Here is a 144,179-nt window from a genome sequence, read left to right on the forward strand (position 1 = left end):
AATGTCCTATTATCATTTTTGTAACAAGACTCTTGATTTATCAACTAATTATAGGTGAGAATACTCTAGTGTCACTCTTGGTAAACAAATATTTTAATACAGTAGAATGCCATTAATTAGGCTGACACTGATGTCTACTAAAATTATCATAAGCACAAAACACTGAAGGCAAACAATTTCCATTAGGTAGAACTCTATTCCATTAGGTGGCTTTGCAAACAAGCAAAGTTTCAGTTTAAGATTTTTTGCAACTAAGTAAAAACTTGCTTTAAACACAGGTTCACAAATGAGTTCTCCTTTACTGTATTGCATCTGTAGGTCTCTGTTCATAAATATAAACTAGCAAAAACAAATTTACTATAAAATGAAAGTGTTTGTATAAATAAAAAAGACACATCAGTCACAACTACATATGTGTATATATTTCTATATTGTGGCCTATTTACACAAAGTTTACGACAGATTTCGCTTAATGTATTGGAGTAATAAGTAAGATATTTGACACTGAAATGTATTGGAGTGAAAGTAAAAAGTCGCCCAAAATGGAAATACTTCATTAAAGTACAGATACACAAAAAACTACTTAAATACAGTGTCTACCTCTGCATCTCAGTACCTTTAGTCAGGATAGATAATTGCACCAAAATAAAAATCTTTGTCCTTTGTCAGATCATATCATTCAAGCCTTCAAGAAAGTGGACACCATTCTTCACAACATCATCTTTCATAATCTATCTCTGATAGGACGGTTATATTAGGATGCATGATTAGTGCTATTTCTGTGCTAAACGGAGCATGAACTGGTGGAAAAATCTTCTGTTTGCCACATTGGCGCAAATAACATTTTAAGGGTTAATGTTTTTTTCTTTTTAAATGGTGCTATTACATAAAAAAGACTGACTGGTTGATTTCATATGAGACGTTTCAGATAAACTGGTATTCAACTGCGAAAAAAAAAATCATATAATAACTTTTGAAAATGCAGACATTGTATTATGGCAGCCATAGGGTGGTGTTTAGCATCAAGCAACAGCAGCTGTGGTTTCAGTGTATGGCCTACTGTGTCAGCAGTTTGCATGTCCTGAATTCTGCAGTCACAACTGCTGCTCCATCTGCCTCTGCCGTAATGCAATTTGCCTTTAATTTCCTAATGTTCCTCTAATCACCAGGCTGGGTGCAGGAAGGCTAATAGAGAGGTCACAGGTGGAAGTCCATCCTGGTGACAGAGTTTAATAAGAACCAGAGAATGCAAACTCCATTACACGTACAGCAGACATGAATATTCCATTATAGGAAACAAGACCAAGAAATTTGTCCATTAGCGGGGCAAACGCAGCATACAGCTTTGTGGTTTGCCTCATACAGAAAGGAGGGAGGGGGCGTCTTTGCTGTCTTATAGCTTGACCTGCCTGGTAGGGTTTAGTTTTCTTCTGCTTATACATAGAAATGATACTGGGAATGTATCTGTGTAGAAAAATCTCCTGGGAATGTATGTGTGGAGACCTTTTGGGCTGGTCAGTTGAAGTTAGGTTGTCGTAATTGTATTGTTCTTACTTACTCTGTGAGAGAATGTAAGCCTGTTAGCAAGCAATGTGTGGAGAAAACAGCATGTACGTACTTTATTGCTCCATGTATGCAGTTATTTTCTGTATGCAAGAAACAATTTCATACGCATTTTAAAAAATCTACGATAGTAACGCATACATATTTTATGATGTTTTTCTTGAAAGTGCAGAATATCAAAAGAGATGTTTAACTAAGTGTATATGGCAAGTTGCTTCAGACAGCAATCATACACCCATTTATTGAGTTGAAATGCTCATTGGAGCCCAGCTACTCAGCTGTATATGGTTAATAATTTATGTTCTTTCGAGGCTGTGCAGTGCATTATAGAACCCATATTCTCATTTGCTTTTAATTCATATACCTTTTAATCTTCTCCTCGCAGAAGTTAAAGAATTGTATATTTCTATTTATTTATTTAATTTTTATACTTTCCCAGTTTAAAGCACCTACAGATCTTTGCCTTTCTGTGAGCAAGCTAAGTATTTTGCTCCTCAGCGGTAGAGTGTGACTCTAAAGCCAGGAGAAATAGACTCTCTGCACAGAATGACAGAAGCTTTTTTGCTCTCCAGGGTAAAACAACTCCAGCAGAGATCCAGAAACTAGAAACAGCAGGAGGCTGTTGTAGTTCTAGCCTTCATCAGTGTTACAAAGAATTAGATCTTTTTTTCTGTGACACAATATACAGCCTGCTCCATAGTTACTGACACCCTTCGTAAAAATGGGCAAAAAAGGTCAATTAATTCAATCTCACCTTAAAAATATAAGAGAAATCTACCCTTAAATTAAAGTAGATTTAATCTAAGGGTTAGTCTAATGCAGCCTTATGGAAACCCTACCCACTAACCCCCCCACCCCCCGACATGTCACGATTTTTGGATTCTTCAGCTCCCCCCACAGGCTTTCAATAAGGTTTAGGGCGGGAATCTTTGGCAGAAGCAGACAGCTTTTTTATTTTCAATCTCCTGGTTCTTCATGGACTCCTTTGTGCCAACCATCTTAAAAATGTCCCCAGGAACGTTGGAGGAAAAACAGCCCCAAAGCATCACAGATCCTCCACCATACTTAGCAGTTAAGATTAGGTTCTTTACTGTGCAGCTGTTCTGCTTTTAACACTAAGCCCACCTTGAGTGTTTTGCTGCCAAACCATAGAACCTGGTTCCATTAAAGCTTCCAATAGAATCTAATGAACTTCAAGTGCTTGTGTTTGTGGTTAGATGAAACAACAGGCTTTTTTCTGGCACACATTTCAAATAGTTTGTTGGCATGGAGGAGAACTCAATGAATGGTGATTCACTTTTCACCTGTGGTAGATTTAGAAAATTTTACTAGGGGTGACAAAGTGGGGCAGGGAGGTTTGGCAGGGTGGCACGTGGAGGGACCGTGGTATGTTTATGTATTCCCGGCAGCTATATGTCTTAGATAATTGTAATTTGCAGGTCAGTATCTTTTTACACACTACAGATCTATTTAGTACAGATCAATGAACAAACCTGCACTGCGAGCAATGTTCAGCGTTGTTTGCTGGAGGCACTGAAGGTATTGCTTTTAAAATGTCTAAAAGCTGTATTTTAAAGAGAGGGCTACAATTGCAGTCTACCATAGCATCGCACAGCTTGGAAGCAGCTGGGCTTAGTCTGCACTACTACAAATGATCTGAAGGTTTAAATTTGAAAAATGCATTAATGTTGTTGAAAAAATAAGTGTTAATGAAGCATTAACATTGACCGCACTAGAACATGTGACTCTCCCCGTAATACTTTTGAATTTTGTTTGAAAATGGCTTTTGGGTGGCATGGCTGCTGTTACCTGATCTCATTTTGGAAAATGAGGTAAGATTAGAAACATAATAGAAAAAATAGATGAGGAGTTTCTGTGATTCTGGAGATCAAGTAGGACAAGGGGCTAATACTAATTCCAATGACTTGTTTTCTTCAAACATGCATAAATTATAGACTCTCTCAACAGTCCTACTGCAAGGAGAAATGTATGTCTACTGTAATGCGATAGAAGTAGGCTATATTACATGTTTAACCAAAACAGTTTTATAGGCTGGCCAAAAGCTGCAGAGATGTTGCAATTTGCAAGTGAAAACAAGATTAACAAATTAAACTGCACAGACATTTTCGAATCAGGCCTTGAGATGAATTCAACTGCAGCGAAACTCTGAACTCTAACTGAAGACTGAATGCTAGTCTTATATAGTTATTAGTAAACATTTCATTTATTTGTTTAGCTTAGTGCATTAGTGATTGCATTTGTCAACTACTTCTGACCTATACGTAGGATTTTTATAGTGTTGTTATGGGATCCACTAAACCAGAGGTCCATTACACTGTTGGTCCAGTGAAAAGTTGTGTCCTGCTGGTCTGGGGTCTGGGTATTTTGGGGTTTTCCAGTCAGACTGTACAGTTTCATTTGATTTATGTTCCACCGACAGCAATAAAAATCTCTTACGAAAGGGCAAATTGTGTGAGTCCAGACTTACTCAGTAGAAACAAACATGCTGGCCAAACACTTGTCCCACAGCAGGATAGAAGCCAATAACATTGCAGAAATTTTGGGGTGGCATCTTTGGTGGCCAATCACACTGTAGGGGTGAAACTGGCCACCCAACCACCCCTTTAAAACAGTGCATACTTTTCACCCTCACTGAATCTTACAGAGCAACTTTTGAGTGACCAAGAAAGTTTTTTAGCCAAAAACTGAAATATACTTGAGTTACATTGCATTACATTCATTTAGTGTCACTTCTTTACTTTTTCCCTTCACTGACTTTTGCAGCAATTACTTTTCCTTCTGAACAACATTTCAGTATCAAATTCTGAAATAAAAAAAAAAAGAAGAAAGAAAAAACAGAATTGGGTAAAATATTCTACATTATTTTACCCCAGCCCTGCGATGGACTGGCAACCTGTCTGGGGTGTATCCTGCCTTTGGCCCGATGACCGCTGGGATAGGCTCCAGCAATGCCCCCTGGCCCTGAGGGAGAAGCGGCTTAGAAATGTATTTTACCCAAGTAATGAATCAAAGTGCTAGCTGGGTTAAAATAATGTAATATGTTTAGTATCATATCTAACAAGCTTACAAGGTTTAAATATTAATTTAACAGCTCACCTTTAGAAATAATTTTGATCTTCTGTCATTATTGAATGGAGATAATATGTACACCAGCAAATAATGATATATTAAAGAACCACTTGACTCCTTAAGCTGTTATTTTGGTGAGTCAGAGGAGCATCAAATTATACTGAGCCTCAAATTTTAACTGTGGTTTGTTGCAGGTTGGTTATTAATGCAAACCAATTCATAAACAGAAGCCAGTTTTAACAAAACAACCCAGCATTTTGGACTGAGAGCAGTGATTCAGATGCCTATATCTTCCCACCTGGATTCTGAAACATTAATGGCTGACATTTGGAGGCACATCGATTTTTCACAGCACTGGAAGGTCCTGCTCAGTGTGCAGTGCTAGTGTCCATGTTCCCTGTTTAATCCATAATTTCTGCGGAATAGACAGCGTGAGGCGGATGTTTGAGATGAGCCCTTAAACAGGACTCATGCCAATTACAAAGGGCAGGCATGTGTTTCAAATATCCTCCTTATACCAGTGATGCAGACTGATATGAATTATTACACTGTAAATTTTATGTTTTAGCCTTAAAATGTAAGTAACTCGTCTGCCTATAATGTATAATTTCATTAAACTTCTATAATAAATCATATTTAGACACAGGTTACTGTTCAGTTGACCAGATGTTTCAACTTACTTTTTACTTTTACTTACTTTTCAAAGTTAAACAACAAGTCTTCTTTACAGTCTACATCTACACTGCATAATGTCATGGAAAGTAACCAGCAGCAGCAGCCTCAAAAACAGATGCTGCAAACAGAACAGATGGCCTTGTAGTCATCAAGAGTGATAGTTTTGCTAACTTTGCATGTCAGTAAACATAATGTCATTTACAAGTTAAAAAAAGAAGAAAAATACAGTGATTGCCATGTTTTACTGTTGTGGTATGCAACACATAGATCCTGTTTAAAATTACATGATATTTTACGGCAAAGTGACTCACAGGGTAAAAGAAAAGCAGATAAGCATAGAACAGGGTGTAAAATATCAGTGGTATAGAAATGGTAGACAACAATTACACCTGAATGAATAATAAAGAGAATCAGTAAGGATGACAAAAATAAGAAGACACAATTTATCTTATTTATATAGAAAATAAAACAACAACATTAGACGAAGGGAAGGGAAGATATCCTGAAGTCCTTTGTGGCTTGTTTGGACAAGTTTGGATAATTTCAGCTCAACTGATTCGAATTCAAATTGTGGAGAGGTTGCGTTTTTCAGCAGAGCATTTAAATGACAAAGTGTCCCCATTGGACACACGCCACGCGGCATGTCTCTCTCAGCAACATGTTTCCAGACTTTTCTTTGATCTCGTTCAACACAGTTCTCTCAGTGTGGCAATCTCATTATTTAACAGATAAAGACGCAACTGTAATTTCCATGTGGCATTGTTAATATTTCTGAACGTCTCACAAAATATTTATTAAAACTTGTTGTGATCAAAGCTGTCTGAGCTGTTTATATATTTTGAAGGATTATGAGAGATACTGTTCATCAGTGACTGAACTGTGGTTTCCATTTTGAGTTGATTTTAAAGTAGTATCCCCACTTTTAAGAGTAAGATGTATCACACTGTAGTTATTTAAAGCTGTGAAGAAAGATATTGATACATTCTAGTTAATTACACCATTTCTTTATTTTCTTTCTGATTTAGAAAGCATTGCTGTAAAGAAACGTTCATTTAGGTATGAATGATGGGCTTTCACACTAGTGTACCACGGTTTGTTGCTTTCTGTTGGGATCAGATGTGCAGCAGAAGATGCAGCTGCAAGATGAATTCTGAAATGCACAGGAGCATCCTTACTGCTCTGATGTCTCTCATAATCAGTGGACGAGCTTCACCTCCCAACAGGATATGCCTACTGAAAAAGCAACTATGCAGTTTTTGAGAGCCAAAAAGCAGAATGTCAATCACCTGATCTGAACCCCACTGAGCAGCATTTCATTTACTGAACAAAAGCGTGAAAGACCCTGAAGATGCAGGAACTGTAAATGAACACATTCTATCCACAAGCTCTCCAGAGTCTGGTTATATCTCTGGTTTGGACATTTCAGGCAGTCATCAACAGCAACCAAATACAAAATATGTTTACCTTTCTGGGCACTTTTGGAGGGATGGTAGCCTAGCATTCAGAAAACCTGAACATTATGTGTAATTTCATTCTAAATAATAAAAACATTCTGCTTACAACAAATATATATGTAAATAAAAATATATATGTAAATAAATATGTAAATAGACATTACTGTCCTATAGCCTTTGTTCTTACATTTTCTTTCCTCTGAGGTCCTCTCTGCATTTGCAACGGTTCGCACAGATTTATGTACTGAAAATTGTCAGAATTCATTTTTACATTGTTGTTTTAACTTTCTGTATCCCTTGAAATGTACAGGCTGTTTTTAAATCTGATGTGTCAATTATCTGTTCTGATTGGCTTCCCTATACTGGCTAAAAGATTCCTTATAACTTTAATGTGAATGGGCAGGGTTCAAAACTGTGGGCTGAATTGGCAGACATACTAATTCTTTTATTTAAAAAAATAAGTTATATCATTAAATGTCACACCTCAAATCTCTATAGGTAAATGCACCTTAATGTGAATGTAAAATGTAGAAAGACACAACAGACAGAATCACATGATACAGCATCATGAAAACAGATTACGGCAGTTTTGTAACGTTTTTTATGTCGTATTTTGTGTCTTATAAAATATGCAGGGTTGTATCAGTGTTAACATGTAGCTAGGCAACTATTGTCTGATCACTCAAGTAAAAGCTAACTTTAACTTGTTCTCCAGCATGTGAGTTTGGCTTGATACCCAGCTAAGAAAGGAGCTTATAGAACAATACGATTGAAATGGTGAAACAGTAGCTTGATAAAAGTGTGCTTTGTTCTTGTACAAAAAAAAAAAAAAAAACCCCACAAATCTCTGTGAAGAAAGAATTCTTTGTCACATGTCAAGTTGAGTGCTATTATGACTTCTAAATGTCACCTGCCTTTTTATTAGATTGCTTCCTCAGAAAGAATAAAAAGGCAAATTAGTGTTGTATGAGTCTTTTCATATAATCATTTCATTAAGTATTTCAAATGCATAGATGCAGTAATCTCAGTGACAGCAAAAAGGTAGATGGTGACATGTCTGTAACTGTAAAAATAAAAGACTTTACCATCATTTACATATCACTGCATTTAGTACATGAATGTCTATCATTTGCTAATATCAAAGAGGTCATTAGGAGAAAGAGTAAGAGTATCTGACAGTTTTGACTTGGATTTCTCTGACATACTCAGAAACCTTATTTCATCAAATGCCCTTGAGACCCATCCACTTCTCAAAACAACCACAGTTGATTTCATCATGTTTCTACATACTACACATCAAAGGACCATGCCACATCGCCTAGGTAAGATCATTTTCATCATCAACAGCTGAGGGACTCAGCCATACGGTGTGGAAGCAGCCTCAAAACAGTCAGTATTTTGCTAAAGTGCAACTTTATACACAAGACTAAAATCAGCAGTAGTTGAAAATTTGCCCTCAAAATCTCTAGTAAACATGCAATCAACACAACAACTGTTGCCATGCTCTAGGTATGAGCCAGAGGAAAACAGATGGGATAGGGTAAAAAACAGTCATAAACTCAGCTCAACTCTTTAAATTCCTTATTCAAATGTCATGTATACAAACATGACTACATGCACGTCATTCTCCTTCTCAAAGCCCATGAGGCTGGATTACTTGAGAGGGCGAAGGGCTCAAGAGGGAGTGAAGCATTTGGAGTCACCCTTTAAAATGTTAGCAACACAAAAAAATCCCTTTGACCTGCTTGCTAATTAGAATTTTCTGAAGACCAGTCTACTGCCTGACCTCAGAGGCTTGACTGGCACCCCAGGGAGTTGTAATGTGTGGGGCTTTGATTCTCTGCTGGAAAAGAACTAAATCGCTGTGGTGATTTTATTGCCTATGGTGTTTACTACTGGTTACAACAAAAGTGGTGTTTAACCCATTGCAGAAAAGTATGCAGACTTTATTCTCTGCCTCAGATGCTCCGCCCACATATACACAGAGTGTCTGACATCTATTGCACACTAAGCTGGCCGCAAGTATCAGGATTTTTCAGCTGAATTCTGATTGGCTAGTTGCACATATGTATGCAATTCCATGTACCAGGTTTAATTTGTCTGGACAAGTATGTACAATGCTATTTTGCTACTTTGCTCCCTGCAATTGTGTTTATGTTGTAGTCCTGCCACTACACATCATGTTAAAACAGTGGTTTGTAGTTGGTTTCCTATCAAAGTAGGCAGTTCTTTGCCATGTTAAGCAACAAAACGAACCAGACTCTCTAATGAAAGCCATACGAGACTATGTAGACCTCGACTACATCTAAGAGAACAAAGAACATGTCTCTATTACTCCACACAAGTTTGAACAAGAAAGAGAAATCAGAACTCTATGCATGTATTTTCTCATCAAAAGAACAAATGGTTTATGATTCAGCCTCTATGCACCAGGTACTTCACCTGATTAGAAAGCAGGGGTGCACATTCTTATGGCTGATGGTGGAAAAAAACAGAATCGTGCTCTGAAGAAACTACAGCAATATAGTTTCTTGTATGTTGCTGTGTTAATTTCCAAACACATTATGTTTCACAATTTCATAATATAAGGCTGTTGGTTGTTCCTGATATCAGTATAATCATTACTCTAGCTATTAAAAAGCCTACACCATATGGTGATACACAACAACAGCAAGACTATGCGCACATCAACCAGAATGATTCACATAAACTCAATGGAGAATTTTGTTCAATGAAGATGCATAATTGGGTTAAAATCAGACAGTAGGGATATGTAATGAAAAACAACACAGCAAACTTAAAAATCTTAATCTTAACAGGGGACATCACAATTTTTTATGGACCAATTATGCCTTACCTTTGATGACTTTTGCTTTGACATTTTGACAAAGCCTGTTTTAGCTTTTGTAGAAAAAAAGCATTGCAAGTATTATATTTGCAGGCCACTGATAATGCCACACAAGTCCATTCAACATTTTTTGTAGAAAAAAATGTGTGGTCACATTCTACTCTATATGGCATTTCATTTTTATAGTTCCCCTCTGTACATATTTTGACCACAGCTAGAGCTTTAAATTTAATCACTGGTACACATAACAAACAGAAGCTTTGAGGCAATAGTGGATAGCAGCAGTTGCTATGAAATAATTGGAGGAATAAAAAATGGCCATAAAATAACGACATCACTAACAGAAAACAAATTAAATGTCATCAGCCTAAATTTAGCTTTATATCTCCCCATTTGACTGGGTAGGCCTGTGATCAAACTGGGTGGGTACAGGTCTACCTGTGGCTATGCCCTTGTGATCAACAAATTAGATATTGAATGGTTAGGGTGCTACATGTCACCAAGCTAAATATTGTAAAAATTAATGAAATTCATTATGAAAATTCATTCTGGGTATCCACCCCTTCCCCTACAATGGCCTCTATCATTCATCAGCTGACAATGCAATACAATGGCATTTGGGTTTTTTTCCTTTTTTTGAGGAATTGTGTCTTTTGAACTAGGTTCAATATGTTCGGTCATCTCATTCTCAAAGGAGAAAATTAAACTCTGAAGGGTAAGCCTTCTAGTATCTAAGCACAAGGCCCTATTTCGTAGGTAGCACAGATAATACACTTTTTGCATTTTATATCTAAAGAGCTGACTTTCTCTCTCAGTAAGCAACCCAGGACCCATACACAAAGAAAGCAGTTACAAAGTAAATGGGCTCTTACACAGGGGCTTTTAAGTTCCCGCCTCTTTTTCCCCCTTCTTTTCTCCAAGTCACTGAGTGCTATGCTATAGGTGACTTCACAAGAGCATCTTTTTTTTCCCTCTTCCCCCAGGGATAAAAGTCACCTTCTCCAAATCTTATTGAAGAAAAAGCCACACAGGAAATAAAAGCTATGCTCTGTATTCCGCCAAATCACACAGTTGGAGCTTAGCAGGAGCGGGCCACACTATACTTTCTTGCAAGTTCCCTTGCAGTCAGCAGTATAGGAGAAAGAAGGGGAGAAAAGGATAAAAGAGCTGAACCAGGTCAGGGAATTATAAATAACATTAGATCCTGCTTTTTCTTTTTTCCTCTCATTTAACAAGAGAGGGATGTACTTGGAGTTCAGCATCGCTTCTTGCTTCTTCATATTGCTTCCTTCTTTGTGCATTGTTTGTCTATGTGTGAATGTTTTTTAAAGAAGAAAATGAACACATCTTGGTCTAAAGAAGTTGCTCCTCTATCAAATCACACCCACCTTGCTCACACTGTACATGAAAAGACTGACATCAAGTAGCTTGTCATGCAGAAGGTAAGACCAATTGAATGACATGCTGTCATTTCTTTAGAGGTCTTCTGAAATGACTTTGCCCTTTAAATGGAAGCAGGTCCATAATTTAGTGATGCTTATTGTTCTGATGCTTACCTTTTTATGGGGAGAGAGTTTGAAAGATTGTTATAGTATTGACTGGTATTGACTGAGGCAATACAAATTTTATTTTATTATTATTTTATTAATCTGTTAAGCTGGGATACAACACAGGTCAAAACATGTGTAAGTATGTGGATGTAGTTGTAGTATGTGGTCTGATGAAAGAGATATTCTATTGAAAGATGAACAAGATTAACATTAAGATGTACTGTAACATAGGAGGCGATGAGGTGGGATACAATTGCGAGTTGCTTTCATTGGAAGAAGATTTGAGTCCAGAAAATGAAAGCAAAGGTTTATAGTACAGATAAATCCAAATCCAAAGCAAAACAGAACTAAACCAGCAACAAAACGTACAATCCAAGAAACCAGCAACAGCAAGGTATACTGCAAGACACAGGGACTGAGCAAACACAGGGGTATAACTGAAGGGAAACAAGAAACACCTGAGACTGTTGGCGACCTCTGAGACTGTTGCGCATTATGCGCCTCAGCATCCGTTGACCCCGCTCTGTCATTTTACCTAACCTACCACTTTGTGGCTGAGTTGCTGTCATTTCCAATCGCTTCCACTTTGTTATAATACCACTGATAGTTGACTGCGGAATATTTAGTAGTGAGGAAATTTCATGACTGGACTTGTTTCACAGGTGGCATCCAATCACGGTACCATGTTGGAATTCACTGAGCTCCTGAGAGCGACCCATTCTTTCACTAATGTTTGTAGAAGAAGTCTGCAGGCCTAGGTGGTTGTTTTTATACACCTGTGGCCATGGAAGTGATTGGAACACCTGAATTCAATGATTTGGATGGGTGAGTGAATACTTTTGGTGATATAGTGTACATCCACATGTAGCACCAATGCTTAAAACTTTAAAACAGCAAGAACTTGAAGAACAAACAGAGGCAAGCAAGAAATAAACTGTGCTAAGGCATCATGTGCTCAGTCTGAATTCTCAGTATGTATATCTGGATCTGTACGTAATTGGACAGCCACACATTTCTTGCTCTAGATTTTTACTCTAGCATGCTGGAAATTAATTGAAACAATGATAATAAGGTGTAGAACATCTTTAATTCAAAAGGATTTCTGTTTATTTGTATGTATTTCCCCATAATTTAGGAATCAACTTTAAGGGGGCTTGGCTTCAGTAAGTAAAATGCACACTCATCCTGCGACTGCCATTAAACCACATCATCATCAGTAAAGCTAAGTGAGTTGGTTACACAGCACATTCCACCAAGTTTCAGAGAACAGATGGTCTGTTTTACATCATAAGAAATTCCTTTGCTTTATTCATACTCTTTCCACTCTTTACATGACTGAAGTTCAGGTACAGGTTCATTTTTATCTCATCTGTCCATATACCTTTGTAACAGAACTCTGTAACATTTAATGTATTTTACAGAAAACTGTAGCAAATCTGTTCTTGAGGCTTCCTAGTTATTTATATTTTGTGGCAAGTCCTTTATCATCCTAGTATATTCCTCTTGTTATGGCAATGTTTGACACGTCTATGCCTACAGCACTAAGAGTGCTCTTTGTCTATTTCATTAATTGAAAACAGTGTCAGGTTGTTTGCTGTTACTAATCACACCAGTAAATGCTTGCTTCTTAACTTAAAGCAACACTAAGTAGGATTTGGGGATTTGGAGACCTCTCTGTTGGAAATATGTCATTGCACACATGTCAAAGAACATTTTGTAATGTGGTTTGTGTTTTGTGTGTAATGTGAATCTCACTTTGAGCACATTGAAAGAGTATATGAGAAAACTGAGTCAAAACATGAGTGAGGATGTGTCTTCTGAGGGTGTCAGTGAATTATCTGTCACCATATCTTATGTGGATTTGAGACCTAAACATTAATCCAGAGCTTGTTTTTTGAGTCGGTACATGTGCCGCTAATAAGTAAAGGCATGGTCCAAAAAGCTCTTGCCAAATCTGCCCTGATACCTTTTAAATGATTATTTCAGGCTTTACAGCATGACTTGCAGCAGCATACCTACACCATTTGTAGTGTTTTTTTTCTCCTAAAGTAATTAGTAGTAGTAACGCTTAATGTTTTGACTGTGTCTCTGATTGATTTATTCTATGTTAGTCAGAGTGAGGATGGCCTGTTTTTCTGCTATTGACTTTGATCCTCATGAGAGACAATGGCAGCAGATACCAGATGCAAATATCACCTCTGGAATCAACTCTCGACCTTTAGTTATGTCTCTTGTGCTTGAACTAATGATCCAGTGATTAACAGCTGGGCAGGAGACAAATGAGCAGCCAACTGTCTAATTACTTTTGCTTCGCAAAAAAGGGAGAACTTTGTATACAAACGCTGCATTACATACATATTTTCCCCAGATAGGAAGTACTAACTTCAGTGCCCTATAGGGTCACTCTTTCATTTTGGTGTTCTAGGATATAGACTCAAACAGTTGCTTATGGACTACACTGTACAGACTTCATAAAGTTTATAAAGTTACATGTCCATACAAAATTGCTTTTTTTGTTGTACTGTGTGTTTTTGAGAAATATGAACAAAGTCTCACAAACATTATTAAAATGATATTTATCCTTTGTAGTACACTGTTGCATAGTTTATAATGTGATTTTTAAGAATGTGACCACTGATTTTTTTTTTTTTTTTTTTTTAATTCCAGTCATGTTCTTGTTTCTACAATGGCAAGAACAATGATCTTGACCGTGGTTTCCATGGGAACAGCTGTCTGTGCCACGGCTGATCGATGGACATGGTTATTTGTGGCCTGAATCCTCTCTTAGCATTAGCGTAACACCATTTTACTTCAATTTTCATCCCCAGACAATGGCATTACTGTTCACAGATGAGAGAAGTTAGTGAACTCATTAGTGGATAGAAGGGCACCATGAATGAAAAAAGCTTAAAGCTGTTAGGTTTTGAAATTGAGACATTTAGAGACGCTGTACTGCGGGCATACAGGTGTGCTCAGTGGTGGTAAGTACTTCATTGCTGTACTTCATTTTTAAACATCTTGTACTTTTTACTCATTACATTTTCTAAATAATCTTGTCACTTTAGTTTTATTATCTGTTTATTTATTTTATCTATCTTTTTACTAATTTATTATGATGCGTCTGAAAAATCAAACACCCTGCATTCCTAGCCTCACTCACTCCTAGAGTAGGTTATTGGGAGGGTTGGGAGGATTCTCAGTGAGCTGATAGATTTTGGGTTGGTTACTGTGAGTTAATGAATAAATTCACCACACAAGAATGCTCAACATGTATATATTACACCCAAATGTATATCTGTAGTAATGTAGGAAGCCCCCTACAAATGATACAGTACAGTAACTGAGACTTATACAGTAGATAGAGATTAGATGAAGCTAAGGTTAACATCATTTCCTGTTCCACCTTGAATGATGTAGCAGTTAATGTTCAGACATCTGCATGAGAGTTACTTCAGTGCATCGAGTCATTCCAGGTAACACACAAACAGACCAATAACGTTTCATGTCCGCTGTGTATGCTTTAGCTTGGGTTGATTGAGTTTAGGTGTTTAAGACTTTTGTGTTGTTGTTTTCTCATCTTTGCACATCAGCTGTTTGATTTAACTAAAGAAGATGAGAAGTTGGATGGTGATTATGGTAAAGGAAAAGATATACATGTAACTTGATATTGTGCAATATACACTCACTGGCCAATTCAATTGCTTCTTAACATGAATATCTAATCAGACAGTCACACGGCCGCAACTCAATGCATTTAGGCATGTAGAGGTGGTCAAGACAACTTGCTGAAGTGCAGACCGAGCATCAGAATGGAGAAGAAAGGGGATTTAAGTGGCTTTGAACGTGGCGTGGTTGTTGGTGCCAGACGGGCTGGTCTGAGTATTTCAGAAACTGCTGATCTACTGGGATTTTCATGCACAACCATCTCCAGGGTTTACAGAGAATGGTCCGAAAAAGAGAAAATATCCAGTGAGCGGCAGTTCTGTGGACAAATATGCCTTGTTGGTGTGAGAGGTCAGAGGAGAATGGGCAGACTGGTTTGAGATGATAGAAAGGCAACTGGAACTCAAGTAAATAAACAAAAACCTCTGAGGAATGTTTCCAACACCAAAAGTTTTGTCTAACCTCCTTTCACAGTAGCCATGAAGTGCAATTCCTACCTCTTTTTGAGTTCCTGTGAAAGCTGGGACGTGCTCCAGCACTCCGCCATGACCCAGAAGGATAAACGGTTTAGATAGTGTGTGTGTGTGTGTGTGTGTATGATTTCCATTGCCAGAGGTGAGCTGGATTTTCATCTATGTACAGTGCCCTCCATAATTATTGGCACCCCTGGTTAAGATGTGTTCTTTAGCTTCTAATAAATTGAGGGTTTTTTTTCAATAATATAGGACCACGATGGAAAAAAGAGCAAAATCCAACCTTTATCTCAAGTGCATTTATTCAGTAGGAAAAAAATCCCACATTAAGAAATAATTGTTTAACATCAAATAATGTGTGCCACAATTATTAGCACCCCTGATGTTAATACTTTGTACAACCCCCCTTTGCCAACAAAACAGCACCTAATCTTCTCCTATAATGTTTCACAAGATGGGAGAACACAGAAAGAGGTATCTTCGACCATTCCTCTTTGCACAATCTCTCTAAATCATCCAGCGACCTGGGTCCTCTCCTCTGCACTCTCCTCTTCAGCTCACCCCACAGGTTTTCAATGGGGTTAAGGTCTGGGGACTGAGATGGCCATGGGAGGAGCTTGATTCTGTGTGTGGTCAACCATTTCTGTGTAGATCTTGCCATATGTTTAGGGTCATTATCTTGCTGAAAGACCCAGTGACGACCCATCTTCAGCTTTCGGGCAGAAGCCACCAGATTTTGTTTTAAAATGTCCTGGTATTTCAAAACATTCATGATGCCATGCACCCTAACAAGGTTCCCTGGGCCTTTGGAAGAAAAGCAGGCCCACAGCATCACTGATCCTCCCCCGTATTTCACAGTGGGCATGAGGTGCTTTTCTGCATACTCAGCTCTTGTGTTACGCCAGACCCACTTACAGCATTTGTTGCCAAAAAGCTCTATCTTTGTTTCATCTGACCAAAGCACACGGTCCCAGTTGAAGTCCCAGTACTGCTTAGCAAACTCCAAACGTTTACGTTTATGATTGTGAGTGAGAAAAGGTTTTTTCCGTGCATGCCTCCCAAACAGCTTGTTGGCGTGTAGATAGCGTCTGATGGTTGTTTTGGAGACTTCGTGACCCCAAGATGCTACCATTTGTTGCAGTTCCGTAACAGTGAGCTTTGGAGAACTTTTTATTTCTCTTATCATCCTCCTCACTGTGCGTGGTGGCAAAATAAACTTGCGTCCTCGTCCAGACTTGTTTACCACTGTTCCAGTTGTTTTAAACTTCTTAATAATTCCTCTGACAGTAGATACGGACAGGTGTAGGTGAGTGGCTATTTTCTTGTAGCCATTGCCTGACCTGTGAAGGTCAACACACATCTGCCTTACTTGAATGCTATGTTCCTTTGTCTTTCCCATGTTGAAGAGAAATGGCCTCTGTGTCACGTCATAATTATACCCCAGGGAAACAGGAAGTTGTGAATTGCTAATTAAATGTTCCTACATACTTTGATTAACTTCGTAAACTACTGTAGAAGTGACAGAAATTCTTTAATTACATTTATTTCCTAAGAATTGTTAGGGGTGCCAATAATTGTGGAACAGGTGATTTTATGAAGAAAAATTATTTCTTAGTCAGGGATTTTATTTTCCCCCTAAAACTCTACTTGAGTTAAAGGTTACATTTTTCTACAATTTTCAGTGTGACAGTATGTTTCCACAATAAAAACTGAATTTATTTTAAGGCTTTTGACACATCTTAACCAGGGGTGCCAATAATTATGGAGGGCACTGTAGGTGAATAAAGAGGTCAACTTTAATAAAAGTGTTTTTATAGTGTTGAGATGCTTTTTTATTGAGGCAATTGTACACATTTCTATAAAATTGTACATATATGAATGAAGCTTAGTTGTCCATTTTAAAGTGAATTGTTATCTCACCCCTCTCCTTTCACTCCTCATAGGTCACTAGCAGCTCAATGCACAGTCACAACATCCAGGGCTGTAGTCTAGGCTCAAGACGTTTTTTTTTTTAAACCAATTTAATTGGCCATTGTGATAAACCACAATAAAAACAGACTATTAATTAAATGGCCCTCCTATCATTCTACTAACATGTAAGTAGTGTTTGGTTCATTTCTGCTCTTCTTTGATGCTTTAGTTTGTTTTTCTTACATTTTATTATAAAGCAACAAATAGCCCAGCTTATGTGATGTTATTTATTCTGCTAAAAATGAAGTAATTTAAAGCATATAGTCACAGAGTTACCTAGCTGAGTTTGCGGAGCCAGTTAACCTACAGGTGTCACACCTAAGGAAGCTAATTCGAACTTCTGTTGATACAGTACATCTGTTTCATGTAAATAGGTTTTTAATAGATTTGACAGCCTTGCATGATGTTGAGTCTATTGTTTTGCTGACTAACTGTTGCTAAATGTACTCAAAGGCATACATTTGTACCAAGCTAGCTAGCTAACTGTATCTATAGTTTAAGATCACTAAACAGTTTTAAATTGGGTAGTGATGTTAGGTAACAAGGCCAAAATCTGACTGGATGGTGTTAAACCCTGCAGTAAAGCTTTACACAGAAAAAAACGAAGCATTTCTCAGGTTGTGTGTATAAACTTTACTGTGCTGTATTGTGTTGTACTTTCTTAAAACAAAGGTCAGATGATCCAAGCAGATAAAAGTGTGGGAAAGCTTGTTGAAATCAGATGGGTAGCATTATTGATTCAAACATTGTGTTTTGCTAACTTAAGTATTTCAGTTTGACTTTCATTTCTGTCAGAAAGGAATAAGAATATGTCTTGATATAATTTTAATGCAAAAACTGATAAAAAAAAAGATTACTTTAAACAGCCAAATAAATTAATTGACTCAAGCCATCGAGACATAAACAGAAAGGATCTCGTTTTTAATCACATTATCATGATATCTCACGATGCAGACATTGTTTAAATTGATGTACAGTGAGGATTAGTTGCATTAATTCAGAGAATTCAGAATACACATTGGTCGGGTCCATTCAGAGCATGCATTATTTGGATTAATTGAGAGTGGGCACTGGATGGATTCATCCCAAATGGGCATTGTTTACATTCTTTCAGAGCAGGCGATGAATGCAAAGACACTTTCAATCCAAACCACACACTGTTTGTAAGTGGAAGAAGAGCTATTTTTATGGCTTGAATTTGATGGGATTATTTTTGTACATACAGTTTTGTTTTGTGGAAAGAAAATCTGTCACGGTTGGCTCCTCCCACTACTCCTTTGTTTTGGTTTTCCATGTGCGTTTGTTTTGGTTTTAGTCCTGCCCCCTGTTTGGTTACTCAGCCCCTGATTGTTTTAACCTGACCCTCGTTATCCCTGTGTACGTAAGCCCTGTGTTTGCCCCTTATATTGGCCAGTCTTTGTTTGAATCTCTGTGTTTGATATCTTGGTCGCTGTTTGTTGTTTGATTCTCTGTTTGCTGTGTTTGTTCTGGTCTGTCATGTCTGCCCCCCGATCTGTCCGTGTTGGCTCTGTTACCCTGGACTGTCTTGACCATGACCCTGGATTTGCCCCTAATAAATCTCGCTTATCTCAGCGTATGCATCCGCCTCATCGCTCCGCGTTACAAAATCTTTCTTTTGCATTTTCCAGTAATTTGTGCTGGCATGAGATAATGACTAATTAATGCCTGGTCTAAGTTATTTTTGGTTTTATTATTGACCCAGCCTTGCTTTCCATTGGACACAGTCTTGACTTAGACTGAGCCTCCTTTTGACTTGTCTTGGTCTCGATAAAGGTAGTCCTAACAACATCTCACACACAGAGAGCCACAGAGTCCTAGTCAATCTGAAAACAGGGTTATGGGGTAAACATATTATTTTTTTATTACATTGGTTCATAGTATCTGAATCAGTTTTTATTCTGCCAGCTAAATGGCCACAAGGGGGCTATCACAAAGGGGCTGGTCACCCTGGTTAATTTGATTATGTGTCATCTATATGCATCATAATAATTTTATGTTTAAACAGTCATGAAAATCAAAGAAAGATCTGCACTGACTTTGGGCAGCCAACTGACTACATCATTCATTCTGTTGTCCTTCACTATGTTGCACTTTCAGACTCCTTGTCATTTTGACAGCAGTGGATTGTTTTGTTACAGACCACATTTCCTGCCTGCTCATTTATCCAGAAAATCTGCCTGATTGTCTCACTGTCCCCATTGACACTGATTACATGCACAAACAATGTGTTTACCAAATTCTCCCTGTAACGAGGCGGCGCTAAGTACAATATTGTCGGCCTAATGAGCTCGTAAATGCAATATGCTGGCATTCTGCGACAATCAGCAGCATGGGCTGTAATTGACGAATAGGCCAGTAATTTCAGAGTGAGCTGGAGAAGGGGCAAACTTTCAGATGAGTAGAAAACAGAAACTGAAGCTGGGACACACACACACACACAACAAATGAATGTTTAGGTACATGGAATGTCCAGCCTGTACAATTCCATTAATAAGCAATGATGTTGGATTACAGGTGCAATTAGACAACATCATTCTACAGACAGCATAGTTGCGGTAAGATGCAGCAGGGGCTATCAGTCTAGACGTGATGCTGATGTTATTATATTGCAATGCACACAGAAAGGCAATATGTCTCACGGTCCCTTGGCTTGTTATTCTCCTTCTCCTTCCTTTCTCCTTCATAAAACGCAGCCTGATTGACCCTTGAAAGGCAAATGTAGAAGTCAAGAGCTATTGATATTAATAAGAGGGGAGGAAACAGATGATGACTGGAAATCTCTCCCTCTCCCTCTCTCCGATATCTCTTTCTTCCTGGCCCCCTGCCCCTCTGAAAGATACCCACTGGCGAGCCGGCTGTCATGCCTCCTCCGTGCAGCTGCTGCCCTGTGCCAGTCTGCCCCCTCCCCCCCTCTCTCTCCAGTCCCCCCTCAGCTATGGGCCTCTCTCACCATTGGCAGCAGAGCCTCAGAGAAAGACATAGTCTAAGCCTGAATACTGATCCCTCCAGAGGAAAAGGTGCCAGTGCACGTTCCACTGGATCCTGATAAAGCCCAGGCTAGAGCTTACCCTTCTGCACTGATGTACAACCAGCCCTACCAGCCCAAATCCTACACTCTTGCAAAAATTTTCCATTTACTATGGGTTCAGTGAAATGTAATAATAGTGGAACAATTTTTGGTGCTTTATAAAAGCTATAGACTAGAAGCTATAAACATATTTGAAAGTTTTTAAGGATCATATACAGTAAATTTTCCATCAGAAAATCAATTTTACCATGCAAACAATCATTTATGCTTATACTCACTGAGCACCTTTTTAAGGACACTATACTAATAATGGGTAGGGCCTCCTCCTTTCCTCTCAAAACAAAATATATCAGAAACATTCTGTTGAGGTTCTTGTCCGTGTTAACATAATTGCATTAATTCCTGCAGATTTGTCAGGTGCACTTTCATACTGCATGTCTCCAGTTCTACCAGTTCTTCTCTGATGAGCACTAAAGACCATTGAACTCATTTGTCATGATCATAAAATAAGTTTCAGACAACTTTTGCTTTTGCATCATCATGCTAGAAGTAACCATTAGAAGATTGTAAATTGTGTTTATGACTGAGTGCACATGGTCAGCAACTATACTCAAATAGGCTGTGGCATTCAACCAATAATTGACTAGTATTAATGGACCCAAACAGTGCCAAGAAAACATTCCCCACACCATTACACCATCTCCACCAGCCTGGTCTGTTGAGACAAGGCAGGTTGGTTCCATGGATTCATGCTATTGGCACCAAATTCTGACGATCTACCAGATCCGCAGCAGCATGTGAGCCACAGCAGCAATCAAGATTCATTAGACAAGGCTACGTTTTTGTGGTCTTCAGTCCACTGCAGCCTCAGATTTCTGTTTTTGGCTGACAGAAGTGGAACCCAACATGGTCTTCTGCTGTTGTAGCCCATCCACCTCTTTTCCAATATGCTTTTCTGCTTACCAGAATTGTACAAAGTTATCTGAGTTAACCACAGCCTCATCTATCAGCTCAAACCAGTCTGGCCATTCTCAGGTGACCCCAGGCATTTCCTTCCACAGATGTGCTGCTCACTGGATGTTGTTTTCTTTATTACATATTTCTGAGTAACATCTAGGGACTGTTGTCCATGAAAATCCCAGGAGATCATCAGATATAGAAATACTCAAATCAGCCTGTCTGGCACCAACAATCATGACACGGTCATAATCACAGAGATCATATTTTTTCCCATACTGTTGGCTAACATGAAGATTACCTTAAGCTGTTGCCCATATCTGCATGATTTTATACACCATAATGCTGCCACATGATTGGCTGAATAGATAATTACATGAATGAGTAGGTGTACAGGTGCTCCTAATGAAGTGCTCTGTAAGTGTTAAACAGTCTTGGTCAGTTGCCCAGCTCTCCAAATAAATGTTTAGAATGACAATTGAGGTATTGAACCATTTTATTCCAGAATCTTTTTTCTCACATCTTTTTTCACATCTTCCAAAAAATTCTTTGCACCTTGACAGCTTATTGGGGTTATGGCTATGTCTACACTACAAAGGCATGAGACATCACTAGTTTAGCATTGAAAGGTTACCTGATAAGGACCTGTGTTTCCTGTGATATTAGCATTACTGTGGTGTTAAAGAGTGGAAGCAAAGCCATTATCTGTCATTAGACATATGCAGGTATTGGACAAACCCTAATTCGGTGTACTGTAATATTAAATACACATTAAATATGCAGATTAGCTCTGCTTTCACATGCTCCCACTATATCATGCTCTAATCCTGTGATATAGTCCATCCTCTGAGCTGACCAATGTTGCAGGCAGACACAGCCTGGTAGAGGGAGGAGGGGACACAGACCTTTTTCTGCAAAAAACAAGGTGAAAACTCATGTCACACCCAAATTAAAGGGGGAACAAGTAGAGGTTCCCACAAATACATGTGTGTTTATGCTCAAATTTCATATATGAAGCAAAAGTCTTAATGTAATGTAAATTTAAAGGCAGTTTTGTTTAACTCTTCAGTGGACACATAACAGGCTAAAAAACTAAACTAATACTGAGAGTTTAACTTGAAATATTTGTTGAATAGTTACTGTAAACTGCAACTTACAAAGTAAAACATGTTGCCCTAATGCCTGTTGAAAGCTGCCTGGTGTAGCTCTGTGTAAGCTAGAGTTGTCTAGTATTAAACCTTTTAGCTCAATGCTAACATAACATATGAGAAGCCATAGACAGGCTTTTCTACAAAACACATGGATTCTGCTGACCATCAGTATCTGACTCCACATTCGTTCTGGAACATCTGCCTTTTTGGGGCCAATCAAAACCTGAAAAATAAAATGACAACTATTTCCCGCTTAAGTAGCCTAGTTTGGAAATATGGCACTTTAAAGAAGAAAATTCGTTATTGAGTTCTGATTCACTGACTTTAAGCATAATTCATCATATAATTTAAGAGACAAAATTCTTGTTCTCCTGTAATATCTTGTTCAATTACACGTGTCCCAAGTCTTTTGGAACAGGCCACAGGCATCAGTTTAAAAATGAGCATATATTTTTCAAAAAAGGAGGATTTACACATCACTTTGTTTTTGTTTGCATTTCTCATACTGTCTCAATGTTTTGGAATTGAGGTAGAAAATATAATAGTTCAGTTAGCCAAGGTTTTGCTGGAAAGGTGAGAAATTTTACACTTAACATCTGTTGGCAATTTGATGGCAGTTTGAAATGAAATGTATCCTGTTCCCCATCTCCTTGGCAGAGGGCAGAAACTGATGACAGGGTTTGTTTAAAAGCGTGCTGTGGGGGAAGATGAATTGACTTGTCAGCATGGGACATTTGACAACGTTGATGTTCGTCAGGTTCCTGTCAGCACTGGGATTGGGGGCCACACCTTGGGGAGAACAGAACGAGCACTGATGCAGGCAGAGGACAGGTGGAGGGGAGTGCAAACGGGACAATCATCTGTGCCAGCCCTCACAGGCCACACAGACCTGCTGAGACTGCAGTTGTAAGGTCTGGCATTGGATAACTACACTCATTTGCTCACACAATGAGCCTCTCAAAGCGTTCAGGAATTTAGCTGTGGTTTCCTTCCATTAGTAATCCAAAGTAATGTTGTGTTAAATATAATAATTAATATAACAGTTAGTCTGAACACAGTCTGAAAACAGTTCTACATGGGTTGTTTTATCTGATAACAGCACTGTTTTCACAGCAATACCCCCATCATTCCACCGACCACCAGTTAATAAATAACAATAACAGACTTTTAACAAACAGATCACAGACCAAATCAAAATGTTTGTAAACATGCAGGTTGGTGGTAACTTATATCTGTAAGCAGCATGTTGTAAGTAATAGTAAACTATAAGTATTAGTGTTAAGTCTTAAGTTTTAGCCATAAATTCCCAAACCTACATCTATAATAAAGCTAATTTCTGCTAGCTCTCCTATGTTGTAATGACGTTTTACCTTTTACATTTTACAGGTAACATCTGTTGGCTATGCTACAGCAGTTTGAATGTTAGACCATCACTTAATACTTAACCATAACAGACCAATAACAATAGACCATAGACCAAATCAAAATGCAGCATTATAAATAATATAGAATTCCATAAGTGATGTATTGTTTTTTTCTCTTTACAAAACTGAATTTATCTATCATTTCCACATGAATAAAATATTACATCAGTACAACTATTACTGAAAGTAAACTGAAAGACAAAAGTGTGTTGATATAATGTATTTTAGTTATTCATGAGATTTTTCAGTGCATGGTGTTATCAAGGAAAATATTTCATAGAGACCGGCCATAGAAATTATTCTTTTAGATTGCTTGTCCATGCCTGTCTAAGTTGTACATGAGTCTAGTTATTGGAAAGCTAGTCAGACAGCAGTGTTTAAGGTAATCTATTCAGCTGCAGAAAGAAATGTGTTGATAAGTGATTATAGCCAACTGTTTTATGTTAGTTAACTAATCTTACCATCTTCCCAGTACAGTGGCCATGCTTCATGCTAAAATGGCACTGACCACTCCTGGCCACCCTTTGGCTATGCCTCTGTAGTTTTGCCTTCTTCTAATCAAATGTGAATTAACTGTAGTAAGTAGACAGGAAAGGACATTTAAGAAGCAGTAACATACCTACTGAACCTCTGCATCCCCATTTGACCTACCTCCAAAATGTATAATCTCTTCCCAGGTCCCCCCAAACATGAATGATGAATGACCTGCAATGTTCGTCTATAAATATTTCAACTCTGACATGCAGCCAGTGCAGTGCACCCCATTGAACAAAAATCCTTGGTGTCTCCCATCCACATTGCTCATTAAAATGAGATATAACAGCGATTTTCATTTTCAGGTACAAATGTATTCATGGATGAACCATCAGTCATTGTCAAAACTAATCTCATTTCTTGCATGCAAGGCAGACAGACGTGGGAGGAGAGAGACAAAGAAAAGTGGAGGAGAGTGCCCACCAGGAAGCATCCCTGCGCCTCCTGTGAGCGAATGCAAGCAGCGGTCCAACAAGCGCTCACTGCTTCATGAAGCATTTCCAATTTCCAATTTTGCTGATCATTTTCCTCTTCTTTTCCAAAAAAAAAAAAAAAATTGGAGAATTAATTACAGGGAAAAAAACAGCCTTGCTATGGTGTCTGCTGTGTGGAAAATAGATGAATTAGTAAATGAATGCTACAGTGCCCTTCCTCATGTTACCTCCGCTGTGGCAATTTGTTATCTTTCACCAAGCAGCTGTGTACCTGTTTCGTTGGAATCCCTCCCTACACCCCCCCCCCCAATGAACAACACACCCACTTCTCCCTTTGGCATATTCAATAATATGTTAATTTATTTATTTTCTTTTCTCCCCTGAAGTTACTGTCTTCCTATCTGCAGTTATATAGCAGGTAGAAAACTACAATAAGATATCCTGACACCTTTACATAGATAGATGTTTGTGTGTGTGTGTGTGTGTGTGTGTGTGTGTGTTTATGGTAGTGCGTCCATTAATATTTAGATTTCAAATCATGTTCCGTAAGTCAGCTCATGTAGTATTTATATCGGTACAAAAGAAAACATGTGTTATATAATATTGCACCTCGAACATACAGTCATGCATGTTACATTCAAAATATGAGTAAATTTAAATGAGCAGGTTTACACATGTACAAAAAACAGGTGCCAACACCAATTACTTTATGACACACTAAATACGTATCCACACACAGCACTGCCAGAAGCTCGCAGAGAAAACACTGAATCCTTCCTTAATCTGAACCTGTTCATTTTTTTGTCACCGGATTAAAAAAGCAGTGACAGAGCCAAAATATCTTCCACTAAGAAGCACCAAGCAGATACTAGCATGCGAGACTAGCATGCACACAGTACACAAATGGTATTAGGCACCTGTGGCCTGTACTGAGCGCATAGTGAATTATCTATGTTTAACAGACAGCAGCATGAGTGAATATTAACATACACCTTACAAAAAACTGTCTCCCAAATTCATGAAAACAACACTGAGTTTATTTATAAAGAGTGTGTAGTTTCTGCCAGGGCTTTTAAATTTGGTTAAACCATGTATTTCTGTTCACCAGCTGACAGTGTAGAGCTGATATCTTTCTTCACTTTGAAGGACAATTTATGCCTCTAGAAACAAAAATGCTACTGAAGTGACCTCAATATATATATATATATATATATATATATTATCTTGGTAAGTGAGATCATCTTGAATCTAGTCAGTATCTGTAACATTTCTTCTTTTGAGTTGTAGGAATATCAGTATTAGCTACTAGTTTGACATTCTTGATTGACAAAATAATGGTTAAAACAAGCAAAATGATCTCTCATCAGAATCATTTCACTCAATAAAATTACTTACAAGAAAGTAAACATTGAGAAATATGTTTAGAGCCCTATAATATTCTTACAGCAGGATGATCAAACTTGAAAATACAGCAGAAAAGCCTGTAATAATCCCACACCCCGTGTAAGACCACCATAAAAACTTTCTTTAAAATGTGGTTGTGAAAAAAACATTTTTTTCAGAATTATCTGGTCAAATTTGGTAAATTTTGACCATATTCACAAAATATGAGATACATATAGCCTCACATAAGACCCTAACAAGAAAAAAAAAAAAAAACATAACTGAAGAAGTCTGCCCTGTGCTGGAGGAAAGAAACAAAAATCACTGCCTGCACACGCCAACCCTCCAGTGCAATTAATGCCTTAATGAGACTCTCTGCCCCACCCACCGCACCTGCCTAACTGATGACAGCACCTAGAAACACTATTATATAATATTATGTACAAACCGGATTCCAAAAAAGTTGGGACACTAAACAAATTGTGAATAAAAACTAAATGCAATGATGTGGAGATGGCAAATGTCAATATTTTATTCAGAATAAAACACAAATCACAGATCAAAAGTTTAAACTGAGAGAATGTATCAATTTAAGGGAAAAATATGTTGTTTCAAAATTTCATGGCGTCAACAAATCCCAAAAAAGTTGGGACAAGGCCATTTTCACCACTGTGTGGCATCCCCCCTTCTTCTTACAACACTCAACAGACGTCTGGGGACAGAGGAGACATTCAAGTCTAATACAGGCCTCTAACTGTTCAATCGTCTTGGGCCTTCTTTGTCGTACCTTCCTCTTTATGATGCACCAAATGTTCTCTATAGGTGAAAGATCTGGACTGCAGGCTGGCCATTTCAGTACCCGGATCCTTCGCCTACGTAGCCATGATGTTGTGATTGCTGCAGAATGTGGTCTGGCATTATCTTGTTGAAAAATGCAGGGTCTTCCCTGAAAGAGATGACGTCTAGATGGGAGCATATGTTGTTCTAGAACCTGAACATAGTTCTCTGCATTAATGGTGCCTTTCCAGACATGCAAGCTGCCCATGCCACAAGCACTCATGCAACCCCATACCATCAGTGATGCAGGATTCTGAATGGAGCGTTGATAACAACTTGGGTTATCCTTGTCCTCTCTGGTCCGGATGACATGGCGTCCCAGGGTTCCATAAAGAACTTCAAATCGTGACTCATCTGACCACAGAACAGTCTTCCATTTTGCCACACTCCATTTTAAATGACCCCTGGCCCAGTGCAAACGTCTGAGCTTGTGGAGCTTAGAAATGGCTTCCTCTTTGCACTGTAGAGTTTCAGCTGGCAATGGCGGATGGCACGGTGGATTGTGTTCACTGACAATGCTTTCTGGAAGTATTCCTGAGCCCATTCTGTTATTTCCTTGACAGTGGCATTCCTGTTTGAGGTGCAGTGACGTTTAAGGGCCCGGAGATCACGAGCATCCAGTAGAGTTTTACGGCCTTGACCCTTACGCACAGCGATTGTTCCAGATTCTCTGAATCTTTTGATGATGTTATGCACGGTTGATGATGATAACTTAAAAGTCTTTGCTATTTTACACTGGGTAACACCATTCTGGTATTGCTGCACTATCTTTCTGCGCAACAATGGTGGAATTGGTGATCCTCTTACCATCTTGGCTTCTGAGAGACACTGACACTCTGAGAAGCTCTTTTTATACCCAATCATTTTGTCAATTGAGCTAATTAGTGTTAATTGGTCTTCCAGCTGTTCGTTATATGCTCAATTTCCTTTTTCCAGCCACTTATTGCTACTTGTCCCAACTTTTTTGGGATTTGTTGACACTGTGAAATTTTGATTCAAAATATTTTTCCTTTAAAATGTTACATTTACTCAGATTAAACTTTTGATCTTTCATCCATGTTCTATTACGAATAAAATATTGACATTTGCCATCTCCACATCATTGCATTCAGTTTTTATTCACAATTTGTTTAGTGTCCCAACTTTTTTGGAATCTGGTTTGTATTATTTAACAATATTATATTTCACACAGGGCGGCACGGTGGCGTGGTGGGTAGCGCTGTCGCCTCACAGCGAGGAGGGCCTGGGTTCGATTCCCCGGCCGGGTGACCGGGGTCCTCTCTGTGTGGAGTTTGCATGTTCTCCCCGTGTCTGCGTGGGTTTCCTCCGGGTTCTCCGGTTTCCTCCCACAGTCCAAAGACATGCAGTCAGGCCAATTGGACATGTTAAATTGCCCCTAGGTGTGAGTGACTGTCTGTGTGTCTGCCCTGCGATGGACTGGCGACCTGTCCAGGGTGTATCGTGCCTTTCGCCCGAAGACTGCTGGGATAGGCTCCAGCACCCCCCCGCGACCCTGACGGAGAAGCGGCTTGGAAAATGGATGGATGGATGGATATTTCACACACTGTCCCATTAATTTCAAAACATGGTATAATATGAAATCTAATTCACTATATGTGTTAATAAACATAATTATTGCACTAATTACACTACAGCATGGCTGGCTAAACATTAGCATGATAAATGCTCAAACACAAATGTTATGACTGATGTAGATCATATTTGAAATGGTCCTATAAGTAAAACCTGGTTTGCAGAATTTACATTACACTTTCGTACATCATCAGATTTTGATGTGAGCCCACATGGAATATTTTTACTGTAACACTTTACAATAAAGTTTCCTTAGTAACTTAGTAATGGACAGATTAACTAATGTAATAACTAAGATTAACTGATATAATAACTATAAGGTTTACCCCTATTATATCCCAAGCTTCTTACATACTAAGGCTTACTACAGGGACTTTAATGCAACCTGGCTGAGCCATGGCCATCGAAGGGTTTAACTGATATAATAACTAATTTAAACTAATATAGCAGCAACAAATCATGAACAAATGCAAATATATGTATATATATTAAGAAAAAGTAAATATTAAGAACAAAGTATGCTTTATGATACATTGATGTCTGAACAGTGAACATTGCAGTATTTTAACATTTAAGAGTCTTGTATTTCAGGAGTGGCTTAATACACAAACAGAGTGAACATGTTTATTTGGAGGGCTGAGAGCTCCAAGTGTCTGAGCTGAAAAAACTTCAAATCAGAACAAACAAGCAGCATGTCAGACTTACTGTACTGATTCTGGAGAACATTTTCCCAAATTACTTTTCTTAAGAATGTTTAGTGAGTAACTAAAGTACCACAAAAACATGCTCATAAACGAATGACTAACATGACATCTTCATTAATCACAAAGTGCTTCATGTGTGCTTTGCCTGCAGGTCTGTAAAAAGCCAGAGGTCACAAATTTGAATAATAAAAAAAAAAGCTCACAAGATAACCCTTTAATGATAATGTAATATTAATATTAATATTTACTGTGGTAGACTGATATGGAGGCGATGTGATCTAGGTAGCTAGTTTATTAAACGTTTTTGATTTGATGTTTGACTGTGAAATGTTTGCATTGTATAACCTTATTTTTTCATTCATTTTTATTTTCTAGTAAAGGTTCATGACATATATACTATTTTTTATTATTATTATCCTCCATCCTTTTAAGTACAGTCCAGTTGCAGTTTATATAAGCCCTGTCCAGTCCCAGCCTATTTAAACCCACTATAGTCCAAATTCATACATATTCAGTTAACTCTCTGTCCATTTAAGACCAGTCTAGCCCCAGTTCACTTAAGACCAGTTTAGTATCAATTAATTGAAGCCCAGTTCAATCTCATTCCATTTAAGCCCAGTCCAGTCTTTGTCTATTTAAGCCCAGTCCAGTTCTAGTCCAATACAAGTCCAGTCCAGTTCTAGTTCACTTAAGTCCAGTCAAGTCCATTTCAGCCTTGTCTAGCCCCAGTCTGTTTAAGCCAAGTCCAGTATCATTCCATTTAAGTCCAGTCTATTCCCCCTTCATTTAAGGTCAGTCCAGTCTCAGTCCTTTTAAGCTCAGTTAATCCCCAGTCCATTTAAGACTGGTCCAGTTTCAGCCCATTTAAGCCCAGTCTGGTCCCCGTCCACTTATGACCAATCGAGTTTCAGTCCATTTAAACCTGGTCAAGCTCCAGTCTATTTAAGCACAGTCTAGTCTCAGTCCATTTAAACCTAGTCTAGCTCCAGTCCATTTAAGCCCAGTCCAGTCTCAGTTCATTTAAACCTGGTCTAGCTCCAGTACATTTAAGTCCAGTCCAGTCTGTCCATTTAAGTCCAGTCCAGTCTCAGTGCATTTAAGGCCAATCTAGCTACACGTGTTTTAAGACCATTATGGTTTCTTTATGTTAAAATATATTAATCTTTCATTTTGTTAAAAACTTTTTACAAACTCCTAGATTTAGGTGGACTTATTCACGGCCCACAGAGATTTAGAAACGTTGTATTAGAATCTTCAGTTAAGACAACTGGCCAAATAAGGTGTAATTAAAACTTTCAGACTTTACAAGATGATTTTTCTCTTTAAATGAAGCACTGTGGGTATTGCAAAATGTTCCCACTTCCTAATTTAATATTTGTACAATAACCTGCTTAAGATGCTATTGCTCCATTGCAAAGTTATGACCCAGGCACTCTTGTGGGAGATTAATAAATGTCTGGACTGAGGTCACAGAAACGGTGACACTTTACTTCTAGTGGTTCTTTTAGATGAAATAAACATTCAACAGGCTCTCAGTAAGATTTCAACAGCATATCAATCATGTATAAGCAGTGAATACATTCAGTAGATTATAAGGAAACTTTTAATTAACTGTGTAAATAAAATGTATTTATAATCAACTGAATTCAGTTGTTTTTCACTTTATTTGGAGGATCCAAGTTCATATCTGTAGATGCTAACCTGAGAAGTCACTGAAAATGTAAAAGGTCTAATACAGACCACCTCATCCTCCTCAACAAGCTATTATAGACATGCTGCTGACACCATTATGTATCTTAACGGGATTAGGTTTTGGATTAAGTTTAGATGCTGCACTACTGTTACTTCACTGATATGTTTTTGAGGTGTTGCTGAGTTTGGTAATCATCTACCAAGGACTACCCAAAGTAAGGAGTTACCACTAAAACTTGTAATGAACTTTTTCAGTTCACAAAAGGTAGGGTAACTGATTTAACCTCAGTTTTAGACAGAACACAGTTGGTACCACACACAGTTCTGCTCCAGTGTGGGTGAGTTTAAATTAAGTAACATCAGGAAAATTGAATATGAAATTAAATAGAGATGGTAGTGCTTGACACTTTTTTCTGGAAATAATTTAAATAGTTTTAAAAGAAAGCGATTGTTGTAATGACAGACTGGTTGCCATGAAATGAAATGACATTGCCGTCTCTGGGTGCTGCCGAGGGAGCACAGCCTTCAGTATGATGAAAGTTCTCTTCTGAAGTACTCAGAAGCATTAAAATATCACATGATTTTCGAAGGTTTTCATCTCAAATATTAGCTTAAAGTTGTGTGCTGAAATTGGCCTCTCATTGTTTTAGTATAAAAAGGTGTTACAAGCATATTTGTAGTGACAAATAATTGTTTCAATTATTTATTTATTATTTATGTCGAGAAGTGTGCTGTTTTTGGGATATCATGAACAGCATCTCAAATACATTCGCACATGTCCCCAGGCCCATATTCTGCTTTAATGGGGGCTGTGCTTGGATCTTTAATTAATGCGCTCAGGTAATGGATGCCATCTGGGGATGTTCTTGGCAACTAATCACAGAGACACAGTGTTTTTCAGGGCCAGATGCAGTGTCTTTGCTCCCTGTAACCTAATTACCCTTTCTTTTACAAACAAAGCAATGTAAATAGTGTCCCCCTATTATTCTTTTAATGACCTCCATTCTGCATGGAGGCCAGAAATTTAGCAGACATAGCAATTACAGAGAAATCAATACATTTAATCATTCTGCTTATATTTAATCATCTTGTTATTGGTTGTTCTTGGATGTTATTAGAGCAGGCAAGCTTTGTTAGTTAGTGGTTGACAGAAAACTGGGGCTAAAGAAATTGTCCTTGCTACTAGACTGAAATTGTCCAAGACATAATGCCACTGAGGAGATTATTTTTTAAACATATGGATCTGCTAAGGATAGAATGCAATACATTTTCATGGGCTCCTCACATTGTATATACATGTCTAGAAAACACATCCAACAAAACCCTTCACAGTAAGCTACACTATATACAGTACATGCTATAAATAGGCTACTACCTCTTAGACAGTAAATTTGAACCATAATAAAAATAGATCCATAACGAAAAAACCTGATTTCTACTAGCAACAATGATTTTCAGATTGACTCCAGATAGATTCAGAAGCCTTTTTCTTTTTTTATCACAGAGATTTATTTAATACTTATCACATTTGTTTCCTTAGTAGCTATGATTTATCTCCACTAACTCAAACGTTTAAATCTCTTGACCTCAAGCTCTTCATGGAAAGGTAACGATAGCAACATCGTTGTCTAAGAGTAAATATTTGTCAGTACATGCAGTGTACTTCACAGTACACCCACTTAGCTTGTTCATAACATGTCCATAACACTGTGACTGTGCAGGTACAATTTAGTAGGTCGATTTGAGCATCTCACAAATGTCACTGAACTGCTAAGTGGGTGTATCAAGAGCAGAAATCACATAGTGTGCTTTTGTCATTACGGTTGCAATGGAAATTTGCCTAACCTTTCTCAACAAAAAGTATGCTTAATGACATAAAGGCCATCTCTCTCATTTTTGAAAAAGGGGTAAATGGACAAAAACCCTGTTCCACCCCATTCACCTCACAACACCTTTCATTAATAAATAAATAAATAAGTAAACCTATGACTATATGATGAAAGCAGGAGATTCAGTCATAAAGACTGATCAACTGAAATATTTTCCAATGGGAACAATGACTGCAGTGACATCTGCATTTAGATCTATGGGATATCAATAAATAGGGGCAGCAGTTGTGGCTGAAAGTAGACATTAAATGATTGTGATGCGTGTACATTAGTATGACATGTAAATATATAGCAGCTGTGACTCAGGTGATGAAGAATGTCAAAGTAAGACGTGATCAGACTGTCAGTCCATCTACAACTGCAGACCTACAAGAACAGTCCATCTACAACTGCACAGAGAGAGATATTATTGTAGGGTGGCAGTGAACAAACACCTCATTACAAAAACCCGTGTACCATTTGATTTCATCATTCACCATATTCTCCACAAGTGTGCGAGTGCATATGCAGTGTATACCAAGAGAACAGTAGAGGCCTAAAGGATAGATACCCACAGCAAAGGATCTGGTGGCTATTATGCTATGGAGGACATTTTGCTGGGATGGTTTGTGTCCGCTTGTCCCTTTAAAGTGAACGATCATTGCAAATCTATAAAAACGTATTCTGAATGTTTACCTTAATCCCAAGAGGGTGGTCTCTTCCAGGAAGACAGTGCCTCACTTTACATAGCACAAGGGGTCACCGAATGGATTGAAGAGTATGAAAACCTTATGTCACATGCTATGTACTTTGCAGACCTAATCTCAGTTGAGCACCTATGAGAGATATTGGACTAACATGCTACACAGCACTCTCCATCACCTTCATTTAAACACCAATTTAGGAAGTGTTTTGGAAAAATGATGTTCCATTTGCCCAAGTACAGTTCCAGAGCCTTGTAGAATCTAAACCAAGGTGCATTGAAGCTGTTCACATGGCTCATGGTGACCCACTTTTTCTTTTAATTTAGCGATAAACTATTAGAGAGACAATTATAAAGCGAAACCCCAATATCAGTATTTTCTTCTATCAACTTAAAAAAAATCAAACAAATATTAAAATCATATCAGTTTTAAACCTCTCTTTCTGAGAAATGACATACTCAGCCACACACAAGCACAGTTTTATTCAGCATCATGTTTCAGTTTACACAGACATAGTCTTTTCTTTTCCTTCTCATCGAGAAATTCATTCATTTGCTTAATCCAGTTGACTCGACTCTTGCCACGAGCTTGGGAAAACTTCTTGCTCTTTTGAGTGCTTTAGCCCTTGGCTTAAGACCCTTAGTTTATTTCTCCATCTGGGTAGGAGCATGATCTCTAGCGCTTTAAGTGTCTTTGCGTCTCTGCATTTATAAATCTCAGAATCAAGAGTCGATGGCAAAGATTTTGGCATGTACCTTCTGATTTGCCACCCTCAGATGGTTTTGTTTAGACTTCATATCCCAAAGCTACTTGAGTATTGGCAGTGGGCCTGGCTTTCCGGGTGGAAATGACACAATGTTGACTTGGAAGATATACTTTGGCAACCGGATGGTGGCCTTGCTAAGCCTTAGGTTCTTTCTTTTGGCATGGTTAGGCTTTATGGTCACATTACACAGAGTGGGACAGAACTGGAACAATTGCAGGGTTCACTGATCCGAAAGTGCTGAAAGGGCATTCAGTCATGTCAAATGAGAATTTAAGTATATCTAAAAAGTTTTGTTCAACCCTTTAAAATTCCAGGCTTATTACATTCTGAGGCTTATTATACAATAACTACAGGGACTCCACTGCAAACTGGCAGAGCTATTCTAGTTATAGAAGTGTATAATAAAATATTCTACTTTTCATTCAAATTGTTATGCTAATAATATTATAGTTAGCATTAATACAGTTAATTAGCCTATTCTTTCTACTTAAATGATGCCAGTAGCAGTTTATAATAAAATAAACTGATAATTAATAAATGGCACAATTAAAAGTATTAACAGTTTATGTATTGAGGTTATTATTTAATAATTAAAAAGAAATATTAATGATCATTTATTAGGCCTATTAAAAAAAATCCATCTCTATGATGTATCATTATAGTCATATTACTTAATATGCCTATAAAATATATTTCTGAAAAATTTTTATTTATGTCTTTTGTTAAATTTTTATTTATTATTCAAATGTTTACACTTGTTAATACATAACAATTACATAATTATTGATCTTCTAGCACTCCCTCTGCAGGCTACACACTTGCTTTCTGAGGACATTATGATTGAAAATGTGGGGAAGGGCAAACCTAGCCTGCTGGAGATGTCCTAATCTACTCCCAAAGTGGCCATTCTCGGCCCTGTTAGAAAGGGAACAAATGTTTAGAGACAGACGCTCCTCTATCTGCTTGGCTGGTCAGGAGAGTAGCGGGTGCCAGGAGAGGGTCTAAGCAGCAGTGGCAACAGCATTATCAGTGCAGGTGCATGTCCACGGCAGGCCCAGCATGCAGGCAAACTGCAAGCACAAGCTGTTTCCCTGCCTGCACAACAGAGAGGAACCCACTTGACATACAGTGCAGTATAACTGCAGACACACACCATCATGTTAATGTATACGATGGGGCTGACATCTGTTAATGCAGTTAACGTGTGTATTATAGTGTGCAAATAACTCCTTACCTCAAGTTGTTCCGAAGGCCCACGTTCAAGACCCAAAAATATCCTTGAATAACTGAACATTCATTAAAGAAAACTTTGCAAGTGTATTTAATTAGGATGTGAAACAAAAGCAGCATTTGTTTTCAAATTCACTTGGCCAGTATTTCTACTGCGCTGGATGAAGGGAACAAGTTCCATTGTCGTTTACTTAATCATTCAGATGTCTAAACTAAAGACGGTGTTTTTGCACTAAGAGCTTGGCAGGCTGCTATTGAAAGGCAGAAGGAAGAAGCTCCAACCCTCAACAGCCACTGGTATTTATTATACATCAAATATATCAACTTTTGAAACTCTGAACGCAAAAAAACTCTCTGGATGTGAAATTCATTAAGCCAGGCAACACACTTGAGCTTATCTCAGCGGTGAGAAACAGAATAATTTAGTTTGATTGTAGGCACAGATTGTTGAAATTATTTTGAGGAACAGGAGAAACCATATTGTGAATCTGAAACAGACATTACTTAGAAGCTGTAACCACGATCCTTCAGTGCAAAGTGTCTAATCCATTATCAACAAGTATCACATTTAAGCCTTTGACCTCTAGGTTTATTAAATGATTAATCTTAATGGTAATTATACAGTAACTACTACTGAACTAATATGCAAGTAATATAGTTACTGCAGTGAGAAATTTAAGTGAGAGTCCAAATACAGTTCCTCAGCATTCTAGGGGTTACTTAATATCACTTTCTTCTGCTAAAACCAGTAGTTAGCAGTGAAAGCAGGATTGCATAAAAATAACGCATTAGCATAGTAGACCTATATCATAGTATAGTCATGGGCTGGAGGTACCAGTCGCCAGTTCAGTCTCCTGAGCTGAGAGGTCGTGACTCAAGTGCCCCTAAGCAAGGCACCTAACCCCCAACAGCTCCCTGTGGATAGGGCTGCCCATAACTCTGGAAAAGAGTGCTCACTGCCCCCTACTGTGTATGTGGGTGTTTCACTGCACAGATGGGTTAAACGCAGAGGTGAATTTCCCTGTTGTGAGATTAATAAAAGGTATCTTAATAGACTGGCGGAACAGTTAAACTAAACCACTGAAACAAGACACTGAGAGGCCAGGCACTCTCTACTCACAATCTGCTGCTCACCTGTTCTTTAATGGGCCATTAACCGAAAGGTGATGTTTCAAGCTACTAGCTTCAGGTCAAGCGTGATACAGTAACCGTCAGACACATGACCTAACACTCCAGCAACTATTTCCGCCAAGTTTTAATTATACTAGATGACACTTAATGACAGAGTGTAGTTCATTTGTCTCCTCAGGCACCAGGATATGCACTAGATGGATACAGTGTAAGAAAGCTAGTGTCCTTTCAACTGGTATCATTCCTCTTTCATCGTCTACAGCCCCTAGCTATGGAATGTTCTCTTATTCTTCCACCAAGCACTGATGTTCTCAATATTGAGGTCATCATGCTCCACTGATAGTTATCTACATTTGCTCAGGGGCAAACGGTTTTGTGTGAAAACACTTAATTTCCCCACAAAGAAAAACATGCCACTTAAGGTATGGCCCCTTTGCACAGGAATACTATTAAGGTCATGCTTTTATGGCATAAAGCACTTTGCAACAGTCAGAAAAAAAACATTTAATTCATTAATTCACAGCCAAAAATGGACATAAAGTTCAAGATATTCATTTTTTTCAGGAGATATTTGTGAGGAGATGTGATATTAGATAATTTGCCTGCATAAAGTAAGAGAAAGGCAAAGGAAAATAAGTGTAAAAACATGAGTTTACAAAACTGGAGTTCAAAAATTTAGATCTTTCATTTTTGAGAGAGAGTGGAGAAAATCCATAAGTGTTTCTTCCATCCTTCCACTGTGACAAAATAACTAAATGCTTTGGGTCTGAATGGATGTAGGTATCAAAAAGTTGTATCTGATAAAAGATGCACGAAACTGAATATGTTTGGAGTTACTTGGATCATGAAAGGCAGAAAATATAGCCAACTTTTAAAACTGAACTTTGGGGCTGTAAAAATACCCCTGCAGATTTCTTTGAAAACTGAAAGTATCCTGAAAAGAATGGAAGCTGTAATGAAGGCAAAACATGGACGCACTAAATATTGAAAAAAAGAAATTCTATTTAGTTGTGGTTATATTTAGTGTGCAGGTTTCAGACTTGTGCTCAGGACTGTTAACTGTATTCTTTATCAATGTTTCTATAGGTTGTGTATAATCGCTGTGAGATATGACAGATATATAATCTTTAATATCCGTTTTGCATAAATATATTGGAAAGGTGTACCAACACTGGGTGAAGGTGTTTTCTGGTGAAATTCAGTGAATTTCGTCGATTGCAAGTGTAAAAGTTTATGTAGCCAATCAATTAAACATTTTCACTCTGTTCCATTGGCATACACAGTAGCAAAGGGTACATTTAGGAGAAAGATTCTGGAGACGCACAGTCCACCCACTAGCACTCTAATTAAAAATCCTCTTAGGCTCTGTTTGTCCAAGATTAGCTAAATGCTAGCTCCACATGAGTCTTTGCATATATTCTTTCTGTTTCCCCAAAAGCTGGACAAAGAATGTCTTCTTTGAGCCTCCATAACAATTGGGGAAAAGATCTGGACCCAATTTACGCACACACAAATACGCATAGAGTTCATGGCTGGCAGATTTATTTATTTCTTTTTTTCGCTTTGTTTGATGTTAGCGGATTACATGGGTGTTGTAAGCCAACCTTCCTGAGGGGTATTTTCAGACCAGACCTCTGGCAGTGCTTTAAGCATTGTAATGTGCCAGGCAATGGTACATGTTTGAACATGGTTGACTGTGGAGAGCCCTCGCTGTGCTAGCGCTCTGTGAACAGAAGACCCATACTGACTGCCACTGGCCAGCAAAATGTTATAAATAAGAAAGGATTGAAGACATGTTTCAGCAAAGAAAATATGTATAGGTGGATATTGAGAGTGTACTTTCATTTAAGAAAAAAATACCTTGCATTATAAATGGATGCAGAAGGATGTTAAGAGAAATAAGTTTTGTGTTTGGGATTTATGCCCCTGAGCCAATGCATGCATACATTATTATGCATGATAGAAAAGTGAATGCTTTTGCCTACCGTTATTAAAGGTAAAGGCGCAGTTAGGCCTATTATTATATTTCCACAGTGAGGGGTCGATTTTTTCGGAAGACAGTCGCCCTCAGCTAGGTTGGCCTCAGTGATCTAATCAGCCAGCTTATCAGTAAACTTTGTAATACAAACTGAATCTTTGAGAGGTGTAAACATAATGTACTAAAATATGTGAATAAATGCTTAGTATGACCATAAGCTTTGGTTTTTAGCCACTGTGTTTTGCCTGTATGTTTTGTTGTTGTTAGCTGTGTAGACTTTACCTTTCTAGCTGGCTTAAAAAATGTTGTATAGCAGATGGAGTGGTTTATCCAGTGTGATGACATGCTATGACCCAAGGCACCACAATGTAACTGCTGCATTATTTAAAGTGTAATGGAAAATTCAAACGAAATACTAAAATCAGCTTTGTGCTAAGAGGTGGGTCCATGCATGGAGTGGTGGGATCAACATCCAACTGACACATTTCTTCATACGTTTATTTAGATTCACACATGTGAGACTCATTTGTCCAGAAAATGTCATCCTCAAATCCGTAATTGGACATTATATTGATTGATATAATCTATCTGCACAACCCTTACAGTGCATCTGTGTTGTGAATTCCTTTGTAGCCCATTATTTGGTGATGTTGCATGGAGTAATGAGATGTTTTTGACATGTTTTTGTGTGAATGGTTTGGGAGCGTTCTCAGTGTTTGCAAGCAACAGTAACCCCAGAGACCTACAGTTTTAAACTAGAGGAGCAAAAACCAAACATGTGTTTGCAAATTGTTTGTATTTGTGATAAGTGGAAAATCAAAATAATCAAATATATCTCATTCATTATTGTTCCCACTTGTTCTAGTTTCTTTCCTTTTCCAGTGTTCTTTGTCTGATCTTTTTTCCATTTAGCTGTGTTTGCTTTGTGGTTCTTTTTATGGGTTCTTGTAATGTTTGTTTGGTTAACTTAAGCCTTTGAATGGTCAGGGCTTATTGGTTTTATCACACTTCTATAATCTAAGCTCAGCTAGTTTGTATTGAAGTCCCTCTAGTTATTGAATCATAAGCCTTAGTATTTAATAAGCCTGCGGTTTTGTGCATCCTGACTTCTATGTGACACTATATATTTTTGCAGTCAGAAGGAAAAAAACATGCTCTTCACCCAAAGTACTGTACAAAATGATGCAAATAACAATACAATTTTAGTAAATCTTGCAAGGGCTTCTGCAAAACACAAAACACTTCACTAGTGTAGGGGATGGAGTTACTATAAAAATTCTAAATCAGTAGCTGTATGGCTTTACATAAAGAATCAGGCTGACCCTCAGCCTTCATCACTTAGCTAGTCAGATCAAGTAATGCATTTGAATGAGCCACATTCACAGTAGGTGTTACGACCTCCGGTCATATAATTTCTTCTGTGTGCTTGGTTCTGCACTTTTGTGTGTGTATCTCTTTGTGCATCTATGAATTGGCCATGCAATTGTAATAGGGGCGCTCTTACACATATAAGATGGCAGTGAGGCAACACCTATGAGAAACATGGAAGTACACCTGTGCAGATCAGCCTGGCACTCTTCACTTTGCTTCACTGTGTTTACTTTGTGAAGCTATGAAAGCTACATTACACTTTGTGAAACTGTGAATTTTGGGAAAAGTAGGGGGCAATTGCCTTTCGTTTTGCTGACATTTTCCCTGCTATGGAGTAGGGAGTTAGTGTGGCTGTTTGTATTTTTATTTCATCTTGTTTTCAGCATTAGCTTGTTTTTTAAAACCTATAGTTATTTTGTTTGTTATTTTGGCTCATCATTGAATAAGCTTAAGATCTTGCCCTTAACACTGAAAAAAAAAGACATAAATAAACCTGAGCTGGTTCCTTGTTTGAATGTTGCCTGGTGTTTGGTCTGGGTTCAGGTTAGGAGAGAGAGCCCACTCTCACTTTCTGTGAACGTAAACTGGTCATAACAACTGCACATGATGTATGCCATTACAGCCAATGCTTGCAAAATAAGCACAGCTTATTATAGTTGCTAAAAATACCATCTCCTTCAGAGGTCCTCAGAAGGTGCTCCAATTGCCTGTCTGTCAACACTGTTTAATGTTGTCTAAAGTTAACACCCCATTCTCTCACTCTATCAGCTGTAAATCTTCATGCTCATCCATCACGCTTGCTCTGCTCACCTCCTGTCCAGCCTCAGACAGATTTCTGTAGTTGTCAGGTGGGGTAACTGGCTTATTCTAGTGCACACACTGTGGTGGAAAAACTGGACTGATTTTTTTTTTAGCCAGAGAGAAAGCCCTCCATGTGCACAGCCCTCCATGTGCTCACCAGAGGCAGTCTGACTGCCATTAGGTACCGAGATGAGATCCTCAGGTACCCTTGTGAGGCCATATGCTGGTGCAGTTGGCCCTGGGTTCCTTCTAATGCAGGACAATGCTAGACCTCATGTGGCTGGAGTGTGTCAGCAGTTCCTGCAAGATGAAGGCATTGAAGCTATGGACTGGCCCACCCGTTCCCCAGACCTGAATCTGATTGAGCACATCTGGGACATCATGTCTCGCTCCATCCACCAACACCATTACCATTGGTTGCACCACAGACTGTCCAGGAGTTGCTTTAGTTTGCAGGAGTTTGCAGGAGCTTTGTTAAAGCTTTCGGATGCTTTAGTCCAGGTCTGGGAGGAGATCCCTCAGGAGACCATCCACCACCTCATCAGGAGCATGCCCAGGTGTTGTAGGGAGGTCATACAGGCATGTGGAGGCCACACACAATACTGAGCCTCATTTTGACTTGTTTTAAGGACATTAAATGAAAGTTGGATCAGCCTGTAGTGTGTTTTTCCACTTTAATTTTGTGTGTGACTCCAAATCCAGGCCTCCATTGGTTAATAAATTTGATTTCCATTGATGATTTTTGTGTGATTTTGTTGTCAGCACATTCAACTTTGTACAGAACAAAGTATTCAATGAGAATATTTCATTCATTCAGATCTAGGATGTGTTATTTGAGTGTTCCCTTTATTTTTTTGAGCAGTGTATATACAGGGAGATTCATCCGAAAGAGGCCCCAAATATTCTGGTATAACTACCGTTAGGATGAAGCAATCTGAACTACAAAAATACGCCACGTGCCTTGACGTATGTGTAATCGATTGCATTACATGTGATGCTGGACACATTTCAATGTGGCGCTCGAAACAATTTTTCTGTTTTTGCAGCTCTCTGACATGTTGAGTAAGACCTCCCAGTCTCCTGTGCTAGGCATCTCAGAGGTTTTGTAGACGACTGCTGCAGACAATGCTGCATGTCATTGATTCTGTCCTCCGACATTTTCCGACGGCCTCCACCATGAGAGGGGATCAATGATCCCATCATCTTTGAGGATACGTCGTGAATGCCGTATTTCTTCCTAAATTCACTCTGACATTGCTTAAACGAATTGGTGAACCAATAGGTTTGCACCATGAAGATGCGCTCTTTGCGTAAATGTTCATTGTTGTTCAATAACATCTGTTAAATCCAAATATCCTTTATCTCTGTGCTTGTCCTCCACAATTACTGGCACCCCTGGAAAAGAGGAAAGGGATTGTAAGAAATGTACCTGTCGGTGAATTAGCTTGATTTCAAACAAGAAAAATCTCACCTTTTAATTCAAATGAGTTCAATAAAAAATACATAAGCTAGTCTATAGTAGCTCATGGTTAGCTAGAGGGCTACAAACAATAGTTAGCTGGAACTACCATTAGCAATTTAAGGAAAACAGACTTTGTATGAGTCACAAACATTAGCTGGCTGGCTAGCTATATTAGTAATCTGCCACACAATGTCTTCTTTATTTTCATTACAATTTTAGAAGCTGTCCTTTGGAAAACATTCACATTTCACTGCTCTCTCAAACATGACTCATGGCTTATATGGTTATGCTGTGATATTTTAATTTCCCTTTAAGACAGTTGTTTGTGGTGTCAGAGAGCTAATCTGTGTCTCTGACATAATGTGCCAGCTAACATTAGCTGTTCATACTAGCTGATGTAGAAGAAATTACATTTTTCACAGTGCATTTTTTTTAAACAAGAGTATGAAAATCACTGGTGTCATGTAGAAAGCTTCAAGTCAGATATAACAGAAATAATAGCTATCATTAGCAAAGGCTTCTAGCTGGTGTAGCTATATCTAACAACAACAGTGGCACAGTAGTCAGGTTCCATAATAACGTGTAGAAAGAACTTTGGGAAGTAGAGGTAAGAGGTAATGGTTTTAAGACACTGTGCAACAAATAATGCAACAGTGCTCAGAATATTTCTTCAGTTGTTATCTTACTCATTTTGGTGCTCCCCAAAAAACGCAGTGTAAACATACTACCAGAAACAAGAGAGGCTAAAAGGGAAATGAGCCATATCATGGAATGCAAGGAGTCCATTAAAATCAATCAACTGGAACCGTGACAAACTTGCCTGGATGAGGACCCAAGTTTGTTTTGCCTCCACACACACACACAGTGGAGAAGATGGGCAAAAAGAAAGGCAGGAAGGGGGAAAAAAATCCCAAGGATCACTGTTGGAGAGTATATGTGGGAGAAAAAAGCATCTTGTGGTCATCAAGTGTCAAAAACTACCATCAGATGCCACCTCCAGGCCAACTGATTATTTGGAAGCCATATCAGAAGAAAGCCTTTCCGGTCACCACAAACAATCCAAAGGCCATGGGAACCTCATTAGGGTACATAGCATCATGAACTCCATGAAATACCAGGACATTTTAAATCAAACTACCAAGAAAATAAAAAAGGGTCACCATTGGGTCTTCCAGCAGGAAATGATCCAACATTAAAATGGTTTGATTAACAAAAAAATCAAGCTTCTGCCATGGCCGTCTCAGTCGCCTGAGCCAAACACTAGAGAAAACCTGTGGGGTGAACTAAAGAGGAGAATGCACATTAGAGGACCTAGGACCCTTGACCATCTGGAGAGATTCTGTTAAGAAGAATGGTCTCAAAAACCTCCTGCTCTGTGTTCTCAAACCTAATATAGTTTATAGCCCAGATCTGGGGAAAAATGAGTTCAGCTTCTTTTGTTATAAGGGTTTAAAATTACATTACTCATTTATTTGACTGGAACGAAGACAGTTACAGCTCTCATATGACACCCACTTTTTGAATGTAGCTTATAAAATATGAAAGTTATGAAGAATATGATGAAGTTTCCTTTGGAAGGAACAGAAGAGGCTATGTGAGCTTGAGGGTGAGGCCCATTGCCTCCTCGCTGTCCATAAATATCAGATCATATGTGACTTGTTGCATCTTGTTGTGTTACACTGATCTGGACATCTCAACCCATCAGAGCAAAGTCCTCAAGGAGCACTTCGGATTGCTCCTAGACACGGTTAAGAAGAGGACCAAGGCCATTATAATCATCTCAGGACACTTCACTGTTGGATCTGGTACGAGAACAATGACATTGGCTACATGAGTAATTGGAGTGCTTTCTGGGAGTGACCAGCCATTTACCACAGGGACGGACTAAACCCGAGCTGCTGTGGGTCTATTGTCCTGTTCGAGAACATAGAGAAGATACTACAACATGCATGATTGGACATAATGGCAATAAATAATAGATGGGTAAGTAGTATTGACAGCAGACAGATAGGTGATTTAGATCATGTAGACAATGCCTCCTCCATTTGTACCATTCCCCTCTCTCTTTAAGGTTACTTTAAGGTTCTGCTAGCTCTGAAGGGAAAACTTGTTCCAATAACATCATTAGAGTCATGAAACCCTATGTTAATAAATTAAAGAAAAACGTGCGTAGTCAGGACTCCAATAATTTAATTCATGTATCCCTTAAAAAGATCAGTTCCCTCCAAACACAGTGTAGTAAGCAGAAAATTAAACCTCGCTCTACATAACGTAAAGTCATTAAATAACAAAACACTTCTGATCCCGGATATTATTAAAAACCATAAGCTTTATTTTATGTTTTTGTCAGAAATGTGGCTTATCGATAATGGCACAGACACTCTGTATGAAGCTGCTCCTGAAAACTACAGATTCATGCATACAGTAAGACGGGGAAGACGAGGAGGAAGAGTGCATTTATAATAGTGACTTTAATTGCAAAAATACCACTATTAATGAATTTATGTCTTTTGAGTATGTTACAGTCCACATTTTAATGACACTTACCATGTTAATCATAATTTATAGAACTCCACAGCAAAAATGGGAATTTATATCAGTTGTATCCACAGGCTGTGATAAAATTCTTCCCTCTGGGGACTCAACTAACATACTGATAATCCATCAGACTGTAATGAATTAAAATTCCATAGACTTCTAGAGACATTTGATTTGAAGCAGCACATGGACAGCTCTACTCACAAGTTAGGTCACATCCTGGATCTGGTGATCACAAAAGGTTTAACCACAAACGTGTATCAAATCTCTGAAGATTTCATATCAGATTATTTCTGTAATTTCGTTTAAATAAATTTTTGAAGAATAAGTGCCTGAAACTTTAAAAAGCATTTCACTGACTCAAACAGTTGAGAAATTTGAAAACATTTATAACAGTTCATTGAATACAGATCTGACTCCATCCTGTAATGATCTGGTCACTGATCTGTATGCTAGATTAAGGGAAACCCTTGACATTCTCGCACCAGTCCAGTGGAAGAAAAAACTCAGATTCATAAAAATCCATGGATGAATGCAGAAATATGCCAGCCTAAGGGAAATAGTCATAAATCAGAGCGATTATGGAGGAAAACTAAATCGCAGATATATTATGGTTTTCTCAAAGAGCCGATCTGCACCTGCAATAAGGCAATGAAAATATCCAGACAGTCACAACTTTCTAATGTAATTAATAGACACAAAGATAATAGCAGTCCTTTTTCCCACCATAGAATGAAGAATTAAGCCTAGCTTTTCTGCTAGTGCATCTCGTGGTGACTTATCTGCTAAAATTTGTGAAGAGTTTCAATTCATTTTAATAATAAAATAGAACTGATAAGACAGAGTATAGCTCAGCTGACTCAAACAAGCTCCTATAATGTACCTGATAAACCACCTACATCAGTAACGACATCTTTCTCTGTTATCAATTATCAGGAGCTCACAACTGTTGCAAACAAGTTACGTTCATCCACATGTGATCTTGACCCTGTTCCTATCTCTCTCCTTAAGATGGTTTTGGATTATGGTAAATAAAAAATCGTTTCACTGGGAAATCATCAAAAAGAAAAAAACATTATTGTGCAGTCCAAAAAGGTTTTGCTTTAGGGCCTTTGCTTTTCTTTTTTTATGTTACCTTTAGGTGATGTCATTAGGAAACATAATATCAATTTTCATACCCATGCTGATGACACGCAATTCTACATTTCCATTCTTTCTGATAATTATGACTCTAGACAGACTAACCAGCTGTGTGTCAGATATTTCTCAGTGGATGTCACAAAATTTTCTAAAACTAAGTCACGAGAAAACTGAAATACTGACCCTTGGTATTAAACATCAGAGAAAGCTGCTTTATGAGGAAAGCCTGGCTGTTTAGCTTCATGTTACAAACCTGAAGTATGAAACCTGGGTGTTATCTTAAACTCTGAGTTCTGTTTTATCCTGCATGTGAACGCAGAACCTAAAGTAGCTTTTTATAATTTGAGAATTATTGCTGAAATTTGGCCTTTTCTATCTCACTCCTGTTTTAAAAGAACTGCACGGGCTAACTGTAATTTTCAGCATAGATTTTAATGTTCTGTTGTTAGCTTTTAAGGCTCTAAATGATCTTAAATCACCTACATACCTCACAAAATGTCTGTTTGCTAATCTTCCCACATGTGATCTTAGACCCTGACCTTCTGCACACACCTTTTGTAAAATACAGAAAACGCGGAGAGGTATCTTTCAGTTATTATCCTTGTAAACCCACCTTTTATTAGACAGTCAAGCTCGGTGCTCACTTTGAATAAACATTTAAAAAAGGGGTTGCTTTAACTTGCCATTTTAATATAAATTCTACATCTCTTTATATTTAACTTTTTAATTTGACCTGTCTCTCTCTTTGTGTTATGATTATATATATATATATATATATATATATATATATATATATATATATATATATTACTGTTAAGCATCATCACCTGTTGGTAAAGCACTTTGAACTGCCACCAACATGAAGTGCTCTATAAATAAATATCTTCTTTGTATTATTATTATTAGCAGATAGTGCAGAGCAGATAGTGATAATTCAGTGTTCTGTCTGATTTCTTTTCTTTTTTCCATTTATTTAATTTTTTATTTAATTTATTTATTCTATGGTAATTGGTGGTAAGAGATGATGGGTGGGGGAACCGAAAGGGAATAAGGGAAAAGAAAAAAAGTGAAACACATTGTTTATTATTCAGCTCTTGTACTTTATTACTTTAAATTAAATAATTAACTAAATAATTAAATTAAATTACATTTTTAAAACCTATTCTTATTTTTTAATGATAATTATATTGCTGTATATGCTTCTATATAAACCTTGTCAAAAATGGTTCCATATAGCACCAAAAAGAGTTCTGCTATTGTTATTATGTCAAGCTTGAAGAAAGCTTTTTGGAGCTATATAATTTTATATTATTTATATTATATATATATATATATATATATATATATATATATATATATATATATATATATATATATATACTTATTTATTTATTTATTTATTTATTTATTTTTTTGGAGCATTTTCAAAAAAAGAACCATATAGAACACATACTCCACTAAGACCTGTTTTACCGTGAAAAGAACTATGTATGCTTGAAAAAGCTCCATATAGAACCCACTCTTCTAAATAGAACCATTCCCTTTGCTAAAGAACACTTGAATATCTTTTTTTTTAAGAGTATAGGCCTTTGTAGAAAAATAAATACAAGAAAAATGTAGAATCTAGGTCATTTAAATGATTTCAAATAGATGTATATGTATGAATAGTTAAGGCTGTGGTTTGATGCTGTGATTTCTAAAATCTGGCATTTCAGGAATATATTTGTGTCAGTTTATTACATCTTACCAGCTATGGAGAAACGAAAACATTTTAGAAAGGCAGTCACAAAATGCAGTCCAATTTTCTTTAGTCGGATCTCCTGGATATCAGTATTCTGTTGATTTTTAAGCATCAAAACAGTCAATTGACGATAAATGGTGCTTCCAAAATGAGGTATTTGGGGCTCAGTTGGCAATACAGCTACAGCTCGGAGGTGCCTGCTGTGTTACTCAGCACTAGTAAATTTGTCTGTAATAGACCTGCGTCCCGATTGTTATTTGTATTTGACTGTGGCATGTGGGATCCGCCTGTAGGTCAGGCTGAGAGCAGAGCAGGAGGTGAGAGTGTCTGGGAGACCAGCCAGTAATCGTTCTTTCACACATAGGGGGTCAAGGTGAGCTTCCAGTGCCAGGTAGGCTATGATGGGAGCTGGCAAAGACTCTGCGCCACACTGCTCGTGACCCTGCCAACATCTGGTTTGGATAGTGGGGGTGGGGTGCAAGAGGGACACAGAAGTAAAGAGAGGCTGAGAGAGAATGAAAGACACAGCTATACTAACCTGAACTTGGGTTTATGTATCATTCATAAGACAGCCTGACAGAATGGTAGGAGAGTGGGGGCATGACAGTTTCTCAATTATTCATAGCTTCAAATAAAGCCTCTTTTTTCCTCTAACATACTTTGTATTCTATAATGTGAAGCAAATCTGGTAACACTTTATAATGACTTTATTAAAGAAACCATTAAACCAGTAATAGCTATGAACAAATCATTAGTCAGAATTGGAAAATCTTTATAAATTTCATGTAGTTGTTGATGTATGTATTCATATTTATAAATGCTGTAAATGAACAGAAAACAGTGTTTTTTCACTGATCAATAATGAGCTGTACAACATCATTACATAGTACAGTACATAACAAAGTACATAGTACAGTACATAACAAATTACTGAAGTGCATAACATTAGCTTTATATTTTTTTCAAGATGACAAAATATCTTTTGGCTTCATAATTACATAACCTATATGTGAAGCTTTGACTTCTGCTATAACTTCAGAGTTTCAAAGTTCTGATGTAACAGTGATAATGTACACTGTAAGGCCCTGTGGCCGGGTCAGACATAGGCTAGGTTTATTCATTACTAAATCAGAACATTTTGCACCACACAAGCTAGTTTTAATGTTGAGCTTAGTAATAATATTTACACCTTCCCCTCAGCAGGCATAAGTTTTGTTGAAACTATCAGAAACCACATAGAAAAAATAGCTTAAAATTCTGAACACTATATGCTGTGGTTTTACTTCCAGCTCTAATCATTGCCCAGCTTTAAATTCTGAGCATGAAGCTAAGCACCCATAGGTTTTTTTTAGAGGCCACGGAGTGTTAGGAGAAAAAAAGAAAAAACAGCAAGATGACCATAACAAGCAGAACAAATCATTGGCAGTATGTCAATGTCTCGGTAGCTAGCTAGTTAAATTCCCTATTTGACCTTAAATAGTCCAGCAGTACTGATGCCTGAAGTGACAGAATGTAACTGCTGCTCTATATAAGGTGGAACAAGAAAATTTGAACAAGAAGCTGGCAAAGAGCTGACTTCAGCTTCATATCACTGAAGAATTAGCAGTGAGCAATAATAAATAACAGTCGCATCCCCCCTGTTTGAAAGCATATGATGAGCATATGAGGTTGCTGAACTTCACTGCAGACTGGCATGGGTCACATACAGAGCACTGCTGATGAAGCAATGTTCTTCTTTATATGAGGGTCCCATTTTGTGAGAGGGAAGTTTTCAACCACTACCCCTTGTGCCTAATTGTCATCAGAGGTATGTGAATACCAGGAATGACCAGGGCTCTTGATCAGCCTTTACAGTTTAGCAACTATGAATTTGAATCATATCTCTTTATTCGAGGCTTATTTACTCTGTTCTATGTTGATATGAAATAACGCTCTTACACACAGTAATATGTACCTTTACTAACATAATTTGGAATTCTCAAGGCAAAATGATTTGCTGGTCTCTAGTAACATAATGATTTTCCCTCATTGCAGGCCTTTTTTATGAGATAAAAACTCTTTTGGGCTCTGTGCCATCATAAAGGCTGACTGAGTGAGGCTATATCATGAGCCATTATAGACATCAGAGCCACAGACTGTACATACAATTCATTTACATCTCAAAAAGCTACAAATATAAATTTGGATATGGCCCACTTGTGAGCTGATGTCAGCAAGAAGAGCAGTGGAGGAGAGGGAGGATTGGACGAGGAAATTTAAGGACGCCCATGCCGGAGGTCTTTTCTGTGCTGAGCTGTCACATAGGGATTACTAGAATGAGCAAGAAGCCTACAATAGGCACCAGCTTATGTACTTTTGCGGACAGGATTTCATTTTTAATCCACTGTAAATTGTGGGAAAAAAAGCACACACACAACTCTCTGGAGGAGACTGTTTTAGCCATGGGAAAAAGAGGAAAAAATGGGACAAGGATTCTTGTATTGTGATGGAATACTGCCACTATGTCGGTACATAGAAAACACAGATAGGTAATAAACATTGGTACCAGACACCTTGAGTATATGGATGGTTATGGACCCCATTGTTTTCCATAGGCGTAAAACACAAATCTCTCAGGTGATCTCAGAGGTGGGTAGTTCAGGTCCAGAAAGTAAAATGCTCCTTAGCATTTTGTCCTAAATGTCTGGCTTCTCTAGTTAGCTCAAACTCACAGCAGAGATCATGGGTGATTTCAGGAATATACAGAGGTAGTGTAAGCAAGAACTTCTCACTTGCGACGTCAACCTTTTCTTTGGCAACATTCTCTAACTTTGTGCTGGACAACTGAATATAATGATAGGAACTCACAAGCTCCACCAGTGAGCTCAGATACAAAGAGGGACACCTTTAACTTAATAACTTGTTGAGAGGGAAAGACTCCTACTGAAAGCCAAGTAGTTGTAACATTGAATGAGGAATCCCTTGCATCCAAAAGTAGGACCAAGGAGAATGAGCGTAGCACTCCAGGTCACTGTACCAGTGCCAAACAGCAGAATGGCTTTCCAGTGACCAGCATGGACAAGCTTGCATGTTCAATGCCCTGTCATTAAACTAACATTTCTTCCTCTAACACATGCATACTCCCTGCAAGTTCTTCTGTGGTGCTTCACAATATAGGCAGCACAATGCATGTCAATTTTTTTCAGGAGCCATGATCAAAAAAGGTACAGTGCTTTCCAAAATTAGGAAACAGTCCTACATTTGTTTCAAATGAAAATCAGTGAAAAACAGGAGGTTCCACAAACACAGTTAAAAAAGATAGGATAGGACAGGTGTTTCTATCCATCTGTCCACTTTGAGAAAATAACACAATGCCATTTGTCTGAAAAGATGTGTAGCTGTCAAGAAGCTGTCACTGAAAAAGAAAAAGACATAAAAGAACATTTGCAAATCAATCATCAACAAGTTGCTGGTGTTCTCAGAACACTGGACAGATCACCAGTCCAGACCTTAACATCACTGAATATGTTTGGGATTATTTGGATTGTAAAAAAACTTCTAAGCCTGGCCTTTGGAGGTGTGCGAAAAAATGTCCTTGCATGTCCATTCATTTTAAAACTGACAGTAAATCTCCTAAAAATATGAGTTTTATATTGTATTTCTTTGTAAATTTCTGTTAAATATTTTTATTGTATTTTTTCCTGGCACTAAAAAAGGTAATCTAATCAGACCAGGCAGACAAATGTACTTAGTATCAGAAAATGGAACACTGAGAAGCAGGAAAATCAAGAAGTAATGCTATAGTGAACTGGCAAGACTTTGCAAACTGAGAGAATTATTCAAGTGTGTGAAACTGGTGCAGGTGATGAAGAGGGGCAGAATAGGACTAATCAGGACAGGATGAGCCATTATGAAGTCTTCTAGAGTAGAGACATCATGACAGTCATTGCTAGCTGGATGATAATGTGCAAACCAACTGTTTTTTTTTAAATGCCTTCCTAGCATAACAACCCATGCATTTACTATTCAAGGCTTAATACCAGTATAAAAATCCAGGTGTGTTTGGTTGCCCATTCACACTCTACATCCAGTGATAAAATGCAAATGATGGCTCCTTAGAGAAGCAGAGTATAAGAAATATAATTAGAGGGGCTTTGTCGGAGAGAGAGTGGAACCCGCTGAAATAATTGCTGTCAAGGTCAAGGCAATTATCACCTCACATAGGCATAACTCATCTTCTCCAGGTAGATTCCTCTCAACAGATGCTAATTTACATCCCTGCCCTCACCTTTAACTCTGTCCCCTTTTCTCAACAAGTCTCATTTAATGTTTTGCTCCCATCCGCCATTCCGATTAGGTAATTCCTTTACGATGGCTGTTTGATGTGAGGAGAAGACGAGCTGGGGTTTATCACATCCCTGCATTGCCTAAGCCCTCCTCCCACCCCGACGTCTGTCCAGTCATCGATGTATGTGTGCATCCTCTCACTTGTTCCATCTCTGTCCACTTGCCTGTGTAAAGTGATGAGTCAGGGGCTCCCTGCCATGCTAGCCCAGATTAAAGCTGATAGGATGGTGAATTAGAATCATAAATCTTTTTCTTTAAACGTTCGACACGTACAACGTGTCCCTTGTTTTTCTAGCAGATAGAGAGAAAAGTGCATCCTCATATTTTTCTGCCTCGTCTACATTCTGTCAGGGAATGGCATCCATTAGCTTTTTGTCCTTTTTTCATAACCCTCTCCTTCAACCATCTGCCTCCAGTCACTTACTCAGCATCATATTCCATGTCAAAGCTACTTGCACAGTGTACTATGGAGAAAGAGGGGGCACCATGGGGGTGGATGTTCAGGTTCAGCACACATTTACAGACACATGCAGACACTTGAAGGAATATGAGGCATGAAGGTTAGAGTGGAGGTGCACATCTTCACCCACTCTGTCACCTTTTGCTAAAAACAGAGGTGCAGGAATGTCTACTTCTATTCCTCCTACTTGTATGTCAGCAAACATTTGCTCTGCACTCCATGATACTAAATGTATTAGATGACATAGTGTGATGGGTATGTTCTGGTGTTCAAACATACTGTACACTATGGTGTGTCAAATTTGAACAGAATATATCTGGTTAACATATAAAGGCCTATGCACAAATCATGGCTGTTTCTAGTTTAAATTGTTCTTCTCTGTTAACATCTTTGTGCAGGGCCACTAGTTGGAATACCACTGATGGAATGGAAATTGCCTTAGATATATTTAAGCAATGCTTTCTGCCCAATGACAGCTGGGATAGGCTCCAGCACCCCCCTCACCACCCTGAGGGAGGAGCGGCTTAGAAAATGTGTGTGTGTGTGTGTGTGTGTGTATTCAAGCAATGCAATCAAATAAAACATTTTTCCTAGTTAATCTGATATGGGATTGAATAGAGCACTGTTGGCTCTCTGTGTTGAGCTGCTAGTGAGCAATAAGGAATGAACAGGGAAGGGGAGGACTAAACCCCCCAGCTGTGAAAAGTATTCATAACTTTCCTCAAAGACGACTGTGCTGAGAGAGAACAAACAGCACAACTTCAGCTTTGTTTAAATCAAACAATTTTGCATAACTGTCACAATGCAAATGTCATTTAAATGCAATTAAATAATGCAGTAACAAAGGTAAATCACATGATCTCTTGCTGTTTTTGCATTTATTACATTTTTCAGATGAATGGAATTAGATTTATCTAATGAACATGATTTAACAAAGCCAAAAATCCATTTTTATTTGGTCTTCTTTTTAAACAAGAAATCCCATGAATTGGGACATAAGTCAAACGTCAGTCACATTTTGGTCTGATTAAACAAAACAATAATATCACTTATTGATTTGAACTGCGCTCTGAATCCAACAGTAAAGGAGGTCTCACGTTTCTCTTACACAGTGATGGAAAACACAATGGGCAAACATGAACATTCACATCACTTCTCTGACAGCAGACTTAAACAAGTTTAAGGGGTCATCCTTATTAATTGCCTGCGAGACATTTTATTCAACAGGGATAAACATTTTTTTTTCTTCCATGTGTTACATCCTAAGATTATTAAAGACTGTAGCTTAACAAGGCAGAAAAGAGTTGAATTTAAGCTATTTTGGCCTTATACACACACTTTAAATGCTGGTTCTTCAAGGCTTTCCTTATTGAAGAAACAGTCTACAGAAACATGACAAGACAAGGCCAACCACATTAGTAAGACAAGGCATATGTCATATGCAAATTATTATAAATATACAGCCTATATACTGAGCCAGTCCAGAAATGCACAAGAGGGTTGAAAACCTTATGTGGTAACATCTGATGATGTAAGGAATCTCGTATTAGTGGTAAGTGGAAACTGTTCTACATTTCAATAAAGCAGCACTGATCAATAAATGTCAGAGATGCTGGCTGCATCTTACATTAAAATGGATCTTCCAGTGACTATAGGAATAAGGCTGCAGTCAGCAAAGCATAGGCACACATCCTCCACCCTCATACCTCTACTTCATTTACTTCCACTGTTATATCTCCATGACAAGTTTATTCCTGTCTTCAGCGCTTTGGGGGAAACTGAATTTTAGTTAAAATAGTGTCAACAGCAGCTTATTGTTGGTGTTTTTCTTGAGAGTATATTTTTGCTTTGCATCATGAGCTAATGTCATTTCATTTAATGTGAATACATTTAGAGTACAAGTGGTGACATTTGTGGAGATAATAAAAGGAAGGTGTCATTCTGGGCTAGCTAATAACTAGTGCAGCAAACACAGACAAGACATGAGATTGGCCGAGTGAAGCAAATTGACAAATCTTTAGAAGAACACAGCTTTTTTTTCTCTCTTAACAGAAAACAGCGTGAAGTCATTAACGTCATTGCAAATGTAAAACTTCTGGTGTCACTGAATATGTTATGAGCCAACTTAATTTGTCAGAAATTTGACATTACTTTGAGCTGACCCATCCTACAACATTCTCACTTTCTAATGCTCTCAATTCATCCTTTATTCCCCATTTTCTGTACACTATTAGAAATAAACGTACTATGCAGGTACATGATTCATCCATCAAAGTACAAAAAATGTAAGTGTACCCTCAAAGGTACAACAGTGGTTTTAAGGTCTAGTGGTGTACCTTACATGAGTTTTTACTAGTGGAAAAGTAGATATTTGTACCTTTTCACAGCCAAATGTTTTACATCAAAACATTAAAAGAAAAAGCCTGGGGATGAGACAGGGTGTGTGGAGTCAATACAGCTTAGAAAATATCATTTCAATGGATTCTGGTACAGTTATGTTCCCTGACTAAAGGTACTGGGATGTACATCTGAGGGTACCACCACAGTGACAAGATGGGTTCTGCCCCAGTGAAAGGGTCATACATTTTTTCTGAGAGTGTATGCTTTCATGCTTGTGATGCTACTGTAACAAATCAAATGAGAAAAAGCCAAGCAATAGCTATCTGTTATTTATTTATAAGTTGATCCACACTTATGTGATACTGAGTGGGTTTGAAATGAAAATGAGCATTAGAAAATATCAAGGTGACTGTCTGGAAGTACGGATTTACATTAGGAAGCCCAGCTTAGCTTTAAAGACAGTGCATAAACACAATTACCGCAACTCACTCACACGGCTCTCTCTCTCTCTTCAAAGGGGCCACAGAGGAATTGCACACTACTTATTTTATCCCTTCAGTAGCTTAATACACCAACTTATTAAGTTCAAACTTATTCATAGTTCACTTGTTTGAGCTATTAAGATTCTAGCCAAATAAGGCAATATAGGGAACTCCCATTAAATTCGAACTATAACTACAATAATTGAGCTTTTTTGTCAATTAGTTTGAGGTGGTGCCATATTAGTCCTGATTTCGAGACATAACAGTTCTATGAAATGGTGAGAAGACAGGACACTGCTGGGTAACTCTGCACACCCTTGCTGGCATATGCAGTAATGTAAAGCATGTTTTTTTTTCTTTCAGCAAAACAAGACCTTTTCATCACATTCAGATTGTACTAAGACATTTCTGTTTCTACTTACAAACACAAAAGTCCTATTGATTAAAATTGCACTTTTCATTTTGCTTATTTCAGTGAGCTGCAAGCAATGAATAAATAAAATCAGAATCAGAATCTTTTATTGATCCCAGAGGGAAATTGCAGTTGTTACATCCATTTATGTAACCATTTATGTTAAAGAATGATATAGAAAGATATAGAGACATTTGCAATATGTACACAAGATTTAAGTTCTTATGAATACAGTAAAGTGGCAGTGACTGTGATAACAAACATTTAATATCTAGTATATTCATTCATTCACTCATTCATTTCCTGAGCCGCTTCTCCCTCGGTGTCGCGGATGGGGTGGGGGGTAGATGCTGGAGCCTATCCCAGCAGTCATTGGGCGGAAGGCAGGATACATCTAGTATAAAGCAGTTCAAATTATTGTATCTCTGAGTTATTGCACACAATTATTATTATTACAGATATGAACAGCACTGTTAGGTATTGAGTTTTGCACAGATGAACCACACTTTGAGAATCACATACTGAGGGAGGAGTTATAGAGTTTGATGGCCACAGGTAAGAATGACTTCCTGTGGCGCTCTGTGGTGCATTTTGGTAGAATGAGTCTTGCACTGAATGAGCTCCTGTGTCTCATCACTGTCGTAGAGTGGGTGGGAGCCATTGTCCATAATGGCCTGCAGCTTAGACAGTGTCCTCCTCTCCGACACGGCCGTCAGCGAGTCCAGCTCCACACCCACAACATCACCAGCCTTATGGATCAGTTTGCTGAGTCTGTTGGCGTCTGCCAACCTCAACCTGTTTCCCCAGCATGCAACAGCATAGAGGATAGCACACGCCACCACATACTCATAGAAGATCCTGAGCATAGTCCAGCAGATGTTGAAGGACCTCAGGTGCCTCAGAAAATAGAGACGACTTTGGCCCTTCCTGTAGAGGTCGTCAGTGCTCCTAGCCCAGTCCAGTTTATTGTCAATATAAACACCCAGATATTTGTAATCCTCCACAGTGTCCACACTGACCCCCCTGATGGGCACAGGAGTCATTGGTGCCTTCCTCAGGTCCACCACCAGTTCCTTTGTCTTTGTCACATTGAGCTGTAGGTGGTTCCGCTCGCACCATGCAACAAAATCCTTCACCGTTGCCCTGTACTCTTCCTCATCACCCTTGTTGATACATCCAACTATTGCAGAGTCATCAGAAAACTTCTGAAGGTGGCAAGCCTCAGTGCAGTAGCTGACCTCCATGGGGTAGAGGGTGAAGAGGAAAGGAGAGAGGACAGTTCGTTGTGAAACTCCAGTGTTGCTGATCACTCTGTCAGACATGTTGAAGACATGTTGCAGTACTCCACAAATCTGGGAGGCACAGGCTTTAAGCACCCTTGGGGGGGACCCCATCAGGGCCTGCAGCCTTGTTTGTGTGGAGTCTCTTCAGTTGTCTTCTCACCTGGTCAGCAGTGAGACTCACTGTAGAGGTGCGGGAGGGGTGGAGGTGTGAGATGGGCTGTCACAGGAGGGGGGCAGGCTATCAGGAGGGGGAGGGAGGGTGTGCAATGAGCTGCTGAGGAGCGGCAACAGAGGAGTCAGGACAGGGGAGGACAGAGCCTGCAGTGTCAAATCTGTTAAAGAACAGATTTAGCTTGTTGGCCCCATCCATGCTGCCCTCTACTCCTCTGTTGTTGCAAGACCTGAAGATGGTGATGGTCCTCATTCCATTCCAAACCACCTCCCTCATGTTGTTCTGCTGGAGTTTCCACTCCAGCTTCCTCCTATATTTGTTCTTAGCCTCCCTGATAGCTGTCTTCAGTTCCCTCTGGATCGTTTTCACCTCCACTCTGTCTCCAGCTCTGAAGGCCCTCTTCTTTTTGTTGAGCAGAGCTTTAATGTCCTTTGTTACCCACGGCTTGTTGTTTGGGTAACATTTAACTGTCCTGGTTGGGTCCTGTGTTGTCCACACAGAAGTTAATGTAGTCCGTGATGTGCTGGCCAATCAGTAGCCTCAAAGCAATCCTGCAATGCCTTGTAAGTCTCCTCAGACCATCTGCTCACTAATAATACAGTACATTGTACTTTTATTATGGTCAGCATCAACTGCAACTTCTTGATGTTAGTAATGGAGTTAGTAATCTTATTCAAATATTAGTTGGTACATGGAATAGCTCATATCTACATACAGCGCAGTCTGTATGAAACTACACTATAAGACATTTACACTTAAAGTACATAGTACAGGGGGTTCCGGTTATGTCAATAGCCTAATGGCAGCCTAAGAAAGAGTATCTTGACTAAAAGTGTAAGAAACACCCTAGAACATTAAATTTACTACCAAGAAGTGGTCAGAATTACTACAGGCAAGACAGGGCAGGTATGACGGCTCAACAACCAGAAAACGTGACAACGAGTTTGACTTTTGCAATGCTTTGTCAGCCAGCACCACCAGTCATGATGGTGGCTGTGGACAAGTGGAGGAAACAGCAGAAGCAGTGAATCTGGAGTTGATTCTAAGAGAAATTCCGACAAGACTGTAAGGGTCAGCTCAAAGTCATTAAAGGGGAGATAGAGAAAGTTGTTTTATGGATGGATGACGCAGAAGCATGAATTGCACAGAATGAAGAAAGAATACAAGGCATGGAAGAGGTTCTGGCTAAGCTGCTAAAACTTCAGATACAGCTTCAAGTTAGACTAATGGAGAATCGTTGAAGGTGTGAGAATGTGAGGATATATGGGGTTCCAGACACCTTTGAGAGGGATGCAGGTTCCAAAGATCATTTCTGTTGAAAACCTGCTTAGACAGAATCTCGAACTACCACCCACCATCGATATTCACATAGAGTGCGTGCAACACGCTTTGAGGCCGCAAACTCTCGCTGGAGCACCGCCAAGATCGCTGGTCATCAGATTAGCTACAGAACAAAGGAAGAAGTCTTGAAACTGGCATGGCAAAGGAAAGGTTTTGTGTGGAATAACAGCAAAATAAGCCTAGATCACGATTATGCATCTGGAATTCTCATCAGACTCTGTATCCAGCAAAACTAAATGTTTATGACGAAGGGACAGTAACCTATGAGTTGGGAGACATAGTGGTCTGGGGGCTACCAGTAACAATCTTTGAGCTGCGTACGAGACACAACAACCGTGATAAAAGGGCAACTGGCTTCAGAGAAAAATTAAGTGTCTTAAAGCATTAGGATGTTACCAAACTCATGAAGCATAGAGGAGGAAACTGTCTCAGTCAGATAATGCAAAGTTATTTAGTCATGATTGATAGGTGATGTCATTAAAGGCAAGTAATGGAGGGACCTCTTAAAAGGAAAAAAGGTGGAGGCTTTCCCTCCAGAGGTGTTGGCTTGTTTAAGGTCTCCATAAAGACCTCATTTTCAGAACCACCACCAACATTTCCATTTGTTTCTGTTTTTGAACTGTTCTACTCATATCCTGCTTCAATTGTTTTGCAATTGTTCTCATTTTTAAGTGTTATGTCTTAAAGAGAGTATATAGGGAGAGAAGGGTTTATTTATTTGTTTTTCTCTGTGTAAAGAGGAATGGAGATGGATTTTGCTATGAAAATAATTTCTTTTAACTTTAACAGGAGCTTAAATCCTGTTAAGAGATAGAAATTTTTTTCTAAACTTAAAAAAGAAAGGAGCGGCACGGTGGCGTGGTGGGTAGCGCTGTCGCCTCACAGCGAGGAGGGCCTGGGTTCGATTCCCCGGCCGGGCGGCCAGGGTCCTCTCTGTGTGGAGTTTGCATGTTCTCCCCGTGTCTGCGTGGGTTTCCTCCGGGTTCTCCGGTTTCCTGCCACAGTCCAAAGACATGCCAGGCTAAAGTCAGGCCAATTGGACATGCTAAATTGCCCCTAGGTGTGACTGTCTGTGTCTGTCTGTCTGCCCTGCGATGGACTGGCGACCTGTCCAGGGTGTATCCTGCCTTTCGCCCGAAGACTGCTGGGATAGGCTCCAGCATCCCCCCGCGACCCTGACGGAGAAGCGGCTTAGAAAATGTATGGATGGATGGATAAAAAAGAAAGGGCACATATTGTATATCTTCATGAAACACATTTGAACAAAACTGAACATGTTCAACTAAAATCAATGGGTTTCAAACACTTGCATTTTAATAGATATTTGGAGGGGGATGTATCCATCTAGTAGGGATTATACGCATTACTCCCCACCACACTTAACTTATTCTAGGATAGATTATTTTTTTATTTTTAGCTGAGATAGGGATAAAGTAAGATATTGTGATATTGGTGTAATAGATGATCTTGTTCTTTTTTATTTATCCATAATTTTACATAAGAAATAGGCCAGTATTATGAAAGTTGAATTCAAATATTTTAAATAATGTTCAGATTGTACAGAATTTGTAAACAAAATGATAATGGAGATGTTTCACCATCTAATTTATGGAATTACCTGTAGTAACAGTTTGCCAAAATGAAAGACTTATACAGAAGATCGTAACTGAGGCATTGAATTTAGCTCTTTCTAGATTAAAACTAGGAAAATCCCCAGGAACAGATGGATATACCACTGAGTGGTATATATTTAAAGAACAACTAGTCCCAGTTATGTTGTCAACCATGAACTGGGTAATACAAATAGGTGAGACCCCACCCTCATGGGGGAAGCAATCATTTCAGTTATATAACGATAGTCTAGATTGTGGGAAATATAGGCCGGTCAGCGTTCTTATTTTAGATTATAAATTATTCACTTCAATTTTAGCCGGAAGATTTGAAAAGTTTTTGCCAAACCTACTTCATTTAGACCAGATGAGATTTATACAACAGAGACAAACACAGGAGAACCCTACATATAATGAGGTACATAAAGCAAAACAAACTTGAGGCAATCTTAATTAGTTTAGATGCTGGGAAGGCTTTTGATTCGGTTAGGTGGTCCTTTTTATATAAAGTTCTAAAGACATTTGGCTTCCATCCTGCATTCATTAAAACAATTCAAACAATATACAATAAGCCCAGTGCAAGAATTATGAATAAATGGAGACCTCTCAAGCTCATTTGTGTTGTGAACCTTTAAGCCAAACAATCAGATATGATGCGGATGAAGTTTTAGTGTACCTAGGGCAGCTCACTCAGTCATTCCTGGCACTAAATACATTGGAATACATTGAAAGAGTATGGATCTCTTTCAGAATATAAACTCAATATGCAAATTACTCAAGTGATTACATTAAATTATGCCCCCCCTAAAAGTCTCAGGGATGCATATGAGCTCAATTGGCAGTCAAATAAAAGTATATTAGTATTTAGGAGTGTTTTTAACAAAAGAATTGTCAAATTTGTTTCAAGTAAACTATGGTCCCTTAAATGTTAAAATAAAGGCATATATGCAAAAACTGGATCCTTATCCCATGCCTCACCTTAATCAAGAGGGTAGAAACAATTAAAATGAATGTACTACCTCGATGACTTTATCTTTATCTAAGTCTACCAGTAGAGATATCAGATCAGCAATTTAGAGAATGGGACAAATGAATTTTTCGGTTTATTTGGCGGGGCATAAACCTAGATTTAAGTATATCACACTACAGTAGGGGAAAGAAAAGGGAGGGAGATCCATTCTTTGTCCCCCGCCTGTGAGATTACTTTTATGCTGCGCAATTAAGCTCTTTATGTTGGAGTAGTGAGCACTATACAGCAAGATGGAAGGAAATTGAAAATGCATTGGCAATAAGTCTACCATTGCAAGCGATGGTAGCTGACAAAACATCAATGAAACAGTTTTTGGACAGGGAGAATCTCTGGATCAATCTAACAACGAAAATTTGGGAAGGGATAATTACTTTAGCTAGGATACAAGATTCAATAAGACTGTTGAAATGTGAAATGGTATGCCTATGACAGTAAGTTTCCCCTAATAAAGGAGACAAAGGCTTTAACGTGGCAGGGAAGGGTCTTACAACATACATACAATACCTTTTTACATAAAGGAGTATAAAGGAGTCAGCCTTTAAAAGAAAATTAAGGAGTGGAACAGAAAGGTTTTTATAGATATCTTCAGGTGTGATGTTACTCCAATGAATCTTTTAAAAATGTCAATTGACAAGCGGTAGAAACAGGACTCCTCAAAATGATTTGGTCTACTGTTAGATTAGGTACTTGCTCTAAAATTATCCGGATTTTTAAAGAATTCCTTCTTTGTAAGAAAGATAATATATTTCATATTTAAGAAAAGTGGGAGAAGGAGGGGAAAAAGTATTGTCCGCTTCAGTGGGCAATAATATGTTCCTTAACCTGGAGAGAATTTTGCTGGAAAAATGTCCTTTAATTCTTTATTACAACTGTGCAGAAACGACACCAAGGTTCAGGATCCAGCTGCTGGAGAATGTATAATTCAGCCAATGAAAGTCATTTCCACATCTGTTGGGAATGTACGGTTCTGTCTGGGTATTGGAAAGCTATCCATCAGGCTCTCTGTATTATATAATTTAGATGAATATACCCTTTGACTTTGGTTTTCTTTATCTGGAAAATCATTTGTTTGACTTGGGTCAAAATTAAAAGACATTGTTGAAGGCCTTGCTTAGCTAAGTAAAAGCAATCACTAGAAAATGGCTGTTGAGTCACCTTAATTGTTTGTCTGGTATAACATTGTTCATAAAATTTTCATAAAAGTTCATGAAAGCTAAGTTATTAGTTAAGAATTCAGATTGGCAAATTCTGTCAGATTCGGTCTAAGTGACTAGTGTATAAATAAGACCCTGGTGACCAGAATTTACATCTGGTTTTTTACGACCTACTTAATTTTCTCTCCTCTTAATTAAAGAATACATTTCCCCTTCTGTAATGTAAATAGTATTTAAGGAGCTAATTTTAAGGGAAAGTCAGAACCTTTCATGTTTTTAGTTGGTAAAACCAATCCCCCTTTCCTTTCTTTGTATTTTTATTTTTCCTTCTTTCTTTTCCTCATCCTTTATGATGATTATTGATATGGACAGTATTATCGAAATGTGTTTATCATAAGAAAAGCAAGGATTAGAAAGAGAGGATTGTGTGTATATATGCATTTAAGTATCTATGTGTTTATAGGGATATAAAAGCATACAAGAGTTGGAAGTAAAGCAGCTGAATAGGCCCATAAGTTCTGTTACAATTGTTTGTTATAATGTGATAATGTCCTTTTCAAAAGACTTTCCCCAATAAAAAGAAAATTAAAATAAAAAGTACATAATACAAAATGTAGTAGTTTGTGTCTATATTAAATGCATAATACAGGAATGAAAGAGGCTTTGATACATTTTGCATTTAGATGCAAAAGTTTAAACACCCCAATTAAATTATACCTTTTGCTGAATTCTTAAGTGAATGAGTTAACACATCCACAGAGAACACACAAACATTTGTCTACTAATTTTACAACAAATTATATTGATTCACTGATAATAATGCATAACAATAGTGTACATATTATGCTATAACTTCAGCAAAATAAATTTTTTACAAGTAAAAGTATAAAATAAATCACTGAAGTAAGAGTAAATAAGCAGTTTATTGGAAAAGTAATTTAGTTACTTTTTATATAGCTCCAGTCACAACATTGAAACACATTGAAATTACATCATTTGAAATGATCTAAAAAAAACACTAAAGCAAAACATGATGATACATAAGAAAAACATTTGATCACACTGTGTTTTACTGGTGCACATTTACATATCTCTCTGTGAACTGTTTAAGGAACAAAGTTTACATTAAACTGCGGGCATTTGAGGGTTAGATATTATATATGGCTCTTTTATCTGTTTCCAACAAAGTAGTGTTGAACAAAGTTTCTAACAAAGTTTGTCACAAAAGGAAATCAAAATAACAGGTGGGTCACTCAATAAATGATGTGATTTTCATGACTATTGCTCGTCAGCTCCCTGAACATTACCATACATTTATAGATATCAATCTAGAGAGAGTAAACATGATATTCACAGCCTTCAAACTGTGCAAATTAACGGACACTCGTATAATACACTTTAATTATTGAAATCACTAACAACAAATGCAATTTATTCTGTTTTGATTGTCTTTACTGTGATATATTCACCTGGTAATCAAACTAATTACTTCTTATAGAATCACAAATGTATGTATTTATTTGTACTTTTCTTGACAGATAAACAGCTAAGCAGTCTCTTAAAGAAAAACACAAAGGCATATAGAGAGAGAGAGAGAGGGAGAGAGAGAGAGAGAGAGAGAGAGAGAGAGAGATGCTGCATTCTGTGATGAACTGACTGAATAAACTCTCTGATGATGTATTATCTGTGAGATGAGATGGAGGAGTAAATTGCTGGCGGTATGCCTGTGACAAAAAGAGCATCATTGTCCACTTCAGGCTGGTCAGATTTACTGTTTAGGCCAGTAAGACCAAAAAACATAGTGAAGAAACGTGACAGTACTATTGCCTAGAGTTTATAAGGTAGCCTGTGTTACACTAGCTTTCCCATATCTCAGCCTTTTACAGCTGTATGCCTCCAAAACCGTGAAAAAAATGGTATTTTATTCGGGTAAAACATAAGCTGACTGATGCTTAAGTTAACGAAAGTAGCTTAGCTGGCTGACAGCCATTTGCAATAAACTGTGTGCAACAGTTTTTCAGTTTAATACGTAGCCACCAGGTTATTCCAAAACAGCAAAGTGAAAAGAGAATACAGGCTAGTAAACACAGTACCTGTTTAGTTAGCTATGCAGCTGCTCCCTCAGACTGGATTGAACTTGTGATAGCAGCCGATAATAATGCTATTTTCTTTAGCTCATTTGAAATTGAATGAAGATGACTGTTTGAATAAAATATGTTCATTGTGTCTCTTCTAAACTGTGTGTCTCTGCACTCTGAGAGCTCTGATTTGATTGTTTTTCAGGAGTGAATATTTTAAATTTGACCATGCTTTTTTATTATTGGTTTATGAGCTGAGATGCTCGTATATGTATTTTTACTCTGCAACATTATTAAAAATTAAGGAAGTGAAGTAAATGTAGTTCATTAAATATTAACTGCAGTAAAAGTAATTTGATTTATACTCCAAAAAGTAGTTATAAGGAAAGCTGTACTGTAGTACAGCAAAGAGAGTAAATATAATGAATTACTTTCCACCTATGCATTTTGTTTTCCTTCTTAATATGTTGAGTTTAGCAAATAAATAGTAGTTGTGCATTAAAATGTGCAGAAATGTGTTCTTATTTTTAAAATAAACAAAACATGTTATTTGACTTCTGCATATGCCTCTACATATTATTCCTTTTATTGGGGACCATAAATAGATGGACAGTTGGCTGCTTAGTTGTTTCATGAGCCCTTCCCAAACTCTACACACACACACACACACACACACACACACACACACACACAGTGGGTAGATACAAGAAACAACACTCTAATGTCCTACAATGTCAATATATCAAGCTATAGGCTTTTCCCAACATCAGTGCAGTCCTCACCCTATACATTCCAACACTAACCTCTGATACAAAACAACAGCAACCAATCAGAAAGCTGGATCCACATAAACACAACAAACACTGCAACACTCTTCACTATAAAGCAATGTCTGCCCAGAGAAGATGACAAAACATGTTTTAGAAGTTAAAATCAGAAAACTGAGATGTACAAAGACAAAGAAAAAACATCACAAACTTAAAAAAACTTAATCATCAAAGCCAAAAACATAAGTTACTGCCACGGTGGTCAAACCCAAAGAAGATAACAGCAACTTAAAAACCTAAACCTAGTAATCTAGTAAAAACTGACCAAAGAACAAATACAAATACTGGAAAATACAAGAACATCAGAAGAACTTTATAATGCCCTCCACCACATGTCTGATAATAAAGCACCTGGTCCTGATGGCTTTCCGGCTGAATTTTATAAACACTTCTGGACAATACTCACCCCACTATTCAATAGAATGACTGCTGAAATAAAGCATAACAAGATTTCACCGTGTGAAATGAATACCACTAAAATTTCACTTCATCTCAAACCTAACAAAGACCCCACCCTACCCTCCAGCTACTGTCTACTATCATTCATTAACACAGACATAAAAATTATAAGCAAGACTTTGGCTACTAGATTAGAAATTTGAGTTATCCCATCACTTATACACCCCGATCAGACCGGCTTCATCAAAGGAAGACATTCAGCCACTAACATGCGCAGACTACTTACCCTGATACATCACACATCAATTCACAAATCAGAAACCACAATAGTCACATTAGATGCAGAGAAAGCTTTTGATAAAGTAAACTGGAAATTCCTGTTCACAACTTTGCACAAAATGGGGTTCAGAGAATCATTTATTAATTGGATAAAAAAAAATTTACACTGCACCCAAGGCCATAGTCAATACTAATGGACTAATATCACCAAAGGCAAGGATACCCTCTCTCACCCCTCCTATTCTCAATTTTTGTAGAACCATTGGCAGCAGCTATACGACAAAACACAAACATAAAAGGTATCCAAACCCAAACTGTAGAAAGAACACAAAATCACTTTATATATAGATGACATCCTACTGTTTTTTCAGAATTCCCACACATCAATTCCTCAAACCATACAAACTATTGAAAAATACTCCAAAATCTCTAATTACTATATTAACTGGACTAAATCTACTATACTACCAGTCAACATGATCCTCTCAATAGCACAGTCTCTTTCTATCCCCTTGAGCACCCAATATGTCACATATCTGGGCATCAAAATTTCCTCCCAGCTGTCAGAATTGCCTCAATTTTAACCCATTATTCTCAACTATAAACAATGACCTCAAACACTGGATGAACTTTCCACTATCCCTTATTGGTAGAATATCTACAATCAAAAAGATTGTATTACCAAAAGTAAATTATTTTTTCTCAGTGTTTCCAATTTAACCTCACTCTACCTGGTTCAAAACCTTAGATTCCATTTTCTCAAAATTTTACTGGAAAAATAAACCACCTAGGATCAAATGAGTTACATTACAGAAGCACAGAACTCAGGGAGGCCTCGAAGCCCCCAATTTCCAACAGTATTTCCTAGCAAATCAATTACAACACATAAAAAAATGGACAAAACCTAATCAAACAGATGAATTATGGAAAGCAACAGAACAAGTTTCAAGTAATGAAATACAACTCTCAGACTTACCATTCATCAGTGCAACACTCAAACACCACTCCTGTTTCAAAAACCCAATGACAGCATCAACACTGACAGCTTGGTGGAAACTGCACAGGATCACTGAGACTATAATTTCACCCTCCAAACACTCACCCATATGGTACAACCCCGAATTTCCTGCCACCAAAAACACAACAACTTTTACACAAATGAAAGACAAAAGTATTTCACATTTACATCACATTGTACAGAATAAAAACTTTGTAAACATTTCACATCTAACCCAGGTATACGCCATTGAGAGTAACTAGTTTCTGGAATATCATCAGCCTAGATCCATATTAAACTCAAAAATTAAAAACAAAAAAGATATGCTAGAATTAAGTCCACTAATTTCAGAATTCATAAACATCTCCTCCTCAAAAAAAAATAATATCTAAAATGTATAAATTCCTATCTGAGTTAGACCAAACAATTTATGTACCAAGGAAAAAGTGGGAAGAAGATCTCTTGGGTACTCCCTCTACTGACCCTTTAGCATGACTAACAATACTAATCTCCACCTCATACAGTATAAGGTAATTCACAGAGTACACTTCACTGGGCAAAGGCTCTATAAAATGGGAATAATAGACTCTGAAATCTGTTTACACTGTTCACTAAACACTCCTGACAATTATATACACGCCTTGTGGTATTGCACACCAGTCAAGTACTTTTGGCAACTTGTTATAAATTAACTCCTTTGTTAAAACAACCCGACTCCCCATCCCCATCACTCTGTCTGTTAGGTGGCACATCATCAGTTCATCTAAACAAGGAAGAGAACAGAAATCTTTTGGTGGCACTAACCATCGCTAAAAGACTATTCTGACAAACTGGAAAACAAGGAGAAAGATCACCATCAATCAATGGAAAAACGTTCTAATAGAACACATAGCAATGGAAAAAATCTCAGCATCTCTCCAAAACAAATCTCACGAATATGAAAAAACAGGGTCGACACTTAACAACATTCTACAACCACCTTAACTTTCACCTACCTGTGGTGCCTCTACCTAAATGTTCCTGGTCTCTCTCTCTCACACTGGCACTGATTGTGGGAGTAGTTACCACCCTTGCATTTCTCATTATCACAACAACGTGGTCCAAAGAATTGTCAGTGCTAGTAAAGCAGGCCATGATAAAACAAGATGTATGTACTGCGCTGTATATATACTTTTAATTCCACTATTAATAGCTTTTAGATAAATGTGTTTATGGTAAGAATTTTATAAGTGTGTAGTAATACTTTGGACACACTGGTGGATTTTTGTCATTTAAGGGGTTAATAGTATTTATTTATTTACTTAGTTAAATGCTAGTGAAAGACAAGGTAAGCATTTCCAAAGCAGCTATATGATGATATGTTGACATACAATGAGGCTTTCGATTGCAGATAAAAATGACTAGAAAGAGAAAATAAGAAAATGAGAACCATTTAAGGAGGATAAATAGGTTGCAGCTAAGCACTTCACAAATGAGGCTTGATGTACTGGACCCATACAATGTAACATCTGATTTTAAGAGACTTCCATTAGTAACCGGGTCTGATTGTTGTGCTCAAGTTACCAAAGCCAACCAGTGCTCGCTTGTTCCCAATTCCAAGAAAGTGCTATTCCTTGCAGAATGACATTCCTCTCTACATCATCTAAGGTTGAGTTCAGTAGAACGTCAGTCAAGCAGACCAGCTCACCAGGTAACAGCACTGCATATCTTGCCACCCGAAATGGTTGTTTCATGATACTGAATCAATTGACCAGGATGCAGCACTGAGTGCTGGTGCCAGATATGGTGTGTAAAACAGAGCCACTGAGCAGAGCATCATAATAAACTACTGTGGTGGAGGAAGGAGAGAGAAGGTTAATTCCTATTCAAGCGAGGCATAAGACACAACACATATTACCGGGGGGAGGGTGGGTTTGGGGGTGGGGGGTGGGGGAGTGAAGTGAAGACAAATTGGATTCGAACACACATCTTTCAATGAGTCACTGTGGCTGCTCCCTTTTTCAGGGGCAACATAAATTGGCAGAGAGCATTCGAATGAACAGAGCAGCTTGGAGACCTCTCATCAACCTGCCCTAAGAGGAAAACAATCGCTCCACACAAAACAAATTACCACACACTCATGCATCACTCTGTGAGATTTTACACTGCTGGGCTGCTTTCATACAGCCCACAGTGCACCCTAGGAAAGAAAGGATGGATCAGTAACCACTGACTGTAGAGGATGCTGATTAAAGTAACTTCAAAAAAGATTAAATTGATTAAATGGGTCTATAAATAGAGTTCTGATGAATACTCACTTAAAATAATGGATGTACTGTCTATGAACATTTTTCATGTAGCTCCACTTAAGAACCAAGCATGTAGGTATAAGTAGGAATAGATGGCATGCTAATACACTGGCTTTACAGTATCAACCGCTGACTTTTCAGATTGTTAGATATAGCTTAGAATGAAAATGAATTATCATCATCATCTGATGTTGGAGCAACAGTCAAGATTAACCCCTTACATGGCCACCCCTGTGGGATTTCGGTACCTTATTTTCTGGGAGTGTACAATTAGGAGATTAGATGCCTCTAGTTTTAAATGCCCATTATTTGGGATGGCTTGTTGACTGTTCACTCATTCCAGGTTTAGACTATGGCCACAAATGCATCTAAATGGCTTTATCTGTAGAGTACTGGCAAGAACTTGTCTGCAAGATCTTCTCTTGGTTTAATTTGCTTTGCTCTTGTTATGTCATACCAGGAGTTTTGTCATCTGATTCCAAAGGTCAGGAAGGATAGCTGGAAAGGGTACAGTAATTATCCCAAGGCAAGGTACGAACCCACTTCCACCTATTCTGTCACTAAGAGGACAAAGAGAAAAAGCTGCTGCTTCCCTTTTGAAAGACATGATGAACCCAGAACGTCTATTACATATTATGTTACTCTCCACCAGACAAATTAAAACTGACCAATCTTAAAGAAGCAGTTTAGTTACCTGCAAGAAACAAAAGTCTCATTTTGTCAATTGTAATTGTGTTATTCTATTCTTGTGTTATTATTGATACCCACAAAACATCTGAAATAACTTTCAGATTACAATAAAAAAGCAAAATGATCAGTTACTGCTGTAGGTATCAGTTATAACCAGGTATTAATTACGGGCCATCATATCCAGATGATATGATGAGCATTTTACTGTAAATAACCTTCCATTGACTGCATATCAGTCTGAATTATCCTAGCAGTTAAGAAGAGCAATACATTTTTTTTTCACCAGATAGTCAAGCCTCGTAATCTAGAAGTTGACTAGATTGACTAGAAGTTATCATGGCATTCAGACAGCTATATAAGAACTGCTTCCTGCAGGCTGAAACTACAGCTTCTGTTGTATCTGACAGTGCCCCAGTCTATTTTTTCATCCCCACAGCTATTAAGCACTGGCAGCGTCTTCAGTATTCTCATTGTCAGACCTTTAACCTCTGACCTAATGTGGTTCCTCCCCAGAAACATGGCTTGAGACCTGCAGACTGGACATTTCCCTTGACCCAAGGGCTGTTTGGACTGTAAAAAATGTATTTAATTAATCTGTCAGTAGAGGCTGATGTCCATTGACATCTGAACCTGAGAGACAGAAAACAAATGAAAGTGTATATTACCCTTTTGTCTAATTTTCAGCCATCATTAGACTCAGTTCAAAATAGGATTATCTTAAACAAAGTCCCTTTAGGGAATGAATCCCCGATAGTGTATTTTTCCTTTCTTATTAGATTTTCTCTTCAGTTGCTTGAACACAATTTCAGAAACAAAGTTTCCAACCATGTTTTCAGAAATCAAGCTCACTTAAATCCCAAAAGGATTTTTGTGTTCAGAATGCCTTAAGATACTCAAACCTCTTTAGACAACTTCAAAAAGCAAATAAAAAATTCAATATACAACTGCTGTGAAACTGCAAGCTCCATTTGTCGAAGTCTGTTCTAATAAATATTAAATATAATATACTGATATTGAATTCTTGCAAGTGAATTTTCTTAACATTCCAGCTGTGATTCTCTATGATTCACCTCTTGTTTCAGTATTTTGACCATGGTTTAGAGCTGTACCTTAGTGTAGAATTGGCAACTGAGCATCACTTCTTCCAAAGTCAAGTCCATTTCCAAACAGGCAAAACTTACTGGACTAAGCAACCAATGTTTTAGTGCAGGTTTTTGGCTTAAAAGACTTCAATAATGCATGTTTTACCTACAGCCTGTATAAAACAGTAAAAATACGGTTTTAGAGCTGTGTCAATAAAAAGAACTGGTACTGGTAAAAAAAGCAATACAATTCTAATGATAATGGATTGGAGTGGAAATGGATATTATGTCAATTGAGTTTAAGGTCTGACCTAAATTACTTTTCATTAATGCATCAACTAAAAATGAACATATAAAATTAATCAATGTAAAAGATTTTTAGGGCCTACACAGTTGAGTTGTCTTTTTTCATGTAATGCATAGAGTTTTCCAGAATGCATATTGCTATATACCAGAGGTGTGGAATCGAGTCATATGATGTGGACTTGAGTCAGACTTGAGTCACAAATTTGAAGACTTAAGAGTCAGCTCAACAAAATCAAGAAAGACTCCATTTTAACTTGAACACCAATGACTCAGACTTGAGTCTTTTGACTAGAAAAGACCTCAGAACCAGAGTGGGAGAAATGTGAAGAGTCTGACTGCATACTTTTCACGTGAATGTATTCATTTCCTGTTGCAATTTGATGTACAGTGGAATCATTAAATGTCTGTTACTGAGCTTATGCTTGGATTCTTCTATTCGATTTTAGAGACTAGTGAGAGAATTCAAGTTTGCCTCCATAGGCATCAATAAGCCCTCACTCAGAACTTAAACTCCAGTCTTACTTAAGAAACTTACCAGGCAAACTGACCATTTTCCTCATGAGAGTAAAACAAAAGAAACATAGCTCTCTATTTGATCAACTGTAACAGTTTCTGCAGATAAAACGAGCAGCATTCACCACAAGTTGTTATTCGCCAGTTTCATATTGGAATTTAATGTTCCACATTAAGTGGTGCATCAGTTACATTCTGACTCCTGACTGCTGCGTTATTTAAGGCGGAATGGAAAATTTGAACTTCAGCTTCGTCATTCACCATCATTTTGCTGTGTTTTCTTGTTCAGTTCTGTGGTTTTGGTTTCTATTTGATAAACTACTTTGATTCTTTTCATGTGTAGTAAGACAACTCTTTGTGTATGCCATTATGTCCATCATGATTACCCAGGCACCACATATTTTGCATTTGGAAGGGTAAAAAATGTAAACCTTTATATACAGTCATACCCTACTAACATGCTGTCATTAAAATACTTTATTTTCATTTTTCATTCATCATTTTTGGTTTTCAGTGTTGAAATAGACCTAAATTTGCTATAGACTATATACATAGTATATACATATTCCCCCCAGTTTAGGGGACGAAAAGAATGTGGACAGCCCAGTGTCATTGAATCATGAGTTCATGCACACAAGAGCTAACAAAAGGCTTAGAGTTCTAGATGTAGTGCTTGCCTTTGAAATTCTGCTGTTGTTTCTCAACTTGAGAACCAAACAAATGTTAATTCCAGAAAAGTAGGTCATTTTGAGGCTGAATGATTAAGTCAGAGAAATAGCAATAGCATCTAGTTTGCCTAAAATAATCACTTGATACGCTGTTAAGAGTAATTCACTGGTTTGTTTTGTATAGAAAATAACCTGATAGATCACAGTAGAGGATGACCAAAGTATACTGTCAATCATTCTAATCATTAAATTGAAAGGAAATGGCAATTGTGTGAAATAGGTTTGACCTAAAGGACATCTCATTAGTGTGTGTGTGTGTGTGTGTGTGTGTGTGTGTGTGTGTGTGTGTGTGCAGCAACTTAAAATGAATGTAAAACCTGACCGCATGTTAAAGATTTTAGGCACTTCTGTAGTTGAGTTGACTTTTTGTTCATGAAATGATGGAGAACACTGTCCATGCAGGAATAGATGTGTCAAAGACAATCATAAAAAGAAGAGTTCACCAGCATGATAACAGAAGGTTTGTCAAAACAGCTTTAAGAACAGGAAGCCAGGTAAAATAAAGCATGGTAGCTAGTCAGCAGATCTATTTCCTAATTAAAAGCTTCTTAAAGATTCACATTTTCATATTTCCATCTCCATAAACATTCTCATGCATTGATATTGTTTGTTGGATGTTTGAGACATAGGCAACATTGTGCTAGAATAATATGGAGATGACATTAGGATCTAACACTTAGTAGAAAGGAATTTTGAAATAAGTCTCATGCAGTCTTAGGCAGTTTTATGGCTCTTTGGTGTTGTGAAGGAGAAACCCTTGAGAAATCTACAAGCGCAGCAGCACATCAGTGAGATCTCCTCTATGTTTCTGTGGTTCTTTTCAAACTTTTGTTTGTCAAAGATGGATCTGTTTCCTTGCTCCTTCTTTCCCCTCAGAGTTCAGTAAAATCACAATAAGAATATAAATTGATTCTGAAGAGACAAAGAACAGAGTTTTGCATTAGAAGAATTCTCCTATGTGTATGTATTAAAAGAGATGCAATTCCTACATGGTTCACCTAATATGTTCTGAATTTAAGGCAGATGTGATGAAGATGTGATGAACACAGTATGGTAGAGTACAGAGGCAAAACAATAAAATGTATAGCCTTCCAGTTACTCACAGACTGCACTGTACTCCTATGTTGGGCTTATGGTTGTATTTGACTGTTACATTACCAATATAGAAAGGTAAACAAATTCCAGCAGCATTGCTCTGTCTGATCCACTCAGACCAGCACAACACACACTAACACACCACTACAGTATGGAATGATCCACCACCTAAATAATACTTGCTCTGTGAGGGTCCATGGAGGTCCTGACCACTGAAGAACAGGGTAAAATGGGGGCTAACAGAGTATGCAGAGAAACAGATGGACTACAGTCTGTTATTGTAGAACTACAAAGTGTTCCTATACAGTAAATGGAGAAGTGGAGCTGATAAAATGGACAATGAGCATAGAAACAAGGAGGTACTCATAATGTTATGCCTGATCGGTGTGTGTATATATATATATATATATATATATATATATATATGCTTACAAATACATATTCATAAATGTAATAAATAAATACTTGCATAATCTAATAAATTCCCGCTTTCTTATGGCCTACTGTCATGATTGGCCTCTCCCAGTCTTCCATGTGCTTTTGTTTACTTGTACATGTGCTTTTTATTTAGATTTTTCCCTGTCCTCCCCCCTTGTTTCTAGACCCTGCCCTTGATTGTTTTCACCTGTGTTTCCCACCTGTGTCTTGTATTTGAAGCCCTGAGTTTTCCCTGGTCCCTTGCTGGTCTTTGTTTGGTATGGTAGAGTTTGGTATTGTTTGGTGTCGAAAGACCAGCCACCAAAAGACCAGCCTGTTTGTGGTTGTTCGATGCAGCCTGAATTACCCGTGTCCCAACACCACCAAGCCAGAGACAGCATATGCCCTGGCGCTGAGGGTAAAAGAGCGTCACAAGATGTTCCCATAAAAAGGTGAAGGACAACCCTGTCTTGTATTATAATGACAAGAGCTCAGGTAAATGCCTAGGGTCCACCCGTCTGTAGTGCCTACAGTGACCTGTAGTGCAAGACGAGGTGAGACAGAAGGAACATTCAGTAAACCCATTCTACAGCACTCAGCACATTCTCAAGTGGCACTGCGAGCTTCCCATAGTTCGGGTGAGCCTTGGGTGAAACCTTCTGTTTCTGTTTGTTCCTCCAGGTTGGTGCAGCAGTCCGCAGCCCGAGTTCCTGAACCCATGGCCACACCCCGCAGCACACCTGTTCCCGTGACCACACCCTATGGTGCGCCTGTTCCCGTGGCCACACCCCGCAGCACGCTCGTGCCTCCCTACCCGCCGCCAGTCGCCATGCCTCCAGACCCGTCGCATTCCCGCCTGCCTCCATAGATATCGCAGCCCCTTTGTTCCCACCCGTACCGCCCTCACCTGTGTCTGCTGCTCCCCGTGGGCCTCCTGTTCCACCTGTGGCTGCTATTCTGTCCCTTGTTTTTTCTGCTCCTTCATTTTTGCCCTCCTCTGTTCCTGGTTTTGTTTTGTTCCCTACTGTTGTGTCTGTGCCCGTGTCTGTTCCAGTTGTGGTTCCTGTTCCTGTCTCTCCTTCTGTTTCTGTTCTGGTGTCTGTCTGTGTGTCAGTTTCTGTCCCAGTGTCTGTTTTGGTTCCTGTTCCCTTGTCTTTTGCGAGGTCTCTGTTGCATTGTTGTTGTTTTCCTCATCCTATTGTGCCTTTGGTCATCCCTCGTTTGGTGTTTTCTGCTGTTCCTCCTTGTCCTCCCTCCCAGCCTTTGTTTTGTCCTTGGTCTGTTTATGTTCCATCTGTTCCGTGTTCTGTGTCTGTGCCCTTGGCTGCTGTTCCACGTTCTCCTCCTGTGTCTGCTCTGGTTTCTGCTTCTGTGCCTGTGCCCATGTTTCCTGTTGTTCCGCGTTCTCCTCCTGTGTCTGTGCCTGACCTGTTTTCTATGCCTCGTGTCCCGGCTCCTGTCCCTGTTTATTTCTGTCCTTGGTATGGTCCTTTGTGTCTGTGTTTGGTTTTGTGTTTTTTTTTTTTTTTTTTAATTTATTATTATTATTTTATTTTTGGTGCTACGCACTTTGGAGGGGGGGGGGGGGGGGGGGGGGTTCTGTCACAGTTTGCCCCTCCCAGTCTTTCATTAGCTTTTGTTTACTTGTACATGTGCTTTTTATTTTGATTCTTCCATGTCCTGCCCCCTTGTTTCCAGACCCTGCCCTTAATTGTTTTCACTTGTGTTTACCAACTGTGTCTTGTTTGCCCATTGTATTTGAAGCCCTGAGTTTTCCCTAGTCCCTTGCTGGTTTTTGTTTGGTATGGTAGTGTTTGGTATTGTTTGGTATTGTATCTTCTAGCCCCTGTTATATTTCCTAGTCTCTGTTTTTGTGTTTAGCATGTGTTCCTCTGCCATGTCTGTACCCCGATCTCTCCGTGTTGGTTCATTGACCCTGGACTGTCTTGACCCTGAATATGGATTTGCCCATAATAAATGTTACTTATCTCAGCATGTGTCCATCTCATCGCTCCCCCATGTTACACCTACTCAGTTATATGCATAGAGTATAGATGCACTAATAATGTTCAATGAATGTACAAATATTCCCTTATTTGAATATTAAAATTGTCATATTTTTCAAAATATTCAGTTATATTTCTGTTATTATCTAAGCTATGTAATATACCAAGACTATATAATTATTTTCGCCTAAAGAAATGCAGAGCTAGTTGCAAAAAGGTGAGGGTTACTTCATTTTTACAGAGAAAAACAATACTAGAGAAAACAACATTGAATGCAGTGTTGGATTTAGATGAACCAACCCATGAAAAAAGAAGCAGCGCCCTGTGTGGGCTTAGAACTGAATGAGGTTTCTGTGTCTAGTCTATATGGAAAGGATTTTTTTCTCTGGTACCTTTAATGTAGATTCATTGGCACAGAAAATTGTTATGCACTGGTGCTGCAATTACACAGTCAAAGTGAATGGGTTGCTAATGATTTAGATTGTGGACCATCAATACTGAGTCCTGACTGAGTCTATCCAATCATAGCTAATATTCCTCAACCTTCAGAACAGAAAATACATTTTAAGAGGGGTTGGGGAAAGATAATAGCAGTCATTTTAATTTGGAATATAGTTTTTTTAATTAGTTTTGTCTGGTTTTGGGACAAAATAGAATTCAACGCTTGTATAAAGCCATTGCAAAGACCAAGGACAAAGTACACCATACTGAAACAAGACTAGACTTGAGTGAGGTATATACTCCTGTTCATTCCCTGTGCACCCTTCTCCAACCCAAATCACCTGAACCAGAAAGATAACTACATTGGTGGGATGATGCATCATATACCCAGGTGAAAAAAGGAATACAAGAGACCATGAAAGTGGTGTAAGTATTGACATTAGTTGCTCAGAATTCACTCCAAGGTCAATTTTTCACCTCTGCTTTGTGGTTCTACCAGAGTGTGAGGATTGATCTGCAGCAGGCCTTGATCTGTAAAGATGCAAGAATTATGAAAGACACTGAATTCTCTCTGCTTGACTCATAGAATCTTGGCTGAACTCACAATTCTTTTTCTGGTACAAATAAACAAAAGATTTTGCATGAATTCTAAAGAAATATTGAAAGATTATTTCCAATAACACTTGTTAAATAGTTCTTATTGTTTGTGTTAACAGTTAAACAACTTGAGATCTGCCAGTTTTGTTTTTCCCTTTAACTTAATGGTAAATTCTACTATCAGTGGTGAATGATATGACATGAAAGTGAGAGAGGAAAAAGTGCAAGGCATCAGCCAGCTTCTGAGGTGGTTTAATTGGACTGTTTGATTGGCTCAACTAAGCCATCATCTCTTCACACTAGTTTAAGACATCACTACATTCTCCAATAACCAGTTAGCAGTTTGGGTATCCAGGAAGCCAAAACTCCCACCAGCACAATGAAGGTTGACCCAACTAGCCAGACTTTCCCCTCTCATGCCACTCATGTGACCCCGCTCTTAGAGGAGAGAGAACACCAGGATGGTGGATTCAGCAACACAGTGAGTTAATTGATATGCTGTTGTAATGGATATCATGATGGTGTTGTGTTTACTGCTTCATATTGAGCTGCTCTGTTGCATAACTGTCTAATGTTGTGGTGATTCATCCTTTCCTTTCCATTCCTGTTGAACTAGCACCCTGACAGTTCAGTTCCAACCCTAATCTAATACATCTAATCCAGATAATGAAGGCCTTCAGGGACAGTTAAATGTTAGGGCCACGTATGTTGCACCTGAACACTTCAGGGTGGTAGATCTCCCTGGTCAAAGGTTTTGTCCCATCATTGGGTGAACTATACATACGTTTTAAGCAACAGAGAAAATTCAAATAGATACAAACACATTACTACAAAGTAGTAATTCTATGCATGTACATGTGTTTGTTTAAGCATATTTAAATGTCTCCTCATGGCAGCCAAAGAAAGTGTGCTGCTGATGGAATTTAACAAATCCATGCTATGAATAGAGGCATCCAGAGAAACTGGAACCAAACTTTGTTCTTCAAACTCACTCACACAAGATGTCAATTATTTTTTATGGCCAAATCAGCATTTAGTTTGTTATCTGTGTTTTTAAAGCTGTTTATATCTACATTAGGGGTGGAAATAAATATAGCTGATGGAGACAATCCTGTTTTTTATCATTATTATAATTTATTTATTTATTTTACTTTTTTTTTTTTCTTCTTCCATATTCCATACATCAATAGAAAAAAAAATCACAGGGCTGTTAAACAAAATCCACAGGATCTAGGGCAAAGGAAGGCTGAACTAAAATGATTTTTTTAACCCAGACAGCAGTGCAAAGCACTCACATAAATAAAGATATTTTCAGGGATATGAAAAAGTGAGAACCATTTTGGATTCCATAAAGAACCTTGCAATAGAACCATATAGCCAAGCCAAGAACCATTTAGGAAACTTTATACTTAGGAGTTTTGGATTTACAAATGCACATACACATGCAAATATTCACCCAATTACTAAGAACAAGAAGAACAATCAAGATTTTGAGCTTTCAGCATGAGCAATGTTGAAGTTGAGCAGGCACATATTAAAATGTATTGTTTTCGTTATTGTTGCTTTTTATGGTTTCTGGTTTAGACTTTGAACAGGTGACGTATTGTGAGAGAGCACATGTATCTGACAAGTCCCAGAAATCAAACACATGGATGCTGTGAGCTCTAGTTAGCTGACCAGGCTGCTGGTCTCTTTAGGGTTGTGTCTGCTACTGTTTTCTCCTTCACTAATGTCACCAACACCTTATGACACATGAGAGGCTTCTACAGCACACCTTCAAACTACACCACACCAGACAAATAAACATAAGAGCAACTGCATGGCCTATATGTGCTTCACCAAAAGCATATCTATATCAAATGAAACGCCACCAATATTTATCATATGCCTTACACAGTCGTTACAAGTGGTGTAATGTCAAAATACACAGAATGTAATTTCAATACATGCAATACTTCATTTGCAGCGTTTATCACCCCCCTCTAATTTGTTGCTTATTGCTGCATCGTGGAATATCTTTCTGGGTTTCCCTACTCTGTTAAAAGTAAAGGTTCATAATGAATTCTTAACTAGTTTGTGCACATCTAGGAATAATCTCTAGTTGTATTTAACTTTGTGGTTTTACAGTGTTAATAAAACTATCCATTGAAATGTTCTCACTGGAAGTGTTTCCCAGCTTTCCAGTTTTCCTAGCTTTTCCAATGGGCCCCCAGGACCAATTTGTGAAACACTGTGAAAAGTGGTTTTCTATGTCATTGCAACAGAGAACACTTGGTAATAGTTTACTGTAAGATAGTGCTCATAAGGCTACATGACACCTACATAAGCTCATAGTGAATCATGAAATAACACCACTGTCAGGTGACATCTTTTTTTTTTTTGGATTGTATAATGTATGCTAGCAGGTTATAAAAAATTACTTTGTAGCTTAGTGTGTATTAGAGTGGCATAAACATGATGATGTACCACAGCTTAAATAAATATTTAAAAATCTTCCAGAAAGTGTCATGACAAAACCTAATGTCAGAAAAAAACACACTGGCATCTGACAAGGTAAGGCAAGTTAATTCATCTAGCACATTGCATACACAAAGGTAATTTAATGTGGTTACATATACAAAAAAACATAAAGCAAAAAGAGCATCAAAAGGAAAAACAAAGACAAAGTGCAAAAGAGTGGCTCTGTGATGGGCTGGTGACCTGTCCATGGTGTATCCTGCCTCCTGCCCAATGACTATGAACAATGTATGCGTATGTGTGTGCATAAGAGTGAGAAAAAACATGCACAAACACACATGCACATTCTAAAGCACTTGTCCGTCTGGGGTGCAAGGGGGAGTACTGGAGCCTTTCTCAGCAGTCATTGGGCAGAAGGCAGGGTACACTCTGGACAGGTCGCCGGTCAGGGCAGACACACAGATAAATACAATCACATCTCATTTTTGAGTATACCAGAGTACCCGGAGAAAACTCACGTGAAGGGGCGAACATGCAAACTCCACACAAAAAGGGCCCTGGTCACCCGGCTGGGGAACCAAACCCAGGCCATTCTGTGACAGCACTACCCAAAGATTTATGACCAATGATGTCTTTTGGCATAAGTGTTTACAAATGTTTAGGGAGATCTATGTATTGTCTCTCTCTTTTAGCAACATTGAAATAAAAAGGGTGAAAATGTTAACCTTTAAAACCAGTCACTTAATGCCAATGATGGTACTCCATGAACGAACCAAAATATCAATAAATAAAGATGTCTTCTCTGAGTGAATGAAAGTCATTGCAATTCAACGTGGTTGTATCATCCAGACCATTACTCATCTCTATAGAGCAGCAGCCCACCCTTAGATTTGCTTTTCATCCAGCTCTGCAGCCACCCCAGCCTCATCACTCACGGTTTTTGGGTTTGATTTCCAATCCTTTCCCTTGTTTAATGTTTGCATGGTGCATTGGCAGAGGAGCCAACAACTGCGACCTTTAGCATGCTGTTAAACCTTCATTACTTCAATAGAATAGTCTTCAATAGAAAGAGTCCCTGTGCTCACCATGCACTCAGTCTAGGGAAAAAAGTACAGCCCTCCAGACAATTGTGTCAAATTGAGTAGCCCTGCTAACTGAGGAGTGACAGTTACAATTACAATTTGGTTTCTCAGTGGGTGGTTTGGTTAGTATAGCTCTCACATTTCTGCAAATATTTTATTATATCTTTTCATGAGATAACACTATAGAAATTAAACTTGGTCATAACAAAGTAATCAGTGTACATTCTGTGTAGCAGTACAGATTGATTGTCCTCTGAAAAGAACTCAACACACAGCCATTAATGTCTTAATAGCTGGTAACACAATTGAGTACACCTCACAGTGAACATGTCCAAATTGTGTCCAATTGTGTCATTGTCCCTCCCTGGTGTCATGTGACTCATTAGAATTACTGGGTTCCAGGTATGAATGGGTTCTCTCCTACTGGCCACTGGATATTCAACATGGCCCTTCATGGCAAAGAACTCTCTGTGGATGGGAGAAATAGAATCGCTGCTCTCCACAAAGATGGCCTAGGCTATAAGAAGATTGCTAACACCCTGAAACTGAGCTATATCATGGTGGCCAAGGTCATACAGCAGTTTTCTTAGACAGGTTCCACTTGAAACAGAACTCACCAGGGTCGACCAAAGAAGTTGAGTCCACATGCTCAGTGTCATATCCAGAGGTTGGCTTAATAGAAACATGCGTGCTGCCAGCATTGCTGCAGAGGTTGAAGAAGAAGGAGATCAGCCTGTCAGTGCTCAGACCATACACCTCACAATGCATCAACTTAGTCTGCATGGCCATCATCCCAGAAGGAAGCCTCTTCTGAAGCTCATGCACAAGGAAGCCTGCAAACAGTTTGCTGAGGACGAGCAGTCCAAGAATATGGATTACTGGAACCATGTCCTCTAGTTTGACGAGACCAAGATAAACTTGTTTGGCTTAGATGGTGTCCAGCATGTGTGGAGGTGCCCTGGTGAGGAGTACCAAGACAACTGTCTCTTGCCTGCAGTCAAGCATGGTGGTGTTAGCATCATGGTCTGGAGCTGCATGAGTGCTGGGGAGCACTGGGTAGCTGCAGTTCAGTGAGGGAAACATGAATTCCAACATATGCTGTGACATTCTAAAGCAGAGCGTGATCCCGCATCACAGTTTTCCAACACAATAACGACCCCAAATGCACCTCCAAGATGACACATGCCTTGCTGAAGGTAAAGGTGATGGACTGGCCAAGTATGTCTCCAGAGCTAAACCCAATTGAGCACCTGTGGGGCATCCTCAAGCAGAAGGAGGAGGGGTGCAAGGTGTCTAACATCCACCAGCTCCATGATGTCATCATGGATGAGTGGAAGAGGATTTCAGTAGCAACCATGCAGCTCTGGTGAATTCCATGCCCAAGAGGGTTAAGGCAGTGCTAGATAATAATAATAATAATAATAATAATAATAACAATAATAATAATAATAATGGTGGTCACACAAATGTTGTGGTCTATGCAATATTAATTTTATTATTGCTCAAACCTTTGGATGAAGGTATGAGGTAACCTGGATTTACACAAAGTCCACAGACCAGGGCAAGAGAGAAAGACGCTCGTATCAAGGATGCTTCGATAAAATGGAGTTTATTGCCTAAATATTAAACTACCTTGGACTACATTCAATGATAGATGAAAGAAAATAGCACAAAACACAACAAAGAGGATAAAAGTTAAAAGGACAACATAGCTCGCATGAAGTGATTCAGTAAATGATATAAGGCAGGGTGGTTCTCAGGAAGACGCGGGAAGAGTCTCTGTAAAGAACTAACCTAAATATGGACGGGAGTAACTACATATGGCTGAGTTAGATGTACCTATTAAAATCTGTCTTAAATAAATTGGCGTCAGAACCCTGACTGTCAATTGATGGAACTGGCTTACGTGGGAATCAGCTGACTTCCAAAGGGCCGTCTTTGAGGCTGGAACTCATGCATTGCTTTGTCTCCTTGCTGGTCACAGATGCTGTGTTGCCGTGCTGGCACACACCTTCCCGTCAGTGACTGGTGAAGGCGTCTCGTGACCGTCGTAGGGTGGCGTCTCGTGGCTGTCTCAGGGTGGCATCTGACAGCCTTTCACTGGTTAATCAGCTCACAGATTAGTGTGTGGCTCTGGGTGTGCTGCTGGGTCTCCGTGGTGTCCGAACCGATTGTTCTTCTTCTGTGTCTGGTTCGATTACAGTCAAGGTTCTGAGGCTGGTGACACTAACTACCTCTCTTTAGCAGACAAGAAACATCTACCTCTTCTCTGAGGGTGGTCTAAACTGTAGACGGACTGATCTAAGCAGATCTGATCTTGGAGCATTCCAATTCTGGCCTGCCTCTCTGACTAAGGCCGGCACAAACTTAGGAGTTCAGCTATCTTCTGGTTGAGAACGCTGACTCCTGTTCACTCTGTCTCTCTGTCTATTTTTCTGTCTCTTTTCTGTCTCTCTGTCTCTCAAAAGTTCCGTGCCCTGGGGTTTTGCTCCAACTGCTGACCCTTCCCCTTGGGGTGGAATCACAGTGCTGATATGTTTTCCTAACCTAACACTTAATTAGCTATTCATTGTTTCCAGCCCAGATTGGTTGTGCATAATTTTACGAATGCCTTCCCCAGAGTTACTGCCTTCTTTGTTTCAGTTAGTTTAAACAAAGGAACATTCTTATATCATCAAATTGGTTAAACTTTCAGAATCAATGAGTGAACAGAATATTTAGATATGTTTATATGGGAGAGTTTAACCCTCGGTATCTGATACACAACACATGTTACAGAACATGGGTAATGCTTTTCCTATAATTTAGACTGTATAAATGTTGAAGAAATAAAATTGACCATGAAAGGAAAGGACCAAAGGAAATAAAAGAAAACCACATTCAGGATACCTATTGGTCACTGGTCTAACTCATTGTAATTAGATGGTTGTCGCTGTTGGTTATTAAAGTTGACCCGCCGTATTTCTAGCGCAATAGTAGAAAGGGATATATGTACTATTTAGATAATACACATAATACTAATAACATGTAGTATTGCTTACAGATTATATAAATGTTAATACTCAAAGCAAACAACATCCAAGTCCCTTGGATTCTTTATAAGCACATAGTGGTGGTGTGATGTGTCTCATTTTCATCACTTGGGGTGTTGTGGTTCCATATCTAAATTGTCAATGAAATCTAAAAAGGCTAGCTTTGTTATGGATTCTCATAGCAACCCATTTCTTGATATCTCTGGACTTCTTAACCAAATCCTATTGAATGGTGGAAATTCCGTATTGGTGCAGTCTATAGAGTGATTTCTGTTAATTCATAGCTTAGTTAAAGTTTGGGAAGATCTGCAGCTGGATTCCAGGCCAGTATTTATGGCCTGGTATGATATGCCATAAGGAGCAGAGGGGGTTGTAGGCCTCCCACTGTGTCCATAAACCAAAGATAACATCCTTTTAAGTTATAAAACTTGTAGGCACCCTAATCCTGTTTTGATGACATCTGCTTGACCTTTGGAAAAGTCCTGAGCTCAAAATTCAGGAATGTGGAGTCCTCCAAAGCAGTGTGACTCTGGCTCACCTAGATTGGGAGTGTCTGCTACACAAAATATTGACACTTTGAGCATAATTTGGACATGTTCACTGTGAGGTGTCCTCACTTGTGTTACCAGCTATTTAGGCATGAATGGCTGTGTGTTATTTTCAGTGGACAGTAAATCTGTACTGCTATACAAGCTGTACACTGACTAAGTTATATCTAAGTTTCTAGTGTTGTCCCATGAAACGATATAATAAAATATTTGCAGAAATGTGAGGGGTGTACCCACTTTTGTGAGATACTGTACACACACACAGACACACACACACACACATTTTATATATACATATATATATATATATATATATATATATATATATATATATATATAGTGTGTGTGTGTGTGTGTGTGTGTGTGTTTGTGTATTCTCTAAGAAAGATTTAAAGGACTCACTTTATTCTGTTTAGAAAAAAGACTCTCATGACTGCGTAACTTTAGTTAAAGGTTTAAAATCATTTCTCAGTCTACACCCTATGTGTCAAACACAAGGCCCCTAGGCCAAGTCAGGCACATGACACAGCCCTATTTGGCCCACGAAATTACTTTAATTCTCTATTACTATTATTAGTCTGTTGCACCCTGAGATCCACTACAGTCCCCAAAGTGTACTGCAACATAGTGTGTGTTCTTATCCCCAACAAAAATCTCTGGCCCAGTGATTTCACAAAATGAAAAGATGCCTGGTGTTTAGTTCAAGTAAATAGGCATTAAAAAAATATCTAAAACATTTTATTTTCATTTAGAATTATTTCGAATAAGTATTTGTTTTGCTGTTTACGTATAGTGTAAATAATCAATGATCTGTTGAAGTCGTGGCAAAATGTTAAGAAAAAATAAAAACAAAAATACACCTGCCCAACAGACTTGCTGCGATTTTTTAAATATGACCCTTTTAGTGGTTGAGTTTGAGCCCCTGGTCTACACAGTCCACATTTGAAAAACAATCTGCAAAAAAGGCTTTTAAAAAAACTGCTAATTTACATATGTCTGCCTGTTCCATATAGCTGAAATTATAAAGAGTCTTTCTGATGAAACTGCTTTTTAAATGAGCTGCTATAAAGTGTAGTCAACACCAGGGCATTTACAGAGTAGGCACAGTAAAAAAATCAGCCTGTTCCATTTAAGAGATTAAGAAAAGGTTGCAAAATGATTACTATTGTTACTGTTACTATTCCTAATAATATTCTATTTTATTAATGAGTGCTGCTGGCTGTCCTGAATGTCCAGTCTTCTGTTTGGGCCTTTAGGTTGCTTAATGGTCTTTCCTGTCATGATAGCCTTTGTTTTATTGGTATCGAGTGGAAGTCTAATCTTTTCACTCTGTTCTTTAACCTCCTTCACTCCTTCTTGATTATCTGCTATGCGTGTTGTGTCATCCTGATATTGAAGGTTACTGATCTTATTGAGTCCTTGATCATCTTCCTTCAGTCCTGCTTCTTGTATTATATGTTCAGCATACATGGTGAACAAGTATGGTGATAGTATGCAGCCTTGTCTAACCTCTTTGCTGATGTGGGACCTTTCTGTTTTGTCCATTTTCTGTCTGGTTGTAGCTTGTTTATCAGTGTAGAGGATCCTCATTAGAACAATGAGATGCTCTGGAGGACCCATTTCTTAAGGACATTCTAATCACATACACACACACACACACACACACACACACACACACACACACACCCACACCCCCACACACACACACACACACACACACACACCATCTAAACCACTTATCCTTCTGGGTCATGTGGGGTGCTGGAGCCCATCCCAGCCACCACTGGGCAGAAGGCAGGACACACCCCGAATAGGTTGCCCGTTCATCGTAGGGCAACATTCCAGTCAATGAAACACATTTACTCTGTTCTTAAATTCTCTGACTTTTTCAATTTTCTAGTGTAAATCTGCACTGATATCTCAGAATTGTGTCCCTTTTTGGTACAAAAACTCAGCAAACATCATAAGTGTACTTCAGAGGAAAAAAACAAATAATGTAATGCAAGAAAAATATAGGATATGGGCCCTTAATAGACAAATACTTTTAGTAATCATCTGGGATCATGCATTATCCCAAGTCACTCATAAGGTAACTCAAGTGTGCACAGCAAGTACACTATGTGCATGAATGCAGACATACAGAAGTACATAGTCTCTATTAACTACGTGTCTAGTACTGAAGGCTGTGATCTTTTTATTTCTCAATTAAAGGTATTGAAGTTTGGTGCTAAAAGGCTAAACCATAGTTGGAAATACAGTCTCTTTTAAAAACAACATCCACATTTCCAGGTGTGGCGCTTCCATGAACTAATAGCCATGACAACAAAAAGACTTTTAGAGCATTTAAAACATCATGATGTTAGCCACACCTTGGAGATTGTGAGTATAGCATATTCATTTGACTGAGTCACATCATTAATCTGAGTTTTATTCATTTATTCACTGGGTGAAGTTGTTTCTTCACAATACCTTGGTTTTGATGAACACCACCCCAGGTCACACAGCGGAACTGGTCATCAATTAGCATATATTATCTTTGGGGCTGAATGCAGCACGTAGGTTTGTTGTGATTTAAGAGCTTGAGCAGATGAGAAAGAGTTTGGCCTCATGAGTCCTTTAAATGTAATTATTAGAACATGTTATTTTTATGAGGGGAAAATGATGGCGTTCTTAGCCTCCAGATTCAATGCAGAATCTCAGCAGAGAATAATAGATGAAAAGGATAACAAACAAAGAAACAGCAAGGGTACCTTACAAAGAAGTGTGAAAGGAGCTTGTGAATCTAGATGATTACTGTTTAAAATATTTTTCAGAAACTTACAGAACCTGACTGTTCACTTCAGGTCCCAACATAATTTCTCTACCATGTTAACAGAGTTTACCTGCACTCTTTCTTCTTTTATTCTTCATCCTTACTTTAATTAACTTAAAACTATTTTTAACCTGGGATACTGGAATCACTCTGTAACAGGGAGCAAAGAGGCGGACGCATATCCAGGGTCATGGTCTAAACAGTCCAGGGTCATAGAGCCAACACGGATTGATCAGGGGACAGACATGACAGAAACCAGAATCAAAACAAGCAGGACAGTACAAAGACCAATACAAACAACAAAGACCAGCAAACACAAGGGGCAAATGCAGGGCTTAAATACACAGGGTAAACAAGGGCAGGCGGGAAACAGGTGGAGACAATCAGGGGTGGAGTGATGAAAGGAGGGGGCTAGACCAAAACAAATGCACATGGGCTAAACCAAAACAACACGAACACATGGACAGGACTGGGAGGGGCCAATCATGACACACTCCTTGAGACCCATGCTTGAGAGAAATTGAATTCCAGGCATACAAATCATTAATTAGTTCAGGAGAGGACAGTTTAATGCAGACAAAATCATGCCTTATATTTAATTTGTTTATTCAAAATGATATATTGTATGAATGTATATTGTATGAATGTAATTTGTTCTACACATAGAAACAGTTTTATGATTAAATAGGTGATGGTTAATATCAGCATATGAAATTTCTTCTCTGCTAGATCTGCCCCAGTCAACTGTAAGCGCTACTATTGTGAAATGGAAATGTCTAGGACAAGTCGTTGACCATGCATGTTCACAGAGTGAGGCTGCCAAGTGTTGAAGTGTGTAGTGCTTAACTTACTACAGAATTCTGCTTCCTCTAGAAGCAACATCAGCATGAGAACTGTATGTTGGGAGCTTCATGAAATGGGTTTCCATTTCTGAGCAGCTGCACACAAGCCTATAATCACTATGCACAGTGCCAAGTGTTGGCTGGAGTGGTGTAAAGCATGCTGCCGCTGGACTCTGCAGCAGTGGAAATGTTTTCTATGCGGTGATTAATCACACATCACTATCTGGCTGTTTAATGGATGAATTTGAGTTTGGAAAATACCAGGGGAACATTACCTACCAGAATGCACCATGCCAACAGCAAAGTGCAGGAGGTATAATGGTCTGGGGAAAATTTTCAGGGTTTTTGCTTGGCTTCTTAGTTACAGTGACACGAAATGTTAATGTTAGAGCATGCAAAGATTTTTTACACAGTTATATGTTTCCAAGTTTGGGAAAGATGCTTTCCTGTCTCAGCACTGACTGTGCACAAAAAGAACTCCATAAAAACATAGCTTGATAAGAGCTCCAGTGGCCTGCCTGACCTCAACCCCACTGAACACCTTTGGGATGATTTGGAGCATTGATTGTGAGTCAGGCCTTTTTGTCCAACATCAGTGCCTGACCTCCCAAATGCTCTTTTGACTGAATGGGCACAAATTCCCAGAGACACACTCCAAAATGTTGTTCAAAGTCTTCTCAAGAGAGTGGAGGCTGTTATAGCCTTAAAAGCAGGGGTAACTTCATATCAATGCCAATAGATTTGGAATGGGGTGTCCAATAATCTCATATATATAGTGTGATGGTCAGGTGTCCACGTGGTTTTGGCTATACAGTGTATATCTAAATGATCTCTCTTCTGGTTGGCTGCCCTGTATTGTGCTTCATTCAAAAAGCACACCAGGCAGAAACACTCCTTGTTCAGCCTGAATGATTGGGCCTAAATGGCTATAGGCTGAATTGGCAGATACATGTAAATGCATTGGGTTTTCATGATGTCAGAAAAAACAATGAATCCGAAACAGGCTCTTTTTGCTGTATCCTTATAGGGACCACACTGACTGAGAAATGAATAGTACACATTTAAACTATAGTAGTTTACATGCTACAGCAATCGCTTTTGTTCCAAAAAGGCAAGGATTTTTTTTTTTTCATGATATGCATCCATTAAACTTAATTTTGGACAGCTGATTGTTTTATTGTAAGATAGTTGTATATTATTTTCTATTTTATTAATCTGTGATCTAATGATGCTATTATTGTATATACATGATAACTTAACCAGCGCTATCATTAAAATGTGAGTTTTTATTCAGCACTTTGGTTGATGATCAGCGACCCAGTTTCAGACAGAATTTTCTGAGCTTGGGTAAGGTTTGGACTCAAAACTTGATGTAATTTGTGTCAGGTTTGGACAGAATTTTTAGGCTTAGTTCAGATTCAAGCTTAACACTTGATGATGTGGTTCAGGAAGGCTTGGTTAAAGGGATGTATGAGTTCAGACCCAAATTTCAGGCCCAACTGAAGCTGAAAGGATCATTAACACTAATTTTTCTGCAGTCTTCTGATTGTACAGCAAAAAATAATAATGCAAGACATAGGGAGAGGCAGGTCCTTTGTTTTTTAAAGATGTTTTAAAGGAGTCTGTGTTCTTAAAGGCCAACTACAACTCAGCGAGGCTGACCTGAGGCACTGAGGCCCGGATGAGTGTGGAGACTCCGCAACTAAATGTCACACTCCATCCAGGCCATGACCAGTCAGCTTCAGAGCAGCCACTTCATCTCCATGGCCTTTCTCTCTGACCTCACTCGCATTTCCACACTGGATGCGCTCAACCTTTTCTGTTTGTTGTCATAGACACAAGCTTTACGAGCTTATTTCTAAAAGCAGAAATGTCACGACTCGCTGTTGTTGACTTGTTTTTGTTTTCCAAAAAGAGAAATGTTCATGTGGCCATGATAACGATGTATTAATTTAGTGATTCAGTGATTTTAATTAATTTTTAATTTAGTGACTTATCGATTAACCCACACATTTTAATATGCTGTAAAAATGATTGCGTTGAAACTTAAAAGTAAGCTTTAAATCTCCAAATAATAAGTTAACAGAGTGTAGAATTATGCTGATTAGTGTTCTATTAACTTTATATTTGATGTTCAGTGACTACTTACTTTTCCCAGTTAACAAATCCTTTTTACAGTTTGCTTCCAATAAAACTTTAAGAAACCATGCCATATATTATGCTATGATTGAGTGATTTCTGCAAAACACTAGCTGATGACAAATGGCAAGGACATACTGCAGCATGACAGCTCTGCTTTCCTTGTTTTTTGGTGATCTAATTTTGCTTGTAAACAGTAGCATTGTGTTAAGCAATGTGGTTATTTGCAGATTATGACAAATCTGCATACACAGATTAGTCCCAAGTCTGATGTCAATGCGAATCAATCATCATTAATGATTATTAATTTCACTTAGCAAATTTGTCTTGGATTGTGCATGTCTGAATGTGTCGCTCTGTGTAACTTTGAAAAACTCAGCCTGGTGTAACAGCACCTCTTCTGACATCATTTATCATTCCACAGTGGAGCTGCAATTAATGTAAATTCAAGTGTCTTGATATTCATAATTATCTAAGTGATTGCATTTGGCTATTGAGGTCCCTTGTACTGCCTATGCATCACTGATAAGATGCAATTAGGTCTGCTGCATGTTCTGCTTAAAGGATGTTTTCAACTTAAATCACAAATCTTTCCCAGCAAACAGACTGCAGACTTGTCTGTACCAGTCAATCTTACTTAGGTAAGCACATTTAAATGACCACAGTCCACTACCCTGCAGTAAGTACATAGTTAATTTAAAGCTTCATTCACGTTTAAAATGCTACTGGATTTAGTGAAGTCTCTGAATCAAGACCATGACCACATATTAAATATTGGGAGGGGATAAAACCTAAAAGTACGTGTTGATTCTAGGTGGAAAACGTTTGAGGTGAATTAGATTTAAGACGAGCCTCTATGGTATTTAGAGTCAGTGTCACTGTATTGTTTCTTAGCTTTCAAATACTCAGTTCCATGTCAGGTCACCCTGCCCATATTACCATCCTCATGTGTGCTCTCTCTTTCTCTCTCTTCCTCTCTCTCTCTCCCACTCTCTCTGATAATGTGCCTTCCTAAATCTCACAGTTGCACTGAGAGTAGCCTTCAGCTTTGGCTATGCTGTTATCAATTTTCCTATTTCTCTCTTCTTTTATGTACTTGACATGACATGAGGTAGCTATAAAACTGCATGTTGACTAGTTTATTTTAATTATTTCCATATGGAACAATTAAGCAGGCATGACAAATAGGTTAAATGAATATATATTCAAGAAGTTATTAAGTTTTACACTGGTTAAAATTAATTACAAACTGTGCATTAATGAATTTATACCTACATTGTGGATAAAATGAAAGCTCATAATAATAATAATACATTTAATTTAAAAGCGCCTTTCTCGACACTCAATGACACTGTACAAAATGTAGGGTTAAAAAAAAAAACATCAACAGAGAGAGTGGGCTAATTTGAACAGGTGAGTTTTAAGACTGGATTTGAAAAGAGGAAAAGAGTCAATATTATGGATGTCAGGTGGGAGGGAGTTCCAGAGTTTGGGAGCAGAGCGGCTGAAAGCTCTGCACCCCATGGTACTCAGATGAGCAGAAGGTACAGAGAGATGAATGGAAGAGGAGGATCTGAGTGAGCGGGTAGAAGTTGCGATTTGGAGAAGATTTGACAAATAAGGGGGGGGCAAGATTATGTATGGCCTTAAATGTGTGGAGGAGAATTTTGATCACGATGGCAATTAAAAAAAAAAATAGAGCAGCATTTTTTTCTAAGAGCTGAACTACAGAATTCTCTAACTGCTGCAGCAGAACAGGAACAAAAACTCTGTTAATGGGGGGCGGGGGTGGGGGGGGGGGGGGTTAACTGGCTAGTTTAAGCTGGAAACCAACAGCTGTGTCAGCAATGAAAAATTCATGTCTACTTAAACATGTTGGGTAACAGAATAAGAGACAACATTAGTGAATGAAGAGAATAAGAACACAAAATAACCAGCAAATAACAAAAATGCCTTTTTTATTGGGGGGTGGTGATAGTATACTAAAATCCATAGTGTCAGATTTTGAATAAGTTCCTCAGATCACATCAACAGTCTTTATGTATTAGCGTCACATGCAGAGGCTCAAAAAGAAGGTCCGGCTTTATGTTTAGGTCACAAATACAAAATCATCATAATATTGACAAAGATATGATGACGGTAGTATATAACTCACTTACATCTTTGGAAGATATGTCTTTCACCAAGTATCTACTGAGTTCTCTGATGATACTCTTTCGACACAAGTCAAGTCAGATTCATGTACTTATGGGAGCACAACCAACATCACAAAATGATGCAGTTCAACATTTCCACCAGAGAGGACTTCAAATCCCCAATTCCTATGCAGTGTAGATTTAACTCCACAGTGTATGCTCAAAAGTATTAGGACAGGCTCTTCCAAGTTCTTCCACACCAAACTCACCCAACCATGGCTCTGTCATGCTGGAACAGAAAAGGGTCTTCTCCAAACTGTTCTCACACAATGAGAAGCATAGAACTGTCCAAAATGTCCTGGTATGCTGAAGCATTAAGATTTCACTGGAACTAAGGGGCCTAGGTCAACCCCTGAAAAACAACCCCATAGCATTATCCCTCCTCCACCAAACTATACATTTGGCACAAGACAGTCAGGCAGGTAACATTCTCCTGACATTCGCCAAAGCCAGGCTTGTCCATCAGACTGCCAGAGAAGTGCGATTCAGTACTCCGTATAATGCATTTCCACTGCTCCAGTGAGCTTCACACCATGGGCAGGCTGAAACATCAATTTCAATAAGTTCAATAAGTAGGATTTGTGTCCCAATATTTTTGTTGACACATGTCTCTTAAGAGGACCATAAATGCACAGACACCTAAAAAAATGAGCTTTACTTAGTCATTTGGTGACATGTTTTCATTTTTCTCTAATGATTCATTATATATCATCATTCCTACACCAAAACTAAGGTCAATGCTTTCAACATAAAACAGAATTTTATTACCAGATATTGGGGCAGTCATGGCCTGGAGGTTAGGGAACCAGCCTCGTGACCGGAAGGGCGCCGGTTCGATCCCCAGAGCCGACAGCACATGACTGACGTGTCCTTGAGCAAGACACCTAACCCCCAACTGCTCCCCGGGCACTGCAGATTGGGCTGCCCACCGCTCTGGGCAAGTGTGCTGACTGCCCCCTAGTGTGTGTGTGCTCACTAGAGTGTATGTGGTGTTTCACTTCATGGATGGGTTAAATTCGGAGGTGAAATTTCCCCGTGCTGGGACTAATAAGGATCACTTAATCTTATAATAATGCTGAGCATTCTCTGAACAGTTTGTCATGTCTCCATTAAAACAATAAAATCTCTTAAATATATTTGAAGTTTTGTAAAAAGATTATAGAGCCTTAATATAATGCTTGATTCAGCAGAAACTCTAATAAACATGTTGTACAATACTGAGTTGTGGAAGCATGAAAGTAATGTTTTTAAGCAATTGAAATATTTGTTCATGTATGTCTTTAGAGCTTGAGGAGAAGCACTGATACAATGACAAGCACTTGAGTCGAAACAGTAGATACCAAATGCTTTCCTTGATATTTCTATTACAGCTTCATTCTTGTTTGTATAAGCTTGTAACGTACACTCGAAATATATCTTCACTCTCTTAGAGGCTCTTTTGAAGACTGAACTGTAAACGAGGTTAAAGATTTTATTTCAAAGTGTGCAATTACGGTCTAGTGTGTGGCAAAGCCTCACAGTGACTTGAAAGGGACTTGGATGTCATAGTTAAATCCTTCATTTTGATATGAGATCTGGATCGTTTCCACACATAGACGGTAGCTGCTTACATTCAGGGTTGCTGAAGATGTCTACTGCATGGTGGATTTGAAATTCCAGCCACGAATGTAGTGCATCATTAGGAGGAAAGAATTGGAAGGCCTCTGTTTGATTATTCGTGCAGAAGAGGGAGCGCACTATGGGTTGTGGGCAGGTGGATGTGTGCATGTTGAGAGGAGTTGCAGAAGGGCCAGTATCACTAAAGTACCATGCTGTGCAGTGGTGAATCACAAAAAATAAATCAACCTGTTGTCCTCACATCGCACAAGCATTCCTCACCAAGATAACCAATCAATAATTGAAAAAAGTCTAATTGATTCAGGCTGACTGCTAGGAAATCATTCTAGCAATCATAAAAGGTACTGAGGAGAGCTGCTGGTTTCCACTACACAATCAATGGCACAATTAAGGGTGTACTGATATGGGGGGTGGGGGGTGGGGATTCACACATTTCTGGGTATTTTTGAGGTTTTCTCTGTGTTCTGGCCTTCCAACCATAAATACTTCATTTTCAATGTTTGAGTTTATGCACATCAACATGCATCACATGTTGCCCTTATTGACATTCTCTGCCTGATCAGGACTGTGTGGATATTTCAGAGACAGTGTCTTTCTTGACATCAAATATTACCACCTACAAAGCTAGCATGCTTATGTGTATGTCTTTGGCTTTTTTTCTTGTATGGATGGAGATTATCAAAAAAATAAACTGCTTGTGTGGATCAAGATGTTTTTGAAAACAGAGAAACCTACAATTTCAAAAATACATGGATACGTCTGACGTGAATCAGTTACTTTTCCTGTGTGTTTTCAAGTCAATACTCTCCTTTGAAGTGTGTTTGTGATTAAATTAATCTACTACTTACTCAGTTAAATTTTATGTCATTAACATTTAGTCATTATTTTCTTTTTGGGTTTATTTAAATTTTGTTAAATAGCTGACAGCATCTTTACTGCTTTGCATTTGTCTTATCTTTGGCTTTTGAGTATCATCTGTTTATGGTAAACCAAGACTCACAAATTTTAGTTCCAATGCCAATAGGTTAGATGCTTGAAGAAGTTGTACAGCAGTTTTATTTACTAAAATAATGTTTTCACCTGCTACTTATACACTATATGGACAAAAATATTGGGACACCTACACATAACACCCACAGGAGCTTTTATGACACCCCATTCTAAATCCACAGGCATTAATATGGAGTCGGTCCCCCTTGTAGCTATAACAACTTCCCCTCTTCTTGGAAGCTTTCTACAAGATTTTGAAGCATGTTTATTGTATTTTTACCCATTTATCCAGAAGAGTATTTGTGAGGTTGAACATTGATGTTGGGCAAAAGGGCCTGGCTCACAATCTCTATTCTAGTTCCGCCCAAAGGTATTTGATGGGCTTAAGGGTCAGGGCTCTGTGGGCCAGTCAAGTTGACAATAACAATGCTTTTACTTGAAGGCTACTTTACCCACCTCTACCGACATGGGATTTCTGGACTGATACTACAGCCTACAACTAACCCTTTAATCTGGCAAGTACTTATAATAAACAAGAAATATACAGTAATTAATAAATAATAAAAAAACAACCTTTGGCATTTTAAAATAACTTCAAACTATAAACCATATATGAAATGTATGAATCCATATACGAAGTATCCAATAATTGAGTCATTCCAACAATAATAGCAACTGTATTCATGGGATTATTTTTTCTGCTGCAGAGCTGTGCTTTTATTTTCATGCTGAAAATAACTTCTCTAAAGATTTGTGTGGAGAAATGTGTACCAGCCGTTCAAGCTGTGCAAAACTAAAACCCATGACCTGCCTTATTGCTGAATGCTAAAACAGCTAAAGGCTGTTTTTCCCCAGGGAAGAATGTAGTGGTCATGATTATATTGGACCTCAGAGTGTCAGCTGGTGTACTAACTTTGCTCTGCTACAATAGCCAAGTTTCAGTCCAGCTGCTGAATTAAATTCAAGCAAAGATATGAGAAAAAGTCTGGAAACAAATGAGAGTTTTGATGAGCTTTATAAAAGAAAGTAAAACTTTCTAGGTCACATCAATTTTCAAAAAGGTTTTTGAGAAATATAGTCTGAGTTTGCAGAAAAGTCTTTCATGTTGAGCTAAATCTTAATGCTATTTTGCACAATCAAATGCATTTTGCATTGTAGGAGGACCAAAACCGACTAAATAAATTGTATGGGGAATGCTCATTAATCAGCATTCAGCTATGTTTTGTACTTCTAGACAAAAACAGAAACATCTGCTGAGGCATCAGTCCTTACGCTAGTCACAATTACATGACTTACTCAATACCTTTTAACATTTCCATCTTGATTTATCACACTACTTCTTATGAGCATAAAAATGATCCACCTCACACAAGTAGAGATTTTCTGGTGAAACATTTATGCAAAATCTTGTGGTGGATTTATTTGATATTTGCCAGTTCCATCAGGCCTTTTATATTCAATATGTTAAAAATTCACAGAAGATGTGATGGAATCCTTGCTTTATGTCTTGCTTTTTGAAGGCAAATTCTGAAGCTTACAGAGCATGAGCAATATCATCTATTGAAATAGTATTTTGGAAATTCCTGGCAAATTTCTTAGGATTAAGAATTCAAGCTTAATCTTTTTGCAAACAATCTTCATGTGGTTAAACACTGTAGTAATTTCAAGCAATGAAACAGTGTGTCTGAATAGAGTGTGTATGCCTTTGTGGGATTTCAATCAGTTTCTTATCTGCCTGAGAATCATTAATAAATGACTAGATGTAGTTCAATGAATGTGGACTGAATATTCAGCTGCTGGTGAATTTTATACTGCATTTTTCTCAGCACAGCAGGCAAAGACACTGGCAGAGTAAAGAAAAGAATTATATATATACTATATCAACCACATTCATTACTTCAAGATGTACAAGGTCAGTGTTGATGAAGATGAAGATGACCTTCATTTTACAAATGCACTGCTAATAAAGAAAGCACAGGCAACTTCAGAAACACTGCAAAGCCAATCACAACCCAACGGAAGTGAGCCACAACACAATGGAAACGCTTCAAATGTTCTCTATTTTGGAAGGAATGTCCGTTCTGTGGTATTTAGTTTCAGTCATGCAAAAACGAAAGAAAATGCACAAAGACATACCTGGGTTACTGAGTTCTTTCTTGACTCAAAATATTTGCATCCCAAGTCTCAAGCTAGCTAAGAAAAACATTCAGGTACATTATATGTCCAAAAAAAATTGTAGACATCTAATGTTTCTTCTGAAATCAAGAATATTAATAAGGGTGATTGCAGGTGTATTTGTGAGGTCAGCTACTGATGTTGGATGATTAGTTCTGGATCACTCCAATGTATCCCAAAGATAGCTAACACATAGGAGCTTACCTTGCACATCCAAGTATGACACTAGTTGTATATATATGATGCAGCTGGCTCTTGACTAAGCTGCTAATTTTGACTAAATTGGAATGAGAAGGTGTTGCACTACATGCTTGGCATTGGACAGGGTGACCTTAGACCCTTGTGTGAATGATCCAGAGCTTTCGATTAAGTTCCCATTTAGTCAAAATTAGCAGCTTGGTCAAGAGCCAGCTGCATCATATATATACAACTAGTGTTATACTTGGATGTGCAAGGTAAGCTCCTATGTGTTAGCTATCTTTCCTTTTCTATAAAGCTTATAAAAGCTGTATAACACCAGTGTCAGCAATGAGTCCATGTAAAGCACTTGAATTCACTAATCAAAAGAGTTGTCTGGATACTTTAGGACATGTAGTATGTGGTATTTGAAATTTGGTATACCCCAACTTCATACACACACTGTGGATTTTACATGCAGAAGTGCAGACTGTTTTCTATTATGTACTATGAACTAAAGATAGCATTTATGTCCAGGTATTCTGTAGATATCGTACCAGTCTTATGCAGCAGGAATTAGCCGCTGTGCTAATCGAGTGGCAATCAAGAGGTATATCAACTCATGTGAGTGGATGGTATTGGCTCACTTTTAATTAGTTTTATTGGCCAAGCGAGAGAGGATTTTCTAGATCATTTATTTTTTCAGCCTAAAACATCCAATTATTCACTCTACAGGCCCCTATGAAGAGTGCCATAATTTCAGAGCCCCTTTTATCGAGCAGGACACTAGGCTGCTCTTAATTAAGTCAGATGGCTATTTCCATTCACTTCCACTCAGAGCACTGGCTCTAAAGTCATTTCCCTACCACTCTCTTGGTGAATAAATTGATGATAATGAAGTCTGGACATGTGAATAGTGTGATGTGTATCTTGCCACAGTGCAACTCCATGTTGAGTGATAATGCATTTTGCAAATACGTATAAAGCTTTCATTTTGTGCCAAATCCTATTAAAGAGTCCTCTGAAGATAAGGAGTCATATGTAAATCTTATAATGTAATATTGCTGCAAATTCATAAAACCCTTAGTACTGTTAACAACTGAGCAATGTTTACATATCAGCTTAGTGCCTTATGCTACATCTTAAACAACAGGGGTTAAATTAGTGTTTTCCTTAATAAGTAAATAAATAAATGAGCAGAACACCAACATATGCATGCATAAAAGTAATCAAGGTGATATATTATCAATTTAAAAAAACACTTTCTTTATGCATTGTTTATGGGAGGCTAATATAAAATTAACCATAAATATGAGTCCCATTCAAGACATCACAAAAATGGAAGCTTCTTTGTCCTTCAGATTTCATGTAGTGATGACATTCATTTTTTCACCACTAACTTGATGGTTAGCTCCTTAAAATTCCAGGCTTATTATTCAGTAACTACAGAGTTGTAACGGGGAGCGGTAGGTAGCGGACGCATATGCGGAGGTAAGCGACTTTTATTGAGGGCAAATCCAGGGTCATGGTCAGAACAGTCCAGGGTCATAGAGCCAATATGGAAAAATCGTTGGGCAGACATGACAAAACCAGACTAACCAACAGTACAAACACAATGAGCAAACATAGACCAATACATCAAACAAAGACAAATACAAAGACCAGCAAACACAAGGGGCAAACACAGGACTTAAATACACAGGGATAACGAGGGACAGGTGAAAACAATCACGGGCAGAGTTACAAAACAAGGGGCTGGACTAAACCAAAACAAAAACGCACATGGACAGGACTGGGAGGCGCCAATCATGACAAGAGTCTTCAAAGTGGCTAAGCTAGGATATTGTATATTATAGTTATTGTGTATTATAGCTTTGGGCCTGCTGGTAGGCCCTGGCCATTTAAGGAGTTAAGTAAACATTAAAAGGCTAGGATGCAAGAAAAATCCCAATTTCTATAGCAGATTCTGTGGCTGATTATCTGGCAATAAATCAAAAGTGCAGGATATTAAGTTGGCATGGCCACCTGAGGTTCATTCCTTCACAACCCCTGCCTCGCTAACAATTACAGTGATAGAACGTTGGTTCCTCTCACTCTTTTCACCTTTCCTAAAAGTTGTTTGAAGTAATGACTTTGGATATTTGTCTCTTAACTCTTTTTTGGTGTGTAAATGGATGCTCCAGCAGCTTCCCCAGAGGGAAGAAAGACATATTACCATCAAACCCTGACAGGGAGAGACATGAATGAGTAATGGTGAGCAATGGCTTTGTTCACTGTACAAAGCTTTTGTCTCTTGCTCTTGCAGGCACAAGATTAATGGCTGTCTGTAAGGGTGAAGAACACCTGCTAACTATTCATCAATTCAGATGCAAGATGGCAAGCCTTCTCACAAGCAACTTGTTTAGAAACATTTAACGATTATACCCCAATCAAATACCTTGGCATCACTTGAAATCAGCTAGCTAGAGCATTATCCCTGTTACCCATTTAGACACAATTAGAATAACTCTAAAGAGGCAGAGAGATATAATGAACATTAGTCCCGTGTGACCACTTTAAGGGTACGGCTAAAAAGAAAAGAAAAATGGGCTAAAAGAAAAGCCCACATAGAAAAACTATATAACAGATTCAGAAAAAGAACAAAGTCCAATTAGCAGCACAATCTCAAACACACCCAGCCAACTACTTTCTTTTCCAGAAGATTATTATATAAAGTTAGTATTTACAACCTAAGCTCATTCGACTACAAGCTGAACGCGTTCATGTCAAACCAGTATCCACAGCAAATACAACATGTTTTGCTGGCTGAAAGGTAGACTCTACAAATCAACTAAAGACAGAGACAAATCAGGCGAAGACCAGTTGGAGGGTAACAGAAAGCAATTTGCAACAGGTTTGTTTTTGCAGCTGAATACAAACCAGAGGATGAGTAAGATATAAAACAATAATACATTCTGGAACATTTATTCTACTACTCAAAGCCAGACAGTCAGATGTTCAGTAAAGTATTGCACTGGCTCTAGCCCCTAAACCCCTAAACCCCTAAACCCTTAAACTTTTAAAATGGTCAGGACCCATCAGGGGGTCCAGAGTTTTACTGCATACTTCTAGAACCTAAGGATAACTCTCCCTGTTTGCATTGTAGCCCATGTACTTAGTTACTAATAAGCTTTAGTTAGGACATTGTGCAGGATGTAAACAAAAAAAAATACAATGATGTGCAAATCATTTAGACCTTATTTTTGACTACAAATAGTCCAAAGACAACATATCAAACACTGAAACTGAGAAATCTTATTGTTTTGAATTTTATGCCAATAACATGTTCCAAAAATGTTGGGACGGGGGCAACAAAAGGCTGGCAAAGTTGGGAATTGCTAAAAAAAAAAACACCTGGTGGTTGATTGACAACATGTCAGTAACATGGTTGGATATAACAGGAGCATCTCAGAGAGGCTGAATCTTTCAGAGGTAAAGATGAGGAGGGGTTCACCACTCTGTGAAAGACTGCGCAAAAAAATAGTGCAATAATTCAAAAATAAAATTTCTCAACATAACATAGCAAAGAACTTTTGCTTTTTATTATGTACCTTGTGTAACATTTAAAAAGATTCAAAGAATATGGAGAAATATCTGTTTGCAAAGAACAAGTCCAAAAACCAGTAATTGCTGGCCATGATCTTTGGACCCTCAGGCAGCAGTGCTTTAAAAAGAGGAAACATCAGAAACACTTCTGAAAACCACTGTCCATGAACACAGTTCATCGCTGCATCCATAAACGCAAGTTAAAACTCTAGAACACACACACAAAAAAAAACTGCACATAAACCAACGAATCAACATTTGAAGTTTCTTCTCGAATCACGGACACTATATCCTGATCCATGAAGGCACCATTAATGCTGTATGATATATACATGTTTTGGCAAAATATGCTGTCATCCAGATGACATCTTTTTCAGGGAAGGCCTTATTTTATTTAGCAAGATAATGTCAAACCACATTCTGCATGTATGCCCACAAGCCAACTTTTTTGTCATTGGCATCAAATTCAAAATGGGCATATATTTTTCAAAAAACAACATTTCTCATTTTCAACATTTTATATGTTGCCATTGTACTATTTTCAACTAAATATAGGGTTTAAATGGTCTACACATCATTGTACAGAACAGCCCAGTGTGTATGATTCTTTAAAGATCCATCTAAAAACAGCTGTATATGTAGTACCAAAGTAGGTTCAAATAACTTTTAATTTGGTGCTATATAAAGCTCGTTGCTAACAATGTACACACCCAGTCCCAGCATACACATGCAAAGACTACACACACGCATACAAAAATTAAGATTCCTAAATCGTTTTTGGCCTGGATGTTCTGGAGAAAAGGCTTTATCCCCTTTAATGGCCAGGGCCAACCGATGGCCCCAAAGCTTTATTACACGCTTCTACAGCCTTAGAATAGCTCAGCCAGGTAGCATTAAAGTCCTTATAGTCTTATATAATAAGCCTGGGATTTTAAGGGGTTAAGTGCTATAGAACATCAATGTTATATGGAGATTCATTAAACCTTACAAAGACTCTTTATAATTATACAGATGGCTCTATAAATACATACAATACATTTCTGTGGTTTTGCTCCAATGAACTCTGTTTTGTGCTTATGTTGTGCTTCTAAATCTATGCTTGACATTCCATTTTTATTTTCTTTATTCTGCTAGTAGCGGTCAGTACAACATCCTGTGCAACTATAAATATAAGAAATTAAATCAAGCACATCGCTCAGGTAGCATTTTTTAAACAACACATTCGTTTTCACATCAAAGGTGAAATTATAATATTTCCTCTGAAACTCAGCTATTCCAGAGCAAAAGTACCTTTATTTACCAAACAGACTAGTAAGAAAAATGAAAGCTGGATGGTTTAAAAAAACAAAAACACCCTAGGAAAATAGGGCTTTTAGTCAGAGTGAGTGTCGAAGTGCAGCTCAAGTAGGTAAAAAGTGCAGATTTCCTATTGAGTTGTCCTGCCTGCCTACTGTCTATTCAGTCAAAAAAATATATAAATAAATATACAAATAAACAAATAAATAAATCAAGCTCACTGTGCCGCATGATTGGCTTGCCCTGTGGTCATGGCTGGTCCAGACTGATATTTCTCAGCAGACTTCAGGTTACTTGCCTCACCACTCTTCAACCTTTTGCATGTCTAATTTCTGGGTACCCCATGCCATATCCCATATCACCTTATGCATAATCATAAGCACAAACTCCCACACCCAAACATTCTCTCACTAGCTCTGTTTCAACAGACGACCACTATAATATCACTAATTCACATATTCACACTCTCACAAGACTAAAATTAACACCGGTTAAACAGAAGGAATGATGATCGATGTCTATGAGTGTGGTACAGTCATTCAGATTAATTACAACCATTATAACCGTTATAAACACAACTAGCATGCAAACAGTCTTAACTTCACTCAGCCTGCACAGAAACAGTTCTATATGATTGAAAGTGTCATCACGTCTCGCATCATTGTCTGGCTGCACTACTGTGTATTTCAAGGACAAACTGTAATGTATTGTAAAAGCTATGTAGGAAAGCACAAACTGCAAAATCCACAGTTTGTGGTGCCCTCTGTAAAGAAACCTATTAACAAGGTCACCGCTGACACCTTCCACACAGGACACCAGCTGCTGCAAAACATGCTTTGGACCATCACAAACAGAATGGGTTGAACAGCTTCTCCTCAAGATATCTTAATATAGAACATATATACAAGTGCAGAACATCAACATACATTAATATTAATAATGTGTTTTTGAAATGTTTGCAGTACTGTGACCACCATTTGGTTTATTTAATTTCTTGTCAAGACAGCCATTAAGTACAGGTTATTCATTTTTCACGGGCAGGAAAGAAGGCAGAAAATAGACTTACTAGAAAACTACACAAAAGCCTCCACCAATGAGAATAATATGAATGATATTTATCAGTATATAATATCCCACTCTTTACTTTTGTACACTATTCTGCCACTTTAATTCTTCCTTCCTTCCAGTTTTAAAACCCAGCAAGTTACATTGTGTCCTCCCAATAAAAGCTGTTCCCAAAGCTCGCACTGACATAATATTCCCCTTCCATGAGACTAACACTTCCACTAACATTCACACACACAACTACTCAAACACTTCACCTGCCTTATACATTTGTTTCTCGTGTGCATCTAAAATGACTAAGGAGACACTTCTGAGGAGCTGAAAGGATGTGTATCTGTCAAGAAACCAATACTGAGATATTGGAAAGAAAAAGAAAGAAAACAATGCCCTAGAACACTGAAAGTGGATATCCTAACTATGTAGTAGGGTTTTAAAGACTGATGGCTCTGGATGTGAGCTCTTTGGAAGAAACAGAAAGCAGTAAGCATACTGCTGAAACAAATAAAAGACTCTTTGAACCATGTCTACAACCATCAGTCAAGCATGGTGGAGGATCAGTGCAAGTTTGTAGATGCTTCTGGAGTCACTGATTTGTGTTTTGATCATACCTCAGGCAATAACTTCTAGGAAAAAAATGTTTATTGTGAAGAAATTAATTCTACGACATGATAACGATCCTAAGCACACTGCTGAGAACATCAAGACATACTTATCAGCTTAAAGAAGCTGCTGCTGGTGTTCTCAGAACAATGAACTGACAGCTCCACAGTCCAGATCTCAACATCATTGAATGTGTTTGGCATAACTTGAATCCTGAGAATCAGAAAATGCAACCAACTTTTAAGACTTATTTTGGGTAGCGTGGAAAAAATACCTCTGGAGATTTCTTTGAAAAACATTACATATTTAGTTGCTAAGGCTTCTTTGCACTTTTAAATATATGTTGTTGTTTTTCTTCACACTGAACAATTTGCAACATGTACTTCACAGCTATGTTTGACTAAAATTAATTAATTAAATTAATTAATTAATGAAAGAGTGGCTTCTGACTTATATATACATTTGATGTATTATATTACATTTGCATGAGTCAAAAATACAGACTTTCTACAGGTATAGAGGAACAAAGAATAAAACCAGTATTCACAATGCTTTTACAGAATTTAATCGCCAGATTCTGCTCTTAATAGAAAAGTTTATTATAAATATTATTACAGAAACAGATGGCAACGACATTGACATATTTTATGATGATAATTTATCACAAAGTGTGAATGCAGAGTACATCTGTCCAAGATAAAACTAATTAACTAACTGCACAAACATAAACACACATGTCTATGGAGTGTTGACCAACATTTGCTGGTTGTAGTCTGAGGCCAGTTGAAGAAAGGCACTGTTGAAAGGTAGAAGGATGAAATGTCAAACACTAGAGAGAACCCAGCTAACATTAAACCTCTCACCTCTGCAGGGGAATCCTGTGGCCAGCCACAATAGAGTTCACAATTCGGTCTGAGGGTGGCATTGATCAGAGTGACAGGTTCTGCCACTTTCAAAACAGCAGTTCTTTCGAAACAGCAGGAGGAGGTTGTAGCCCTTGATAGGGTGGGAGCGTCTAGTCTCTGAAAAGCTCATAAGAAAATATCACACTATGTCTGCAAAATGGTCTTTATACTTTTCCTGTATGTCTTAAAAAGCATTTCTACTTCCTGCTGCTTTGAACAACAGAGTGCTTAAATATACAAATAAATATCTGAAATGTTTTTTCAAAGACTTTTCTTTAGAATTGCTGTCAAAAATACTTTGTTTACATGAATGTCAATGTACAAATGAAATTCACATAACATCACAAGCCCCAGAGAATCTATCAGGTGTGCTTTCTTTTCAAAGGAGATTTTACTTGTAGCATTATTCAAAAGGTAACTTAGCATAAAGAGTACAGATGGTCAGAATACCTCTGATATTCATTCCTCAGCTGTAGACATTCTACACTATGGAGACTCTAAAAAAATAGAAAGTACTTGGATTCTGTCAGTAGATTCCACAACTGATTATACAAATGTATAGAACAGCTTCAAAAAAGAACAGAAAACAAGGACACACTTTCATAATGTATGAAAATGTATTCCTCTTCCACCCCCTGCCAAGAATCAATGCATATTAGTCTAAAAATAAGTAAGTGCATTAAAACCAAAGTTCCTGAGGTGGTGAATTTTTGTACACTGGTTTTTTGCAGCAGTAATTGATACGTTTTTTACTTAAAGGAATTACAGACGTCATGTTATTTTATATGTTTTACTCAGTAGTTCAAGTATTTTTTGTGAAATATGACAAACAATTTAATGTATTTATTTATTCCGAATAATTTCGGAGAAGTTATCTGCAGGATTTGACTTCTGCCATTGAGACACGAGGCATTCTGGATATCAGTGCACAGTTCTGTTTATCATTCTAGATAAATTTAACACTGGTTTTCCTCTTTTTCAGATTCTCGGTTTTCTATTGATTAAATAAAAACTGTACAGGTGCACCAGGAACAGCGTTTTGGAATTCTTTTCTACATCTATTTGCAACCAACTGGGTTTTATTTAATTGAAAACATTAATTCCAAATTTTAATGTATATCTACTGTCTTTAATCCTCTAAAATGTTACAACTACACCCCTAAAACCCCTTACAACTTTAGCAGTCTCTGCAGTGCTGCTTCATAAAGCAGCAATAGCTGCTAAAGTACACACTCACCAAAGTTACTAAACTGGGTAAGTTACTGTTAACAGATAACTTGGCAAATAAAAGAAAATGACCAAACTCAGAACTCTATGTTTGCAGTTTATTCATAATAAATACTCATGCCAAATAAAAAATAATAATAATAATAAAAAAACAACAAAACTGTTATATTGTGCCAGTTTTTGTATGACTGAGCAGCACATATTAAACAGCAGACTATTTTTAGTTAGAGTTCATGTCAGTCAGGCATATTACAGTGTGGCAGTTTGTTTCCTGATCCAGCCCACCAACTGATAGCACCACCAATCATATAGAGAAGTTGAACTTTGGCAGGACCAAATTGGCATTTGGAAGAGCTTAAATTACAATAAATGTTGGGATAATTTCATATGCAAAAAAGCATTCCTGACAGCCTCATTGAAGCCTGGCATACAGGACCCAAATTGACAATGTAAAAGCCTGCTAGCCAATGAACATCGGTCTTTGCTCCATTAAAACAGCATGCATGAATCTACCTTTAACTAGCATTGAACTCTGGCTTCAGTGGGGTTCTATGGGACGTGCTTCCACTGGTTTCCACAAACACATTTGTGTAAGTTGTGCTATCTGTCAGATACAGCTTGCTTTAAACAGACAGCACAATAGTGCAGTGATGTAGACTACAACCCCAAATTCAATGAAGTTGGGATGTTGTGTAAAACATAAATAAAAACAGAATACGACGATTTGCAAATCCTTTTCCACCTATATTGAATTAAATACACTACAAAGACAAGCTATTTAATGTTCAAGTGGATAAACTTGATTGTTTTTTGCAAATATTCACTCATTTTGAATTTGATGCCTGCAACACATTCCATAGAAGTTGGGACAGGGGCATGTTTACCACTGTGTCACATCACCTTTCCTTTTAACAACAGTCAATAAGCGTTTGGGAACTGAGGACACTAATTGTTGAAGCTTTGTAGGTGGAATTCTTTCCCATTCTTGCTTGATGTACAACTTCAGTTGCTCAACAATCCGGGGTCTCTGTTGTCGTATTTTGCACTTCATAATGCACCACACATTTTCAGTGGGAGACAGGTCTGGACTGCAGGCAGGCCAGTCTAGTACCCGCACTATTTTGCTATGAGGCCACGCTGTTGTAACACGTGCAGAATGTGGCTTGGCATTGTCTTGCTGAAATAAGCAGGAACATCCCTGAAAAAGACGTTGCTTGGACAGCAGCATATGTTGCTCCAAAACCTGCATGTACCTTTCAGCATTAATGGTGCCTTCACAGATGTGCAAGTTACCCATGCCATGGGCACTAACACACCCCCATACAATCATAGATGCTGGCTTTTGAACTTTGCGCTGATAACAATCCAGACAGTCCTTTTCCTCTTTGGCCCAGAGGACACGACGTCCATGATATCCACAAAAAAATTTAAATGTGGACTCGTCAGACCACAGGACACTTTTCCCACTTTGCGTCAGTCCATCTCAGATGAGCTCGGGCCCATAGAAGCTGGCGGCATCTCTGGGTGTTATTGATATATGGCTTTCACTTTGCATGGCAGAGTTTTAACTTGCACTTGTAGATGGAGCAACGAACTGTGTTCACTGACAGTGGTTTTCTGAAGTGTTCCTGAGCCCATGTGGTAATATCCGTTACAGAATGATGTCGGTTTTTAATGCAGTGCTGCCTGAGGGATTGAAGGTCACAGGCATTCAATGTTGGTTTTCTGCCTTGCCGCTTTACTTGCAGAGATTTCTCCAGATTCTCTGAATCTTTTGATGATATTATGGACTGTAGATGATGAAATCCCTAAATTCCTTGCAATTGTACATTGAGAAACGTTGTTCTTAAACTGTCGTACAATTTGCTCACGCAGTTGTTCACAAAGTGGTAAACCTCACCCCATCCTTGCTTGTGAACAACTGAGCCTTTCAGGGATGCTCCCTTCATACCCAATCATGACACTCACCTGTTTCTAATTAACTTGTTCACCTGTGGAATGTTCCAAACAGGTGTTTTTTGAGCACTCCTCAACTTTCCCAGTCTTTTATTACCCCTGTCCCAACTTCTTTGGAATGTGTTGCAGACATCAAATTCAAAATGAGTGAATATTTGCAAAAAACAATAAAGTTTATCCGTTTGAACATTAAATATCTCGTCTTTGTAGTGTATTCAATTGAATATAGGTTGAAAAGGATTTGGAAATCATCGTATTCTGGTTTTATTTATGTTTTACACAACATCCCAACTTCACTGGAATTGGGGTTCTAGATATGTCATACTACGAGCTATGAGCAATACAGATGGGTTGTTAAGAATTTTAATGTCATGTTATGATGAAGTTTTTAGGGGAAGTTGTGTAGCCTTAAACCAAATTACACTGGCCTTTTGTACTGTAGTGAAACTACAGGTTTGGTCCAATGATTCTGCACCCAGCATAGAAAAAAGCCAGAGTAAGTGGTAAAATAGCAACCAAATAAGGGGGTAGAGAGAAGATCACAGCTGTATGCTATCTTCCACAATGTTAACAACGCCTCAAAAAGGAGAATCACAAACCCACTCTGGCTTCTTACTGATAAATTTCTCTCCATGTTTTCTATTTTCTCAGCAGCAGTGTGCCTGGCTCGAAAGTAATGTCTGGAGGATTGCTCAGAGCATCAGGGAGGAAAAGCTGGAAGCAAGTGGCTTAAAAATGTTACCATTATGGATTCAAGCCATTTGCTGATGTGACAGGGGAGTGTGCTATTAAAGAGGATGCATCCAAGAATCCGAGCTACAGACTTAGGGGAGTGTGGCTTCATCTGAGTGAGGCTGATGCACATCAGAGGCCCAAACAGCATAATTATTCACAGAAATGGCCATGCTGAACATGAGGCAACTAGCTAGTCACACATTACATTTATAGGTATATTAGAGTACGGCCGCTATAGAGAGCCTTCTGTTGTCATAATGATACTAGTTTCATTTGGGAGGCTATCATGGTATTAGGAAGAACCATTAATGAGGAGGAAGTTTCCATGATCATGAACACACAAAAACACACTCAGTGTAATTGCACACTCCCTATACCTATAATTTCAACCTTAATGCATTCAAAGTGGCTTTAGGCTACAATACATGGGGTTAAATAATGGCAATGCTGATAATGCTGCATTACATGCAGAGTGAAAGGATGCTGTGACCCTGGTGAGGAACGGTGGCCTAGAAATCATTATGTTGTATTAACAGCCCCGCACTGATGCACTGACTACCTTTCTACTTGCTTCAACAGCAGTCCTTTAGAGGACGCCACCTCTGAAAACTCATTACACAATTCAATATGTAAATGATTCGATTTTCACAGAAACCCAGTTTTCCAGGATTACTTTGCCAGTCCCCCGAGGGCAGCGTCTAAGACTCAATTCTTCTGCTCAGCGAATCGATAGCAAGCTCGGTGCTAGAGTCAGCATGCCAGAACTTCCAGTGCTCACCCTGGCCCTCCAATTGCTGTCATAATATGCAGCTACCTGTTGCTGAACCACTTTGGCCACTGGGAAGATGTGCCTTGTTATTTCCTCTTGCTATTTCACACTACTAGTACATTTGGAGATGTAGCTTGGCTTTAAAGCTGGCTGAATTTGGGTTAAATATTGACCTAACTTGTAACATAAGTAATGTGAAAACAACAAGACATAATAAAGACATAGAGTGCAATGCTCTATAGTATGTTTCCAAATCTGTGTGACTTTTTGCAGTTTAGCTCAGGGTTCAAGCTTCACACTCAGGGTCTCACAAACATATTTATGAAGAGAATGAACTGACAAATATCACAATATCTAATGAAATACATAATACAGTACATCAGGGGTGTTTTACTCTGGTCCAGCACAGTGTGTCATGGTCAGGTTTGAATAGTCAGAATTCACACCATATGTAATGTGTGCTTGAATGGGAATTGAAATATATTATGTATGATGGATTGTTTTTGAAGTTGAGAGCAGCAGGAACAAAGTGCCTTAAAGATGCAGAGGAAAAAATTTGGAAACATGTAGCCTAAGGTATTGTTCAAAATCTTCTGGCGTGGACCTAAAACGGACCTAAGACATTATTGGATACTGTGAATTTAATTAATACGTTTTCATCTTTGATGAAGAGGCTTGAGCAAAGAAGCAAGGCTACTTTTTTTTCAGATAAAATAAAGCTAAAGCTAACAGTTATAACAATGCATGGTATGAGGGAACTCATCATTTTCCACTGAAGATTTTTTTTTTCTACTCAGTTAATAATGTTCCAGCATATTGTTTTTTGGGATGTCAGTGTGATGGTACACTGACTTCAAATAGGGATAATGGCATCTCTGTCACTGCCACTCTGGGCCTGGATCTCCTGCTATAGTGCTATGTAACTTTGGAGTAGTAAGCACGAGACCTCTCATAAGAACTGCATAAAATTTTACAGCACCATGTCACACAACAATTATGGGCATTCAGCTAGAAATAAGAAGAAGCTAGCTTGATATTCCCAGCATGGACATCATGAAACAGACTGCGAAGAGGCTGAAGAGGACATTGTCAGAGGAAGTGAGGAAAAGAAAGAGTGACCAAACAAGAGACCAGATGAGAGTAAATCTTTGAACTGAGTTTTACTTGATGGTGAGAGCCAAAAGAGATTAAAGGATGCAAGACAATCTCACGTCTAATGGGAAAACAATGAAAATCAGACAGCAGAGTGTATCTCCTTGCTAATGTTATTTATGAAAGACTATGACAGAGGCCATAACTGTAGCTGTGTCATCCATGTCTCATTGAGTTTTGCAGTTTTTCTAAGAGTCATCTAACCTCAGTCCTGGTTCAGGCTAAGTGAGCAAGCTAAGAAATAAATTCATCTCACACCAAAAAGGTCCTCGATCAGGGCCTTGTTGTGGCAGAAGGGCTTGTGTGGTCTAGGGATCTTCAGAGATAAGTCATCAGTAGCAATATGATCCTGGTAGGGTCTCCTGGGGTGAACAGGTCTGGAGTGAAGACCCAGACTAACTCGATCCAAAAACCCTTCATGATAAATGGACACAGACCATCGTGTACCCTGCCCAGGAGAGGGTCACCGGGACCTACCCCTGGAGCCAGGCCTGTGGCTAGCATCCCTTAGCAAGTGCCTAGTGGCCAGGCAGCCCATGTAACCCAGTCGGGTTAACGTGGGGAGACCATGTGCGTTCATATGGTTAGTTGTAACTCATAGTGACAATGATATCCGGTTAGCAATTTTCTAACACTATCTGTTGTTTAGGCTGCATGTTCCTGGACGTCATAACCGTCCTTAGGGGCCCTTGTCCACCTAAAGCTCTATTTCATCCAGTCCCCTCTCTCTATTGTCTTGTTGAATGATCATGTGATGGTCATGCCATTTGTTTGTATATAAACTCTGCTATTCTGATTAATAAAAGGGGAAAGCCTTCTGAGTACAGACATTGTCTTTGTGGTCATTTGAGTTTCCCCCCGGAAAGCCGGAGCTTGTGCAGGAGGTTGGGAGGTGCCAACTAGATACAGTTGGGCTCACCTCCACCCACAGTGTTGGTTCTGGAACCAAATTCCTGGATAGGGGTTGGTCCCTCTCCTACTCAGGGGTTGCACAGGGTGAGAGGTGCCGGGCAGGTATGGGGATATTCACGAGTTCCTGGCTGGTGGCTGTGTAGCTGGAGTTTGTCCCGGTGGACGAGAGGGTTGCCTCAATGCAAATTAAAATCACAGAGAGGAAAACTCTGACTGTTGTGTGAGCTTATGCACCAAACAACAGGTCAGAGTATTTCAGCCTTCTTGGAGCGAGTGGGTGGGGTTCTGGAAAGGGTCTACAGACTCCATAGTCTTACTGGGAGACTTCAATGTTCACATTGGCAATGACTGGGAGACCTAGAGAGAGCTCCTTGGGTCAAAGGTAAATGATCGACTTTGTTGTCGTTTCATCTGACTTGGGACTATATGTTCTGGACACTCAAGTGAAGAGAGGTGCTGAGCTGTCAACTGATCACCATCTGACTGATGGTCAGACCTGGTAGGCCCAACAAATAGTGAGGGTATGCTGGGAACAACTGTGGCAGAAGCAAAATCTAGGGCGTGGGAGGAGTTTAGTGAAGCCATGGAAAAAAACTTTTGGTTCTGGAGGTTCTGGACAACTGTCCGGCGACTCAGGAGCGGTCGAGGTGGCTGCACCCAAGCTGTACTTGGCAAAGGTGGAGAAACTCTGACTTCAAATGAGGACATTGTCAGTCAGTGGAAGGAACTCCTTAATCTGGGAGACATGAAAGACATGGATAAATGGAGACAGGGCCGGAGGCTTCTGGCATGTCAAGCTCCATTTCCCTGGTGGAGGTCACTGAGGTAGTTGGCAAGCTAGGAGCGGAGGGTGTGTGCCAAATATTGGGGTATCACACTGCTCAGCCTCCCTGGGAAAATCTATGCCAAGGTGCTGGAAAGGAGACTTTGACTGATAGTTGAACCTCAGATTGAGGAGGAACAATGTGGATTCCGTCCCAGTCATGGAACCACGGACCAGGTTTTCACCCTCTCACGGATTGTTGAATGGGCATGGGAGTTTGCCAACCCAGTCTACATGTGGATTGGAGAAGGCTTATGATCGTGTTCCCCCGAGATATCTTGTGGGAGGTATGGGAGCTGGGGCTATTATTCTGGGGCATTCAATCTCTGTACTCCTCAATTGAGAGTTGTGTTCGTATACTCGGCATTAAGTCAGACTCTTTCAGTGTTAGCGTTGGACTCCGCCAGGGTTGTGCCCTGTCTCCACTCCAGTTCATGGTATTCATGGACAAAGTGTCAAGGTGTAGCCAGGATCAGGAGGGCATTATGTGTGGAGGCCGGAGGGTGGTGTTTCTACTATTTGCAGATGATGTTGTTCTTTTGGTTGGATCACAGATTTACTGCAGCAGTTTGCAGCTGAGTGTGAAGCGGTTGGTGTGCAGATCAGCACCTCCAAGTCTGAGTCCATGGTCTTAGCCTGGAAAAGGATGGCATGCCCACTCCAGGTAAAGGGAAAGGACTTGCCCCAGGTGGAGGAATTTAAGTATCTCAGGGTCTTGTTCACAAGTGATGGGAAGAGGGTTCATGAGATTGGCCGCAGGCTGGCACAGGCGGCAGCAGTAATGCAGTCACTTTACTGGACTGTAGTTGTGAAGAGGGAGCTGAGCCATAAGGTGAAGCTCTCTGTTTACCAGTTGTCTACATCCCGACCCTCACCTATGGTCATGAGCTGTGGGTAATGACTGAAAGGACGAGATTGCGAATACAAGTGGCAGAAATTAGCTTTCTTCGGAAGGTGGCAGGCTACACTCTATTTGATAGGGTGAGGAGCTCTGTCATCCGGGAGGAGCTACGAGTAGAGCCACTACTCCTCCACATTGAGAGGATCCAGCTAAGGTTGTTCAGGCATCTGATCTGGATGCCCCCTGGGTGCCTTCCGGTCGGGGTGTACCAAGCACAGCCTACCGGGACAAGACCCCAGGACTCGCTGGAGGGATTATATCTCCAAGTTGGCCTGGGAGTGGCTTGGGGTCCCTGGAAGTTGCAGGGGACAGGGTCATCTGGGATTCTCAGCTCTCTCAACTGCTACCGCGACCCTATCTGGACTAAGCAGTTAATGATGATGATGACCAAAAAGTTTGATCAGTGTTGGTCATTCTCACATCAAATAAGCCTTGAAACTTTGCAACTTCTAATAATAAAATCCTGTATTATTACTCTACTTTGTTAGTTAACAAGGTTCTACTTCTGATGTTGTTCTTTGAAGATATTATGTCAAATTCTGAATTCTTGTGCACACATGTCATGCAGGCATGTGGATGCTACAGATGCCACTTACGATTTCTGTTATTTACGTAGCGAAACAACGAAATCACAAGGGTAATCTGAAGCAACCATATGCCTGCATGACATGCATGCACAAGAAGGAGAGTTGTATTCTTTAGCCTTCAGCTCATCGACAAATGCACATGCACAGCTGTCTCATGATTTGCATTTATGATAGCGGAGTAAAAATGAACTACTGTAGGGGGACTCCAAGAGTAAAATGCCAATTCTTACATAATGTTACTTTAAAGTTCTAACAGATTATAAAAAGACTGGGTATCTCATGCATTCCAGTGGTTTCTACAGATTGTTTTGGTGACTGAAATTTTGGAGACACTACACAGCTTTTAGGTTGTTGCTCAACTGAACTGTTGAACCACACCACACTCACTCAATTTCCTGTAGAAATGTGCTTCCATTATTTGGAGATGTAGATAGACAATGTGGGGCAGCTTGCTGCTGTGTGCACAGTAAATTGAAACAGTAAAGAAGCAACAGGTAAACAAATCACACACTACTTAAATTCATCTCTGAACAGTTGACTCCCATCTGTAGATTAGACCTAATCAGCACAGAAATTGGGATAAACATTTGGTAAAATAGTGTCATCCTGGCTTAACAAGTCTTGACTCTAGAGTCTTTCATCAAGTCCCAAGTCAAGCCAGTCAAGTCTTTTGAAGTCTTGAGTCACCATGGGCAAGTCTCAAGTTGCGTCCACGGGCCACAATACAGACGTCTTCAATCTTCTCTGTTTATTTACCTTCACGATTCAGTTAGGACTTCATTTATTACAGTAGCTATTACAGAACAGTTCCTAACTTCAAGTCTTATCCATTAACTCCAGAAAAGAAAACATCCTAACTAGACAAAAGGATGACCCCCAGTGGTCTCCTAACTCCTGTTTTACCTTTTGTTTCTATTGCTTTAAAGTAAGTGTTACAGGTTGCATCATATAATGATGTTACATTTATTTATGTTGCAAAACAGAACTTTCAGCTGTGAAGAATCCCAGAAACTGCAGACACAAGCTTCATTGCATCCTATAATTGCCTTTGTGCATTAATGTTGATGAAAAGCCACAAGATAAAATAGTTTTTTTTTACATTGGTAACAGTAGCTGTAACTCAAACATTTTGTCAAGATTGGCCCCTCCCAGTCTTGTCCATGTGCGTTTGTTCTGTTTTTCTAGTCCTGCCCCCTCGTTATATGACTCCACCCCTCCACCTGGGTTTGCACCCATCCCTTGTTACCCTTATGTATTTAAGCCCTGTTTTCCCTGGTCTGGTGACTGGTCTTTCTTTGAATCTCTTTTTGATGTATGTTGGTGTTATATGCTGTGTTGGATGTTCTGTTTGTTCTGCTTTATTCTGGTTTATGTCATGTCTGCCCCCCGTTCAATCCATGTTGGTTCTATGACCCTGGACTGTGCCGACCCTGATTTTGGATTTACCCTTAATAAATCTCGCTTATCTCTGCATATGCGTCTGCCTCCTCGCTACCCGTTACACATTTAATATTGTTTTGATTACGTTTGCGTTTTAGCGGTGTCATTGTCCACTGCTTAATAACAGACATGATAACTGATTGTCAACTTTGATAGAGTAATTTCCTAACTCATGATATCATAAGATAAAATAAATCGCTAAATTAAGATTTGCTTCTGTATTATGAATTTGTGAAAAATCTTATCTTGATTTTGTCAGATCTTAGGACAAATGATAGGAAGTTTCTGTAATATGGCCCCAGAGTCTTCAACAAGTCCTAAACAAATAAGTATACATTCTTCAGCCAATCTGATGAAATTTCAACACCAACGGTAATACAGTTGATTAATAACACCATATTTGTAGTGTATGGTAATTCACTTGTTTTTATTTTTATTTTTTTTAAACCCTCCAAGTAATGTACAAAGTTAGTAAAACTAGACTTGAGGGCTTATTGGTGCTTTGCTTGTTTCTGCAGGCAAATTTGAACTCTAACACTTTACTTGTCTGCCAAAATAAATGTATTCTGTAGTGAGTTAGTGCAAGGAAAGCAAAGGAGTGGAGAATAAAAACATTGGTGGTTCTTCTGTCCATGCTTTCTCATAACACATAGACTGTGAATGTGATAGTGGTGATTCATGCATTTAGAAGAAGGGGCTTCATTCATCTCTTCTCTGACAGCATTCCATGTCATCTCTAGCATCAGGCTTTTCTTATAAGAACTGTGCTGAGATTCTTGGGAAATACAGTCTGTGTTCAGGAAATCCAAGCTCTATTCACTGTATAGTGCACTAATTTGGGGTTCCATAGTACAGGAAATAGTGCAGTAGATCATGTGAACTTGAACAATCCTAAAGTGCACTGCAATAAATAGTGTACAATTGATGTAACCTTGGGGATAGGGAATACCATTAGCAACCCCAGCTACAATGGCAACATCTCCACAGATCTCTCATCAGACCGGTTACAGATGTTAGTAAGCTCTTTTTATATTTGCAGTCAGACACAGCACTTATAGTGAACTGGTGGCAGTGTTTAATGTGATGAAATCTGCTGTCACACAGTAATGAGCCAACTTGTATGAAGCATTATCTGAAATTGTTTACTACCATTCTAAATTCTGGGCTCTATAGTAATGTTCTATATTGTGATCCAGATTTTCAGATGTAAGGTAGAACAATTAGGGGGGCATTTCGGATACAGCATCGTTTTCTGCGGGATCAGAGATGAGTCGGTGCTAATTCAATGCTATCCAACCTTATCTACTCTCTGTCTTTTACTTATGCCTTCATCTTCCATCACACCTTTCACTGAACCATAATTTCACAAAGGCTACAATCTCATTGCTTAAAGGTAAAGCAGTCAAAAAATGTTGGAAGGTATTGTGGCTCAGCACAGAAGCTACCCCTATCAAAAACATAATGCTGTAGAGCACATGCATTGAGTGAAAGCTTTATGTGTGCTACTTGAATTATGCCTGAAGTAAAATATTCTATGTATTATGTAGCCTAAGCAATGTGAAGCACAACCTTCTATGCTGACACCACAACATGAATGCATAGGCTGGTCACTTGTAAATGTGTATATACATCATTACTTTACTTTTTTCCTGACAAGCTTTTGAAACTGAACCAAACTGCTGTCACGTAATTTTAAGAAAATTATATTTTTGCATTTTAATCAGAGGGACAGTGAAGGTGGAGCAGTTTGGAGATAAAGCCAGAGAGGCCAGGTTGAGATGGTTTGGACATGTGTTGAGGAGGAATAGTGGATATATTGGTCAAAGATTGTTGGAGATGGAGCTGCCGGGTAGAAGGAGAAGAGGTAGACCTCAGAGGAGGTTTATGGATGTAGTGAAGGTGGACATGGAGATGGTTGGTGTAAAAGTAGAGGAAGCAGTGGATAGGGCAAGATGGAGGCAGATAATCCGCTGTGGCGACCCCTAAAGGGAGCAGCCGAAAGAAGATGAAGATTTTTATATTAAAAAACCTTCTTTACTTTCAGCATAAGGTCATATAAAAAGATTTCTGACTATTTCTAATGATCTATTGATTGCAAAATATTCACAAATAAACGTTTGTTCAATAGCAATGCAATATTGCTATTTAAAGGCACTGACTTTCCAGCACATAAATGTATTATTTATTAGCATATAATTTGTGTTCACCCACATCTTCTCCAAACAGATGTTATGTGTTATAGAAAGCATTTTAATTAGTATATCAAGTCATGGCTGTTACAGAATAAGTTAGTAATATGCTAATACTAAATAATTACCATTATTAATGGCCAATTATATATGACTCAATTCTTTATTAACATGCATGCTTCATTATTTCTGCATTAAGGATTAGTCTTAAAATAATTAGAATGGGGAAATATGGCCTGTTCTGAGCTTCTTTGTTGGAGGTAGGACATGAGTGAATACTAATCACCTTGAAAGCTTCTCAGTGCTAATAGGAGCCATAATTCCAGTTTAGCTGCACGCTGGAGTTAATAGTTAATTATGTTTACCCCGTGATGGTCACTCTACTTTTAAAGAAAGTCATTCAAGAAAGGAGCATTTGCTTCACTGAGTGGTGCATATTTTATGCAGGAAATGGTTAGCTAACCCAAGAGAGTCTTTCAACAGTTCCATCATTTGTTATAAAGGTTGCATTTGACAACTTTACTGTGAAGTAAATTTTTAAAAAGTTGGTACGGTAGGCAAAATGCAAATAAAACAGGAAGCAGAGATTTGTAAATGCAATTTGACCTGTATTTGAATGAAGCAGTTCAAAGACACAATATGTACTGTTTTAACTTGCAAGAAGTGCTATGTCTATCTAGAGAAGGTATCTTTGCTAGTTAAGATTCTTGCAACTTCAGCAGAAAAGACTCAGAAAAGTTTTGAGTTATTTCTAACTCATGGCTAACTTTCAATGATCTAAGCAAAACTCAGCTACATAAGCTTATTAATATGACATACATTTTCATTGGTTTTCATTTTTTTTACAAAACTAATGAGATCTTTTTTTCCCTTTATTGGTGTGATTGCTTTATATACAGTTTTTTAACTGTCTTTAGGTAGACTGCAAAGTGAGGCTTCCAGTGAACCCTAAAAGCCCCTATAAAGAGCACCTATGAAGACCATGCCAATATATTTACACTGTTGTCTGGGAAAAAAAGACAAAGACTGCCAATTTTTTTTCAGAGCTTCATAAGACCTGTTCTCACTTGTTTATGTTATGTTTTAACAGATTTCATCCACTGTTCATATGTAAAGAAACATTTTTTTTAATATAATAGTTTTAAATATTTTCCCAGAGGTCTGTCACTCCCATGTCATCCCAGATCCTAGATCCTTACATCTAGTTTAGATGCAATTCTTTGTCTTCTCTGAATGTACAGCCACTTAGCTGCTTATTGTGTGAATTTGTATTATAGACACGCAATATTTTCATCATTTAGAAATGGAACCAATAGAGTTTGGATATAAAGGTAGCAAACTACTCCCAGCAATGGCCTGGAGCTTTAAGGATTAAGGATCACATCATAATTATGTCACTGTGATATACATTAAGCTACAAAGCACAAGTAACAGAGAGGAACTAATATCACCTGACAAAGTTAGTCAACTTGACATCAAAATTGACAACAGCAGTCTGTCTTTATGACAGATGACATATATTGGAATTAGCCTTTATAATATGCATGACATAAAATCTTGTGTGTCATCTAACCTCATGAACACTGTCCTACGGTAGTGTTACACAAATATTCATGTTTATTAGTAGAAAGACAACAAACAGCAAATTACAGTTATAAAGACTAATGCTAATTCATGAAAGAATCATGCACACTCACTTTATAAAACTGCTCATGCTGGGCAAACAGCCTGAAGTGTAGTGAAAGGGCACATCCTAGAAATAGCTTGCCAAAAGTTGGAAATCATTGTGGTCCTCACAGAATGTAAGGTGAATAATGTTGTGGTGACTGTGTGTAAGGAAAGACAAACAAATCGGATTGCAATTAAAAACTATTGATCACTATTCCAGTGTGGTCTGATGGAAAGGGAAACCGATAAAAGCTTTTGGCTCCTCTTAAAAGAAAAGCAAATCAGAGCTACGCCCACTCCTTAAACAAATAATTATAGTCTGTACAGATGCTGGTGTATTGGATGACCGTATCTGATTTTCTCTCACAGTTATCTACAGGGATAGGATGAATCATAATGCTTAAAGGTGCACTTCAGCATTTTTCTGCCTAATCTCTGCCTGCCGCAATCTGTGGCACAGGGTCGATTTCAATGGACTATAATTTAGACACGTTTTTCTGCACTTAGAAAAGAGCTCAAAGCGTATTGACTGGAAACTCATTCAAAATCGAAGCCTTTGTGAAGGCACAGAATTCTGTATTTTTGTGGAATATTTCCAGGAATTCATCAGTAATAAGTATTTGTAAAGTGAGCTGTAAATCTGATCAGACCTTTTAGAGATGAGACTAGTTTTTCCAGGTGGAACACTATTTGCGCTAAAATGCTATAAGTGGAGCACATGGGCACCATAAAAGACTCCTCACATATTTCAAACATTTATTTACAGAATTCAGCATCTGTGCATTGGTTTCTATTTTAGGTGGGTTTCAAGTGAATGCTTTCCAGTTCTTTTAGGTGATAATATTCAGAAATATTCCTTTTAACCCAAGCCTAATTTGAATGTTCACGTAGTCATATTCTGTCTTTTCACCTCCTACAGCAGGGGTGTCAAACTCAATTGCACAGGGGGCCAAAATTCAAAACACACTTTAGTTTGCGGGCCGAACAGAATAAACATTTATTGAACACACTAAAACTAAATGTTTTTTGAACATAAATATGAATTAAAAATAGACAGGAATGTTATTCTGGAATAAAAAAAAATAAACTTTAAATAACACATTTCTTGGTCTCCATAAAAATATATCCACTCAAAATTATACAAGTTAGATATATGAACATGCTGCAAAACAAAACCTGGAAATATAAATACATTTTGTGCTTTTCAGCAACAACAAATAACGAATCAAAGCATTCCGTTTTCTTTGCTCTATTTTATCAGATCTGGACGCTTGGCATCTTTTTTTAGTAACAAGTTTGTTTATGTTCGGCGTGAGGTCCCGTGCTGTGGAGACTCTCAGGATGGACTGCAGGTACTCATCAGTGAGACGACTCCTGTGAGCTGTGTTGTTTGTCTTCATCACAGAGAACAGCTTCTCACACAGAGATGTGCTCCCAGACGTGCACAAGGTTCGAGCCGCATGTAGACGGAGCGGGGGCGTTTCACAGTCACCAAAGCGCCGCGCGAGCTCCGTGCGCACTGCGCTCAGTTTGTCCGCAAAGTGCGTGTTTATGAACAACGCTGTGCCGACTTGGTTCAGCATTACTTGGCAACAGGCAAAGTGAGGCAAGTTGCTCTGGTGCTTTTGATTCTCCCATAAAAGCAGCTTCACTTGAAACGCCTTCACTGCGTCATACATGTCAGTGATCATGCGGTCACGTCCCTGGAACTGGAGTTGAGCGTTGAGATGAGCTGTTATGTCAGCCAGAAACGCCAACTCACATTTCCACTTTTCATCCCGCAAAACGGTGGAGTCTGTTCCTTTACTGCCCATGAACTGACAGATTCCGTTGCTGAGCTCAAAAACTCTTGAGAACTTTTCCCGACTTAGCCAACGCACCTCTGTATGATGAGGGATGTCGGCAAACTCTGAATCTTTCTCCCGCATAAAGGACTGACATTGCTCCATCAGTTGTAAGTCCAATAAGTTTGTACAGCAGTTTCATGTCGGTTACACTTTGACATGTTTTCAAAAATGTCCTCTCCAGTCGTCCCGTACATCGATTTAATGTCCAATATTTCCTCTGTAACGCGCAAATTGACTCAATTGTGTTCTTAAATCAGTGGCCATCTCACAAACTCGATCAGCAGCCGTGTTTCGACTTGCCAGAATCTGTTTTTGTCTGGACATACGAGGTCGCACACCATCACGCAGCTCTTCAGAAATTCTCCCTCGGTGACCGGCCGGGCTGCTTGAGCGACCTCCTTCACCACGATACAACTTGCTTTCACAGCAGCTTCTCTCTCTTGGTGGAAACCGTCCTGCTGGAATGTCAGCTTCTTTTTTAACTCTTCTACTTTCTGTATCTTTTGCTCTGCATTCAGGGCTTTCAGGTTATCCTGATGTTTTGTCTCATAGCGCCGTCTTACATTACATTCTTTGAATACAGCCACAATAGCGCCACTACTGAGACAAACAGGTTTACCGGCAATGTCAGTAAACAGATACTCGGCCTCCCATCGGGTTTGAAAGGCTCGGTTTTCAGAATCAGCCCTTCTCTTCGGCATCGTGAGGGGCTAGCTTCACAATAACTTGTAACAACAGACACTAGGCTTGATTGGCGCGGAAAGCGCTCCGAAAGGCAGCTGAAGCGCTGCATTATGGGATCTGTAGTTTATTGTGTTACCAGCGCTTCATATTGCCGGGCCATTAGTAACAATAATATATCCGCTGTGGCGACCCCTAAAGGGAGCAGCCGAAAGAAGAAGAAGATTAGTAACAATAATATGAAATGATCTCGCGGGCCTTGCAATATAATTGTAAGCCGGGCCGGATGTGGCCCGCGGGTCTTGAGTTTGACACATATGTCTGTAACAGAGTTCTCATCCGTTCCATGCTGTGAGTTAGTGTAATGGACAAAAATACAAGACAACCTCAAAGTTTTAAAGACTCTTTTATTGTTACCCACATGGCTGCCGTGGCAAACACCAGTCTGACCTTTTTGAGACTCTGCAAAACAAAAACAATTGTGACTATCTTGCACTGTGTTCAGGGTGGCCAACTGATGGTGTAGATAATGACCAATTTATCTAAGACCCTATTTATTTGAAATAACTGTTTGTTTTGAAATGAGTTTGACTTACCTGCTTGTTCCAGCATGGCAGCAGCCTGTTGCAGGTCAAAGGATCTGAGCCTAGGGCGTTAGTGGGTTATGTAGTCTTGGGGTTGTACTACAAGTGGAGTGTTCCATCTCCCATGCTTGAGCAGGGGGAGGGGGACCAGCTTTCATGGTTTCAAATGGTAGTGTTGCAGTAGGAATGTTTTAATATTAAATGTTTTATATTTATGTTTCCAAATATTGATTAAATAATATAGTTTAACTAAAGTAAAATGTATAAATATAATTTGAATTTGTACATTTTAAAATTTACCTGCAAACGTACCTGTGGTTGGTTGAATCCAATAGGTTAAGGGGTTTGTAAAATGGAGAACTCAGGATGTTTTTTTTTTTGTCAGGGGGAAGCTGGCTTGGCGTGCAGATGTGTTTGTAAGGCCATGGTGGAAGGCATTTTTTGATATGAGATTGTATCAAGTTGATCAGTTTATTTTGTTTTGTTTTCCCTTTATTTTCATTTTTCTTTTTCTAATTCATTATTTTTGGATTTTGGAACACCGTGCACTTTTCACTGTGGACTTAATAAACCTTCCTGCATCGGAACTTCCAGTTTTCCAATCTCCACTCAGTTATCCTGTAACAATGTCCAACAGGAATACGATCAAGAGTGTTCTTACTAGCTCCGTCACCGTCTCGTATGGAAACAGCACTGCTCATGACAGAAAGGTTCACCAGCATGTGATCAAAACTGCACAGTCCATCTCAGCAGCAGCCTTCCCCTCACTACAGGACATTTATCACACCAGGGTCATCAGAAGGGCCCACAACATAATCAGGGATTGTACAGACCCCCAGGACAGACTTTTCACACTCCAACCTTCAGGCAGACGCTGCTGGAGTGTCAAGTCCAGGACTACAAGACCCCCCCCCCCCAAACTGGTTTAACTTCTGGCCAACAGTAGCTGCACCTTACATACACTGTACTGCTGCTGTCAGAACGCTACCGTTTGCATCTCTTACTGCACAGAACGCTACCGTTTGCATCTCTTACTGCACAGAACGCTACTGTTTACATCTCTTACTGCACAGAACGCTACTGTTTACATCTCTTACTCCACAGAACGCTACAGTTTACATCTCTTAATGCACAGAACGCTACCGTTTACATCTCTTACTGCACAGAACGCTACTGTTTACATCTGTTACTGCACAGAACGCTACTGTTTACATCTCTTACTGCACAGAACGCTACTGTTTACATCTGTTACTGCACAGAACGCTACTGTTTACATCTCTTACTGCACAGAACGCTACTGTTTACATCTGTTACTGCACAGAACGCTACTGTTTACATCTCTTACTGCACAGAACGCTACAGTTTACATCTGTTACTGCACAGAACGCTACAGTTTACATCTCTTACTGCACAGAACGCTACTGTTTACATCTCTTACTGCACAGAACGCTACTGTTTACATCTGTTACTGCACAGAACGCTACTGTTTACATCTGTTACTGCACAGAACGCTACTGTTTACATCTCCTACTGCACAGAACGCTACTGTTTACATCTGTTACTGCACAGAACGCTACTGTTTACATCTGTTACTGCACAGAACGCTACTGTTTACATCTCTTACTGCACAGAACGCTACAGTTTACAACTCTTACTGCACAGAACGCTACAGTTTCCATCTCTTACTGCACAGAACGCTACAGTTTCCATCTCTTACTGCACAGAACGCTAGAGTTTCCATCTCTTACTGCACAGAACGCTACAGTTTCCATCTCTCACTGCACAGAACGCTACAGTTTACATCTCTTACTGCACAGAACGCTACAGTTTACATCTCTTACTGCACAGACCGCTACAGTTTCCATCTCTTACTGCACAGAACGCTACAGTTTCCATCTCTTACTGCACAGAACGCTACAGTTTACATCTCTTACTGCACAGAACGCTACTGTTTACATCTCTTACTGCACAGAACGCCACAGTTTACATCTCTTACTGCACAGAACGCTACAGTTTCCATCTCTTACTTCACAGAACGCTACAGTTTCCATCTCTTACTGCACAGAACGCTACAGTTTACATCTCTCACTGCACAGAACGCTACAGTTTACATCTCTTACTGCACAGAACGCTACAGTTTCCATCTCTTACTGCACAGAACGCTACAGTTTCCATCTCTTACTGCACAGAACGCTACAGTTTACATCTCTCACTGCACAGAACGCTACAGTTTACATCTCTCACTGCACAGAACGCTACAGTTTACATCTCTTACTGCACAGAACGCTACAGTTTACATCTGTTACTGCACAGAACGCTACAGTTTACATCTCTTACTGCACAGAACGCTACAGTTTACATCTCTTACTGCACAGAACGCTACTGTTTACATCTGTTACTGCACAGAACGCTATAGTTTAAAAGTTTTAATACAACAAGTATGATAAGTCAAATAAAACAAAGTACAAGTCACAGACATGTATTTATAGTTTCCAGAAATCTTTAGGTTCTGAGTGTTTCTCTTTTTTTTTTTTTTTTAGCACTGTCATGTTTCATAAGCAGTCTAAAAGACATTGAAAAGTAACTAAACATCACACCATAAGCAGATTGTAAGTATATTTCAGTGAAAGACTTGTATCTGATGCTGCTTAACTGCTGCTGTTCATTGCTGATTTCATTTTATTGATCATGAAGATATTTCCTTTTTTCTTACCAGTAGCAACTGGGTAATGGAGTGTGACTTTATCACATAGCTAGTAAACATTTGTCTTAGAGGTACTTATGTGGAACATTGAACAGGTGTAGATATTTAGCATCTTCAATGCTGATTTTATAATGGCAATGTTTTCTGCCTAATAACATTTTCACTGGTTTTATGGAAAATTATTCTGTTTTAATTTTGTTTTAATGTTCATGTACGCTGGCCTAAGGTATCAATTGCAGTTACAAAACTCACACTCGGTCCCTTGTTGGCAACCATAAATTTTGGCATAATAGACAATGAAACAGAGACAAGGCCTTCAAAGCACTGCCTCTAGTACCCACTGCTTGTGAGATTCAGGCTGTACTGTGAATGTTTGGCAGACTTACAGAGTGCAAATCAACTGCTCTCTTTCTGCAAAAACAGTAACACGTAATTAAAATGAATTCTTTATAAATGGCATAATTACAAAAGGATTAGGGATTATTGTTATTATTAACTTTATATTAAAGACTTTCATTTTAAAGACTATTTAAAATTTATATAAAACCTAAAAAGTTACCAACTTAAAAAATACATAAGTGAGTAAGTAAGTAAATGAATGAATGAATGAATGAATGAATGAATAAATAAATAAATAAATAAATAAAGTGTAACACACATTACAAATTGGGTTATATCAAGTGACGCTACTGTATAGACTATATAGATGTCCTTCAGAATATCAATTAAAATGTGCCAGCAAGAAAAGCCTCAATGTTCAGAGAAGGCTATCATTTTTTATTCATGTGTAAGAGGGTGAAAAGGTGTGAACATGTGATTCACACTGCACTGGCCATGGAACCATCCAATCTCTTGACACTCAAGTGTTGAGATGTTACTGAAAAGGTCACCCTATTGCAGATTTCTCCCCTTCAAAAGATCCTCTCTTCTCCTCCTTTACCCACAATCATCTGTCAAGGCCTCAGTGAAGAACAATTTGATATAGATTATCAGATTATTCAACTGTTTTCTCTATTGGATTTACAGATTCTCCTGCTAAAAGATTAACTCTTTAAAGCTCTGTCTCCATCAGTAGAACACCAGGGACTTTTTATGCCAAATGGTTTGTCTTTCTGTAAGAGCAGCTGACATTTGGCACAGTATTAAAAATCTCATAAATTCTATGGCATCTTAAATCCAAATCTTAACAGCTCTTTAGAGCTTGTGGCATGATAAAAATCTAGGTCTTAGTCTGGGATAAGTCCTTGGTAAAATGTCGTAAATGAATTATAATAATAAATAATTGATCTGAATTAGAAAATTATGCAGCAGTGAATAGCCTAACAAAACTAAGCATCAGGGTTCTGTTACTTCAGTGCAGCATATAGAGAATATTTGACATGTACAGTATGTAGCAAATACATATGAATTCTAATGTTTATTTTTGATTGTCAGATGTGTCCATCAAAATTCTGTTTTCATTTGTCTGCATATTTCTGTCAGGGTTTAAAAAAAGAATTGGTCTAGTGAAAAGTTCCAACATGGCCTTAACCTTTTACTTCAGCTTTATAGCAAATACAGTCAGAGGGTAGGGGTACCTGTGATGGAACCTTATGACTCCTCCCCTTATTCTCAGCACCTATGTCTTGTTTAATCTTTTCAGTATCCTTCAATTCAATGCTCTGAATGTGTCAGTATCTCTTTGTGAAGAGCTATATATGTAATCAGCATTTGTGATCAATGTTCCTGTGTTTCTGTTGTTGCTACAGTGTTGTCTATTCATTTGATTCTCAATTCTGGTGTTGATCAGACTATGGGAGAACATCATACTTCCTCAGACTTTCATATGATTCATCAGATGTATTTTATCGTCACTGTCAAAATCTTGCAACTCTAGTTTTTAAATATATTTTTACACCATTTATAAAATACCAAGCAATTGCATTGTATGAACATTTCATGCCCAGTGGACTAATAGAAATGGCCCAAAATGGAATAAAAAGGCTTGCTACAAAAACATACATTAAAACATACATTAAACACGCATTAAAATTACCAATGTTTCTTCCTTCTTGTATAAAAGCATTAGCATTTCAGAGACACAAGGTTTTTTTCACAAAAGCAACAATATAGAAGTTAAATATGTAAATTTCTTTGGCATAAAAGAATCATGCAAACAGAATATAACCTTTCAGACCATATATTTGTTATTGTTTACTCACAAATGATCACTGTGTACATGGTTTTGTTTTCAAGATACATAAGTTAACTAAAATGGATATATGAAAATTGTGTTTGTAGGACTACTGTGTAAACAATGAATTCCAGTTCTAATTCAATACAAGATATACCTCCTGCAAATATAGTCACTCTTGCTCATGTGATTAGCTTAAGGGCCTTGAATTTCATTAGTACATTCTGTCTGCAATCTCTACATTTTAATTTAATTAGCAGGCTGGTGAATCAAAACCAAATAAAAAGCTCTCAACTCATTAAGAGCAGAGGAGCAATTACCTCGCTGGAGATGTGTTCCTTAAATTCTTCCACTAAAGGCCTTTGTTTTCGTATCTGAAATGGGCATGGTGATCCTTAGAGAGTCTCATTAGCCTTCGTGGCTTGGCTATGTATTCTGCTGAGAGGAAATCTATCTCATTTTCGCACATTAGCATGTAAAGTTTGATGGTTTTACAACAGGCATTGCCAATAGCCCACTTAAATGAGCTAATAGAATGTATTATATGTGATCTAATCAACCAATCCAGCCATCCCTCTTCACTTTGTTACTTTTTGTATGGAAATCTCATTTGGCATTTGTTTGGACCGAGTTCGACTCATATATCCCCTGCGCCCAGTCAGAGCCAGGTTTATTCTGACAAGGCAGAGCTACTCCTCCAGCCTCCGCTGCCCTTGTCTACACCGATCACTGCAAGCCACTGGCTACCTGCCCTGTCCCCTGAGCCGCTGCTATTTCAGCACAGGTGACAGCAAAGAGCCTGTGCCTGCAGCCTCCATTGAGTTTTTTTTTGAACACCAACCACAACATTTTTAAATGAACATTGCATTCACTATACCAGTGTTGTTTTACATAGTATTCAAACATCAAGTTGCATTGTTGCTAACATGCAAAATTTTACAGTGCTCTCTTGTGACTAAGACTAACTGAAGTAACATAAGCTTTGGAAAAAATTGCCACAGCAGTGGACTTTAATTCAGCCAGAGGGAATGACATACACTCAGCAAGACAGAAGTGTTCAGCAATTAAGGTAGGAGGCAAGAGTGGTTGGATCTAGGATGAATTTTTTCTTTCCTATCACAATGAATGCAATTATGTGGACAGGGGGCTAATCCTCTTGAGCTGAGATGGAGGGTGGTCCCTTGTTCAGCTCTGTCAGGTATGACTGTTTTGAACAGAGGCAGAAGCACAACTAACTAGCCTTTTCGTCTTTTTAAGGAAACTGTTTTTTCCTTTTTGGCTGAAGGGTGGTCTCTGACTTTCATACAGTATTGTATTCACAAACTCCATGGCACTCCACTGTATATTTGACATATAGTACAAATCACTCTATGCTTCAATTGTGATAGTGATGAGAGAAAAGGTAATCTTTCTGGAAATTCTTCTGAAACATTCTGCAACACATCAGAAAATTTGTGCATATATTCTTTGACACCATTGGTCATTTCCAGCTCCAAATATGGCCTCGTACAAAAATAGGTTATTTTTTTTCGCTGCAAACATCCAGAAAGACTCCGGTGAACTCTTCCACTCCACCTCTGCTTAAAATTGTAATATCCTCCACAGAAACCAAGCCTGCACATAGGCTATCGCATTACCCTAATTTATCCCAAAGCCAACTTATGTGGGCGAGCTGAGGGGGTGGTATTGAGCAGTGCACTTTGTCTACGTTCCCCTGGAAACAGTAAGAAAGGGGTACGCCGGGCCTGCTTTGCATGCGAGGTGCTCACTCCCTTGCTGAGTATATGCATGAGAAAACGTGAGGCTTCAGAGAAGTCCCACCCTGCTCTTTCCAGGGAAACGCTCCAAAAAAGCTCCTCTTTCATCTTTCTCTCTCTCGTTCAATGTTATTTTTCATCTCAAGGTGGAGTGCTGCCCTACCCTTCCCTCTTGCACTTGTCTTTGCATGTGTGATATGGAAGGGATGATTCAGATGTTGTTTCAAAGAGAAAGAACATTGCATAAACATATTTTCATTTCTTGTGCTTCTGTCTCACTCGTCTAGTCGATACTTGCAGAGTCGACGTTACATTTAAATATCTAGACCAGTTCTGTGTTTAAATGATTCTGCATGTTTTATAGGGAGCATAAATGAATTCATAATATGTCACTAGATGACAAAAATGCATGCTGAAGGCCAAGTCTCATTTTTCCCTTTTATTTTTATTCAGTTTCAGAATGCTTCCCTAAGTGTGTCCTAGTCAATAACTGCAAAGCACCTGTGGGGCCTGTGAAAAATTCAGAGATCATCCTATATTTATCAAATTTCCAGCCAAAACAGTCGTAAAGTTATTACAATTTTTGTGAGGTATTTCTAAGTTTTAGATATAACCTACTTCATGAGCATGAAAAGGGGAAAAATAAAGCTTTCCAAAGTTGGAGTTCAAAAAGTTATTTAAAGATACAGAGATAATGTAGCTCTTAACTGTGCAAGACCTGACATACCACAAAAACTGTCACTGGCAGATATGCAGTACTATCATCTTTGAGAAACAGGAGAAAATCAAGCTCCACTCTTGCTTTAGATCTGAACAAATCTACTGAAAAAGAGATATCCTTCCACTGTGAGAAGAAAACTCAAAGCTATGATATTGATATTGAAAAAGGAAATCCAGAAAAATCAACAAAGAAGCTACTGGAGTCCTCAGAACAATGGTCTGACCAGCCCAGAGTCCAGCCATCAATATCACTGAATATGGATTATTTGAATTTTGGGATTACTTGGTTTGTCTTCTTCTTCTTTCGGCTGCTCCCATTAGGGGTCGCCACAGCGGATCATCTGCCTCCATCTTGCCCTATTCATTGCCTCCTCTACTTTCACACCAAAAGGGATTACTTGGTTTGTGAGAAGCGGTGAAATGCAACCAACTTCTATGACTGAACTGTGGAGGGTGTGGAAAAATGTCACTGCAGATTATCCTTTAAATAACTGAAACCAAATCTCCTGAAAACAATGGAAACTGTGTTAAAAGCAAAAGGTAGACTATGTGCTGGTTGATGCTGATATCGATATTGAGACTTTGGGAAAAAAAGCATAGCTTATTCATAAAGTCTGTTTTGACCATAACTGCAAGGTAGTCTACAGTGCCTGTATGCAATGTGTATCAAAAATCAGCAAAGCATGACCACAGCCTAGCATGGTCTAAACTATGAAGGAAGGTCTATGTTCTGATGGGTGGACCATGATAAAACTATATATCAGAGGTGGTTTATTAAGTAGATGCATATTGTCTGTTACAGAAATTAAGAGGTTAAGTGTGTCACAGCTTACTGATTGAATGATTGATAATAATTGAATTATACAACTATACAATTCATTTTGTGTAGGGACACATAAATGAATGAATGAATGAATGAATGAATGAATGAATGAATGAATTCACATGGAGAAGGATGAAATGGAGAAGGACCCCCCCTTTTTACAAGCTATAAATGATCCCCCCTCCCTTTAGTTTTCTATAAGGAAAATTTCATATCTCATCATCCCATCTCCACCTACTCTTTTGTGACTGCCCTCTCTTGCTGTTAGACAGAATTGTGGGGGGTGGGGGGGTGGGGGGGGGGTGTTGATGGTTTCAACTATGTGTTGATACATTGTTGAAAGGATTTGATTGAATTAATCCACAAGAACACTAGTGAGGTCAAAAACTTTCATTTCTTTTACTTTGTAACAAAGCACTTGCCTGTAACATGAACTGAGCTAAATAATATGAAGGATGATGTGTCCATATCAATACACTACAGGCAGGAGACTTGAGTGCATGACTCATGTCTTGTTCTGGATGAATAGATGGAAAGATGATCTGTCGCAAGATGAAAAATTCAGAGCTGAATAGATCTGTGTGAGATCCCCAGATGTTTTCTATGTAGGAAGGAATGTCCAGTCATATTATATTGTTATATTGTTATATTATAGGTTATATTTATTTTCAATCATCCAAAAAAAAATAAAAAGAAGCCAAAACATGCCAGGGTAATTAATGAGTTCCCCTTCTTAATTTTGGCTCCTTTCTCAAGGATTCTACGTCTTGCTCTTAGGGAGTTTTTACTTGGCGCTGTTGCCTTTGGCTTGCTCACTGGGGCTTGGGCTCAACTTTTTGTAAAACTGCATTGTGACTGTTGTAAAAACACTATAAAAAGTTGGACTTCACTTTATATTCACTACTTCACTACATTATAGGTCCAGATAAGTGGACTTATTTGTAGATAAGTGCTCATCCAGTGTTTCTTTTGAAATCAAGGATCCTAGGAGCTCACCCTTTGCTGCATTAACAGCCTTTGCTCTTCATCTTTATGCTAGATGTTGGAACATTGATGTGTGGATTTGACTGTATTCAGCCACAAGAGCATTACCCAAGTAAAACATAATACTTGGTTGTCACTCCAATGACACTTTTACAGTCCTATCCTTTATTTTCTCTCAGGTATACAAAAGGACACAGTATGAACTGTATACAATAAAGCAGACGGGATTAGACCAAACATGGGCAGTCACTGAAAAAAGCAGAGATCACATTTATTCATGGGTTCAAAGCTGTTCTACATCAAAACACACATGCATTCTTTGCTGCCGAGGACAAAAATGTGAGGATTTTGCTACATTTCCAGTTTGTGAGAACTAGTGACAACTCTCCAACACATAATTACCTAAGCTGAAACCCGGTGGTACCGCTGCATTCAGGATCATTCAGAATCTCATTTCATTTGTGAAATTGCAACTCCAAACATTGCACATTCATGCCAAATAGCTGTAAATAAAGTGGCAGCTGCCAAAACTTGGTTGGTGGGGATTTTTTCTACCATGTTACATTCAGAGCTGTTTTCAGCACTAGGATTTATGTAGTTAACTATACTGATCCAAATGCATTAAAATATTTGCAAATAGATTGGAAATGAAAACACAATAAGACAATTTCTGTAGTCATTTTTGTAGACTTGTGCATGCACAAGAGCCTCCAAAAGTCAGTGCTTGAAGACGTAATCCATGTGATGATCAATGGTTTGGAATGTGGACCATCTGTACTTGTCAACTGATGATTAAATATATTGTGTGGAGGCTAAATCAGATTAATATGTGAATTTGTCTCTCTGTGCTCTAACCTTGAGGGGAGAAGATATTGCCCCCTGAGCTGTAACTGCATAATCTCTGAAGTATTTGACAAAGTATAGCTTTTATTGTAAGATGTTAACAGGGAAAAGCAACTCTTTTTTTTTTTCATGAAAGAAAAAATGCATAATACTTATCGCTTTTATCAGCATAAGCATCTTGTAAGAAGGCAACATACATCATGCAGTCTTAAAATGTACTGTCTGAGATAAAACAAAGAGGTATTTGATTGGTTTCACAGTCCTAGCAGGCCTAAAGTGGTATGAGGAGACCCCGTGTCTACTCAAAGCTATTGTGCTAACAGTGTATTGGCTGCAATTGCATCATGCAGTCTGTGAATTTGAGGCAAATTGCTACCATAACAGTAAAAACTTTTTTGGGTGATATGAAAGAGAATTTTTAACCACTGCACATTTCATTCATTCATGTCACATACCAACAAGGTGTGCTTCTTCACGTACAGTAAAACAATACTTAGAGTATGTAATTCCTAATCTTCAGTTCTTGAATTCTTTAAACATTTGATAAGCGTGGCACTTATTAATTATGCATTAGTCTCAGTTTTGACAACAGAGTCATGAGTATGGAATCAGTCCTCCTCTATGAGCAAGAAAAGTGTGTTTCAAACATAAAACAGTTATTTTCTTCTAACAAGTCAAGCAACCATAGCGATGTGATGAGGTGAAATTTACTGCCTCCTTCCATAACACATGCTACACGCAATCACTGAGCAACAGGCTGTCCTCTATACTACAGTCAGACAGTGTTGAATACTTCACTGCAGAACTCTCAACAGCTGGGGGTTGTCAGGCTTAACCCAGAACCCCAGTAAAGACCAATTTTGTGACCTCTACTTGGTCCCTCTTCTCCTCAGTCTAAACACATTTCCTAATCTGTCGTAATGAAGTACCTCATTGTGGAGAACCAGATGTGTGATGTATGTGATTGGTCTGTTTTTCTGTTGTCAAGGAGTGTTTTATCTCCCGTATGTGAAGTGATACGCTTCATAGCCTCATTTGCTGCACTCTCCTTACATACCTCACACAATGACATTTAGCAGCATCCCCAAAGGTGATCATTGCAAGTTTTATGTTCTCATGTTTTCAGTTGAATTGTTGTCAATTTCTTCATTTTTGACTTCTTTACTGACACTGGCCATGAACTGAAAACAGCCAGTAGCAACCTACAGCAAGCATGAAGCCATACAGTTATGTGATGAAGGCCAATATATTTAAAATCCCATAAATTTACAAAATTTAGTAAATTCCTTTAAATGGAAAACAATCCTTAAATAAACACAAATACTATACGAATAACATTTATTTGTTGATCTTTATTCCATGCTGCATTATTAGTCTGGTAATGTTTTTATTACATTTTCAATGGTTAGCTCATTATAGCTACATTTTTACTGTGCCTTGGTAATGATATTTTACTTGTTTCTTACTCCTTATGTATTTTTTTTCTTTTTCTCTTGTGTGTGCCAGACATTTTTTTTAGGCTTGTTCTCCACCAGGACTTTTTCACTTTTCTATAAAATAATAAGTGATAACATGTGTTTAATTCATATATGTAATTTATTTTTATGTAACAAAAATTATAAAAAAATATAGTATTTAATTTTTTTATCCAATTTTCAAGTGCAAAGATGGTAACAACACTAAGTGATAGGAGTGAATGGCTGTCATTGCGGAAGAAGGAATTTTAATGGCCTGAAATTTTAAACTTCATTATTAAAATAGATAGATTTTATTTATGTATTTTTTTTGCAAAACACATTGTTTTGGGAATATCCAACTTTACTTTCACATTAAGGAGTCTGGACAACACACATGATGATGATGGTGATGATGATGAGCCAATTTGTTAACTTTTGTGAGATTGTCCGAGTTAGGGCTCGGAGAAGAATATAAAACCGACAAGCACCATCACATAGACATTAGTAAAACTGTGATTCAGTTGTATCATTCCTGCATCATTCTCTTCTCAGTGCAATTCATTAATCTGAAGTGCAGACACAAACACATACTGTATCGCCATGATAACAGCATAAATGGGAATAAATTAATTTCAGTGTTATATTTACTCAAGGTTTACGTAGCATGTATTGAGTAAAGGCCATGGGAAGCTAAAACATTCAAGAACAGGACAACATAGGAAACAAAGCAGCATTACATTTGTACATGTAAGAAGTGAAAACAACCTGTATCAAATCTAGATTAAAATGTTCAAATAGTTATGTTTGTCATACCAGTAAAAATGTTCTTTCATTAAAATGAAAGTTAATGGTTCATGGTATAATTTCAATCCTAGCAGTAACTTTTGAATTTTGTTAGAATTAGATTTTTATGTCACATATCATGCTTTTACTAGAACTATAGACATTTTGTATGTTTAAATTGCATTCTAGATACCCAGAAACTGTGGGCAAAAAAACCCATAGATGAGGTAAATGAGCACTACATTTTACTTGTACAAACACACCCTATGTTAAATCAACAGCTAAGGAAGAGCACCGTTTTTATACATCATAGCTTTTCCTGTTAGATATACTACTGCATGTTGATGTTCAGTAGTGAATCAGTGGAGTCATACTCCACTGATTCACTTAGGCTAAACAGTTTTCACCGGCAGTAAAACTCTTGATTGGTTGAAATGGGAAATTGGGAAATGCACGGCACGAATAATGGTTAGTATTGTTTGGGAAGCATAGCAGGCAGGTCTGTCTCTGAATTGTTGTGAGAGTCACTTGAAAGATTGTCAGGGGAGTTTCGCTTTTATCAATAAATGAAATTGTTTACTCTCCGAGTCACACATCAGTGCTCTCTCACTGGATGGCCTCGTGGCTCCTGTCTAGATCTCATTCAGAGTGGAAGTGATTTGGAAGTGAGTGGGAGGCAACAAAGCATGCAGCACAAAACAGGATCATCCAAAACAGACTTAACCATGTGGAGGGAGAGGCCTTCACTGGTCTTTGAAAGGCGGTAATGAGAAATGAATGTGTCTTAAAATTGGTATTTCAGTACAAAAATAAAAGAGAGAGAGAGAGAGAGAGAGAGAGAGAGAGAGAGAGGAGTCAGAAGGAAAGAAATAGTGCATGACTCCAAAGTGCAGTTGTACTGGTTTACTGGAAAAAGACACCAGCCCTGAGTAAAATAATATGACAGCTTTTTTTATTACGGTCTGTCTGGATACTTAACTAGGATTCAGAATCCCACTTGTGCACAATTCTGTGTATAAACGCTGCTCTCGCTTAAACACGGACATTGTGCACTTGTTTTTCCTACAAATTGCAGTTTGACTCAGCTCGACTCTTCTTCCTCAGTAGACATAATACCCCTCATCATGCTTTCAGCCATTCAAACCACTTGGCACACATTTTGCAGAGTAATGTTGGGATACAAGCGTAAACAATTGTGAAGAATAACCCAGAATCGGCGCTGGACGCGAGATGTCCCATTAGACCTCTGTCTGGGGCTACATCTGCTCAGCTACTGAACAGTGCCAGTTTCAGGTGTTACAGGGCCAAACACGAAAGCATGACTTTGTTTACTGCATGTAGCATGACTGTTTTAATGTGAGTGACTTGGCAAGCATAAATATGTAAACTATCAACAAATGAGCATCATCCTGAACTTGATCATGTTAAATGCATTATTTAAAAAAAATATTGGAAAAAGCCTGGGCATTAGTTTGGGTAACATGCTTATTGTCCTCTCTGGCTTGTTTGTGAATGTTTTGAACGGGAGTGGCTTGCTTGCTTTTTGCCAGGCTAGACATCCTCTCCTTTAGATGTGTTTCTTCCCCTTCTTTGATCTGTGTTGTCATTTGTAAAGCTTAGGGAAGTATCTGGGCTGTGTCTGTTTAAGAGGAGGGGGCAATCACTACTCTTCAGTGGGGGTAGAAGGCCCACTTTACACTTTGTTTTCCCTTCCTTTTCTAAAGAACATGTTTACGTTGGTTGTTGTAATAGACTATTGTGAAATGTAAATTTCTCTCTAAGGATTTACCACAGGCAGGAAATGAGTGATTGTTGCATATATTTATTTAGGCATATTTTCAATAGTTCTGTATTTTTAATGCTTAACATGTGTGTGAGAGTGATAAAAAATGTATAGGAAAAAAATAAAGAGTCTGTAATGACCAGGCTGTACTAAAAGCGTATTTATTTGACAAACAGGATCAAGCAGAGACAAAGTCAGGCAGGCGTAGGTTGATAACAGCAAACAGGATTGTAGGAGACTAGGCAAAGGCACAGTGAGGCAGATAAGGGTGGGAACTGAAAACACAATGACATATTCACTAGCAAGGGTAGAGAGGGCTCAGAGAACACTTGCAACAAGCAAGACTTTTCAGTGAAGCAGTGTAAGAGCTGGAAATATATAGGTTGAGGCTAGAATAGCGAACAGGTCAGCAGGGATAAGGAACCAGTGCCAGTCACTCTGAACATCATGTAAGAGCTCAGCAAAGTGAATTCCTGCAAACTATCACCCTTGTGGTCCATGTAGACGTTGCCTAAAAGATTTTTTTACCCCTTTATCTGACACATGCCTTTGATCTTTTAACTTTTCGCTAAGGAAGAACAGCTAGAAACCATCGATCCACCTTTCTTCACTCAGCATGGTGCCAGCTGGTCTGACCACAAAGACTTCAGGCACAATAAAGTGTTGCACATAACAATCTTTGGCGAGTGTCTTCAAAATTGATGCCTTTTCATATTTTAGTGCACTAATTCCTACATTGGCTACCTTCTCCATTGTGCCTGAATTGTAACATTGAATTCTAGAGTGATCATGAGGATTTCATGATTTTTACCATACACTCTTAATAGGTAGTGATCACCATAGATCAGTGCATCACCTGAATGTGTGTCATAATCCACTGCAAGTGTTGATACTAAGCAATGAACGCAGGCGCAAGATAGAGATGACGTTTCACCAAATTTTGCATACAAATGTATTTAAACAAACCATGATTGTACTCCATGAAATCAAATCCACAGGTTGTGTGTCAAATTTGTATTTCTATGTGTGTAATTTTGATAAACTGACTGTAGCTAGCTAATATTAACACTGTTACTGTGGAATCACCTTGTAGCTCCGTTACAAAGTAATGCTAATCTGTTTTCACCACTAAGTTCAGACTTATATAGTTCTAAATTGGTCTGTTTTGGTCACAGCCTGAGTATGCATAGTAGCAAATACTGACCAGAATTTTTTTCCTCATGATTTTATATGGACATTGAGAAAGACAGTGAGAGGGTCAATAATAAAGAGCAACATTTTTTACCTAACAATGTAGTTTTACAGTAGTCTATGGTTGTCAAAGGTTTTTTGTTGAACAGCATAATGGTTTTTAATAAAGAAATGAAATTAAGGAATTGTATATTTATGGTATTTTAAATATGTACACATTTTTCCACTTAGCCCAGATTTAGACATATTTGGTGCCCAAATTTAGCTTCTTTAGTTCTGGAATTACAAGGTTAACATTGCTTTACTGTAAATACATCCCCAAAACATCTCAACCTGCTCAAACCACATCCACATCCACAAACAGCATTCAAACACATTAAAACGTTTTTAAAACGGCGATGTACTTGCTCACCTTCAAGTACAAAAATTCATTTCCGGTTTTATAAATCACACACATGTCCATCCAAAAATATTTCTTCAACATTATTGAAAAATGCATAGTTTCACTTTGGAACATCCTCCAAAACAAGAGGAAACTGTATTTTAAGGCTACTGTGAAAAGGAGTTCATGAGGCTAAAAGACTGGACAGGAAAATATGAAACCAACCTTAACCAGAATGTCTAATTGTTGGCTTATTGGCCAAGGAATGGCTGAGGGCTGAAAACAATGCTCCTCAAGCAAGAAAGACAATCATTTACAACCCCAATTCCAATGAAGTTGGGACGTAAAATGTAAATAAAAACAGAATACGATGATTTGCAAATCCTTTTCAACCTATATTCAATTGAATACTCTATAAAGACAAGATATTTAATGTTCAAACGGATAAACTTTATTGTTTTTTGCAAATATTCACTCATTTTGAATTTGATGCCTGCAACACATTCCAAAGAAGTTGGGACAGGGTCAACAAAAGACTGGGAAAGTTGAGGAATGCTCAAAAAATACCTGTTTGGAACATCCCACAGGTGAACAGGTTAATTGGACACATGTGAGTGTCATGATTGGGTATGAAGGGAGCATCCCTGAAAGGCTCAGACATTCACAAGCAAGGACGGGGCGAGTTTCATCACTTTGTGAACAACTGCGTGAGCAAATAGTCCAACAGTTTAAGAACAACGTTTCTCAACGTGCAAAGATGCAATTCATCATCCACAGTCCATAATATCATCAAAAGATTCAGAGAATCTGGAGAAATCTCTGCAAGTAATGCGGCAAGGCAGAAAACCAACATTGAATGCCTGTGACCTTCGACCCCTCAGGCGGCACTGCATTAAAATCCGACATCATTCTGTAACGAATATTACCACATGGGCTCAGGAACACTTCAGAAAACCACTGTCGGTGAACACAGTTCGTCTCTCCATCTACAAGTGCAAGTTAAAACTCTGCCATGCAAAGCGAAATCCATATATCAACAACACCCAGAAATGCTGCCGGCCTCTCTGGGCCCGAGCTCATCTGAGATGGACTGACACAAAGTGGAAAAGTGTCCTGTGGTCTGACGAGTCCACATTTCAAATTGTTTTTGGAAATCATGGACGTCGTGTCCTCTGAGCCAAAAGAGGAAAAGGACTGTCCGGATTGTTATCAGCACAAAGTTCAAAAGCCAGCACCTCTGATGGTGTGGGGGTGTGTTAGTGCCCATGGCATGGGTAACTTGCACATCTGTGAAGGCACCATTAATACTGAAAGGTACATACAGGTTTTGGAGCAACATATGCTGCCATTCAAGCAACATCTTTTTCAGGGACGTCCCTGCTTATTTCAGCAAGACGATGCCAAGCCACATTCTGCACGTGTTACAACAGCGTGGCTTCATAGTGAAAGAGTGCGGGTACTAGACTGGCCTGCCTGCAGTCCAGACCTGTCTCCCATTGAAAATGTGTGGTGCATTATGAAGTGCAAAATACGACAACAGAGACCCCGGACTGTTGAGTAACTGAAGTTGTACATCAAGCAAGAATGGGAAAGAATTCCACCTACAAAGCTTCAACAATTAGTGTCCTCAGTTCCCAAACGCTAACATGTCCCAACTTCTTTGGAACGTGTTGCAGGCATCAAATTCAAAATGAGTGAATATTTGCAAAAAACAATAAAGTTTGTCCGTTTGTACATTAAATATTTTGTCTTTGTAGTGTATTCCATTGAAGATATTTTGAAAAGGATTTGCAAATCATCATATTCTGTTTTTATTTATGTTTTACACAACTTCCCAACTTCATTGGAATTGGGGTTGTACCAAGATTAGCTTAATACAGGAACAACTGTATTAAGATGAAATCAGATGAATTAATGTTACTTACATTACTTACACTTTGAAAGTTATAGGAAGATACTGTCACTATCATGTTACTTAAGAAACGTAGGACGTCCTGTATGAAAAAGAACAATAGTAATCCATTAGGAACGTAATGACTTTGAAAGTGCTGTATAATGCTTCTTTATTAACTTATTAATTTATGAATACCATACCTATTTTTAGATGCTGTATTATATTTCTGCAGTGGTGTAATGAACTATAGCAAGTGTCTGAATTTCAGGAATCCTGCAGTATTACTATGTTATCTTTTCTATAAACAAAAATGACTAATACAATATGCCTTGTGTACAGACATCTTCATAATGGTGGTTCTCCTTCAACAGAATAACTGCTTCTTGTGTATTAACTTACCTAAGGGGAGATGAAAGGTCACCAGAAGGGGGCCAGGCACCTGTAGGATGTTTATATGTTAATTTGTACTGCACCATCTGCACTTTTTCTCCCCCACTCCCCTTGGGAATCTCTGCCTATAAGATATACGCTTACATCTTCTGCAGCCACAAGGTTGCCTTCAGCACTACACAAGCAATACAGATATAGCACACAGCATGTTCAATAGCTACTACGTATGTTTAAACTGTTCTATATACATTTTCTCCTATTTCGGTGAATTCTAAATGGAATTGAACTTTGTCTTATAGCAAGAAAACAGTGATTAAATTTCAGAGATATGCTAAAGAGGTGCTTGGAAGGCTCAGCTTTCTGTGTGCTAACAGGTGCTCCTGTCTTGAATTTTTACGCTTGGCAGCATAAGCCAAGATATTAATGTAACTCATGTCTCTGTGGATGAGTGTCCTCCCACTGCCATCATGTCACTGCCTGTTTGAAGAACATGGTTCCACAACACATCATTTCCATCTGAGCAGCACATGAATTGGTAATGAAATTCAGTGCCGCTAGTGCTTTCTTCCCACCACGTCTGCCTTCCATGACCAGAGAGGGCAAGAGAATGTTCATTATTTTAAGCCCAAACAAATTTGTGTTAGGATGTTACCACATGTCAGTTCCTCATTTCATCTGGACCATAAACAGAACATTAGAACTGCTTCAGTCAGTAATGGTTAAGCATTAAAAAAATTAATGTAACTAGGTTATGTAATAGCAAACCTTCAGAACTGCTGTACTTGAATAAATCAAAGATCTTTGAAAAGTGTTGACAGCAAGACTTTACCTTTATTAAATTGCACTCTTAGTATAATTATATTGGTACCATCAGCAGTGTTCAAGCTACTAAATGACTGTCCAATGCTTTTGTTACATACCTTGATACAAATTTTCCAGATATAATTTGTTCCTCAATTTTGATAAAAGCCTGGTTCAAATCACAATTAGCAGGTCTTCAAACAGCAGGGCCCATGTCTACTGGCAATTCCCCTTTTTTCCTCACTTTTTCTGAAATATAAGAGTTTGATGTAGTATAGGGACATTTTATGCTAGTTACTTGAGTCTATGCAGTCAATACATAAAAAATAAGTTACCAAAACAATTCAATTTGAATTCACTTTCTGTGAAATCACAGAAAACATCTCATTTACATATATCCCCTTATTCAGCAAAGATTTAGCCCTGCCCACTCATGCTGAGGAGAGTGCGGCACAATATAGAGTAGCCAATCAGAACAGAGCTTATTTACATATATTAGTTTTAAAATCAGCAAAAACAGCCTGTATAATTCTGGAAAATGTTTATTTAAAAATGAACTGTGTGAATGAATTATTTTTGATAAATAAAGCCACAGAAACACTATAACTGGACCTCAAGAAAAAAAAAGATAAACTCTAAAAAAATGCAGGATATGGGCCGTTATAACATATATAAAAAAAGGAATCTGTAAACATTTTAAGCAATATTTGTAAACAACTATCAACATATAACACTTACTTGCCAGTTCAAATGGTGCATATATGGAAACTATGCTGCAAAAACATCTGTTTGAAGTCACTGTTTTTGTGATGTCACAAAACCAACACATTTACATATATCTACTTATTCACTAATAAGTTTAGCCCTGCCTACTCATGTTGAAGTTATAAGGAGTGTTTTAGTCTGAAGTTCTGGTCTGCTTGAAAAACAGTAACATAAAACATTCATTTTAACCTTCCTTGTACATAAAACCACATAAAAGTGATCTCAGGGTAGAAAAACGGGCCCTTTAACAATATTCTGTACTTGCCACAATGAGGAATCCTCTAGATGAGCTCTTTCTACTTGAGTTTCATATTCTCAATGATTACAGCTGAAACTGTATTGTTATGATCTGTAGACATGGTGTTGAGTTGCATAAGCATGGCCTCACCAGGGAAGAGTTGCCTGGAGCGCATAATTCTTTAGTGAGTGGAGATAAACATTTGGCCAAGCAGATTGCACAGCACTAGTTGCTGAAGGCAGGGCCTTGTGGCTTTATGGCAATGTCCACTGAAAACTAATTAGCTGATGCATTTCATTCCATCAGGTTCCGGGGAACAATCTATCATGGTTGAGGGGGACAAACAAAATACAATACTCGTATAAATTAAACCATCAACTGCCTCTGGCTAAGATAGATCATTTTTATTCTTGTATTAATTTATGTCTTTACCATGCTTTATCACGGAAATCGCTTTCCCATGCAGCTGCCCATTACATGCTTCAGGGCAAGTGCTGATTCCAGTGGTCTACTGTAAAGCACAGAACACATGAGATTTGAAATCCATCTCTTTAAATGCATATAAGTATAAATATATATTTTTTCCTTCTGAGTAATTTTGGCAGCATGACTTGAAAGCAGGCAATGTGTTGACCACTGCAGTCAATCCACACATGCCCCAATTACTCCGTAGCATAACCAGACATTACGTATGGACAGGTAGTCATAATTCATAATCTCATTCATGTGAATCTTTCAATTGAATTATGCCAGTACTAAGTTTATCTCGGCTGGATGCCACTGTGTAATAAACAAAAATTGAATCAGCAGATTACATATTCTCCTATTCAATGGGAGTGTTTTTTTTAGAAGAGCCAAAACAGGATTAGCATATTTTGGAAAGCAGAGGAGTGGAGAACATCTGCATTGAATGATGGTAAGCTCATTAAAGGATGGGCGGTGTATGTTTATGTCTTTATGAGATTGATAAAGACTGAATCCAAGTGTCTCCACTCTGTCCGTGTCTTATTCTTAGCATTTGAAAGGGACCCTGCAGGAGATGAGTGTGATTAGTGCCACTATAAGTCTGTCTGTCTAGTGGAACACCTAGCGTCCAAATCCCTGTGCTGTGGTGAAATAGAGGAATTAGCCACTAATACACAACGAACCGCCGCTGAATAAACTAATGGATTGGACTTAGCAAGGAGGATTGCTTCTCAGCTTCCACACTTGAGCTTGAGTCAGCTAAACTGCGAAGACGTACCAGTGAAGTTTTGAGGATTGCTGTTAAGTGATATAAAATTCAAAGTCATATTTTAGATTTTTCCCTGAGGTCCACTTATAATATTTGTGCAGGTTTATGTATGAAAAACAGCTGTAATTAATTATCACAAGAACATTTTCAACTTCTCTTTATGTCTTAGAATTGTACAGGCTGTTTTTTTTTTTTTTTTAGCTGTTCTGTGCCATTCAAAATTGTCCAGGCTGAAACATATATATATATATATGTGTGTGTGTGTGTGTGTGTGTGTGTGTGTGTGTGTGTGTAGTGTGAATGTATGGAGCTAAACTGGCGTATGCAGATATTTGTTGTTGGTTTTCATGACATCAGGAAAACAAATTCGGAACATGTTGTTTTTACAGTTTATTTCCATATATGGACTGTATGCATTGGGAAGTGCACAGTGTGTTTTGAGATGTGCTTTAAGATGCAGTGCAGTTGAATTTAGTCACTAATGCTTTTGTTCGAAACTTTTAGTTTTATATAACCTCTTAAAATCATCTGGCACTTGCAACACACCAGGACTTGTATAACAGATGTCTGCATATCTCATTAATACAAGTACAGGGGCATTCATGCTTTACACATAAAGGTTGGGAAAAGTAAAACAGTAATATGCTGTTGTGGTGATTAAGTAGAAGCTTCTCAGTCAATCTGATTGCTCATCTTATACCTGTAAACCACTGTGCTAAGACATATTGAATGGCAACAGGAGGGGGATCCCACATGCCGACAGGCTTCTACCCACAGGCCAGGCCAGCTTCTTCCATAGCTGGGCTCTAATTAGCTTGTTTGCTCAATAATGAAAGTTGCTTGTTCTGTAACTGCTAGTAATTGTATCCATGTTCTGCCATAAAGTGTCATAACTCTGATCATCAAGGCCATTGTTCCATGGCCTACATTGGTTTGCACTTGCTGGTTGAATTTCACCTGATTGAACCACATTTCCAATTTATTGCACAAGGTGTAGATGTGAGTTTAGGTGGATTCCTGGAGACTTTTATAAAAATGAATTTTCCTCAAAATCCCACTACCTCATCTTACACCCCCTTATTTCCATGGCCTTCCATTTGGTTGCAACAACCCACTCCCTATTGCACACTGCAGTGTGCAC

General features: G+C 38.5%; 1 pseudogene; it reads right to left on the reverse strand.

Annotated features, from left to right (window-relative positions):
• Positions 1–120,641: 120,641 nt before the first annotated feature.
• On the reverse strand, positions 120,642–121,552 carry LOC119264237 (annotated as a pseudogene).
• Between the last annotated feature and the right edge of the window lie 22,627 nt (positions 121,553–144,179).

This window comes from Pygocentrus nattereri, chromosome 11 (genome assembly GCF_015220715.1).
Source record: "Pygocentrus nattereri isolate fPygNat1 chromosome 11, fPygNat1.pri, whole genome shotgun sequence".
In the NCBI taxonomy this organism is placed as follows: domain Eukaryota; kingdom Metazoa; phylum Chordata; class Actinopteri; order Characiformes; family Serrasalmidae; genus Pygocentrus; species Pygocentrus nattereri.